Raw genomic sequence first — 113,059 nt, forward strand, 5'->3', positions numbered from 1 at the left:
AGAAGCACAATCTCAAAGATAAATTTGATCAGTATATGTTAATTTTATAATCTGATAAAGTAAAGAATTAAATACAGAATGGTATATGTATTTACAGAGATGCATTCTCTGTTTAAATGATATTACAAGTGTTGCAAATTCCACAATGTCGAACCTCGAATGCATGGCTTCCATTCCTCATAGATATTATCACTTGGCATGAAATGATTTATATTCCATTAGAAATAAACAAACATAAAAAATATAATTAACTGATGAAAATAGTTATATAGTTTTTGTGATAAATTAACAATGGATATTTCATGAATATGTGGTTTATTCTGCAATGAAACAAACATGAAAACATAACGATATGGTTTATTCCCTTTGAATAAACAAACACAAGTAATTAATGAAAATTATGTTGTTGTTGTTTTTCAAAGACCGTAGGAAGAAAAAAAAAAAAAACAAGGTTGAAATATGAAATAAGTGGTTACCATGGGTACATTTGGAATACATTTTAGATGCTGAAAAATGCAGAAAAAACGCTCAATATTCACTAATGATAGGTGTTAAATGATCAAACTCAATCAACAACTTAAGAAAAAACAATAAAAATATTTGACCTTAAATGCGTGTCTACGAGAAAACCATGCAGAATGCTATGAAAGCAAGTTTTTCAAAATTTCTTGAAACTTTGCATACAAAGTGAGATCAAGGTCACTTACTTACTGCGTAAGTTTGGTGACGTCATTTGATTTGTTACCATGGATACAGGGAGAATTAGTTTATCGTCAGCCTATTTCTATACCCAGTATGGAAAAATAACACCTTTTGTACATATTCTGTTTGTGTATAAAAAATTTCCATAATATCTTCATAACTAATGGATTTAAGGAATTAAAACCTTTGAAAAAAATATTTACAGAATTTTTTCCACATACCTTTTTGAATGTGAAGAGCTACGAGTGCAAAAAGGTCACGATAATTGTAAGAAATAAAGATATTTGAATAGTCTGCAGAAAAACAGCTATAAAATTCCAAGAAACGCTTCCATTGATTTCATATTTTTAAAAAGTGATTGTTTTTAAATATATTATTTAGTATTAATGGGATTTTGGTTGCAAATTTAAATTAATGGAGTTTTCACTCTTGTAAGTGCTGAACTGCAAGTGCAAAAAGGTCACAATAATTCTAAGGGATATTCTGTAGAAAAAACAGGCATAGAATTTTAAGAGACACTTCAGTGATTATATTTTTTATCAAGAAGTATTTGTTTTAAGATATTTAAGTAAAAATAACAGGCAATTTGGTGGCACATTTGAATTAGTTGATTTTTTCACCCTAGCAAAATTACACAATATCTGGGTAGAAAGGCATACTGGACTACTAGAGTGATTACATTTTGAACGTTAAATCATTTCAGGCACATGACCTTCAATCTTCATGACTGAAATTAGCTTATATTTATCCAGAATGTCACAAAGATGCATGATTTGAATATTTGTTTAACCAGAAGTCTTTTTCGAGACTGTAGCTCTACTGGTTTGTACTTCTAACAAAGGAAGAGATAAGTAGCAGTTGGACTTGACTTTGCAACAGAAATAAATAGAATAATGATCCTTGATTTGGTCTCTTTTCATGGAAATCTGACTAAAACTAAAGGGGGAGTAGATTTTAAAAGAATTTTACAGAAATTTCTATTTTAGTAACCATAGCAACACCGTTCATCAAAATCAAAATCCGATAAAAAAAATTATGTATCTCAGTGTACTTTACTTGTGCCAAGTAATATTGGAATCAGACCAAAACTGTAGGAGTAGCTTTTGTTGACGGACAGACAGACGACCAACCCCTTACTATCGCATAAGCTCTTCTGGTCTCTAACCAGTAGAGCTAAAAATCATGAGTTTTTGACAAGGCTTAATGTATTATAGCAATGAACTGGCTATACATGTAGCTATGGGGCTCATTTTACAGGATCCCTTAGCATGAAAATGCACATTGCAAAAACTGCAAATACATAAAATTGCAAGTTTAACAGAGAGATTGTTCAAAAGTGTGAACACATCAGTAAATAAAATCCACTTTTTCACAGTGTTGCCCAAATTTCATACAGTTCTTCATTGCAAAAGTTGTTTTTAAACATGCAAAACATTTTATAAAAATGCTGATTTTGTTTGCCCTAAAATTATACAAATGAATGAACAGAACAAAGTTTATGTCTTTTTTAATACCATAAAGTCATAAAAACACAACTAGTATTTAAATGAAATATTTGACAATGCTCAATTAAATTCCTTCAACTGCATTTGAAAAATACCAAATGTATCATGTACATGTACATGTTACTTTTACAGAGAAAATTTAAAGACAGCAACATTATAAAAAATTTTATTACTAAGATGATCTCTAATTTTAAATTGTCAAAAAAAAAAAAAAAATTAAAAACTCATTTGAAGCTACTACACTGAAATAAAGCAAAATAATATTTGAATTAATATGACAAATAATGGCTATGCTGTTCTTAACAAGACAATTTTTATTGATATAACATTTGTATTCCTTTGTATAACTTTGATCCCCTGTTATGGCCCCCCTATTCTCTTGGGGGGGGGGGGGGGGTCATGATTTGAACAAAATTTGAGTCTACATTACCTGAGGATGCTTCCATTTAAATATGACTAATTATGGCTTTGCTGTTCTTGAGAAGAAGATTTTAAAAGGCTTTTTCCTATGTATTCCTATGTAAAACTTTGATCACCCATTGTGGCCCCACCCTACCCCTGGGGGGAGGGGGGGTCATGACTGGAACAAACTTGAATCTTCACTACCTGAGGATGCACCCATATAAAAATGACCAATCATGGCTTTGCTGTTCTTGAGAAGAAGATTTTTACAAATTTTTCCTATGTACATGTATTATATGCAAAACTTTGATCAACCATTCTGGCCCCACCCTACTCACGGGGGTCATGATTGGAACAAATTTGAACCTACACTACTTGAGGATGCTTCCTTTTAAATATGATCAATCATGGCTTTGCTGTTTCTGAGAAGAAGATTTTTAAAGGCTTTTTCCTATGTATTCCTAAGTAAAACTTTGATCACCCATTGTGGCCCCACCCTACCCCTGGAAGTCATGATTTGAACAAACTTGGATCTACACTACCTGAGGATGCTTCCATATAAGTTTCATATTTTCAAGCACAGTGGTTCTTGACAAGTTTTTAGGTGATGCCATCAATTTTTCACAAATTCATGATTATCTCCCCTTGGAAGAAGGTGTGACCCTTCATTTGAACAAACTTGAATTCCCTTTACCCAAGGATACTTTGTGGAAAGTTTGGTTGAAATTGGCACAGTGGTTCTTGAGAAGAAGATGAAAATGTGAAAAGTTTACAACCACGACAACGACGACGACAGACAATGGACATATTTCGATCAGAAAAGCTCACTTGAGCCTTCGGCTCAGGTAAGCTAAAAAAAAGTTTCATCCTTTTCCTTTGGAATGCCGTCGACAGCTTGAAGCATCAACTCTGTACCTTGGCATGGTGCAACAGGCCCTATTGCTAAATGTACTGACTGTAAAATATTCCTGAACAGCATTGCAAATAGTCCAATTTCTGAGATACTTGACACTTTAAGGGAGGGTAATCTCCATTTGACAGGATATGCTTTGCATGATTGAACAATTTATGCTGAGATCTTTCATCTTTTGACCAATTTATATGCACTGATGATATGAATTCAAAATCTGTAAAAGCAATGACAAATTGATGTTTGAATTAAAGTTCATAATTGATATTGCAATAATTATGATAATCAAAGAAGACATTTTAGTACAGTAAATTTTCATTTATACCCAAAAGCAAAAGAGCATGTATTTTGATGTTCTAAATGACATTGGGAATTAGGGAATAATTTCAATTTTACAACAAAGGGACCTTGGCAATGCTAGCCTGAATCACCTTTATTTCCTATTTTGTAAGAGATCCAAATCCCTTAAATGGCTAATTGAGTTTAATGCAAACCTGCACATGATCCAAATATAAAACAAGCTAATTCAGAGAATTGTGGCCCCCACTTATGGAAAAAAATGAGGATGGAAGAACTGGACCAAAAAAAAAATGCAGATGGAAAAAGAAAAAGGTCAACCTTAACCTTTCAGCTTTTGGCCTTAAAGTCAATTGGTGTCTTTTTTTATTAAAGAAATAAATTCAAGACCTCAAAGAGAACCAAAGTTATCACCAGGACATTATTTATTGCAAGATATGAATTTTTCAACTAAACCTTTTAACTTTGAAATCAAAGGGGATTTCTTTAAGTCATTGGGAATTATGATATAAAATTTAACAGAAAAAGCTCAAGGGAAACTAAAGTTATTATTTGAGCTTTTTTTGTATTGTAGGAATTTCCAACCTTGACCTTTTGACCTCAAACCAATAGGGATCTTCTCTAGGCTGTAAGGAGTTGTGATATGAAATGATATTGCAAAAGCTCAAAGGCTTTAAGAGATATTGTTCCCAAATTAAAGTGTTATAGTACATACATGTGCAGACAGAATGACCAATGGACAGACCAATAAACATTTATTGGGGGGGGGGGGGGGGGTTTGGGGGGGGGAGGCTGTTACCTGCAGGTATTAGGTCATATGTTTTCTGTTAAGTCCATGACTTCTTCCATTTTCCTCCACTCTTTGCTCTGTAAAATAATTGAAAAAGCCATGAAGTATATATACCCTTATACATTACAGTTAATGCTAAAAAGGCTAATGCTGAAACATTTTGAATGAATCATAATTAAATAATTTTAAAGCTCAAAACTTGAACTATATGGACTGGACTTTTCAGTTTATCAGTCACATATTCAGGCATCTTCACCATTTAGACCTTACTTCACATAAACTGTTCTTTGTTATTTTACTTATCAGTAATGTGAATGAGCAGTTACATGTATATTATCATGATTATAGTAACTTGTATGTATACATTATAAAATGTTAACCACATGTACAAACTCTGGTTCATGTCATTGAACTGCATGAGAACAATGTCCACTTGGTTATATTTTTCAGTGTGGAAATGAAACATATTTGTTAATTTTATTTTTTGAGATATTAAACATTGACATTATCTTTATTATTATGTAGAACCTTAAAAATATTATATTATATTACAGTAAGTGATCACCTGTTTGGTTTGATTCAATTGTTGCCTTGTCAATAGGAACACATTTCTGCTAAAGAATAAACATTAATTTTAATATTAACTATACAATACTTAATAATCCTCATAGTTACATGAATACTTATAACCAGTTATGTACACATAAAATGAAACTGAAATCACACTTGAGATTTTATTTTTAGAACTAATTCAAAACAATATGCAATTGAAATTTTATTTCCAAACAGGATCGGATCATTTACATGTGAAATGATCAATATTATGAAACTATTGAGTGTAAAAGCCATTCATCAACATTTACTGTAGAATCCTTAATTTATGTGAGTACTAAATATACTCAAATGAGAACAAGAATTAGCAAGTGGACTGCTGCTCAAGAGTTTTCACTTTTTACATGTATTTCAGCTATAACATAATAAAAGCAGGTAATTTTGCTTCATAAGTGAAACTTGATGTATAAGTTACTGAGTAAATTTTAGAAATAATTTGATAAAACTTTTACATATAATTATAAACACACAGTGTATGTATATGTACCTTTAAGCTCTTCCTTCAGCTTTACTTCCATACTGATTTTTTAAAGTGTGTTTCTATACATCTTTTGCATATACCTGTAACAATTAGGAATCAAATTAGTTGATAGATATAAATCATTATAGATTGGACATGTAAGTTGTATAAACTTGATATCAATAGGTTTTCACAAACTATAAACACAAAGTCAGTAAATATTTCCAATTATGATATCACTTTGTGATATTATATTTACATGTATAGGGTTGTCCTTAAGACCTGTGGGACTGGGGAATTTCTTCACCTATAATGACATAATTCCCCAATTACTCTGGTATTGCCCTCTCAACCCTCACTGAGGGGAGGAACCCCCAACATGCTTTTTTTTTTTTTTTTTTTTATAAATCTGTTTCATTTCTTATTGACAACCCAAATATCATGTACAGTGTCTCTCTGAAAACTTTAAGGTCAGAAATTAAGTTAATTTCAATGGTTTAGCAAAATTTCTTAAGTTTTTAAACTGCATAATGTTCTTACCAGTTCCAACAGGCAAAACCTCATTCAGCTTGACCCTCTCGGTTAACGGGTTTGCATAATAGCGTCTCCCCTATCAGGTATGGGTGACAACATGTTCTTTTTTCCTTTTCCAGTGTAGACCAAGTATATTTCTGTGTTTGACACATACATGTACATGTAGGTATGTTTACAGAAATTAGACTGTCCAAGTCCCATAACAGCTGTATGGTTCAAGATGGTTAACGATAAGAAGCGTTTCACGGACAGAAATGTCTTATGTGCTGCATTTAAAATACCTTGTATATTCAACTGAATCTATTTTACAATCTTTCAACAAAGCTAGAGATCTTTTATCATAATATTGTCCTCAAATCAACACTTCATCTTTTCGTCTGCCATTAAGACATCGCACTTTTAATTCCTTTAAATAAGGAGAGTTCCACTAAGGGAGATAATTTTTCTAATAGTTTCAGCCAACTTCAATCTATTTTTAAATTAGCATAATGCCATTTGCAACCAAATTCCTTTTAACTATATATTGATTTTGAAGGATTTTTGCAATTAAACTGATATTTATAATGTTTTAAGCGTTTCTTGGGTTTTTACAGCATTCTAAAGATAGTGGTATTTTAAACACATTGATTTAATCTAATTTTAGACCCCACTTTTACAGAATCAGTGTTGATAAATGAAATTAAATACAATATTTCTAGTTAGAGCACTTCCTTTAAATTTATTTAATATGTAACATTTGAATAAAAGTGCATTTTTTCCTGCAATTTTTTTCTCTTAATCTATGGGTGTTTTTCAAAATATTTTCATAAAATGTGCTAAAAATAGAATGTAGGGCTATAATAGGGATCCCCAAAGGTACCTGACAGTTTTGATACTGGGATTTATTAGAGGACACATGATGCTAATCAGAAACAATAAAATCAGTCAAAATGATCACAATGCCTTTCATAATAAAATTTGGATTTTGCATGGTTTTCTCGTAGACACGCATTTAAGTAATTAGGTATTGGCAATATTATTCTAAAAATAACTTTCATGGTTGCCATGGTAATACAGTGTTACCATCCAAAATGTGATGCTAAGATTGGGTTAATGCTACTATCTTCAGGAAAAACAATAAATTTCATGACTGGCACATATATATTCTTAGGACCTTGCAACACCGACAACATAAGAAAAATTGGGATTAATTGTTACTTTGCAGTGTAACCATGGAAACAATGTACCAGTTGTTTTAAGTGATATTTTTTTGCTGCGTTTGGAATTTACTTACCTTTTATTCAAGAAACATATTATTTGACTCACCTTGAATAGTACTTATCTGGTAAAATTAAAGTTGATTATCATATATTGATAATGTTTGTTGAAAAATACAACACTGTTGCTATGGTAACCAAGAAGGGAATATGTTCGATTTTGTTAATTTTATATCAATATTAAACCCTATGTTCCAGCTTTTTGCATCCAGTTAGAGATTGGGTGGCAGTCAAATTTGAAAGTCGGGTTAGTTGTTCATAATTACCGATCATAAAAGTTTTGGGAATCTTCATACAAGGGTACGTATCCAAGGAAACAGAATATTTTTCAGATTTTTATGCATATTTTTTCGGCTTATTTCCATAGCAACGCTCTATTTAAATAATTGAATTTGCATTTTTTGAAATGTGAGAATTAGGGTCACATGAACATCTTAAAAAATTGATCATTAGTTATATAGAAATATGCTTTTTAAAAAGATAGGATTAGATTTTATCATTAAGAGAGTAAATTTAAAATCCCTTCTTGGTATTAAAACCATGGCAACCATTGCCAACCTGTAAGAAATACCATATTTCTTCCATGGTATATGTTACACGGATCTTTTGTCTATTATTTGCTTGTATTTCACCCTATAATTTTTTTTTTATTCTTAAGTTTATGATGTTATAAAATTAAATGAGCAAAATTATTAATTTTGAATACTTTGTTTCCATAGTAACGTATGTAATAGTTGATTTACCGAACATGTTTATCACGCATTTAAGACATCAGGCGTTCAACTTTCAGAAACAATCATTACCACTTGTTTGCTTTGCTGCAAACGTTAACTGTGGGACTCTGAACATGTTGAAAAATGCCATTTTTCAGACTTTAGGACATGTTGCCATGGTAACCATGTCACGTAGCAACCAATTTCTGCCTGATTTGAGTTTACGGTATCAAAGTCTTTTATCATAGAGAGTTTGGAGAAATTCTGAGACTATGCGTGCCACAGCTTCTATATAAAAGTTCAAGTCGGTACAGAGAATGGCTCTTAAAACAAATTGTATTGATTAGAGTGTGTCAAGGTTTTTTTTATTTTACTTAAATGACTGACAATGGGTAGGTTTTTAATTACTGCAATAAAGTACTAACACTTTGTTGTATAGAATAATTGCTAATCCTAATTTTGATAAATTTTATTGCTTTTAATAAAATTTTCAAAGCTATACCCCTGAATTTTTTTTTCTTTAACAGATTTGGATTGATTGATTGATTGTATGTAGTTTTACGTCCCATTCGAGAATTTTTCACTCATATAGAGACGTCACCATATACCGGTGAAGGGCTTCAAATTTTGACCTTTACTCGGCACTCAGGGCCATTGAGCAGTGAGGGCCTGCCGTGACACGGGGCCTCGGTTTTTAAGATCTCATCCGAGGGACCCGCAACTTTCACTTCAAAGTGCCGAGCGCATGGCGAAGGAACAGTTGCTACCTATTTTTAATCGACTTAGGTCTGTCGCGGCCGAGATTCGAACTCACGACCTCCCGATCAAGGAGCGAGCGCTCTACCGACTGAGCTACCGTGAACGGTTAACAGATTTGGAAGATTTGGAATAACCATCAATTTGATGTATTTACGAATTGTGAATAAATAATAATTTACATTATCATTAAGAATTTGTTGAAAATATACGAAGCACATTATATTTTTACTCATGTGGTGTTCTGACAAGAATCCTGTGTCTTTTATATTGATCGTAGTGGGTGTATCTACAACTTTATCTGAGTGTGGTTTTACAAGTTTAACTGCTTTCTTCCGACTTCCAAAACTATTGTATTCTCTATGCCTATGATCAAAATGGAATTAAACGATCTTTGATTGTCTTAATTTTACCCATCTAAGATCTAGCAGTAGACTTACATGCATCCATTTTATTCATAACAGAAAATAAAACATTTTGGTGATGTCATCCCTGCAGTAGATTTCTTATTGTCCTGTACCCCGTCCAATAAGATATCTGTATGTGTCCAGTAAGATTCAACTTATTGGACAGCTACAGGTAACATTGAACTGAAAACAAAAAGCGATAAAAATGTATACTGAAAAAGCTCTGACAAATCCCACAATTTAACATGAGCAATGTAGGTAATTACTGTGTGGCAGCGTAAATAAATATTTACAATTTAATAAAATATTCCTATTGAATCCACGGTAAACTGAATTTCTTGCAGGGAATTTTTTACAAGAATCCGTGTCACCAATCTTAAATTTCATTAATTCACCATATTCATTTTTATTCATTTCACATTAATAGATACGTGGGACATTCCCTAAATATTGAGATCACAAAATGCGTTTCCTTACGCACACCATTGGGTCCAGTCCGGTCCCGCATTATTTGAGCTAGTAAATAGCGATTCTCTGTTACCACTTAAACTTCTTTGCCACGCATGGTCACCGATTTTGACGAAACTTTGCCCATTATTACAACTTGACACCAGAAACATATATCAAATAAAATTTTGTTGCTACATGTCTTGGTTGCCATGGTAAAAGCCAGAAAAGTTGGGAAAAATTGAGATTTTCAGCTACTTTGAATCTTTATAAGCCTTAATAAAGACTAAGAAAAACAAACAAACATTCTCACAAAAACATGACACCCTGTTGCCACTTATGCTATAAAGAAACTATTTAGAATATATCTCTGAGTAAGTGGTAACCATGGGTACATTCGGAATACATAAATGCTGAAAAACGCTCAATATTCACTAATAATAGGTGTTACATGATCAAACTCAATCAACAACCTAAGAAAAACAATAAAAATATTTGACCTTAAGTAATTAGGTCTTGGCAATATTATTCCAAAAAATAAGTTTCATGGTTGCCATGGTAACACCGCGTAATCATGCAAAATCTGTTGCTAAGATTGGGTTAATGATACTATCTTGAGGAAAAACAACAAAATTCATGACTGGCACATATACATCCTTAGGACCTTGCAACACCGACAACATTAGAAAAATTGGGATTAATTGTTACTTTGCAGAGTAACCATGGAAACAACGTACCAGTTGTTTAAAGTGATTTTTTTTTTTTTTTTTTTTTTGCTGCTTTAGGAATTTACTTACCCTTAAATCAAGAAACATATATTTGACTCACCTTGAATAGTAAATATCTGGTAGAACTAAAGTTGAATATCATATATTGATAAAGTTTTATGAAAAATACAACACTGTTGCTATGGTTACCAAGAAGTGAAAATGCAGCTTTTTGCATCCATTTAGAAATTGGGTGGTAGTCAAAATTGAAAGTCAGGTAAGATGTTCATAAAAATCAATCATAAAAGTTTTGGGAATCTACATACAAGGGTACGTATCCAAAAAAAAAAAAAAACCAGGTTATTTTTCAGATTTTTACGCATATTTTTTCCGCTAATTTCCATAGCAACGCTCTATTTAAAGAATTTAATTTCAATTTTTTGAAATGTGAAAATTAGGGTCACACCAACGCCTTTTAAAATTGATCATCAGTTATACAAAAATATGCTTTTTAAAAAGATAGGATAGGATTAAAACACTAAGAGAGTAAATTTAAAATCCCTTGGTGGTATCAAAACCATGGCAACCGTTGCCAACCTATAAGAAATATCATATTTCGCCCTTGGTATATGCTACAAGGATATTTTGTCTATTATTTGCTTACATTTCAACCTAAAATTGCTTTTATTCTTAGGTGTATGACTTTATAAATTTAAATGAACAAAATTATTACTTTTGAATGCTTTATTTCCATAGTAACGTATGTAATAGTTGATTTACCAAACATGTTTATCATGCATTTAAGACATCAGGCCTTCAACTTTCAAAATAGTCATTGCCACTTGTTTACTTTGCTGCAAACGTTAACTATGGGACTCTGAACATGTTGAAAATGCCATTTTTCAAACTTAAGGACATGTTGCTATGGTAACCATGACACGTAGAAACCTATTTTTGCCTGATTTGAGTTTACGCTATCAAAGACTTTTATCGTAGAGAGTTTGGAGAAATTCTGAGATTATGCGTGCCACGGCTCCTATATAAAAGTTCAAGTCATTATATGGCTCTTAATGAGTGGTTGGAGTAAAATCCTACAAAACCTGAACACAATCGAGAAACTGTTTGATTCAAATCAGAATATCAGAAATAACTTCCCAGTTTCATAGTAGAAAAAAAAATCAAGCTCAAATATGGTGTGAATAAATCCTGTTGTTTATATATATATATATATATATATATATATATATATATATATATATATATATATATATATATATATATATATATATATATATATATATATATATATATATATATTGAGATTTCATAGAAGAAGACTTCAAGCTCAAATCTGTATTTTGGTGTTCTCCATTAGTGACATTGTTAATCAAGTTGTTTATTAAATACGGCGTCATCCGTGGTGTTGCATCGTAAAATGAATAAATTGTCATGAATACAATCAACTTTTTCTCATGCGTATTGTATACTTAAAATGTCGCAATGCGGATAAATAAGACTAAACAAAGTTAATTAAGTTTATATTTATCGATATAAAACGATTCCTACTATTTAAAAGCAACAGTAATAAATTTAGAAAAAGTAGTTGCGTTGGCCTTACTTAGTGGAGAGTGTCAGGTTTTGTCATTCTAGCAGAACGAGACTAGTTAACCTGTAGCTGTCCAATAAGTTAACAATTGGAGTGCTATTATATTGGCGAAATGTTTTAAGTAAGCTATAAGCCGGCAACTGACCATTATGTCAGATGTTAGACACTTCTCGGTGCTGACACGCCTCGGATCGTCTAATATCTAACATGTTAAACAGTTTTCGGCTTATTACCATTACACATACCTGGTTCTATTAGTATTTTATTTCAAACTTCATAAATTGAAGTTAAAAACTGCGCTAAAAACTAAACTTGAGTAAAAAGTCAGAATAATTGAATATGGTTAGACCAATTGTAATTCAAACATGGAAAAAGATTAATTATAAAACTAAAAAGTTAAGGACGTTCGATCCTGAGCTTTTGAGCAGATTTTGGTCTGGAGCTTTATTTCTAAAATTCTGCATTATTTTTAAGTTCTAACATTAAATCTGGATTCTACAATGCAAATTATACTATATCCAATGAAAAAAACGCGATTAAATTCCATTCAAATAGGATTAAGCCAGGAACTATATTTTGTGGCGGAAGATTTTTCAGAAGAAAATGATCATTTTTTCCCTTTTGAAATATATACAGTACTGGTAAGTTTAGATTCCTATTTTTCCATGCTGGTTGCACACAGAGCTATTTTGTGCATTGAAATGTTTAATGCTGGTTCTAAAATATTAATTAAATCAGTTTTTGTGAATTCTATCATCATATTGTGACAAATATAGAAAATATATTCTGAAACTCCAGGAAAAAATTGAGCCAATTTTATAACAAAATTAACAGTTTTTAGTAATATCTAAAAAATAACATCATAGACCTCCTCTTTTGATTTTCTTTTCTGAATATATAAGATAACTCTGATCAATCTACTTAGATTCAGCAAAAGTTTAAGACTTTAAAATATTTTTCTTGCTTGTTAAATTTTTAATGCCCAAAAAATGACATTTTGTGAGTGCAGAAAGGTCAAATAATTGATTATGCGAAGCAATTTGAAAATTTTTCTTTGTCACAATTTTAATGTGTCTTTTTTAAGAGAGAATAATAGCATACTTTGTCCCATGATTTATTTGTATAAAAAATATTGGAGGGAAAACGTCGAAGATGTTATTTTTGATTAAGACACAAATTCAGTGCAAAAAGGTCATTTTAAATGTACTGTAGCGCCAAAAGAAGCATATTGACCCCCATATTTTGTTTTGGTTTTAATTAAGCTATGTGTATACAAGCTAAAAATATACTTGACAAAAAAAATTTAAGACTTTAAATATCAGGATCCAACGTCGTTAAAAGACATCTTGCACATGCATGATTTAAAAAAAAATATCTCAAGATGCATTATAAATGGAACACAATACTGTTTTGATAATATTTATTCTTTATGGTGCAAATCTATATCAAACTTCAAATAAATCGCAATAAATATATATTTGATAATTTTTATTCCATATACTGGATGACTTTTACATCACCTGTAATATGTGACCCTACCCATAATCTTCCTTTACCGTCCACACTCAGTCCATAAGGTCTCTCAAGGCTACAGTTGTCAACACATTTTAAAAACTGTCCCTTCTGCTCTAAGATATGAAGACATCCATTAACAATATCATTTATGATGATCTGACTCAGTGAGTCTGTTACATTGTACACAGGTTCGAATTGCCTATTCTTCCTGGTTGGTGTACCGTCATATCGGAATCGGATTCTGCCTGTCTTTTTTCTTTTCTTTTTTTTTTTTTTTAGATTTTTTAAAAATTATTTTTATTTAATTTTATTTGTATTTTATTATAAATATTTTTAATTTTATTTTTATCATTTAATTTTTTTCTGTTTGTTTGTCTAGAAATTTCTGGATTGGAATTTTTTTCCAATGGGGTGGAGCCCCCCCCCCCCCCTTCTGGAAAAAAATTCTTAGATCTGCGCCTGGAGTGGACTAGCAGGAACGGTCATTGTTGATCATACAATTTTGTTTTTCTATTTTAGTTTTGGGAGGATTTCATGGTTATTTTTTCTAATGATGGGGGAGTGCCCAGTTATTGAACTTTCTTTTTAAAAAAAATCATTTGAAATGTCAAGAAAAAAAAAAAAGAAAAAAAAAGAAAAAAAGAAAGAAAAAAATTCACATTCATTCTATTTAAAATACGGAAGCCCGTTGAGGCCAATTCTGAGAAAGAAATATTTTTTATTGCGTTTAAACGCAATAATTATTGCGTTTAATCGCAAAACATTGCGTTTAATCGCAATAATCATTGCTTTTAAACGCAACAGATTGCGTTTAATCGCAATGTATATTGCATTTAAACGCAAAACACTTTGCGTTTATTCACAAAAGATTGCGATTAAACGCAATCTTTTGCTTTTAAACGCAATACTTTTGCGATTAAACGCAATAATTTTTGTGTTTATTCGCAATGATATTTTTGCGTTTAAACGCAATAATTTTTGCGATTAAACGCAATACTTTTGCGTTTAATCGCAATAATTTTTGCGATTAAACGCAATACTTTTGCGATTAAACGCAATACTTTTGCGATTAAACGCAATAATTTTTGCGTTTAAACGCAATACTTTTGCGTTTAAAAGCAATACTTTTTGCGTTTAAACGCAATAATCTTTGCGTTCAAAGGCAATAATCTTTGTGTTTAAAGGCAGTCATTTGTATCAAACCTTGCAGAGAACAATGGACCCACGCATACTTATATCTTTTATTTCTTTTTTTTTTTACTTATTAGGAAATTGTGTGTTGTCTATATAGAATCAGATTTCTCCGAGCAAACACTCTCTGAAAGGTAAATCACTAATAAGAATTTATAGAGGAGAAAAAAAAGGTCGGGTTGTAAAAACAAAGGAATCCTAAGAACGAGACATGTCTTAAGCTTATTCTCTACATTTTTAATGAAGTTTCGGTCAGTTGTTCTGCTAAAAAAAACTGTCCCATACGTTGCAGTCACAAGTTTAAATCATGTATAAAGGGATTTTTGGAAAGGACTGAGGAAATGTTGGAATTACATACAACATGATGAAGTATTTAGACTTCAATGTACATTCATAACCCTTTCTATGGTTGCATACAGTAAACACAAGAACATATGTGATGGATTTATATGAGGTCAAAATCAAAATCGAATGAAAACAGATTGATCGATGTGTACTACATGTATCAAATTGACAAGTGCTATTAATACCACTGAAACTTTCTCTATAAGTTGTGATACACGTAAGCAATTGATCAGAGACTTCATTAAGAGTTTTGGGTTCTAATACATTTAAGACATTCAGGTTGTTAGGATGCCATTGTTTTATTACAATTTTCAAAAACTGGAAAATTTTGCAAAAAGACACAGAACAAATCGGATCTTCTCAAAGTTGAAGTGTCGGGTCCTAGTACATGTAATTATAAGCTTTGACTAATTCATGTTTGATTTTGAAACTACAGTATCATTGTGTTTAAATGCAAAACAAATCCTTATAAGGAAGGATTATTGCGTTTAAACGCAAAGATTATTGCGTTTAATCGCAAAATTATTGCGTTTAATCGCAATACTATTGCGTTTAATCGCAAAAGTATTGCGTTTAATCGCAAAAATTATTGCGTTTAAACGCAAAAATTATTGCGTTTAAACGCAAAAAATATTGCGTTTAAACGCAAAAATATTATTGCGTTTAAACGCAAAAAGTATTGCGTTTAATCGTAAAAGTATTGCGTTTAAACGCAAAAGATTACGTTTAATCGCAATCTTTTGCGTTTAAACGCAAAGTCTTTTGCGTTTAAACTCAATATACATTGCGATTAATCGCAATCTTTTGCGTTTAAACGCAATAATTATTGCGATTAAACGCAATGTTTTGCGTTTAAACGCAATAATTATTGCGTTTAAACGCAATAAAAAATATTTCTTCTCTGAACTGGTCTCAATGGGCTTCTGTATTAAAATCATTTATGAAAAAGTATTTTTTTTTTCTTGCTTATATTAGAAGCCCATCTCCTGAATATTTTCAGTATACTTAAAGTTTTGTTTCGTTTTGTTTATCATATGCATGGAGGGGTCGAGGTTTTGTTGTTTTGGTACATATTATCTACAATATCAGAATTTGGTTTTATTTTGTTTATAAAAAATCTTCTTTTGCTTTTATTCATATACATTTTTAATGAGACAGGCTATCAAATGGTACTTGGTGAAACTTGTTACGATTTTTATTTTTTAAAAATCTTAATTTTTCTGATTGATAACATGAAGTTTCTTTCTTTTAATTATATAAAAATGGTCACACGAACATAAACATGAAATTCACTGAGTCAAACTTCATTAATTAAATCGATTATTAAATTGTTGCAATCTATTGATTCATTAAAGTTAAATTAATTTGTTGAAATTTAGTGATTAAAATTAGCTTCGTGATTTATTGAAAGGATTATATATAATAAAAGTCAATTTGGCCCCAATAATTTCGACATTTTTAGATGTGATTCAGGTACGTTAATTTTTTTTTTTTTTTTTTTTTTTTTTTTTTTTTTGTAAAGAAGTTTATATAAAAACATATTTTCAATAGATTTGTTTCATTTATATGCACACACTGACCGTAAATGGCGTCAGAAATGATGCTATTTTTGCAATCCAATCAAAATAAGACAAAAGTGTGCCTTTTTCATGACTTTTATCCTATAGAAAACATAGAGCACAGCTTTGAACAAACAATTTTTTTCCAAATCTGTCAGTGATAAGTCATGGATGGATACATCTTTGATGAAAGTATAAAAGGATGACTGCACTTAAGGACATGCGAAATTTGCGACAAAATAAACTTTCAAAACAAGCATTTTTCTTTTCATTGCAAGAATGGTCAAAATCCAATCTACAACTTTATGTAATTACGTTTAATAAAAGTGTGTATTTACGAAGTTTGAATCTGTTTTCAAAGGCAGGGGTCATCACAATTTCTTGAATCTCCGTTCGATAATGAGGACGCTCACTTTTTTACTGACTTTATACATAGTCAGCGCATGTTTGTCTATTGTTCTACGTTTAACAGTAGTTGTATATTTGCATAAATAACAATGTGCCAAAAGGAGATTAATAGACAAATATGCGCTCATGGTTAAAAAGAGAAAAAACTGCTTCTTCTTACATCGTTTTCTGTGTTGTAACCCAGGATTGTGACTTGTTGAATATTATAATTCACCACGTGATTTCTTACCTCAGGTAACTTTGTGAATACTAGATTCCGTCACGTGACTTGTAAGGTAGCATGTTATGTGCTAACTATGACATTGTGTTCGAACACGTTAAGTCATCTGGCATTGATATAAAATCTGCTTTAATCACATTAACGTGCTCATATTGTTAATTTCGTTTTGAAACCTTTGTCAGAAGTGTATTTGTGCCACACAGAATGGAGAGGGAGATTGGAAAGAGTGATCACGTTCTTTTTTCCAAACATGTCATTGTTATTTATCAAGTCTAATTTTAGACCCATTCTTACAATGTTAGCCCCACCTCTCTTGCATATCTAATGTTCAATCAAGGGCAGGTAAGTGTAAATTCACTATATTTGAAAAGCAGCAAGGACAAAAAACATTGAATCATTTTATTGTATCACAGTCTAAAATCATTTTAAGATTTAAATTTGGTTCCAAATTGACAGGATTCTTTCTTAAACATACAAAAGTGATATAAGATTTAGATATAAAAGCAACAGAAGCAATCGAAAAGGACCCAAAAACAGGCGTTAAGTGCAGTCATCCTTTGTTCAAGTCTGCGCTCAATATTTTCTGTAAGAAAAACTGCGTAAAAATAAGCAATTTTGTATGAAATTTACTAAAATGGCGGGAAAAGGTTAACTTCATGATGTCATATTTCTAAATTAATGGCTTTTTGTTCAGATTGCAATTGAAAATCACGAAAAAATGCTATGTGTATAGCTGTGCAAAGTAAACCTATATATAAAGTAAAATTAAGGTAATCATTTTAAGGGACCATTTGAGACACTTATCATATATAGTTCTTTATAGGATAATATTTCGGGAGAGCATTATTTGAGATATTAATCAAGATATAATTCAACGTTTTGTGCTCCGTTAACCTGTTAACTCTAAACAACTGAAAAGACATCGCGACAATTAAGTGTATCAAAATTAGCATTCCCATCCCAGTTAGAGTTAGCTCTCTTTAGATTTATTTTTCTTTGTGAATGTTCATCTAATTTAATTAATGTTCAATTTGGTGAATGTTTATGTCTGACCGATCTCGTCTCGAGAGAGAGAGAGAGAGAGAGAGAGAGAGAGAGAGAGAGAGAGAGAGAGAGAGCTGATTTAATTAAATTTTATACGAATACATGTAGGAAAGATCTTAGAAAAATGGATTTTTAAACAATTCACTTTTTAATCGTTTTTTATTTATTATTTGAAGAAAAAAAAAAGTCTTTAGAGCTTTTTGCAGAACATCATAGGTATTTCACTGTTCGTGACGTTCTGACGCTTTCTACGTCACATTGTTACCACATCAAAGGAAGTAACCGACTTCGCTTCTCTCCCACGCTAAAGTCGGTCAACAGCAATACACATCGCCGACATTTAAGGTTCATAAAAGGGGACAGACAGTCCAGCCGTCCTTTTACCTAATATTTCCTGCACAAATCTTAATTAAAGTTATATGAAACATGAAACGGTTCTTAACACTAGAATTTTACTTTTTAAACATAAAGACTGGTATGAAAGAAATTCAGTATGTATTTTTATGGATATAAACGTGATTATGTTTTCAGATGAGCTATCTGAGTCATAAGTACAGTTAACTCTCTTTGAACTGAATGAAATGTTAGTAAAAAAAATTGCCTTTGCTTCACTGAAAAATGAAGGCCTAAACTTGTCCACTCGATAAAGGATGACTGCACTTAACGCCTGTTTTGGGGTCTTTTTCGGTTGCTTCTATATCTAAACCTTATTTCCCTTTTGTATGTTTATGAAAAAATCCTGTCAATTTGGAACCAAATTTAAATCTTGAAATGATTTTAGACTGTGATACAATAAAATGATTCAATGTTTTTTGTCCTTACTGCTTTCCAAATATAGTGAATTTACACTTACCTGCCCTTGATTGAACATTAGATATGCATGAGAGGTGGAGCTAACATTGTAAGAATGGGTCTAAAATTAGACTTGATAAATAACAATGACATGTTTGAAAAAAAAACGTGATCACTCTTTCCAATCTCCCTCTCCATTCTGTATGGCACAAATACACTTCTGACAAAGGTTTCAAAACGAAATCAACAATATGAGCACGTCAATATAATTAAAGCAGATTTCATATCAATGCCAGATGACTAAACGTGTTAGAACGCAATGCCCTAGATAGCACAAAACATGCTACCTTACAAGTCACGTGACGGAATTTAGTATTCACAAAGTTACCTGAGGTAAGAAATCACGTGGTGAATTATAATATTCAACATGTCACAATCCTTGGTTATAACACAGAGAGCGAATATAAGAAGAAGCATTTTTTTCTCTTTTTAACCATGAGCGCATGTTTGTCTATTAATCTCCTTTTGACACATTATTATTATTTATACAACTACTTTTAAACGTAGAACAATAGACAAACATGCACTGACTATGTATAAAGTCAGTAAAAAAGTGAGCGTCCTCATTATCGAACGGAGATTCAAGAAATTGTGATGATCCCTGCCTTTGAAAACAGATTCGAACTTCGTAAATATACACTTTTATTAAACGTAATTTAATTACATAAAGTTGTAGATTGGATGTTGACCATTCTTGCAATGAAAAGAAAAATGCTTGTTTTGAAAGTTTATTTTGTCGCAAATTTCGCATGTTCATCCTTTGTAACCTGCTTAACTGCGAGGTAAAATTTAATTCGTATGCAGAAGTTAATAGGCATTCTCTTTGAAATATGAGATTTATTTTTCTTAATTAGGTGTATTGTTACAACATGTACATGTATGTTAAAATATACATGTACGTGCACAGAAAAGTCACATAGGTTGATGTACATATAAGAATAGAAGATATTGTTGTTTAAAACCTTGCGTCAATCAATTGTCTTCTAACTTCTATTCCGTCATTAAATGTCCCACGATACACATTGTCGTTTCCGTCATTAATAACGGCCCTTCATCTGGGGTCTGGGACTTTATTGTTAAAGCAGAAATGCAGTTGCAACTATAATATTGCAGATTCTTTTAGGTGAGAACTGAAGTGCACCACCTGATGTGTCCACACAACGAAATCGCATTTTCCATACAGCAAAACATCTTTCAGTGACGTTTCTTGTTTTCATATGAGCCTTATCACTGCTTATTGTAGGCATATTGTATGCATTTTCTTTAGCGGTTTTTGGGTTTAGAACAGGTGTGAGTAAATATGGTTTAAGTGGATACCCACTGTCACCTAAAAGCCACCCTCTTGATATTATCTTCTTTCTAAAATTTGACAAAGTTTAGAATTGTTCCAAACAAATGAGTCATGTGATGACCCTGGCCATTTTGCTACTACATTGAAAAACTTTAAATTGGCAACAGCCATGGTGTTAATTGAATGATAATTTTTCCTGTTCACGAAGACATTTTCTTCAAAACTTGAAGCTTTAATTCCAACATGTGTTCCGTCTATGGCACCAATAACATTTGGAAATCCACTTATTCTTGAGAAATGGAACATAGCTTTTGTAATTGTCTCATCAATAGGCATATTTATATATCTTGGACTGATTTTTACTAAGGATTCATACACATCCCTAACAATTCTTGATATACTTGCTTTACTTATACATGTACCATGCAAGTCAGCAGCCAGTAACCGTTTGGAAACTCCCCGTGGCTAAAAACCGTAAAGCAACCATGACTTGGAGGGATGGTGGAAGTGAGTGTGATCTTCATGTAGGCCTTCTGATATCGTTTGCGATCTCCCCACAGATACCCTGAATCAAATGGCGAGGGAGTCTAAACTTTGAGATAATCTCATATAATGATCATCCATATAATCCATTGGATCATTTTTGTCTCGAAATATTCTTTCTCGTCGAAAGAGATTCCTATGATTTATAATAACATAAGAAGCCGCCATATTTAGTCTGTTCTTAAGACATCGATTTACTTCTGCTAAAGTTAAGACACAACTTAGGAATTTCATAAGATATGAATAGATTAGTGAAACGGATAAGTAATGAACTTAGGAAAAAGTTCTTTCCTAAGATATAACTTGGCTTTGTGAAACGGGCCCCTGCAGGCTGGATTTTGTGGTTTTGTGACGTCAAAAAGACCCATTGATGTAAATAACGCATTAGACATGTTAGATCTAGTGTAATTTTACCGTATTTTATTGAGTTAATTTTAGTCATTTTTATTAATGTAAATAAATGTGATTATGTTTTCAGATGAGCTATATTAGGCACAACAATTGAAAACGAAAGCTTTTCATCGTAGGATGATCCCAATACACGATTTCTCAATGAACACGTGCAAAGCGAAATAAAGCAAGAACGGTCTACCTAACGTCTTTCAACTCTTTCACTGCCACAACATTTTTCGGATGTAACCTGTGGAAGTGAAAGGACCGCCAAAAATCATGATAATGTATATAAATGGACAGATGATAGTACATAGCTTATGTCTCTAACAGTAAAGTTGGAGGGGGAGGCTTCCCAAGTACCTCCTTCTGAACCAGCATGTAATACACGTGTCTGTACCTCATGCAGGTAATAGATAGCGTAAAGTTGCACAGAAAAGAGTTATGTACAACAAACAGGTAAATTTTGATTGATCAAAGATACAATGTATAACGGAACTCATTCTGTTTTGATATTTTTTTTCTTAATTCATAAGAATGTGAGCTCGACCAGAGAAACGGCATGTTAACCTTGGATGAAGAATCACCCCCTTTCACCTGCCAAACACTTTTTTAGACTCAACAAATAATAAAAAAAAAAAAACAAAAAAAATAAAATGATTAATTCCTAGCATATTAAAACAAACATCTCTTATGTATCCCGATTTCATTAAGGGCGAATTTGTTTCTCAAAAACTGGTTTTAGTTTTTGAACCAGTTCTGTAAACAGTTCATATGTTCCACAAACTGGTTTTAAACTAGTTTAAACCCAGAATCGGTTTTTTATTTGTTTTTTCTGTAACTGAAACCAGTTCGTTAAACCAACCAAACCATCTCCGATGGTGGTTTATTCGGTTTACGAAAGAGTGGGAAGTATTCCAGTATGGCGGTGATGAAAGATGGTTACTATTTTAATAAAGGAAAAAGTTATAAATGATTGTTTTTTCGAGGACAAACAACTCTTTTTGACTTTAATGCCACATTCTGATGTTTTATATAAGGCATCAGAGAATATAGATAAATGCTGCATATTGTAATGGTGTTTGTTCAATGATAATGAATAGAAAATGTTAAATTTTCCTTTTCAAAAATAAGTTTTGAATCATTTGGACAAACTTTAACATGTATGGTAAATTGTAGAACATACTGTAAAGACAGTTTTAATGTTGGAAATCTAAAGAGTATAATTATAAATACCCGAGTTTTTATCTTTCCATGTGTTAAAAATGTGGAAATTGATCATTTGATGAATCTTTGAGGCATCATAAATATAAATAACACATGTACTGCATTTTAACAGAGATGTATAAACAACCAGTTTGAAAACTAGTTTTAAACCTTAAACCAAAACCTGAACTGGATTTGATGCAACAAATTCGCCCTAAGTTTCAGAAATTGCCCCTCTGCCGTTAAATGGGGAGGTGCAACATTGTGTGTCTTAATTTAACTATGTATGCTGTATAATCATGTATTTTCAAGGGATCAAATATTGGAGGTTTGAGAAAAAATAATGGTTTGTGAGGATTTGATTTTGTGGTTGAAGAAGTGTTGAGTAGTAATGAATATGAAATTTTACATTTCGTAGTGGTCATGAATTCGTGGGTCTCTTCATGCCTCGAAAAACAATGAAAATTAAACCCCCATGAAAATTTATTTATTGATTTCACAGAAGATGGATTTAGCTTTATAACTTGATTTTGCTATTCAAAATAGCTTGATTTAACTGTTTTATCTATTTTTTTCTTCAGTGTGCAATTTTTTTCTGCGTGTGAAAAAGTCGCACTTTGGTGCAGTGAAAACTGTGCTGAAAACAATGCATGAAAAAACACACCAAATTACACCTCCTTCAGAAACTCTCAACTCAAAGTTCCAAAAATATTGTGTGGACACACAGTTATACTTCTGAATTGAAATTATAAAATTAAAGATGTTACAAAGTTACTATGTTACTATGTTAAGTTATTTCAGAATTCAGAAAATGTTAAATCAAATTTATTTATGAAAAGTAGAGCTGTACATTGTTGTATAATGAGCATGCAATTGCACTCCCTAAAAAACTGTTGAAAATATCACTTTTGAAAATAAATTCATTATTCGTCTGTTTAAAGTAATGCTGCTTGATTTTTTGTATTTAATATTTAAAAAAAAAAAAATACTTCAAGGATGCACCAGAACCCACTTAAAATGGTACCAACTTTTAAAAAAAAAAACTGGCTCAGAGGAGGGGGTACACCTGGCAGACCTTCTTCTGCATCCCCTTTTCGAGAAACCTCAGACCATGGCCCTGGGATACACCATCCTTATGTCAGGTGCCTGTGGTCGAATGCAGATACAAACTCTGTGTGGCTGTGCATGTGGCTGTGCAATTACCCTACATTTTTAGATACATATTCAGAAAATATGCACAAGAAAGTAGACCACAGCAGGGGTTGCAATTTCATATTTTGGACAAGCTATTCAGGCAATTATGTGAAGCACACTAGCCTTTTAGTACATAACAAGAAAGTGGAGTGAAAATACATGTATGAAGGTGGCAACAAAAGAGCATCTACAAGAGGGAGTTAAAATGTGAGGGCAACATGAAGGTAAGTGAGGAAGCGAGGAAAAGTTGAGCAGGTGAGGGTGATAAAGCAAAGGTGACTCTTTTCTCACATTATCCAGGGTTTGATATTAACATCTGTGAGTACTACAGAGTTCTTGAAATCTTTTTTCGGCTGTCAGTCATTTGGACTTGACTGCAATGTGAAATTTGTCAGTCCAGACAGATTTCTATCAGTCCCCCCAAAAAATCAATAAAAAGATGAAAACTGTATTTGAATATTATAACCAATACATTTGGCACCCTAGCTGTGTCAATACACACTGTACATTTCATGCCAATTTGATCGTCGTATAACAATTTTCATTGAATTCTCAGGTTTCAATGACCCCCACGAGAATTCAATTTTCATTGAATTCTGGGGGGGGGGGGGGGGATTACGATCGGTTGGTTATAGGGAATTTGTACGAAATTTAGTCTGATTTTCACAAGTTGCTCTGTCAACATCTACCAGTCATTTGGACTGACACAGAACCTGAAGTAATCGGTCCTTGGTTATTTTTATCGGTCTTGCCGACAGGACCAAAAGATTTCAAGAACTGTGGTACTAGACCAGTCGGACTACCTCCCATGATTTTTACTAGCCCTGAACATAAAATCACTAGTCCTGAAAAAACTTTAAAATTTTACTTCTTATAGCCTGCTAATTTTAATGAAGTAAGTTTTGAAACCATACTTTAATAAAGGCATCGTCTCTCGCACATGTCAAGATATGTTCCATAGGTCAAAGAAATATTGAGTTGGGTTAAGCCGGACAAGTGAATATTACATGTATAAGCCTTAGAAAACATTGAACGAACTTTAGTAAAATAATTACCCTAAATATAAATATGTTAGTTAAAGAATATCTTATTCGGTAACTATTTATATTGTAATTGATATTGAATGAAGCTAGTTTAAACCGCAACTCGTCCATTTGCAGTGGCTAAAAATAGTGTCATGCGTTGAAGTTTTTTCCTTACAGAGCGATGGCTTTGTTTACAGTTGGACAAATAAGAGAAGAAGATTTCTTTAAAAGATTTTTGAGTATTGATTTGAAAGACTCAAATAAAGTTTAACATTTATTTCATTGACACTAGTTCATGTACATTTTACATGACCGGACCACTCATTTACTAGACTGGGTCAGTCGGACGTGCGTTAATGTCAATTAAAACCTGTTTTCCCTCTTGGTGCTCATCTTTGCATTAGTGTTTCTTTTTTTTCACCCTGTAACGTTCATTGTTGATTGATATCACATGCATGTAGAACAAAGCACTTGCAAACACTCCTCTGATAAGACAGAGAACAAATCTATTTGTCCAAAGTGTGGAAAAGGGAGGTGGGAGGAGGACCCATCAGTACCCATATTATAGACCTCGCACAACATCATTGATGCGTTTGATGCGTTTTAGAATACAAATTTCACTGGTAAACTTGATTAATTTATTCAATTTTGCTTCTTTTTTTTCAAAAATATTTTCTGCATCACGGGCATGTAGGCAAAAGAGCTTTTTGACTTGTTCCTTAACTGTATAAGAGCTGTCAATATTCTTTTATTAATATTTTAGGTACAAAAAGATATCTATACATTTACCTTTTGTTTATGCTTTCGCTGAAATTGGTAAGGAAAATATTTTTTTCCAAGGTCTTTAAGGTCATGAAGGTAAAGTTTACATGTTTCCATTAATCCTAGTCAGACAGATAATATATTGCCCTGATATAAGGTCAGAAAGCCATGAAGATTAAATTCTTCCCACAGATAATTAGAACTCCTGTGATGTAGAGATTATGCAATGTGTAAACCAGTACATGTACTCCAAATATAGGGGCACCTGTTTAACAAGTATGAGCAGCGTGTTGGGGAGGATTGAAGTAACATGCCTGGATTTAGTGGAACAGGGGAGGGAGGACAGCAACAGCAGGTGCCCCCTAAAGGACACCACAGGGCTGGGTATTATAAGGTCTGTAATGTTGGCTTGAATTATAAGGTAAGTGTTCATCAGGGATAAGTATAATTCATGTAAATCAAGCAGCATTTGAACAAAATAATTTATTTGAAAGTTAAAAAAAATTGGATAGAAGTCTGAAAATTGAAAGTTTATGTTAAATATACTAAGTAAGTGGATTTTACTCTATATGTACATGTAGTTCAGATTTTATTTTGTCTGCCGACTTTTAAGCTTCATTTAAAAAAAATATATTGATTTTTTCCCCATTTACTCTGTGATTGATAAATTCCAAGAAAGAAAACAGAATGACCTTGACCTAACATGACCCTGGATTCCAGCTGTTTTTCTCTGCTGGCATGGTTTCGTTAAAGGATTTAATGGAGAATGTATTAATTATGTAAAAATTTGTAGTCTCTATCTTGTTCAAAACTTGTTGCCATGCAAGATTTAGATTTTGGACAGATCTAGGGACAAACCCTGTGCCATCTCACCCTACCCACTTTCCTCCACCATCATGTTCAATACAGGAGCATATGATTTTTATTTCCACTTTTACTAATCAACTTTTAATCAAATTTAACCTAATTAGCAGTAGATGGTTTATCAGGTCTGTTTTTAAGATCTTTACATTAGGATTATGATAGATAGATGCAGCACATACCAAGGTTCCATGGCATGTTTGGAATTAGGACATGTGTTGGAGGGGCCTTATTCTAAAAAGATGATCTAATGTTTTTTCTGAACTGATAAATGAAATTAAATGTGTCAAATTCAGATCTATTTCAGCTTTTTGGGCTGATCCACGCGTGAGGTTAATCCAGGCCCCAAGACCATAAACTGAGAATTATAAGACTTAAGTCAAAATTTAAATTAGCATAGTTTTTTAAATTTAAAAGTAAATTAAAGGATAAAGAAAAAGTTTCCATGTGTGTATTTTAATACACAAACCTGCAAGTTTTTAAATATGTTTGTTGATTACAAATCCAGATATTCAAAAAATAGTTTTGTCAGTTGCATGCAAGTTGTATTCTCAGTTTGTGGTCTTTGGGCCAGATCAACATATCCGGAATAACTTAACCAACAAAATGTAATCCATGTGTAACGAAAGGAGAAAATGTATGGTTGGACTGGGAATCGCACCCGGGACCCCTATATCACTAGTCAGGTGCTCTACTGCTTGAGCCACCCAGGCCAATATCCACAGCCCAAACCATTACATTCCTCCCTCCTTAAATTGTCTTCACCCTTGAAGACACAACCCAAGTTCTTATTGCCCCTGGCAGGACTTTCATCTGCAAGTCCAGAGGTGGTCAACGGCACCTTAGCTGTAACAGGAAAGGAGAAAATGTATGATTGGACCGGGAATCAAACCCAGTAGTCAGTGGTCAGGTGCTCTACCGACTGAGCTACCCAGGCCGATGTCCACAGCCCAAACCATTACACATGTAATGTCCACTCTATATCATATGGTGGGTTGACTTATTAACCCAAATAAATGCGGCTGCAATGTGAGGTAACACATTAACCTGAGTTAATCTGGATTAATTGTTAGTAGTACTTTGTATTGACCTTTGAAAAATCTCTTTTATCAAACACTACTTCTTTGAATAATTATTTTAAGAGGGCTATGTCTGGAATAAATTAACAGCTTAATTGCAAATAATTAACTTTTAGAACCTTAGGGACTAACTTTACAAGTTTTACTAGCCTACATTGATATTTTGGAGCCAGTGCACAGTTTGTTTGTCCACACAGTAAAAAAATCATTTTGATCTTTTCATATCATAATCTATGAGGCGTATACTCTGCTGTCCATAGTCTTTCATTTTTCTATGGATTTTGACAACATTTAGTCATAATATTAATGTTGACACAATTCAGAGTCTAAAAACATGTTATTGGTAAGGAAATGAAAATGAAAGTGCATTTATTAGTAGAATCAAACTTATGGTTGAGTTCCAGAAAAGTTCCAATAAAATTCTTACTCACCATGTGGGCAATAGCATCCTCAAGATTTGGTCACTCATGGATAAAATTACTCGCAATTGCAAGTGGGTGAGTTGTTATTTGCAGCCTTGATTGAGTCTACCCTCTACACATGTAATGGTTTGGGATGTCATGTGGATATCGGCCTGGGTAGCTCAGTCGGTAGAGCACCTGACTTGTGATGCAGGGGTCCTGGGTTCGATTCCTGGTCCAGTCATACGTTTTCTCCTTTATATTTCCAGATTAGGTGCCGTTGACCACCCCTGGACTTGCAGGTGAAAGTCCTGCCAGGGGCAATAAGAACTTGGGTTGTGTCTTCGAGGGCGAAGACAATTTAAGGAGGGAGGAATGTAATGGTTTGGCTCAGTCGGTAGAGCACCTGACTAGTGATACAGAGGTCCCAGGTTCGATTTTCGGTCCAGCCACACATTTTCTCCTGTCCTGTTACATAATAATGGATGGTTAACTTTTGTAAAGAGAAACTAAGCACAAATCAGCTAATTACAGGCTCATTTTTCTTATGAATTGGCTTGGGTGTAGAGGAATATGAAAGCTAGTGCACTCAATAACTGATTTCATGCCAGATTAGTTTGTATGCCAGTGGCCAGATAGTTCAGTTGGTCAAACACTTTTGGAGAGTGTTTATAAGGGAGGTGTTTCAAATAGTGCCAAGAGAATTGGCCTTGACCTCTGACTTTAAAATTAGTAAATGCTGTGTGTGTATATGTATCTGTGTTGAGGAGGACTAACTGGTATATTTGAATCTCGATCTGCTGATTTTCATTGTACATTTGTTTATGTTGATGAGATGTCAATATTTCTAATATGACTCTAGGTTGTCCCTAAGAATTGAAATAGAAGGGGACATTTAAAAAGTAGAAGGAAATCTGGGGGGTCCTCCCCTATTGGGGAATTTAGGAGGACTAGAAAAATAACCAGGGAATTACATCATTATAGGTGGGGAAATTTATGGACAACCCTGGTCACCAGTTATTTTCTTTGCCTTGACTTTAAAATGGTAAAATGAAATAAATGTACATCATTATATCTTTGTTGAGGATAAATCATTCCATTTGTTCTCTAAATATAATTCTTATTGAGATTATAACTTTGGAATTTGTAAATGGTATCAATCATTGTTATGGATGACCTACTAGCTATCTGATCTTCAGGTATGATGTACATAATGATGATGATGTAGATAAAATATAGCATAATCTAAGTATTTTAAATACTACTAATATTTTGTAAATTGCCTTTTTCTTGATTTTGAATTTCTGAGTGTTTGCAGGGGCTTCCTTCTGTCTGTTTTTGTTGTTGGTCATGTAATGCAGGACAATTCATACAAATCAAGATCTCTTTTTTAGCAGACTGTTATTACTTTGCAACCTGGCCAGAATATCTCAGCATATTTTTTTCTTTTGTTGTTTTCAGAACATATGTTCTAAAAAGTTGCAATAAAAAAAAGAAAACTGATTCTTTTTTTTAAAAAAAACAAAAGTTTCAATCAAACTTTGATGTACTGGTGTATGTGAAAATGTGACCCAGCATATATAATGGACAGTACTTAGCTGTCTGACACTGGGCTACTTGAAGAATAGTGAAGTGGCTTTCCTGTCATTTGTATATTCTTTAAATTACTAGGATGCCTTAGTAAAAGTAAAATTTGTATCAACCATTAATTTCTTGGCAATTTAAACCAGAATCTACATACACATGAAAACATTTAAATTTACAACAACTGATGTACATATATAATTAACTATTGGTATGATTCCCTCCTTTTGTGTACCTCATGATGAGCCTGCTTATGAATTTTGATGTAGGGAAGACCACCATCCAGATCATCTAGAAATGTCTATTCCTTCCATTCACCTCAGCGTGCCATGTATTCCAGTGAGGAGTTTACCCCCCAAGATCTGGTCGCTGTGCAGCCCTACAGGGTCACCCCGGGGGTGCCACCGGTACAGCCCCACCCAGCAGCTTATGGCAGCTACTCACAGAGTATGGTGGAGGTGGGTATTCCTTATAAGGCTAATTATTATTGTAAAGATTTAAAAAATCTATGTCCTACTACAGAGGTAAAAAAAAAACCCAGAAATGAAACAAAAAAAGCAATGCTGTGTCTGGAGATAACAAATACGTATTAAAATTATCATAATTTATACTAATAAATGTCTTTTTTTAGTACCAAAGAGTAAAATGTGGCACATTAGCAGCTGACATGTTTGATAAAGGTTACTTTACTTACTTAGCAACTGTATATTATATATATGGGACTCAATTTGTGATCGTAACACAATGTCAAGGAAACAGTTTAACTGCATCCCTGTATTTGATTTGTAGTTATTGGATTGGCATTAATGGTTTTGTTCACTGGGAAAAATGAATTGCAAAGGTTTAGGTAATGCAAGCAACACATAATGATGTTGGTAATCTTTTTTTTCTTAATTCATTCTGTGGAGTTTTTGGATAATATAAGAAGGATCTGGAATCATGGAAGCTGGAGAAGTTGGGGGTGATAAAAAGTTTTTGTTTTTCCCAAATTTAGAGAGAGAGAGAGATAGAGAGAGAGAGAGAGAGAGAGAGAGGGAGAATTAGTCCTACATGAAGGGAGGTAATATGGTCTTTTACCAATTTTGAAGTCAATAAGGAGTTACTGCTCCTTAATTTCCATGTTTAGAGTTTTGGAAGTGCTTTAATATATATCGATAAAAGCTGGTATTATTTTTTCTCTGGTTAAGGTAAACCTATCTTATCCTGTAATCTATATGTATATAAGCAACATACATCTCAACATGCAGAGACACATGGTGTAATAAGATGAATATTAGATGAAAAGAATGGAACAGGATGCATTTTTCCCATATTAGTTTAAAAGATATATGTTTGTGTTAAATTTGTTGTAAAATTATATTAATTGTTCTGCACAAATATATGACTGAATTTACTTTGCATGAATATGAATAAATACAAGCATATACCTAACTTAAAAAATGTCAGATGTTTTCTGATCCTAAAAAATTCAAAGTAAATTAATTTCATAAATTTTAATTTATCTTTTAACAATGACTTTATTGAGCTACATCATGTAAAAAGTCCCTTTAGTAAAAAATTTAGGGTAATCGTTAAAATAGAATAATATTCCTATAATCAGAGTGTGAAAATTTAATTATGAACAAAGAATGTTGGATCGAGGTTTGTTTCTGTTAAGGTAGACTGCAAATAAATTGATGTGAAATATGATTGAAAAAAATTATTGGAAAAATGGATGGTCACAGATAAGACATAAAAAGGTCATATTTGTGTTCATAAAGATAATATGTGATTCCTGACGTGTCTTGTTGACTTCAAGAGAATTTATTGTTTACTAGGGATGATTCATATTTGAGAAGTGAGAATTTATGAAATGGTTTTCGAGACATGTAGCCTGTTGGTCTGTTTGTTTTATTTAGGAGTATAGATAACAGATATTGTTTGCTTGGTGTTATGGACTCTTAAGAGTAAACTATAGGCTTTCTTCTCCAGTCAGAGATAACAGTGCATTGCTATGGAATATTGTAAATAAAAGAGGGTGGGAGGGGGATATAAAACTCAGTGGAGCACCAGTCTAAAGTTACAGGTTCCAAATTTTAAATCCCAGTCTGATCCATGGTAATTTCTCCTTTTGCACCATATTTGAATTCCAATTATGTAAATTCAAAAAATGGAATAAATTAAAGCTTAACACATCTGTATGATTATGGAAATCTTTCAATAGCTTGAGATAAAAATAGTTTTTAGATTTATTTGAGGACCATTCCTTACAATATTTATCTGTTAACCACATCAAGTATTCCTATCAGAACTTGTAACAGTGTTTAATCAGTTAAGATTTTTAAATATATGAATACAACAGATGATTGACAAGGGAGCAAAGAATAACCATGTTAGTGTTGAAGCATTAAATATACAGCTACAAAGAATTAAAGGCAGCCCCTGAGTGTCTACTAATGAGATCAAGTTGCTCAGGATATCTTCTGTCAGTCTGACCTTTTAACCTTTGATCCCTGATTCTTTAGACTATCAGGAGTGAATCTGACCTTGAACCTTATATGTGTTGAATATTTTTAAATATACCTTTTCAGTAATGGCTGTTCTTACCCGTTTGTGATCTTACATTGATACATAGCTTTAAAATTTGAGATTTGAAATTTGATTTAAAGACCATCCAGTCTTGAAGTGTTAAAAAAAGACTTTTTTCATGTAAAGTTTTTCATTATTGTTGTTGTGTGATACAAGATGCAAACAGTGTCACATGACAATCACCTCTCTAGTTTCAAAGACTATCTGATAACTTGTACAATTAAGTTATGAGCCGGCCAGTCTGTAAATACATTGTTGCTTTTTTCCATTTGAATATACAGAGTACTTGAGTTGGATGTTTTTTTGTTTTATTTTGACCTAGTTCCCGGACTTTGATTAGTATTGAGGATAATTTAATACAGCATTTGTTTTATTTTTGTTATGTTTCTTTCCATTAAATTGAATCTGGAGTTGCTACATATATATTTTTTTTAATACAAAAATATAGGGATTGGACACAAGTTCCAAAAACTAAGGTAGCTAGCTGTCCTCTCCCTTTCTTAGTTGAGACAGACCACAAAATAAGGTGATCAACAAACTACAAATTTCACTTAATTGTTAAAGAGTAAGGACCAAGTAGTTGTCCAAAAATTCATATATCTACGCAGCTAGATTAAGGACTGACCCATACTTACACCAGCCTATGCAGAGGTTCGGGAAAGCTATTATGACGTCACGTTAAAACAATACAAATGAATCTCGATGAATAAATACTATTTGATTTTTTTTAAACACACTCAAATACTTTTGTTTCTCATAAATATTATAAAGATAAATGAATGTGCAACTTATCTTGCCATGACAGCATATAGCGAATTGACTGTTCCACTATAACTGCTGTACTGCTTTTTTGCAGGGCAAAATGATATATTTTGGTGAAATATGACGTAAAAGCAATTGTTTAAAATACGTCATTTAATTGTCTGTCAACAAAAACTCTGCCAAACATTATTAATTTGCCCTGGAAAAGAGTAGTACTGCAGTTATCGTGAAAGGGCTAACGAAGAATGAAAGCCAGCTTGATCTCACTGTACTTACTGAGATGACGTCATTTCTTAGTTTGACATGCAGTTTCTCTGTACATGAGGCGTGGATCAAGCTATTATTGTAGTTTGTGAAAATAAAAATAAATACGAAACAAGCGTAATCAGACCAAAATCGAGACATATTTTGAAATATATTAATCCACATTTTATTGCCAAACTAAATTGATAATGTGTACGCTTTATATGTAGCCGTAGGAAGCACATTTGTACAGTAACGTGCTTGAATGACAGCTAGGTTCAGTTCCTCGAAAATATCAAAAGTTCAACAATATCCGCTTCACTGTAAATTCTGAATTTTTAAACACTTGTAGCTATTATTCCTACTATTCTGAAAAGTGCTGGGACCTGGTTTTGCATATTTTATTTATTCCATAATATAACAGTATTCCAATGCGTATTACATACATCTATGTCTGGAGTTTATAGAAAGACGGCTAAATTTTACACAATTCCCCAATATGAGGAAGTTGCTCCCAGCACTTTTCATGTTAAGAAATTTATCTCAAAGAAAACAGAATAAATTTTATAGGTGAAAGATACCCGTATGTCGTTGAACTTTTATGATCTTTGTAGTAGTACATATATGTTCTAATTTTAAACCTGTCACGTGACAAACAGCTGATGTAAGCGATGTTGCTTTGGCCGAACTCAGCAGAGGCCCGATATATACAAGTGCAAACACCACAATGCACACTCATCAAAACTATAATGCTATTAAAAATTTTTTTTAAAATTGTATTCATTTTCTCTTATATATTAAGGTTTATATTTCATGGGCATCCTTAACCTAGCTGCGTACCAATATTTCATCCCCCGCCCATGAAAAATAATGAAATATATATACAGTTGATTAAAAAAAAATATTGAAAGAGTAAAAAGCATGAATTAATGATTTGATTCTGGTGGTAATTAACATACAATTTTATCTGCTGTCACAATTTAACAGTTTTTATAAGGGTGACATTTGAACTGGGGAGATAGCTCCATGTATGTGCAGTGCTATTTAGATCTTCAGTCAGCAGAAAGATTGCACAGTGCTTTTAATTTAAACAACAGAATGTGACAGATATTTGACTGATTTCAGTGTTGCTGATTTGACCAGATTAATCATTATCCAGAATTATACCAGACAAAGACTCAAGTATTTTAAATTTGAAAATAAGAACAGATTTAACCGATTTTTCACACATTAATGAAGTCCTATGGACCCCTAATGGTTGTTCCCCCATGAAAGCACTGTCTATAAAAAAAAAACTTTTTTGAATTCCAACACATGGAGGACATGAGAGATATTTTGTAAGGAGTAATTGATGAATATTTAGGTATGTAATGCAATAAGTACTAACTTTTATGTCGTTTTGAAGGAATTTTGTTTCACTTTAACTACCTTTATACGACTTGTTTCTTCTTTTGGGAATCTCGCAGGATGAATTTTGAATTCCACTGTTAATCCATCTGCAGTAATTAAACAACAGATTAAAACGTTAAAGCACATCATTTGCTACTTTATTGTTTCTACATGATCACCATTAAGATTTGGCTATTAAACAAAATCCATGTTCTAAGAGAGTTATAAATGTTCTGTAGATTTGCTATTAAATTCCTAACTGTTCCTTGATCATCTTCTAGCTGTATTCAATGATATTTGCAGTTCTTTATTACTTTATTTATAATAATTTTAATTTCCTATGTCTGGAATTTTATAACAGTGTTTAAAAAAATTAATATACATTGAAAGAAATTTAAGAAAAGTAATATGTAGTACGTGCATTGTCATTTGAGAATTTTTATAATTAGTACTTTACACGAGCTTAGAAATATAATAATGCCTGTACTTTTTTGGTACATTTCATGCTGTAAATGTACATGTACAGTGACTGCAATGCTATTTTGACATGATACAGGAACGATCAGGTTACACCAACGATTAATGCACAATTAAAGTACCTGATCAATACAAAATTAAGTGATCCTTCATGCACACAATTCTACTCTTATCAGGGTAGCAAGAACTATCATGATCAATAAAAACATGATTCTTCACACAAAATGGCTAAAAATAGATAAAAATGAACATTTTTGAAACAAAAAAGATAAATAATTCTGATTGTAATAATTAATGAATTTGTCAATTATTCAATTTTAAATTAGAAAAAAATCAATTTCTTTGTGCAGCTATGTCTCTGTTTTATTTATGAATGTTGGTCGAATTGTGTTGCCTATAAATTCATTGACAAATTCAACTGATTATGTATTAATTACCAATTAAGCCAAATTATTGGAGTTCAAATTATCCAATAAAGTGTTCTCATATATTTATAACAGAACAACTGAATATGTAGATAATAAATATATCTCTAGAAATAATTGCAATATGTAGTTCTTTTATTTTAAATTCAAATAAACTTTTTTTCAAATAAATAAAAGATTTGTAAATTGTTACCTTCTGATAAAATTTGCCAAAACAAAATTTACAGTATAGTTCTTGCTGCACGATCATCATGGATCATGATCATGCACGAATTAAACCCCAAATAATTGAACCCAATCTACGCAAACTACCTTGCACATTTGATGAACGATCAATCATGATACAATAATGCAGTACAAAAATGTATGTTGTATTGTGTATAAAAAAAGATGGTTTCTTTTGACCAAATTAGAGTTCCAAGAAACACAACCTAATCTTAAGTAATTCAAAAGGAAAAAAAATGAGTGCATGTTTGAGGATGAAATTAACACTAGATCAGCAGAGTGTTTTACTGTTTTCGTAGATGCAAGGAATGCATATCAATTAATGGCGGGGTCCCTATCTACATCCACAAACTTAATCTTGGACACATGGGGCTCTAAAATTGTCACACTTAGAAGTGTTTTGATTAAATTAAAATTCCTTAGATAAAACTTTCATGAGAAGTAAAAGATGTTTTGCATAACAAATGACTACTTAGAGAAAAAAAAAATTAGGTCATAAATGTGAACAGATAGATACATGGGAACTGTCAAGGAGTGAAAAATAAAAATATTAACATTTAATTGTGTAAATTTATGGAGGAGTTGCTCAAAAATGAGAGTAGTTTAGAGTTGAGAATATTTTCAAATTTGAAACTAAGATATGTGTAATTGCCAAGTTTCTTGAACTGTTTCTTTGGTCTTGTTTCATTGGTGTAGATATATCCTACCCCTCCAAAGAAGAAAGGTCTGTTATCCAAATCTGGATACATATCTCCTGAAATTATTTTTGTTAATGTTTTTGTAAATATACAAAGTTGCTGGTTTGATTGGTTTAGTTACATGTATTGTGCAGACAAAGAAACCGAACCAAATTCATAACATTTTGACAGATCGAGTTGAAAGTTTTACTAATGGATTTTCTAGACAGTTTCTTTTAAATTGCCTTAATTTTTTAATATTTCTATATAGTTATTTAAAGGTGCACTTTTATAGTGTAAAACAGTTTTAATGAAGTCTTATACATTCAAAGTCTTAGTTTGTTTTCTTACTGTAGAATCATTCACATGTACAATGGTTAAAATCTTGCATCATGGAATAGCCCAGGTCTTTTGTATGGTGTATTATTTATTTTTCCAACAACCTCATAACATTGCCAGATAGTATAAGACAGAAAATTGCTTAAGTAGAGGGTTGATCAAACATTAATCTCATAATAGTGCTACCAAGTTTTATCAAAATTGGTCAGATTATTTGGTTGGTAACATGTGATAACCTTGTCTCCGGGAGAATGGTCAGTTGTAGTGGACTGCGTGCAGTTTAGTGTGTTTACACGGGAGTTCTTTTTATCAAAGTGCAGTTGTGGACAGTAAAAAGTGGCTCTGTATATACCTCTGGTGAAAATAGGTTTTACAACCGCGGAATTATGTATGTTGATCAAGGACCTAGTGGTATGGTTGTATGGGTAAGATTTTTTTGAGGTGATCAAATTAAGGCATATATAATACAGAATATTTTGAAAGAGAAAATGGCATGGAGTAAGAAAGAAATGGAGAAACATTGATCAGATGCTTATATATGTATACATGTATCTATATAATATTTAAGTTAAACATAGTTCTTTTTGGTACTTTCAAAAAAAAAGTATACTGCACAAGTTTTGCATATGTACTCTGAGCACATTCTTGGAATTCCAAATTAAAAGGAGTTTTCTTGCACTACTATTGTAGAATGTGTTGCAGCACCATCAGGCCATCTTGATTTCTGTTGAATCCACCAACCAAATCCAACTCGACATATTTCTTGTTTTATTTTTCTTACATACACAGACCATTATATACTTTTGAAGTACAGTGTATTTAATGTAATGTATATAATGTTGAATCTGTTGACACTACCTTTTTTATGGCCCATGTAGATACATTTTTTACCTGTCCGCCTGACCTACTTCTTTGAATTTGAATGCATATAAATCTACGACTGTTGTGCAAAGAGATAAGATCTCGGGGTGATGACAAGCAACAAATATGGTCCCTGGACTGTGACAAATGGTTCAGGGGGTGTGCATTGTCTGCCAGCGGTGCTAGATCGTCTTTCAGAACCTTGTCTTTTATTGCATTTCTGTGCAGTAGATACACACCTTGATAAGCAAAAAATGTTACATTAGGATTAATAAACCAAAGCAGTGTCTCAAATGATGACAATTTAAGGACAGTTATATGAAGTAATATATGTGTTTTTAAAGACACTTGCTGAGAAGTTTGTTTTAATTTTTTTAAAGAGTTTGTTTTCAATTAAAATGTCACTTATTCAAACTTTTAAAAACTTTAATTCTGTGACTTAAAGTAATGAAAACTGCATGCTTTTTTGATGAAATTGTATACATAAGCTGAACACTTTAAAAATGATTTTGAATAAGCTATCTCAGTATACCCCCTCCACCACCTCCCACTTTCCCCTCCCCATTGCTGTTGAGGTGATACAATTGTCTGTTTGTTAGTCTGTCAGACCTGCTCAGTTCTTGTCCACCTTGAGTTTGTAATGGAAAAACATTAGAAGCTCATTTTTGTAACTTTGGTTGCTTTTAGCTGAAAGATAGGTCACTTTGAACCGTAGGAAATAAGCTGTACTTGTTGATTATGAGCCCAGGATGTGTCATCACCCAGAGCCATGGCAACTTGGTCAAGGTCACAGGTTCAGTTTTTCAGGGTCATGCTTAGCAATGTTAGAGGCTATATGAATTGAATGTAAACTAACTGTACTTGGAGAAAAAGATGTATTTGTAATATCTTATATAGTCCCCTACTGTTAAAACCAGTGAGGATTATAGGTTTCCACTCCATCTGTCTATCTGCCTTCCTGTCTGTCTAGCTGTCTATCTCTCTGTCTGTTAGTCTGTCCCTCTTGGTCCTCACACTTTTTTCCTACACACTTGCAAATATAGAGCTATAATTTGAGAATGATGAGCTGTATATCAAGTTTGGGATTTCATTCCACTTCAGTGATGTTTTAGAGAATAATGGCCTTTTTTAATTTTTAAGGAGAAGATTACACTAGCTGGTAGGGGACTGACTATAATGTATTGCTTGTGCAATATGTCTATATGCAGATTTTCAAATATTCATGTTCCGAGAGTGCCAAGCAGGAGGTATTAATACTAGCACTTAAATAGGACATTTCTAGTTTTAAAGTGTTTTTAGGACGGGAGATGGATGTAGGTGATAAATAAAAATAAATTGTCCCTATTATAGTGTCTTATCTTTGATTGTTATCAGATAATTAGATCTCAAGTTCGTGAAAGTTGAATCCTGTTGTTCTGAAGATTTTGATTTTTATCAAGATGCATGGTCCTAGCTGATTTTAAATTTATTTGGTTTTTGTTGAAAGTGATGGAGTATTTTATATACAATGTACTTCGTATATCACATTACTTGGGTATTTGATCTAGAATTTGACAGAGTTATTTCTCTTTGTGGAAAAAAAAAGAACTAGTGATTTAGAGAGGAGTGAAGCATATCCAAACTATCATTGCTACATGTACATGTTTATACCATTTATTTCATCTTATGAAATTTTATGATAAATAAGGGTTATTAAGACACAGTAGTTGATAACTTTGAAATTTGACAGGTCTGCCTACTAGTTTTTTTGCAAACATACTTTAAGAATTTAAAATTTGAGAGAATTTTATGAAGCTGCATGCATTTATAGTCAATATTTCTGTAATGTATTGTGTATGTTGATATTGATGTGTAATGAACTATCCATTTTTCAATACATTGGACCATATATATAAATCATATTTTTTCATGTTTGGATTAATTTGCACATGAAAAATTTATTGTCTGTAAGAAACTTGAAAGAGTAATATAATAGATATATGTGTAAATAAGAAAGAAGATTGAAGTTGGCACTGTTAGTATATAGCTTCAATTTAACAACTATCTCAACTAAAGGCATGCATGGGTCTGTCATTTGTATTTCATCATTATAACCTTTACACATTGAATTCATCAGCAATATAAATATTTTACTTTTATCAAATGTTTTTTTGGCAAAATTAAACAACTGAATGAAGTCTTCTAATAATGTTCCATATAAATTATGTGTAGCATTTTAAATTCAACACATATATACATAAATTTAAATGGGAGTGCAATTTGACAACAGGATAGGGTATTCAAAAAACAAATTTAAAAGCCTTTTTCAGCTTGATCGTTTTGACATCTATGAAGGTTCTTATTTAACTTATGCAATGTTTCAGTGACATGAATTAAGTCTGCCAATACTTTGAAAAATGGATTTCATTTAGCAACCTACTTTAAAATCTTTATTGAATGAAACTCATTGATTTTTTTCTTTATTCACCTTCATTTCAAGAAATGTTTTTCACATAATGTAATGATTTTTGGTTGTTGATTTCGTTTCTGATATTTTAAGACGAAGTTTTTGTTAATTACTTTAACTTCGATTTGGCAATAGAGACAAGTGCATTGAGTTTAATGTAAATCAATTTCGAGTCGTGTTTATACAAGAATGGGAATACAATGTAAAAAATGATCTATCTTTTTAATTAAATGATGGCTTAAATAAAATTTAAATGAACTGCTTACCCATTTATTTCTTATTTATGGAAATTAATTCATGGATTTAAATTGGATGGATCAAATTTTAAGATTTTCTGTGTGCATTTATTATGTGAAAAACAGAGCAGTGCCATATGAATTAATCACTTTGCAAATTTTTGTTGATCAATATATAACATCTTGCTGTATGATACTGTAAATTCTTTATTTTACACATAAGTACTTACTATCACGAAATGATTCAAAGAGGTGAAATCTTGAGAATATGAAAATTATGATTGAACTGTATATCTAGAGTTTTTACATGTATTTATATAACAGCATAGATTTAAAAATAAGTGATTGGTGCTTCTTACGAAATTACGTGAGAATTATTTAGGAATCTACAGTACTAGACACTGTATGCACAAATTTTTTAAGATATATATCAAGTTCTAAGTTCAGTCGCAACTTCTCTGGCCTTTCCGACAAGTGGAAAAACAAACTAAGTGTCCGTGACAACCACCCTTTTCATTTTAATTGAAATAAATGTGGGGATATCGAGAGCTCTTATCTGTAGAGTCTGGAGCTAAACTTCATTAAATGTAAAGATATAGCCTAGAATATACCACAGAAGGAACAATCAACTCTGTCTATATCCAATACTTTAATAAATATTAGGGAGTGACTCAATTTTATATAAAATTTTACATCTTTTGATGTGAATGTACATTTTAAGTATTTTTCTGAGCCCAAGAAAATGTGATTAAATTAATTCATACAAATACAGATACCTAATAATGCTATCCATTTCTGTTTTCTGTGCAGATGGATAAATTGAGCCCATGTCTCTAACAAGGGATTTAATAACTTACTTTGAAATCAGTAAATAACTAACTGTGAAATCACTAAATAACTTACTGTGAAATCATTAAATAACTTACTGTAAAATCACTAAAAAACTTACTGTAAAATCACTAATTAACTTAATGTAAAATCACTAAATAACTTACTGTAAAATCACTAATTAACTTAACGTAAAATCACTAAATAACTTACTGTGAAATCACTAAATAACTTACTGTAAAATCACTAAATAACTTACTGTGAAATCACTAAATAACTTACTGTAAAATCACTAAATAACTTACTGTAAAATCACTAAAAACTTACTGTAAAATCACTAATTAACTTACTGTAAAATCACTAAATAACTTACTGTGAAGTCACTAAATAACTTACTGTGAAATCACTAAATAACTTACTGTAAAATCACTTACCTTTGTTGGAGTTTAATTTTCATTGTTTTCTTGGTATTATGAAACACAAATTCATGTTCTCCACAAAATGTAATAATTTCTTATCAGAGTAAAATGTTTGTCTACCAACCAGGAAATCAAAACAAACACCTGACCAAGCATTAAATTTCCCTCAAACTACAAAAAATTGACCTCTCTAAAATAAGGGATATTTTACAGTACATGAAGTTTCATGTGGTTTCTCTTGACCCTAGTTCAAGGTCATATTTGAAAGGTTAGACAATAAAGATCAATGTATCAAGAAGTCAGTCTGTTTTGTGACTTAATTTTGAGAGTTGTGGGTTGAACAAACTTTCGTTTAAACTGTCAGATGCATTGACCTTTACAGTAGTGGTACATTTATGTCCTTGCATCAAGCCCTATTACCTTGAGTTCATGGGTAAATGTGAAAACAACTGTTAAATATTAATAGAGAACTTTTAAAATTAATTTTCTTTTAAAAATAAATTCTATTCAAATTATAACTCAGAGGGCACTGTGACCTTGATTTTTGAGGTAGGCCCTTTAATAAAGGACACATAACACAAGGTCATCTATTCCTGTTTTTTAAATGATTTTTTATCACATTGATTTGCACGAAGGCCTTCTGGTTTGGCCCTAATTTTAAAGTTGTAAAGTCATACACAAGTTATTACAAAGTATCCAATTTCTAAATAATTTGTTACTGAAAATGCAGACTTCAAGTTATTGAAATCACATATTTTATCTTTGTGGACTTAAATAGAAATTGTACTTTCCAAATACCAAATTGAAAGTTTCTATGAATTTTTGATGGTGCAGTGTTAAATTTAGAATTCTATTGCCATCAGCATTATATAAAAAATGCACGCTGGTTTAATGAGACGAAGAATTTAAAATTGAGGTGACAAATGAAATGAATGCAACATAACATTGTATTTATGTTCATGTACCTGGCACGTTTCTTGAGAAATCTATCTCAGATTTTTTCTTCAATAAACTTCTTATGTTGAGCATCACACCTTCCAAATCTATTTTCATGAAATACAGTCTAACCTCATTATCTTGAACTTGATGGGGTTGAAAAGAGATATTTGAGGATTCGATATATTGAGGGTATAATATATATTATAATAAATAAAAAATGCTTGCATGGGACTTCTAAATCGCTTTGACATATCCGTAGTATTTCAGATACAGTGTATTTGTACATGTGTTCGAGATGCCAAATTTCAGCTGCATAAGCATTAATTTACAAAATTCAAATATTTTTAGCAGAACAAAGAATTATGTAGATGCAAAAACTGTTTAACAAAGTAGAAAAAATGGGACTTAATGATTCAAAAGTCAATTACATGCAGTCAGACCTCATTATCTAAAACTCTATGAGACTGAGAAAAAAACTTTGAAAAAGGTTTGAGATATTGAGGTTAAAAAATTGCAAAGGAAACGTTTGGCACTCCCAACTCAACATATCCATGGTATTCGAGATACCAATGTTGAACTATAATTTTGATAAAGTCAAACTACTCGGTACATACTCATTATTGCCAGGTTCAGGCAGCGGTTTTATAAATTTTAGCTTCAGAGGTGCACTATGATATAACCTGGAAGTTTTAGATAGGGCAGCATATATATATATATATATATATATATATATATATATATATATATATATATATATATATATATATATATATATATATATATATACACATATGTTATATGTATTAATAAATAAAACAACTCAACAATTTGCAGTAATTTCCTCCCATTTCATCACAGTATATCACATAATGAAATGTAATCATATCATTAAGGTACTAGGAGCATTTTACAACCTCCTGTAATCACTTTTGCAAGGGTTATAATAAGCTGCTTGCAGTAACTGCAGTTATATGATGATAACTCAAAAACCACAGCAAATTAAATAAAGTCTACAAAGTAACAGCCATAATTGAAAGATAACAGTAATTTTAACAACAGCTTTGCTAAGTAGGCAATCAAAAGTCTGCATGTATAGAGGGTCCATACAGGGTATAGCATAATTGCTTGGAGGAGGAGAACACATTTTTAAAATTTTTTTTACTAGAAAGCATTATGCACAGCTAGAGTGTTTGATTTAAATGTTAGCTGCATGAGGTGCCTTTCATCTAAAGGTATATAAACTCAATAGATCTACAGGCATTGACGATGACCCGTATTGATTTTTAAGTGTGAATGGCTAATGCTTAAATTAAACAAAATCACAGAGACTTATGAAAGGAGCCCCCTGTATTTTGATCTGTCTAGTTGGGTGGGACCTGTAATATGTCCAAAGGCCCCCTGTGGCATTTTTGTGACCGTCTTGTTTGTAAAGCTCTTCGCTGGTGTAGACACATGCCCTTAAGTGTGCTGTGTAACAAGTTTGGGAGACCTTGCACACAAGCAAATTACATGCTAGTTATTTAGAAAGCCGGTTTGACTTTATTAGGGGCCTTCTCTATATGCAGTAAGATATATTTGTCATCCTAAATAGCTCCCCCCCTTTACTGTGTTTGATGTCCTTGTGCTAGCTTTAATTTACTCTCTCACTGTATAAGTACATACTTCAGACTGAAGAGTTAGGGTGTGCATTCGCTGCTGTATAACCGCGGTGGGGAGGATTATAGAATTGTGGAGGATTCTCAACATTTTTGTTAAAACTCTCACTGTCATTGGAAATTGATAAGGACTTTCCCTGTCAACTTCACCTCTGCAAGCCATTACCATGTTAGAAATACAGGTAAGATTACCCCCCAAAGTCAAATGACTTTTTCATGAATTTTTTTTTTCTTGACTGATCCTCTCAGTAAATTAGTTTTCGATTCTCTGCAATTCCCTTTAGCTGGGTTTTTATGAGGAATCGATAGATATTTGACAGGGCTCGATCTTAAGAAGGTTGAAGGGTTTTTGGTCTTTATAAGCTTCAGGTACTTGTTGTTTTGAAATGGAACAATGGCCTGAAAGCACAAATAATTTAACATCTGGATACTTTAGTTGTAAAATATAAAATCCTGCATCCAAATTCACAAGCGTGTAATACCAGAATTTGTAGATATAGGGCTGATAAATACATGGTTATGATTTCAGACTCTAGTGTCAAATTAAAATTCTTGCATACTTCATTAAATGACAATTACATGCCTGGTACACCACAAATACTAGGTTGGGCCGTGTAACACTTTTTAAAATATTTATCCATCTTTACCCTACTCCGCTTACAAACCCCGAATTTTACCTGTGCAAGTGGCGTGAATATTCTGTTCATAGTTTCATGAAGGTGGAATCTGGCACTAAGCACCTGTTATGATGCATGTCCCCAAAACACTAAAATTTCACTAATTTTTCAGGTAGTATTAAGTTTTTTTGGTCAATATATGGTAAAAAAAAGAGTCAGATGCATTTTGGCTTGCCATACTTAACTGTCGTGTAATTAATTGACCTAGATTTGGTTGGTGACATAGGTGTATTAACACTGAGGCATGAACTACCAGGTGAATGGAGAGAGAGAGGGGTCAGGTTTATTTATCTTTGTCGCCTACCCCACCCCAGGCAAGTAAGAATAAAAATCTTGTGTTGGAAATCTCCTTTACCTTATGATTTAGTCAACCTGAAATGGTTGAGACAGAGCCTGTCATAAAACTAAACCTCGTCAACCATACACCGGCCTAATTAACACATGATTCTACACACCAGTCAAAGGTCCAGCCACAGTTTATCTTTCTTCTCCTAAACCTCTGAAACCTCAATACCTTTTGCAGAGTCCGCGACACTTGAGAGAGATTTAACCATTTAAATATTAGGATAAGCACATTACATGCTGTCTATTGAAAAACATCTCTGGGAGCCATTTTATTCAGCAATAGGACCATCCTTTTAAAGAATTGTATGGGAGAAGACTAGGCAGAATTTTTAAACAGTACCAAGGGATAAAGTTTTTTTTTCATATATTTGAGGACATCGCATTCCGTTGTTACTCGGGCATGAAAATCTGAATTAATGGTGGTCTAACAAGCCTGTGATAAGATCATACAAGCTTCAGTTTCTCTTGTTGGCTTGCACATCATGGACATGATGCTTTTGGATTCATATCATCTAGTTCCCCTCTCCTCTGTCAATCCAAGTTTGGTAAGTGATTAAAAAAACTTTCATCTTCAACCAAAGAAAAAAAATACAAAAAATAAAACAATGGAAAAAGTTTTATAATTTTTTTCTTTAAAAATATTTTTTTTTTTTTTTTGTGATAAAGATAAAAGTACGCACAGGTAGCCCAGAAGAGATAAAACAATATTTACATTCTGGTTGAGTGACGTGAAACGTTCAGTTACTTGTACAGAATTGATGAATGGTAATTGAAATTCCTTAGCGAACAAATGTCAGCAGACATGCATATATATGCAAGCATAATGGAAATGATGTAATTTTTTTTATGGGATAAATAATTTGGACTTTTTCAAGGTCAAAGGGAATGTTATGTAATTTACAGCACAAGGTTCCAAGGAGACATGAAGGGGAAACAATGGTTTTACTCTGGTTTATTTTGATTTTTAAAATTTTTTTTCCATATTCAATTTTTTTTGGTAAATTTTGGTCTATTCTCTCTCACTCTGAGTCTCACAATAAACATATATATCATACACACAAAAACAATTGACAATTAAAGAGTACATGTGCAGTGGAACTGCAGTAGTTCATGTGTAGATATAACAATATGAAACATAACAAGATTCTATGCCACCCGGCCAGAGAATGCAGAAAAATCTGCACATCAGTTTTAAAACTAGACTTGTGTATTAGTGCGCAGTTTTAATTAGTGATAGTATCCAGAGGGTTTATTCGACAGGAATTTTAAGCAGGTGCCCTGAAGCAGGCAGTGAGATGTGTTTTGTTTTCTTAATTCAAGACCAGATCAGGATCTCTGTGTCCAACGTAGACTTGATTCTATTGTGTACAGTAAAAGCCTCATCTAAATAAAGGGCGGTATCTTGTTCTCTTATTCACAGTAAGTCTATCAGGGCTAAACATTATACGCCACGGTATGAGCATTTAAAAAACTGTCATCATCACCTGTTCTGAAATCTGTCATCTTCCAGGCTTTCTTGTGATTTTGGTGCCAATTTCGGACTCTTGAGACCTGCTTCACAAAGGAACACACCTATTGGTATTCATCTGGACTGCAGTGGATTCATTTAAGTGGCTTTTTTTGAGTTTTTAATTTAATTAAGGGGCGTTTGTTGATATTTTTTCGCGGGCCATGAGCACCGTCGTTGATCTTGCTACGCTCCAGTGGTTACAACAGGTAGTTATTTTTTACTTTTTTCTTTCACGTTGAATACCTGAAACAAAAATCTGTGTATCAACAATTTGTTAAACATATCTTATCAACTGCTTGACAGGCTAAGAGGTGTAATTATAATGGAGAGGCAGATCAAGAATAGAGAAATATTTTACAATCATTTTGTTAGCAGTCACTCCCTCTGAGTATAAACCTTCAAGTGGCCTTTATTTGATGTTTTGTTAATTAGCATGATAAATTTATAAATATTCATATATTTTTGTGCATTTTTCTGTGCATGTATTGAAAAGATAATCAAAATTTTGCCCCCCCCTTTCTTTGAAAAATTTGTCTTCCTAAACAACAGATTTGCATGTACTGAAGAGTTTGCATTCATCTTTATTACAAAAAGTATATTTACAGAGCTTTTTAAAAATAATAATAAATTCAAATTTGTGCTTAAACCACAAGAAGAGTGTAACAACACTCGATTTATTTTCACACGCTCTCCAGAGTCAAATTTTAGCTCCACAATCTTTAATGCAACATCTGTTGACAATAATAAAGAAGAGAACTTGTTTTTTATGTGTTTTTCTGACAACTGGGAGCTGGTATCAGAGAGTGTTTTTTGGGGGGTTTTTTTTCTCTCACAAAATAAAAAAAAATATTTAAAACAAAATACATGTAATAGAAATTACTCTTGTATTAAATTCTTATTGTATGTTGACCAATTCTTAGAAAAGTTGTTTATTTTTATGATTTTTGATTGCTGTATCTTTGAAGAAATAAGACAAACCTTATCAAATTTAAGGGAATTTGAAGAAACAATGCACAGAACAGAACATTTTTTTTCTAATTTAGAGCCCATAACAGACAAGTATGAAATTATTGCAATAATAAAGAAAATTAAGATATGCCAATGGATAGTATGCACATGTAACCTATCTTTGAAAACTGTGAAAAAAGTGTACAAAAAAAAATCAAAGATGTGCATCACATTTATTTAAGTTAGAGAGAATAAAAATGCACAACATGATCAAAATAAGAAAGATTCTGTTCATTTGAAATTCTTTTGTGCACACATGAAATTTTAAAAATTGCAGTTTAGATTGCCTGCACATGTGATTATTAAGTTATGACAGCTATATTTTCAATTATTCTGCTGCATCCTTGAGCATAAGTTGTTGTATATAGAGGGATGTATTAAATGAGCCCCACTTCATTTCAAACTTTAATTGTGTATCTTCTTTTGACAATCAGAAATTTGTCCTCTTCATCATAAAATTCTATGTCGGATTCTAAATCCAAGATTGAATACACATGGAGTTTTGACACATTTCTCTAAATGGGAAAGGAAAAAAAAAGTCTTAAGATTTCTCTTGAATAATAAAAGGATTTTTTTTCAATGAAAAGGAAATGAAGTTTTCTATGTGATGAAAATCGTAATCCTTTGAGATGACACTGTCCTGCATTGTAAGTGTCTCGTTATTCGCAGGTTTTTCCTGTGCCTTAAGGATGTGTTGATATGTAATCCTCTTATATTACGCAAGGCTTTCAGGCAGCATAGAAATAATCCATTGATCCTTTAATCCAGCCAGTCAAATCTTCAAGAGTGAAAGTTAAACAAAAACATTATCTAAACGAAACATGGCATTGAATGGGTAATAGTGTTTAAATGATAATATTCCAAGTGTGTTTTGATTGCTAACACTGATTTAATAAACTTGGTTCAAAGAATATGCTCAAAATGTGTTGTGCAATTTGTTTCTGCCTAAAAATTTTTTGATGGAATGTTTTGAAAATGAAATATTTTAATGGTTAAAATTTTCAAATTGAAAAAAAAGGGTAATTGAAAAAAAATGGTTGAAAATGACTGATTTTTTCCTTATACAATTAGTAAATTATGAAAGTTTAAAAAAAGAAGAGTCAGAGAGGGACTTTTGTAAAACTTTACAATTACCAGTGAGTTACTGCGAGTCCTATGGATTTTTAAGTACCTCAGCAGTTTTAGGATAGATGTGTGGGTACTCTCAAAAAAAAAAAAAAAGATTTAATTTTAACATCCTGTTCTTGCAATTTTTTAACTAGCTGTACAACAATGAATGTATAATTAAACATGCTGAACTTATAGAAGCAATAAAGTTCAAAGAAATATTGATCAATCATTCAATATGTGAGATAAGATTTTGTTTATGGTCCGAGATACAAAAGTGACCACATGATATAAAAGTCATTGGTTACCAGGCTACTGACCATTGTCACATGATGTAAAACCCTGAATAGAGCCAGTCCTCAATATCACCATGAAATATGTAAATGATTCAGATTAAATCCTCATCTGATAACTCAACACAATTGCAAATTTAGAGACCATTTAATTCGGCTTTTGATAGCCTCATTTTGGAATTATGCAGGTTCAATATTGCAGCCAATTTCGGCTTGGAAACAGGGCCCATCTTCTTGCTTGACAACCATTTGGTTGTGGTAAAAGTGTTTTAAATAGTGTTAAGCATCAGAAGAGCTATTTGGAAGAATTAAAGAATAAGAAGAGAGAAAATTGAAAACTTGGAAAGTCCTCACGTGATAGGTTATACATACGTACTTTCAAAACAAAAATACCTCGTTAAATAGATTTACACGTATTTGGGCAGCTAGGTACTACTCTCATTTGATACAATTCCTTTAACCCCCCCCCTTCCTTCCCCTTACTCTCCAGTGCTTAATTGTTTTAATTAGGATTTCCATTTTTTGTTCCTGGTGAATTTCCATTTTCAATGCTCACTCTTTCTCTCTCTCCATCAAAAATAACTCATATAGTCTAGATAATTTGTGTTGTTGTTACATTAATAGTAAAACTATGATATTTCTGTGAGGGCCTGCCGAGATAAAGTGATGCTCTAAGATTGCTGATGAAGATTATATTTGTGTAAAAAATTATACGAATTTGATTATAGTGAGCAATCATGTAATCCAGTGGTGGACTGAAATAGCATAGGGTTGGGGAGGGGGGTTTAATAATATACAAATTTGATCATGGTGTAATTCAATGGTGGATCAAAACAATTAACTCAGGGGTGAGGGGGAATTTTATATATATATATATATATATATATATATATATATATATATATATATATATATATATATATATATATATATATATATATATATATATATATTAGGGATGTCAACGAGTACCCGGTTAACCGGGTACTCGATCGAACGTCCGAGTATCGAATACTAAAAACGGTACTTGGTTACTCGGATGTGTATTTTTTCTTATTTCAAGGTACATATTTTTATCAAAAACTTATTAGAAAATAACTCGAATACATGTATGCATACGGGTAATTAGCGTGTCGTCATCTACCCATGTAAACACCCGTTTTTGCCTATGGCTGTGTATATGAAGTAATTAGTGACCAATCACCTGGTACACAGCTGTCCTCACCTATTGTGGTCCTTAATATTTTTTATGGCTTCAATGATTGTTTTTCAGTGAACATCGATTAATATGGTCTATTATCTTCAAATCATTTTTAAATTATTTAGTTAATATACGGCAGTGAAATCGGATGTGCATAGAAATGCATGCCGCTACCCACTTCAAAATAATAAAGATTAAAAAAAAATGTTTAAAGTCAGTTTCCATAGTAAGTTGAAAAAATATTAGACTAGCGATCCAAACAACGTCCGTTCCTCCTCTTTCGCTAGTCTAATCACAAACCAGTGCGTAACAGATTGTCCACCTTAATATAGATCTTAAACAAGAACTGTAAACCATTTGTAATTTTTGATGTATTTATTGCGTCATTTGTGTTTATTTAATAAATAAATTTAGTACTAAAAATCATTTCCGTTGGACTCCATGTTTATATACATTCATAAAACGTGACAAAACAGCTCTGGAGTTTATATACATTCATAAAACGTGACAAAACAGCTCTGGAGTTTAACAAATTAATGATTAAAAATTAACAAAATTGCATTTACATTTTTACCGAGTACCCGGGTACTCGATCGGAAAAACGTCCGAGTAACCGATTATCAAAAATTGACCGATCTGACATCCCTAATATATATATATATATTTGATCATGATGTAGATTCAGATGTGATAATTCAAAGGTGAACCAAAAGTGTTTGGGGTGGGGATGGGGATACTATATATACAAATTTGATCAGAGTGTGTATTGATTTATCCAGTGGGACTTGGTGATGAGGAAGAATAAGATATTAAGATCAGTTTATTTGCATGAAGTTGTGAAACAACTCACTGTTCTGTAGTATTTCTTTTATCTTATAAATTTGAAAACTGTTTGACATTTTCACAATGATTGTTAATAATTTAATTGAAACTTATAACAGCCCACTACCAGCTGTTGGTCTCCGTGCAACATAATATTTGTTGTGTGTCTGTTGTCTCTTTGGAAACTGTCGACGTCTCCTTTTCTGAGTAAAACACCAGCTGATCTTGTCCTAGTGTTGATGAACTTATGGCATTTGTACATAAATAATGCGACTTGGTAATTTTGCCATTTTTCAAGAATGGCTACAACTAGAAATTAATGACAACTTCATTTTGACATTCAGTGTATAGTTAGCTGCCTCTTTTCCACACACAGATTATGTAGTTCTTTCATATGAATACTTTTGCTTGTGTCCCAGATATTTCATCTGTATTTTTTGCAAAATAAAATGTTTACTTCTAGATATAATAAATGAATTGAATAATGAGAAATTGGGTTTTACCGAATCCTTCTTGGTTAATGAGCTGTACAAATGAGGCCTCCCAGTATAGCAGTATGAAGTATGTGGTAGATGGGCTGGTCATTAATTAAGGTGTCAGCTGTTGGAGGGTGACACCTTATGGTATTTCCTCCCCTGGAGCCTCCAGGAGCTGTTTGTTAATTTGTGTATGTATCACTCAGTCTAGTACTTGATGGTGCAGTCTGTATGCATGCAGTGAGCAAATTTTAATTTTCAGTTGCATCATTAAATCACTAAAATAATATTATCAACCATGTCAATAACTTACAGATAAAGATTAATTTTTTAGTATACAGTGAGACCACTCTTACAGGACTTGTAAATTTACAGTCAAACTTCATTATCTCAATGGAACTGGGGAAGAACTGAGAGATATGGGAAGGTTTCAGATATTGAGGTTAATTAATATATATGATGAAAATAGTTTCAGGGACTTTCAACTCACTTCGACATATCCATGGTATTTAAGATATCAAAGTTCAAGATACCAAAGTTCAACTGTACTACAGTTAAACTTAACTTATCTGAACACCACTGGTTCCATAGAAATAGGTCTAATTAGACAATTAACATTCCGGATTAGACAACATTTTGAACAATTGAAAGGGACATAAAGTTAAGATCATAATAGGCAAGATTTTGGAATACGCAACATCTGGATTAGACGAGTTTTACTGTACATGTGTAGAGCTCTAGCTGTTTTGTTTTTTGTTTATTTTATTTTATTTTTTTTTTTGGGGGGGGGGGGGTTAGGCCCTGACCATTATGCAAGGACAACTTTTTTCCATGTACAACAGATTACCAACATTGATTTTTATAAGTAACAGTAGGTGGGGGGTGGGGGGGGGGGGGGTAGGAGGGGTAAATGATAATGTATATGCAATATCAGCCTAGATTTATGGGAATGTAAATTTGATATTAATAAATGTTGAAAAAAACACAACACAAAACACCTGATTCTTTTTACTATGGAATATAATATGCAAATCTGAACATTCCAACATTTTTGCATTAATTAAGGTACTGGATATAACTAATGAATTGAATTATGTAGTGTGTGACTGTCATATCATATGTCATTTTACGTGACTTGTAGAAGTTAGCATCTTGCATGACTGTTTTACATCCCACACTTATATAATTTTAGACATATAGTTGATAAAGGAAATAATATAAATTTTTGCCACATTATAAGGCAGTGACAAAAAATGGCAGGCATGATCTTCCACTAAGTTTTTTTTAACTGTAAATACTTCATGGTTAATCTTGCGTTGAGATTTATAGAGCGTGTCATATCAAATTTGGAAGGCAAGAGTGATAACCTACAGGTTATGAATATTTGGCTCTCTAAATGCATGCAAAGAAGCTAAATACCAGCTGGGGGTGTTCTTGTCAAGTTATTTTCTTCTTTCCAAGAACTCAATTTATATTCACTTGCATTTAACTCCCATAGTGTGCATATCATTTTTTATTAGATTCCACATTTCTTAATTACGTTTTTTTTTTTTTTTTTTTTTTTAGATTTTTGGTTTCTTCATTTGTTTTGTTGTTTTTGTTTAATTGTTTTAAAAATTCTTAAAACTTTGTTTTTTGTATTTTGTTTCTAAGCTATTAATATTTTTCATATATATCATTATAAAAAGGAATGTCATGGTCTTTGATTCAATTTTCTTTTTTTCATATTTTAGCTTAGATGAATTAATTTCGCATTGACACACTTCTTCGCCTATTAAAAAAAAATTGCGGTTAATTCTTGGTTCATTCAATTTCTGAAGTTATATGATGTTCAAAGATATAAAACATTTGAGAAAAACACTTCCAAAAATATACAAGAATCATAAATCACTCATTCATTTCAGACATTTACACTTATGTATATAGGCCAGCTGGGCCTTCATCGAATTCAACATTTCTGGAATTCAGCACCCTAAGCTTAAAAAGATGAATAAATGAATTGTCAGATTCTTCTGTTTGAAAAAAAACAGGTCCTAAAAGAGTTTTCCAATCTGTTTTGAAGTTGCCTTGGTGCTTACTGGTTAGAGAATGGAGTTCAAACTATAGCGATGGATTCTAACGCTGCAGAACAGAGGAAATTCTAGACGGGCCGAGATCCCCCTGATAACCTCTTTTTGGATCATTGAGTATTGATATGTTTCCCGTCCCCCTCTCTGCCTTTTTGGCAATCTGTTCAACATTATCTTGTCAATAACATTTTTTCCTGGTTTCTGTGCATTAGAAGTGAATGATTTCACCTTCTGTTTCATTCAAATTTTAATGATAGACATTTTTGCTTCAGTATATATGTGTGTCCTATAGCCTGTGAAATTTCTTTCTGTTGAAGTATATATTCACTTGCATTTTTCAAATTCTTAGGGAAAGTGGCTGATGTTTATGTGAACTCATGTTTAATTTATTCATTCATTTTTCTGAATCTATAAAGAAAAAAATAATTTTGTAAATATTTTGGAAAACTTTGTCAGAATGATTATCTTTATTTTATTACATTAAACAAAACTGTCGTGCTAAAACACTTCTTATCTTGTAATGATGAGGGTAGGATTATAAACTACTCATGAGAGTAACTGATAAAAAGAAATATGTTAATACACTTAAAAGTAGTTATAAACTACCATTAAATCTATAAAGTTAAGTAAGATTTGGTTTTAGTGATGTCTCTTTACAGATATACTGTACATGTAAGTAATATCTCTCATGAATCTGTTTATTCAGTAACTTATAGAGCTCAGGTCTTATAGTAACAGTGTATTCTTGTAACTGTGTCTGAATGCTTATAGACAATCATAATATAAGGTCCCATTTGAGATATACTCTTTGCTCTCATATGAAGAAGTAGTGATTGTTACAGTCCCTGAAACGTTCTACTTTCCCATTTTTCCGTTCGCTCACCGTTCGTTCACCGTTCGTTCAGCGTGCGTTCACCGTTCGTTCACCGTGCGTTCACCGTTCGCTCTCCGTTCACAGTTTTGCGTTCACCGTTCACCGTGCGCTCGCGTTCACCGTTCACAAAGCGTTCAGCGTTCGCTCTTCGTTCCGTTCACTTTGCGTTCACCTTGCGTTCAGCGTTCACCTATCGTTCAGTTTTCATTGTCATTCGGAACTCCGAAGTGAAAGGACTTATCTTTTTGTAGTTAAGGAGTTACAGGTTTTTTTAATTTATTAACTAGCATATCGTGTTTGAAGAATCATTATTTCATGAGGAAAAATATCTACGATATATATTTTTATTATTCTAACTTAGCTGTTAAGTTATTTATTAAATTACTCTGGAAAATAAATGTTGTTACAAAATATAATAGAACTAGTTCTGAGAGTTATACATAGTACTGCGGATATCCTGTTAATTTATTATCTTTAGAACGAATTAAATTGATAGTGTGGTTAAAGGAAATATTTATTTAAAATGTAATGCACTACAGAATTTCTCTACTATAATATGTAAAGTATATAGTTATAGAGAAAAAAATCTTTCTTCACCGTAACTTTATATATGATTAATAACCCCCCCCCCCATTTCCGCCTAAATCGGTTACTTAGTCAGTACCGTATTTCCAGAATATTTAAATTAACATTAACAAAAAGCTACGGTCTTTTTTAGAACAAAAATTTCAGTCTCAAAACAAACATGCATCTAAAAAAGTCACAAAACAATAGTAGATCAAAATGTACACGTGTCGGCGGTGGTATTTGAAATTCGCAGAGAGTATGTTTCACATTCAAGTGTTAATGCCCAATGTATTTTTACTAATTTATTATTCAAATGTTGGAATCAAATCTAGAAATGATAAAAATAAATGTTATAACTTGTTGGAAATACTCGTACTTTGTCTTCGATGTGACGAAACTTTCACACTTGCACAGTGTCGAATGATTTTGATTGACAGGACAAGCACGTGGACTTCGTGTGAACTTGAAGCAGGAAAATAAAAACGAGTATGACTGTCAAACAAATGGATATGATTTGTTGATAAAAAAAAAAGAGTTACTTTCACTGTCTGATATATTTAGAAAAAAACATTCAGAGTTTTTGTTTGATATTGGTACAAACATTTGGTGAAGCCTGAAAGGAGGGGGGGGGGGGCTAAAACTGAATATTACTCTCTCTCTCTCTCTCTCTCTCTCATTTGTCTGTTTAATAAAAACTATAACACCATATTACTTAAATATCAAGTTTTGAAAATTGAATTTATAACAAATAATATGAATATGTATCTTTGTATCATCTTGTCCGAGTATAATCACGGCCATCTGGAGATACATGTAGACGTCTGCTCAATAAATCATATTGAAAAATAGAAATGACACATAATATATTATTGTATTAAAAATTTAAAATACGAGGGTATAAATGTAATTAATTTTTTTTTATTACTTTACACGAAATCGCCATGACACGGAGATATATATATATATATATGAATATAAGTTACAACCGCTGTAATTCATTCTATAAATCATAAGTTTTCTCTGATTTGTTATCAACTAAGAATAAACATTTTTATTTTCCAACTAAAAACAATATCTTTTATACTTCAGCGTTCGGCAACAATTGCAATGTTTTAATGCGATAAAAATCGTGTGATTAAAAACTTAATGTGCATGCATCGTCTTTCTTAGGACAATTTTGGAGAATTTATTTTATTGACTTATTTATTCATTCATTTATTTGTTTACTTATTTATTATTTGTTTTTTTTTGACACCTGACATTATAATACAATAAAATAGTTTCAATGCAAGGAAAAGATCAGAGGCATTCCGAATATATCGTTCATCTTGCGTTCACCGTTCGTTCACCGTTCACTTTGCGTTCGCGTTTGCGCTCCGTTCGCGTTCTGCGTTCGCTCACCGTTCAGCGTTCACACATCGTTCACCAAGTTGCGTTCAGCGTTCACACATCGTTCACTCACCGTTCGCTCTGCGTTCGTTCAGCGTTCGTTCACCGTTCGTTCAGCGTTCGCTCACCGTTCAAGTGGGAAAGTAGAACGTTTCAGGGACTGTATTGGGGAGGGAGAAGTCATTATGAAAACACATGTACAGTGAGACATGCTTATATCGAACATGCTTATAATGAATTGATGCTTACAATGAAATGATTTTTCTTCCCCGTAGTTTTGAAATGCATTGTGCTCTTAGTGGATATAACGAATTACGTATATAATGAAGCAAATTTGTCTTTCCCTGTGAGACAGTGCTTTATAAGCATGTTTTACTGTATCTAGTAATTATCAATGATTAAATCTCAATGGTTTCATCAGGAAGATTTGCTTAAATCACAGTATAATCTGATGCTTTAAGTTCTAGGTACCCAAAATTGTCAGGGAGTAGTTATTGGTAACAAAAAAAAATTAAGAAGTAATTGAACATTGTAATTAGTGAGGTTGCTCTTCCCAAGTGGGTAATAAGAAATTGGCCCGGATTCCAAAGTTGAAAATTTTGTTGCCAAAAAGTCTTTTATTTTTAGTTTACCAAACACTCATATTGATATTGTTGAGTGAAGAGACTCCACATATTATGTGCAGATGAAGAATCAATAAAGTTTGCACCATTTCTGGTTGTGACCAAGTGATTTTTTATGGTTTTTTACGATGGCTGATCATTGATCAGGAGCTCTGGTGCCACCAGTAGATCGAGTTTTTGCAGGTGAGATGAGGTTGACGTTTCCTTTTGTTCATTGCCATTTTATGGGCGATTTGGCCACATGCTAAGTTATTATTTTCAAACTCAGGTGTATTGAATTCATATAAAAATGAAGGATGTGGGAGGGCAGGGAGGGAAATTCTCTGTATTTTATAGTACTTTATGGAATAATTGTCAACAGATTTTATTTATTTATTTTTTTTTTTTTGGTTTTGGTTTTGACAAAGATAGGCAATCATGTAGAGACCTTATTTAGGTTCCATCGAGATTTAGCAGTCTCCTCCAGACTTAGGAATAGTGAAAACATGGGAGTATTATATAAAGCATGAAACCACTTGTTATAGTCATGGATGGCATATTCTGTTTTAATTAATGGAATAAATCTTAATCCCTTAACCTTTAAAATATAAATTCTTAAGAAAATATCTCTCAGTCACGTTTTTTAAGCTGCTGCAGTGCCGATGTGTGTATCTTTTGTTATCCTTGATATATTTATCCCCTTTTTTTGTAGATATTAAGTTTCAAGGTGGTCAGATTGTGCTATTAAAATTTTAAAACACTTTCTGGTTTAATGGTGAATGGGGACTGAATTTTATTTTGATGGATTGCCTGTCTAATCTAAGCCTGTGTCTACCCTCAATAGACTGAAAAGATCAAGTGGTCGTTTTGTTTTTCCTCCCTCTGTACACTATTTTCTTGTATTTTTAGGGGTAAATACAAGTTTAATGCATTTATCAGGTGTTAAAGATTTAAAAAATCAATTTTCAAAATCTGTTAATGTAGGCTTCTGTTTACTTTCCATAGAAATTGTTCACAGTTTTTAAATGGCTATGGGGAGTAACTCTTTTTACATGTAATACTCGAGCTTTTCTTAATGACTAGTACACAGGGGTAATAGTAGGACTGTCCAAACTTAAATTTTCAGTTTTCTTTAGATAATGTCAGATACAAACATTGTGAAGCATCATTAGAATGGACTGGATACGGGTGATCTACTATCAATGATGTCGAGTGTTGAGGGGTTACCCTGATATAAATCTACACCCCTCTGATGCTATCTCTTGTGGGAAGGTTCATATTACCTCTAGTCTAGGATAGTCTTATTACTGGGTAGAATTTACACCAGGCTGTAGAGACGACAGAATTTAAGGGGTCAAATATCTCGGGCTCCAAATATATGATACCTGATACCTGGCTTGATTATTGGAATTTAAATTGCTGCTATATTTCATACCTGTCTACGGTCTGAAATCCAGTATACCAACACGTACACTTGAATTCAATAATAAATGTAAGAGAAAATGGTGAAACTGTTTGCATAGATATACTTGCTTACTAAATCGTTCAGATCAGCCATATAATGGTAATAATATAAAGTTATCTCCTTTTTTAACATCAAAAGATAGATCTGCTTAACTCGGAGAGCAGCAAGATTAAAAAATTCAGCTCTTATTCATTGGGTTAGAAATGCTTTTTCACACTGCGAGACGATCCTGCCTTTTGATCGTCATTGACACATGCATTCAGTTTGGGGATTAAAAAGTTTCTCTGCCAAGATAGGGGGGTTGTCGTTTGGCAGCGAGGAGCAATATTCATACCGAACAGTTGCGTCTTGTGTTCGTATCATCTAACACACTTTCTCGTTTTGCCTCTTAATGATATTTTGACAAACAGATGAATATGTAAAAAAGAAGTTTATTAAGGTTCCCTGCAGGAATTCTTTTGATCATAAGGTTCACTGCTGGTCAATTCAGTTTTTTTGCATAAAACACCAAAGTAATTTTAAGCATTGCTGTTGGGTAGTGTATGGAATTAAGGTAGACGCCTCTCTTTAATAATTTACAAACTACATCCATGCTTCGTTTATATTTTGTGTAGTTGTGGTCTTAAGTTTGTGCAGTGGTTGCCTTGTATTGCAGACTACCATGATAAATCTTAACAGGATGTAGAAGTGTAAATGTCATTCTGATCAATTTAATTATGAAATTGATTATCATTTCATTTATAGCAAAACCCTAATCTCCCTAGCTTAATTATAGTTTCTGCACCACTTAATTCCTTTCTGTGGGTAAGAAAAACCAAAAAAGTTTTTTTTTGATATTCTGTAGAGAATTTTTTTCACTCAAAATTTGACATTGCTAGCAAACCTGTACCAGGATATAGCAGATGTCCCGACAAGCAATATGTCTGATTATGATCAGGCAGAGGTACATGGATTAAGTTAATACATTAATGACGTCTGTGTCCAAAAGGATGTCATCCTCCCAACGTCCTGCTAAATGGACAAGATACAGGATGTTGTCATAGTTACATAACCTTTGACTCCTCGAGCCCTGAAACCCCTATATCATATACCCTGTACTCTCTGTTCAGTTTTCGTCTCCTTTTGGAACACTGCAAAATTTGTCATTTCAATTCCAGGATAAAGTGTCATGCAGTTTGTGGTAAGTACAATGACAAAAAAAAAAGAGCTTGAATACGTATTGTATATGTACATAGTGTATTCTACTCTATTCAAATACCATGTATAGTATTTATATACTAGGTGTACACTTATATAACGGTTTGTTGTTGCAGTTCCTCATGTATTCAAGTGTTATATTATATTATACAAATTAAGGCATGTGGCAGAAATTGGGATATTTTTCAGCCATGAGAATATTTTTGCTGGCTCATCTTTTAGAAGAATTAGAAGAGTAGAATAGTCTAGAGAAACAAATGTTTTAATAAATCAAAGGTTATATTAAATCGAATATACAAGCACTTGCTTACGGTAGGCTATAAAGATCGGAACGGAAAGAAAATTTTTTTTTCCTAATAATTTTTAAAATGTTCAATGTTCGTCTTTGTGTTTTATGAGCATGCTAGCCAAAGTCTATCTAGTTGGAAGTTTGGCATGAGTAAATGTTTTAAGTCCCTGTAGAAAGAAATCATTATGCAGAGAAAGAACCAATTAAAACTTAACTACTAAATATTCTTGTAATCCAGTTTTGAAAATGTATGAATGTATACATTGTATATGTAAAAACATATATTTTTTCTGTAATTTGGAGTGTGCCATATATATATCCTAGCATACTACCATATAGTACTGTATAATATATCTAAAAGTACTTTACATTTTTTTAAGAAATAATTTTTTTTCTTGTTATTGAATTATTATTTTTTCAACTACTCATGCAGTGATCTTGTGATCTAGTAGGTTTACTAGTTTATAATTATTTCAAGTGATTGTAAATGGAGAGAGAGAGAAAGTTTGTATGTGTGTCATAAATAAAATTTCCTTTAAGATTAAAAGGATAATTTGTTGCAACAATGAATCAGTCGTTTATGGATATGGAAAACTCTTGTTCAGAATAAAAACAGAGGAATATCAGATTTTGATAGCCTGTCAATATTGTCCTAAATACAAGAATATTTGCATGAAAGGAGGGTGAAAGGATATTAAAGAGAAAAGCAGGGGCTTCTCCAGCTGAATTGATGTTTGAGATCATTATGGGAAAATCATGATAATTGAATTCTATTTCCCTGTCAGTCTAAAAGATAATCGATTCCAAAACATTGTACAAAGAAATTGGATGGGATGTATGGCTAATTAATTAATTGACAGCAAAAGAAAAAATCTATCATCTCAAATAATTAGTAATTATCGTGGATTGAGCAGCACTCTGTTATATTTAGTTATAGGACTGATCAATATGAATTCTTGCTAACGAGGGTCCAAGAAATTAGGAAAAAATATATTGAAATCTCCTCTCAGGTGACAGCTAGAACACAGCGTTGAACATCTCCACTTGTTTCTCTCAAGTTTAACATTTAAGGAAAATTTGGTTTGAACACAATGAATTTCACAATAAGATTTTCCCCCTTCATATATATGGTGTGTCAGATTTGACTGATATAGATTGTCTCCCTTTGATTTTTCTTTTTGTCTCCCTTTTTTCTTTCCACTACTCCTGAACATAGACAACTTTCACTTTTGTGTGTGAAATATGTTGCTTGTAGTTAGGTGGCAGCTAGGAGACCCCCCCCCCCATATCCCCCTCCTCCTCCCTCCAGCTCCCACTCATAGTATGACCTTAACAAATAAGAGCTGTGTGGCTAGACCCCATTTCTTTATCTGAGGCATAATTCCCCAATGCCCTGTTTTCTTTCCTGTCTGTTTGACCGCATGTTACTGCATCACAGTCCCCCTTTCACTCAGTGCTAGGCCTGTTCTATTTTTGGTTTCCGAACATCATGGTAGAAAACTCCATGTAAGATAACTTGGGAATTGTAGATTGTTTTTCTGTGGTACTTCTAATATTGTCCGACTATTAACTTGAAGATGAAGGATGGAATTTTCTCTCAATATCAGTCTAACAACAGTAGAAAACATTAGGCACTTCAAAAAATTAATCCAGATTTCAACAGAAGGCTCGGCAAAAAAAGCAAATTTATGTCAATTTTAACAGATTACCTTTCCTTTTTATAAATCTATAGAATTAGTTTTCTTTTAACAGGTGTTTTTTTTTTCTTGAAGCAGGTAAACTTTAAGTTTCTTTATAGAAAGGAAAATTCTGAAGACAAAGGAGTATGTGTTAAGTATTTCTTCCTTCATTTTAAAGTATAGACAAATGCTATGAAAAAAATCTTGGAATTGTAGAAGGATTATTAGTTTTGATAAAAAAAAGTTATATGTAAAGACAGGGCTTAATTATTGCTTTTTGAAATTTTTTATTAAAATGTCACTATTATAATCTAATGGAAGCTTTTATGTTACATAAAATTAAATAGCATATATATTTATTACTTTCTAATTTAGAAGGGTTAATCTAAAAAACGCATGATGAATATTTCATTTCTTTTTGCATCTTTAATCTTTTTTTGGTATATTATATGAAAGTATATTGCAATACATATGATAGTGTATCCTTCTAGCTGTAAAATTAATGGACTGTGATACTCTGGAACAGTATCAGTATTGTAAGATCAAATTTGGATCGATTCCCCGGAGTATCCAATCGACAAAGGACTTCATTTCTTATTTATAAACCTTAAAAACATTATCTCCCTAATAGCACAGCATGCAAAAATGTGGAACGTATCATTATTCTGTCATCAGTTTAAAAGCAAAATTTTTTAATGGATTTTGCAAGATTGAATTTTCAAGAGGTCATATTATTGCAGGTATAAAATCAGGTGTCCTGAATGTTTGCTTTGTCCAGTGTTAGTCCTTGTGTGTTAGATTTTTTCCTTCAAAAGGAGCTTTATAATTGAATTCAGTAAACATTTGTATGCGATCAAGATGGCACATTATCAGTTGCCCAAAAAGACAAATTATTTATATATTCCAAAGCAAATATCCCCACTCTAACACGGCAACCATTCGAACAGAAAGGCGATATGCAACAACATGTCTGTAGGGATCATCAAACATTTCGGAAATGTACATGCGACGAAAATACTACGACCCCAGCAGAGACTTAAAGGTACCTTTTTATGCAAACAGTCGCCAATCCTTAAGGCAGAGTGTGAAACAAGTCAGGAAATATTTTCATTTCAGATCAATCTAATCCTAAAAAGCCCAAAATCAATTATACCCAAAGTTAAAATTTGGTGAAGATTTTTTTGTTGCCTTTAAAGAAAATTTGTAATAGATATGAAGTAGTCTCAGGTAAAGCCTAGATATTGGGTGAATTACTGAAATCTCAAGTACCATTATTGTCGCAGGTACAAATACTGGCACTCCATATCAGGCAAGAAATTTTTCGGAAGTCAAGTCATCGAAAGACCTCTCACACATAGGCATAGTCGAGTTGACAAGTAAAACAAGACAACTTAGAAGTTCATTCATTATAAATTTAGGGCTTAACAGGGTAGATATATCAATTTCAAGCTAAGCAGGATCCATAGACCAACTTTTGTTCCCCTAGTAGACAGGTATGTCACGTTTTTATAATTTTTGATTTTTTAAGATTAGACTAGGATAATGCAAATTGAATTCAAGGCAGAATATGATTATATTCAGGAGGTACAGAGTATCTTTCATTTTTTTTTTTGTGTGTGTGTATTAGTTTAGCTAGGAAATATGACAAATCTGTTTGATACTGCTAAGGTCATGAGGTTAACCGTAAATAAATACATGTAATGTGCAATGAATACAAATGACTACTGTAGCTTCCTTAAGTTCTTGAGAAAAAGATTTTTGAAAGATTCCCCCCCCCCCCCCCCCCCTTAAATTTTTTTTTTATTTTCCCAATTAAAACTGATCTTATGAATTAAAAAAAAATGTAAAGGGCTCATTTGATAGTTATGATCAGCTACTGTTGATGGAATGATACATACTTCGATTCAGTAATCCAGCAGGTCTCAATCGTGAAACCAGAAAGAAGGCCATGTTCTGTCTTTTTTAAAAACATACACACAATACCATAGACTATTTCCTTTCCAGAAATTACATAAATTAAGTCAACGAAGATCTTATTTTATTGACCTTCAGATACTGGTATTCTTAGAGAGGGTCAAGGGCATGCATTGTTAAATAAATGTTTATCAACCAACATTCTTGTATTATTTGCAGAGAAAGGCAAGGTCATAATAAAGTTCTTTGACACTGGTTTATTGACCATACTGGCAAATAATATTAAAAGGAGGTCAAGGTCATGTTGAAGTATCTTTGGTTTATTATCTTCCAATCAAATATCAGCTCTTCCCCCCAGGGAGGCAGAGTCTATTAAACCCATGCATTGTCACCTGCATTTGTTTGTAGCAGTCAGATCAGTAAGGTCGAAATCATTCTGTAGGATGAAAATCTTCCATCTTTTATTATATTGGGAACTCCCAAGAGCTTTTATATGTTCAGCAGTCACAATGCAGGGTTAATGGCTAACTTATTCTGTTTCTCCACAATTAAATCAAAGAGACATAGAACTGTGTCCCAACATGAGATCAATATGCTGGACCCATAACTCACGGTAAATGTCTGACAGAGGGGTGGGTGCTCTTTACGAGGGTCTAACGAAGCAATACAGAATTTACTGGAGATCTCAGTCAGTTATAATGTAGGTCCAGATTGATACAGGGTTTTATTAGTTTGTCATTTGTTTTCTTAATAAATGTTTTCTTTAGCAGGGTTTTCATGCTGCATTAATCTTGAATTTATGTATTTAAAAAAAAATACAATAAAAAATACACATGATGAATCATTTTACCATTCATTGAAATGGATTTCTATAGGAATATGCCTGTTATGATAGTTAATTATTGATTTTTTTTTTATCCTTTGGACACATGGATGCATTTAAAGGGAAATAACTCCTGCATATCAATTTCACATCCTCTCTCTCACTAGCTAATTAATTCTGATAGATATGCAGTCTGAATATATTTTTTGCACACAGAGAGGATATATGCATACTGTATGTATAACCTTGATGCTAACAGGTGTGCATGTAGAAACATCTGCAGTTCTCTTGCGTCTCAAGATGTGTGCTGATCTCGTGAACCAGGATATGCGGTTATCTCATAGTACATCCTCTCCCATCAACTTATTCTACAGAAAATCCTGGCTACTGAATTTATAATTTTTGTGGTAGGGGGATTGGATTTAGAAAAATCTCAAATCCTCTTTTTTTTAATTTGTAAATGGAAAAAAAATTTCTGTTATTAGAGCACACATAGACAAATGTATCTTTTGATTTTTCAACCTTCATCTTGAAGGAGTACTGGTGGAAAAAAAACCCATATTGGTGAAGATAAAATCTTGTGTGTGTGTGTATATATATATATATATATATATATATATATATATATATATATATATATATATATATATATATATATTGAAAATCAAGAATTATTAAGAATTTTTAAATGAGTGAGAGAAAGAGAGAGAGAGAAAGAGATCTGCAGGAGAAATTAAAGGTTTAAATTAATTCACTTTTAAACTGGAAAATAGCATCATGACTGATATTGCTTTAAAGTTGAACCTTAAGTGGTAAATCAGGCAAGCATAAAGCACTAAAAAATAGGTCCCAAAAGTAGTTTGAAATTTTTAAGTTGTCTCCAAGGCATGCAGGTGAGCCCATAACACGTTTGACAAACATTGATTTAGTGCAACATGCCCCCCATTGAAGTCTTCACAATGTGTTAGGATACTTTAAGTAAATACTGTCTGTGTGCAATATTAGTTCAGCTCAGGTTTATATAATGTATATCTTGGAACATTGGTGCAAGTGGTGCAAGTAGAATGCAAGAAAATTACCATATACTGAACAGTTCAATTAAAACACAGATTTGTTTTATACCATATATCCTAGAAACAAAACCGTCGTGAAATTTTTACTGAATGCTATTACTAGTAGTTATAGAGAAGTGGGGTTTTTTATTGGTCTTATTTTTCATTTGAAAAAAAAGCATTTTTATTATAATTGGTGCAAGGATTTTATTCTATTTGAATTAATTGAGCTCAAAACATGTTCTGGATTTAAAAGAGATTTACCATATTAATCAATTACATTTTTGCATATTAGTTATTCCCACATAATCATATGCAGTTAAGATGTGTAACTATGTACATATTAATGAACAGACTTGCTTTTACCTAATTCATGATAAATATTACATAGTCAAACACCTTGATAATGAGTTGGAGTTTGTTTTATGGGCTCTGTCAAATATTTACACCTGGATTCTTATAGGTCTCTACACATCATCTAATGTTGGCTTAGGGAAGGTTCAGGCTTTGAATGGGAGAATTCCTGCTGTTTATATTTACACTAAAGAATTTCATCCTTTTGTTGTTTCCCTGCAGGGTGCCCCATTTCTCAATCACTGACCACAAATAACCCCTTTACTGTTATCAGAATGATCAAATGGCCAATTATCAGGGAATATGGCCAAGTAACCCTGTAACAACAAAAGTTAAAAAAAAATTCCGAGCTTTAACTGTAATAATCTATATCACCTCCATTTTTAATCTTTTAGTAAGTTTTTACACCTCTTTATCACTAAATCTAAGATTAGGGAGGCTTTATTTTTTTTTATCTCTATAAACTTCCACCCCACAACTCTGCAATGACTGCTCCCATTGACCTACAAAACAGGATACAGAGAAAATATGTGAAGTCACATGATCGGGAGTTACTCATTGAGTCGGGGCCCTCTCTGATAGCACAACACATGGTGAGCTTGTATTAGTGAATCAACAGTCGCAGGGAATAGCCGCACTTTTTATTCCACTGGGGGATTTTATATACACTCTCTCTATTTTTAGCCTTGACATATTATGGTAAGTTTGTAAACTTTTTCTTTTATCTTCTAGATAAGCTGTATTTTTTTAGAATGGCCAGTCATTGGATTGAAGGATTATCCTGTTGGGTTTAAATCTGTGAATGTAGGTCAATGTCCATTGGGGATTTTCTTTTTTTCTGAATTTCTCTCAAGTCATTGACTTGTGACCAAATATGTAAATGCTTTGAATTTCATTAGGACCAAGTACAATTGTTTTTTCTGAATACTTTGAAAATGTCATTTTAACTCCACAAGCAAGAAAACACTACAATTTTAATCAGCCTTTTTCACTATCTTGCCAGGTTTGGGATATATATCTGCAATCCTTTTTTAAGTATAGAACTAAATAAATATCCAATAATAGCATAGAGAAGTGGTAATATTCTAAATGGCAATTCCCCTTAAAAATAGAAAACAACAACAACAAAACTTTCAATTACTGATAAAAATGTACACCTCCTTTTAAAATACTGAGTTTGTATAGATTCCACCAGGAATGTGTAATTTTTGATACTGACCCATAGTCCTCCTATAAACTGTCATTTAAGGGAGGGGTCATAGTGCGTTTATAGTAAAATTTAAATATACCTGTTTAACAAGTGATTATTATCAGTTATCTCAAGATTACAGAGCTATGAAGCGTGTTGTTCTACACTCTATCGCTCAATCAACAAGAGGGCCCCTATCTAACCCATCGCTTCTCTCTTTCTCTCCGTTCAGTCTGAATTCAATACAGCAAAATAATCGTTCATTGAGGGCCTCCCAGCCTATTGCAGTTATGTCTGTTTTCTCCTATTCTCTAGAGAATGCTGGTCTATTATGCTATGTAATTGCTGTCAATTTTTCGATTTCTATAAATTCCTCTCCTGATTGACCTAACGTATAGACAGGGATATATGTAGACAGAAACAGGTTCTTTTTATGGCTGTTTGTCAACCAATGAAAGAAAGTTATATAAACATTAGAATCACTAAGTGTTTTTTATCTTGGTAATCTTGTTGGAACACAAGGGTGGGACAAATGGTGAACCTGATCTCAATTAACTTAGAATCTTGACTTTCATCCATGAGAGATTTTCTTAAAAGGGATTGAGGGAGGAACTTCCCCCCTTTGGATAGGCCCCACAAATTGTGTCCAAGTTGTAGGTGGGCCAAACATAGAAAGAATGTAGCTATTTACATGGTTATGTCCACTTACATGTGACAAGTGACCGAGCGAACACACACAAACATAAAAGTTCGATTAGGGATCTTCTTACCTGTCAACAAGAATCTTCTTGTTATTCACACGATTCTCAGGATAGTTTTTTTTGGCTGTAAATGTTTCAAAATAACTGAGTATCTCTGTTACAGAGTATCACACCAAATGTGTGGGGGTGAAGATTTTTTATATTTCTAGAATTTTCATTGAAGTCTATTGTCTTCCCTTGATGTCAATGACAAATTTGTTAATAATTTTTTTTCTCTATGCGTGACAGACTGAATTCTGTTTTGGTAAACCAGTAAACAACCAAGCCCTTTTTTACTCAATTATGTGGAGTTGAAAAAAGGAACCACTGCTTATAATTATGATGACGAAGACTGAGAGAAATGCACTTTGCATTGTGAAGTGATTTCAATTGCTTGTGCTTTAAACGAAATCCTACTTTATTTTTTTAATCCAAAACCAAAAGAATAAGTACACATTGTTAGAGTTTTTTTTTTTACCACGCATTTATACTTTGATAAAAAAAAAACTGGCTTTGAAAATTTTATGAAGTAAATTGGAAAAAGTGTAAGGCTTATAGGCATAGAAGTCAGTACTTAAACTATGACCCTGGGTGACTACAAGTTGTTTTAGTGTATAGGAATGTTTTAAAAACAATGGCCACTTGAGATGTATGTGTTTATACTTTGTGGAGTTAGCAAGCGGGAAAAAAAAGTGCATTCTCGCGTGATGTTGAGAATGTCTCACACTCCTGAGATGCTGAGTCAAACTGACAGTTACAGAAATACAATAACGTACTTCATGTCAGCCTCATGTTGCCAGCCACCAGCAGAGTGTGTGTGATTCTCAACACCATCATTGGTTTATATTAATTTAGTGGGAACCAAGTTTCCCTGGTACCCAACCTAGCCCTGAATGTCCATGTTGGAAGACCATAAGAATTCTTGCTAAAAATGTTTGTAAATAGCATGAAGGCACATTCATTTCTAGAGATTTGGCCATTAACTTTTAGATTTCACCGATTACTGCCGATGTACATTCTTAAATATATAATATAGGACTTGTAGCTTTATAGATAAATTCACTTGAGATTGTCAAATTTTCTTTTTCACTCAAAAGAGTTCACATTTGAATGTTTACTTAACAACAAAAAAACTTATACCCCCCATTTCTATATGATGTATTGCAGTGAAACATCTGCCTATTAAATAGGACTGTTGTGTGAATTCTTCTTTATATAAATTTTTGTTCAAGTGCCTTTCAAATAATTAAGAGCTTTTGCTGTGTGTTCTGAATGTATTTGAATTGAATCTGTGCAACTGATGGCAAAAATTGATTGAAAACAGAGAACTCATGGAGCTTGAGTCTAATGTAAACTGGTTCAGGATCGTTCCTAATCATAATGTGTCTTGTATGGAACAAGCATCATTTCCCGAGGTATTTATACATACAGAGCAATGCTGCTAATAGCTTTTTTGTTTCATCTGATAGACGTGAATGTTTTCACAATGCTCAACTCTTGCATAATTCATTGTATTGTTTATACTTTTGATCACCCCGGATGATAAAACACTTCTGTTTTCTCTAGATGAGGTGAGAGGGTTTTTTTTTTAATACATAACATGAAATAATGTGCCTCTCTTGATAGATTGAAATCTGTGCATATCTTTGAATGAAATCTTGTTTTCTTTCTTCCTTTTTTTTTTTAGTAGATCCCATAAGTAATATTTTTCCTTTAGGCAGGTTGAAATTTTTTTTTAACAGTCAGAGTTTCATTAAAAAAGAAAGTAGGAAAAAAGTTTTTAAGTGGTTCGTGCATTGAAACATAGGTTACACAATAATTATTAAGTATCATTGTCTATATAAAGGATAGTTTCATATATCATGTGATAAAAATGTACAAAAATCATATCCATTGACTTCCAGAAGTTGTTAAAATGTTAAAGGGAAATAACTATTGAGTGATTGACTGTCAAATCTTGTGCAGGATATTGAATCAAGTGTCCATATCCTGCACTAGTTTGCACAGGGACAGGATGTAAGACCAATGATATCCTTTAGTTCTAACAATTAACTTCCTCCCCAGAATCCCACCAAAATCCTGCCCAGCAACTTGAGAACACTTTCTTCTTAGTTACCAGAACCTTAGCAACTGTAGTTGTCATTTCCTCCCGAGTTTCCAAGTGGTCACTCTCTAACATCCTAAGCAGGATCCTCTTTGACAATAGCTGGATGTCTATGGTCAGTTTGAAAGTCAAGTGTTTAGGTAATTCAATTCCTTGTTGATGATATCGTTCCTGAACGCCGTGTGGCTACGTCACACAGTTTGCCGGAAGCTTTAGCGGATACCGTTGGTGACATTTAGTAGGAAATAGTCCCAGGAAACCACTCCAGTACTAACTGAGTGCTTCTTGTTCATTAGAAGTTTTTCCACTAGTTGTATTTTTCCTTTAGCTTTCTTTTCCTCGTGTCCCATCCTCCTGAGTTAAAGGTACGCCAGTTTGAGCTAGGAACAAGATACATGGCGGCTTGACTTGCTCAAAGATCCAAGTTGGAGAAATAACATTCAAGTGTTGTGACTATATAATTTTTGTCATCTTCTACTGCCATTTCTGTTCAGTCATATTTTAAGAGGATATACACATGTGTATTTGATCAATTTAAGAACGCTGGTTTGAGTTTTTTGTGAATGTAACATTTGTTCTCGCTGAGGGAACAGTGAATTTGTATCAAACTGGAGTCCACAATGGTTGAGGAAAAATCATCGTCTGATTCAGAAGTAAGTGAAAGATGGAAAACAAAATCTCTTTAAAATGTGGGAAGTTTTATAAATTTGATCTGAATAGTTGCAGTCATTGCCATTTAGGGATAGGTGAATCAAGGGAGTGATCAATATGAAGTAGTCCACAAAATAGGATACTCAAATTGTACACATTTAAGAAGGATATTTGTGAGCATTTTGGGAAAAAAATTAAAGGGGGATGCTATTGACACTATGTGAATATGATATGGTATGATTTATTTAAAGGTTTTATTCTGTTTTTTTTTTTTACATTCAGAAAATAAACTGCCCCATTGACCTTGAATCTAACTTCAGCTCTGAAACAGGATGTAGAAGATTAATAACCCCCATCTAAGATTTCAGGCAAATGGCTTAACCCCCAGTTCTTTTTTTTCTTTTTTTAAACTTAGAAACAAATTACATGATGTTATATGGGGGGAGGTGAGTATTTCTCATTCAGAAGCTTTATCATGGAGGATATTTCAAATAAAAAGATGAGTGCTTAAAGGAGAGCTTAGATCTTATCGTAGGATCACAGAATATGGCTTATCGTGTGCTATAGAGGATGTAGATATTTACAGACTCTGTTTTTTATGTCATGTTTATTTCAGGTACATCTTGTCCATATTAATCAGTACCGTTATCTTCTGCATCTGTAACCCTCCTGATAAAATGTCATTTACTTATCTCTCTCCCCTCCTTCAGGATCCAGGAGGAAGCTACCGATGGTGGTGTTGGGAGGGTTTTTATGTGCTTTGAAAAGCCCCCTCTGAAAACCTGTTTCCACAAAACTCGTGATTCTCCCCAGGCCAGTCAAGCCAAGCCAAAAGCCGTTCCACTGCTTCAAATCAAGAAAAATTGACCTCCTTGATTTTAGTAGAAACAGATGCCCGGTGTATTTTTTATGAATTAGCTGAAATACTGCAGGCGTGCAGTTTTAACTCCACACATTTCCTGTGTAGGGAAGATAAGACGTTGACTCCATCCGGGGACTCCTAATTTACTTGAACTCATTAAAAAAACCATGTCCCCTGATAGATTACACATAAAATTAATCATTTTTTCATGTTTGCTTGTGAGAAATGGTGTGTCATTATAAGAAGGTTATTAAACTTGTTTGTGCAAAGATATGCAAGATTTTTCACCTGGGAGCACCTCCCACTCTTACTCAGTAAAAAAAAAGTACATGAATTAGTAAACAGTACTAATATTATAAGATAGTGTACTATATTGGTCAAAAACTTGGGAGAGGGCATTGTTCATATCATCTTGTCTGTTTTCTGTGAAAATGATACACATCTTTATTTTCTCTACCTTAAACTGTTTAATTGTTCTCAGACCCCAGGTGTTTGCATTATTCATACTTTTTTTCAAAGTGATTGTTAAGTTTTCATTTGTAATGCTAAACCTTTGTTGTTTGGAGAGAACGGATTGGAGAAGAGAGAAACATCTAATTACCCTGGATCTCCGCCAGCTTTGAACTGTTAAAACTGTCTTCTCACCTTCCGAGTCTATAAATAAACAAAGTGTATATCTATCTGTTTGTTTTCTAATCATCTCAAACGGCAAGTGTTCGATTTACTTGGTTAAGTCATAGCCGTCAAGTTTTTCAACAGACCCGTGTGATTTGTTGTGAAGTTTTATGACTTCTGACACTCAGACGAAAATTAAAGTAAACCTGCCATAAAGTAAACTTAGGCCCCTCAGCTTTCTAACAGTTCCTTTTTATGGACACCAAAATGTTCCGACTTTTACAAATCGTTAAAGAGTATGTCCCACAGGTTTGGTCATGACTTCAGTATGCAAATATTATAAATGCCATGTTTCTGAGGTGATTTTTTATTACTAAATTTTGGTGGTTTAAAGCTGTAAATGGTTTTAATTAGATGGATTTAAAAACAATGATTTAAATTTTCTGTTAATTTAGTGTAGTTTTTTTGCAGTCACTTGATATGGGGCTAGGTTGCATGTGATAAAGGGATTGTTGGTATGCATGGGGTTAAGACGACCATCCAGCATAGAGTCATATTGAGGGATGATTTATGACACTAGTAAACGAAAGATGTTTTCTATTTATGGCCCTAATAATTAAAAGGAGAAACCAATCAAGGATTCTGGACTCAGTTTTCTTCCAAAAAAAAATCTGATTTGTCATAAACAAAAAGAAAGGAAAAGAAAGATAATAGTCTCTGAAAGCCTTTAAGTCGGTAGAATGCTGTATGACTTTGGAGGATTTGGTCATCTTCTGTGTTTAGAGCAGACAGATATTGGGTAATTGTCTGAGTATAGATTCTGGACAAATAGCCTGAATAGAGAAAGCTTGACTGAGGGGACAAAAATCAATGTTTTAGCTTGTATGACAGGATATCAGCAGAAATACTGGTTGACTTGATCCCAAAGGCAAATGCAACAGATTTTACACAATAGCTTTATTTGATGAGGACAGATGTGTTCCGGGAATATGCAGACCGGGCTTTGTTATCTCTATAACAGTCCTTCTCAGTAGAGTATGTACAAGATTGTTTGTTTCATATGATTCTGTTTAGATTTTATAATGAACTCCATAGATATAACATCTTTGAAGTATGTATCTAGGCTTTGTGATTATAGATACCAAAGTCTAGAAAATTGTCAATTGGCATTGCTCCCAATTAGAGTTCCCTATAAGTTTTCATTTGCTTAAGCCCTATTCCCCCATTAGAGACCCCTATAAGTATTGAATTGGTCAGTAAGCCCTGTTCCCCCATTGGGGTCCCCTGAAATACTGTAATATTTGGGGGAAGCAAGATAATAGACACACATAATGTAGGGGCATTCTGAGGCTATGTACTCCAGTGTTTATCTTTTTGAATTGGTTGACTGATAATAATGTCTGCAGCAATTTGATGCCATAAATTTGGTACATTAATGGCCATGATAACCCAGATTTCAATGTTGGGAATTTTTTGTGAAATTTAAAGGTACTGTCCCTTGGAAATGTTCTACAAGTTTTTGTTTCTTTCCAAGAGGGACGGATATTTTTAATCAGTGACAAACTGTTTCAAAATCGATACATCTTGATGTGTTTGGACTTATATTTCTTATACCTATTAATCATGGATATGGGGTGTTTTAAAACTTAAGGTTTGCCCCCCTAACATTACAAACTCTCCTACACTAAATAGAAGGGAGTACATACTTAGATCACTTAATAAACAGGGGGTATAGCACAGCTAGGTGTTTTTCCCCTGTGTGTTTGATTTAATACAGCACCATATTAAAAGATCACAGAGATAAAATATTAAGGGGATGTTTACATTTCTCAGAAGTGTTGAATTTTCTCAGATATTATTGGCAGCTAGCTGCTTGCATGATGCTAGTGTAAGGTTTATATGTGTTCTGCTAATTTTTGGCTGGTAATTTGTATAAAAACAATTATAACTGTAAGGTTGTTGTGAAGACAGTCCAAGAATAACAGTTTTGAAAATAAATTGTATTGATCATAAAATAAGCCCCTGCACATGCTGCATGCATGTAATGACAAATAAATTGTTCATTGATCGAGTTATTGATTTTAGATTACACATTTAGGGTTCTGTGTATAATTTTAATCCACTAACTAAATTCAATGCAATAAAACAAAAATACAGATTTTGAATGGAATTCTCTGTACACTTTTCCGTTGTTTATCTTTTGAGTTGGTTGTGCTATTCAGGAGTGGATTGTGGCTTGACAAGTCAGCAATGAATTGCATTTTCAGACTTTTAAATATTTTAGGAGATATATTTGTAACAGGAATTAGGTATAATTGGGTGTAATCAGTGATTACAGTTTGGAGCTTCTTCAATTTTTTGGGTGTTAATGATTCTGTTTACTAGAACTACATTGTATGCAGAGAGTCTCACTTTAAATAAAGAAATGAAAAGCCTGATGAGAAATCCTTTTCATTTGCTTTATAATTTTTTTCTTTTATGAGCTGAATCATGTTACATAATTCAAAATGATTGGTTTAACACTTGTAGCAGTTCAGAACAGAGATCGAATTCTTCCCCTCATTTGCTGTGTAATTGCTACTTAATTTTTTTTGTAGCCCCCTTCATTAAGCATGTTAAAACAGAAAAACCAGTCAGCTTCCGGAATTCATGTGTGTACGCATATTTAGTGTTCATTAATTTCCGCAATAAAAAATCTCTTTAAATGCTAAACAATGAACACATTTACCTTAAAAAGATTTCACACAAATCGCTTTCTTTACACAAGCGATTCTTCTGCGTTGTAGAGATACTGTTTACTTCACATGAATAGTTGATAAACATTCAGCAAATATTGAATGTGTCTTAAATCTATATTACAAATTAAATTCGTTGAAGCTGAAAGGCACTTTAAGTTCGATCTTTAAAAAAAAAGTAAATTCGGTTGAGCCTTTTTTTACTTCACAATGGGCCTGCTGTCAATTGAGACACGGACTTTAATTCTGCATTCCCTTCCCAGTTTTACTTAATCGAGTGACTTTGAGTGGTCCACTAGATTTAAAACCCTCCACTGGAAAGTAACTTGGTGTTCGTGGATCATCTGCCGATTTTGTAAGCTGTGTATCAAGCCCTAGTGACTCTACAGATTAACGTGTGACGTTGAGCGGTGAAGGTCCTACACAGTGTCCGGCAGGAAAACTAAATCTGAAGTAAATGACCTTTATATAGCGTTAAGTCCAAGTCAGTTTTGTAAGGTTTATCATTGATAGACAATCTACAGTGTGTTTACATTGGTGGACTTTTTTTTTCATTTATTTGTTGTTGGATTCATAATCACCTGTCAGGTATATAAGTTGCATTTTACTTCTCTCTAATGTGTAAAAGATGTAAAAACTAGGTCATTTTATTTTTTTAGTGGACAATTTAAATTATAAAAAAATCATTTTATTCAGAATGAGATTGTTTAATTTGTACACAAATATGAGTATAAGAAATTTGATTATGTTTTACATGATAACGTGCATGAATATATAGTTTATATTGAAGGTGTTCAAGTTACCTGCTTGAGTGGTCACATATCTGTGTAGGTGAAAATCCATCTACCTTATTTAACAATCCTGTTAATGTAAATTGTCACTTGAAAATGAGTTTTTACCTGTAAGAAATGTTCAGGTGTTTGTAACTATTATCGTTTTATCATCCTCACAGACCGCTTAACAGAGGTACGTGTAAAACACAGAAAAGGGGGAGAGAGAATGGAGGTATTTTAATGTTAAGTTGGGGGGTGTGGTGGGAGGTGAGCTAGGACTTTCTTTTAAATCAGACCATTGAAAGAAGTATTTGACCTGTTTGAGAGAGAGAGAGAGAAAGAGCTTTCATTTAAATCAGGCCATTGATAGAAGTATTTGACCTGTTTATTCTCTTGAGACAAAAGAAGGATTGAATTTACACAATAGTTATTCAGGAGTGACAGAAAGACAGATTGCCTGTTGATGAATTTCTTTGTTTTGTGGAGAATTTGATCAGACAACTGTTTTTCTTGATTGATAGAGAAGGATGTCTTGTAGAATCAGCTCTGACTTCTCTGTCGAGGATAGTGGAGGAAAAATCCCTTTCCCCATATCATTGACAGGGCAGAAATTTCTCCAACATCATTCTGGATGTGGGGAAACGGTCTGCGTAATTGCTCCAATTGGAGAATTTGATTGAAATAATCTCTTTTCTTCTTTAATGTGATTGGCTTTGAGGAATGCCATTCTCCAATCTGTGATCTAGGATGAGTGATTGAGTTCTGGGTCAGAATTATTTGTTTGATCTTTGAGAACATTGACCTGTTTAAAAGGGGAAAGAAATGACAAGAAATGTATTTTTTCTTAAACTCTATCTGAAATATATGATACTTTTTTTTTAAGCGTGATAGGAATGTAATGATATATTCCAGATATATTCAGTTATCATTACTTGATAAAATTATTTTTTTTTAAATTCTTATTCCAGCCAGATCAATGATTCAACTTCAAATACATCATGCTTCCATATTTATATATGGTTTCCATAAATATCAAATTTATTTAAAATTGCATCAATTATTTATCGAATAGAATTCATCCTTAAGACCATCTGGTGTTATTAAAAATTCATCTTTTAGAAAAAATGAACTAATAAACTAGGTAGGCTGCTTTAATATGTTTTCATTTTGACAGAAGACATTTCTTTGATAATTAATTAAAAATTGTTGTCTTTGTTATGATTTAATGGCAATAGTAAAATATCTAAAGTTTATGTTGTGAACATGGAACTTGTTAGAAACATATCTCATACACGTATCTGTGAATTAATTTTTAATAATAATAATGGAAAAAAAAAATCAGTCAGGGTAACACAGATAGGCTGTTAGATTTAAACTAAACATTTTGAATAGTGTCATTATGCTGATAGTAATAACATGTTTATGAAGGGTCGACAGGCGACAGTGAATATAATGTCACATGAACACAAAATATCTCCTGTTTATATGTAATTTGATCTCTCCCTTTATCAATGCAATCTTTTGCAAGTTTAATAATCTGAAAAAATATTGTTTCCCAGAAATTTGTAAGTAGCTAGACCATGTAAATATTTCTGATATAAGAATTTTTAAAAAGTTTAAAAATTGACCTTGGAAACCCTTTGAGAAAAAGGTTGATATTTAAAACGGATTTTCGTTGGAACTTTTCCAGATTTTATTAAGCACAAAAACCTTAAAAATCTGTTGTTTGACTTAAAGTGCTGGTACAAGTGATAAGAACCATAAAAAATTTTAGGCTTGGCCTAATTGCTGGTACCAATGACATAAGATACAACTGCACAGGTGAAATGGTGTCTGTCTGGATTTATGGCCCTGCCAGTTTTGGGTATGACAATACGAATATTGTATATCTGCCCTGAAAAATGAGATGTTTATATCTTTGGATTGATAAGAAATTTAAAATTTACCTGGCATTTGTGTTTGAATAGAGTTAATTTTGTTTGAACAGACAAAACTTAAAATATGTGGGTACGTAGCAGAGAAGATATTTTACACTTGATAGATAACGAGTGGTGGCATCGCTGGTGTGTTCACTGGCATTTGTCTGTTCTTTTTTGCATTAATCCCAAATTCAAAGTTAAAACATAAAATATTTTGCATCATCTTGAACTTTGCAAGAAAAATAAGTAATTTTCATGCAAGGTTTGTGACATTTTGTCACTTTTTAGCAAGAAAACCATGGCATATAAAAACAGGTGCTCTTTTGGTAAGGTGAATACCTTGTGAACAAGTGTGACCACACATAACACGACACCGGTGAATGAATTATCAAATATTTACGCATAGGTGAAGCATAACAGAGTATATTACCCTAGCGATTGTGGTGACATTCCAATCTTGGTTTTTAAAACATTTTCCCCCGGAGGCCCGATTAAATACTGTTGGTGTATAATTCTGGACATTGAAGAAGCGAACACTTTATCATTGATCATGTGAGAGTTTATAAACATTTTGCTCGTTTTTAACCGCAGCCTTTTAAGCAAGGCTCTTGTGTATTTGTGTGCTGGACCATATGATCTCTTCATTGCATGATATTCTAGTGGGCTCAGCTTAAAGCGTATATTATGTGTCTTTTTTGAATAAAATTACCATATCTGGTAGTGTTCTCCTCTGAAATCGTTTATTTCATGCTTATTTGACCATGCAACTCTGCATTATACTCCAATTCTGAATCTAGACTGTTGCGTCTGTTTCTCTTTGCTATTCAGAGGTACGTGCAGCTTTACTCATTTCAGGCAATTTTTCGTAATAAGATGAGGGTAATTTTGTTAATTGTATGTGTTTAACTCATGATATTTAAAGTAAGGCTGGGTTTTATTTCTAAAGGATGAAACATGGCACATATTCTAATTTTGGATGCTGTGGTCTCTATTTATAAAATTTAGTTTTCTGAGTCTAAATGCCAATGATGTTATAAGTAAAATAATTAAATATTTTTATCTCGTTAATGAATTAAAGAACACAGACTGCAGAAGAAATTGTATCTTTGAAGCAATCTGATTCAATAATTTTCAGAGTAATAGACTTGAAGCAGAAATAAGATTCCTTACTGTGTGTGTAGTAATTAGAAAAGCTAAAAGCATTCATGTCCTAAGTGGTAAACATCTCTTGAACAGATGGGCATTTGTTTATGTTTAAGTCTGCCAAACTTGTGTCATTTCGTGAAATCAATCTGCCAAAACACAATTGTATCCATCGGGTTGTGCTCAACATGAAGGGAAAATTAGAAAAAAAATGTCCATTTGACATTCCTTCTGAGGAAATTTATTCTTCATAACATTTTTTTGTGTGTTGTTTTTAAGGGGGTGAGCCATATTGGTCTTGATGGTGACAGTGAGTCTAGTAAGGGGAGACTACTGTGTTTGGAAAGTCCACTTATCTCATAGACCTATTACAATGACTCATATATATACCACAATGGCAAATTGTACTTAATGCTTGGGTTGTGTTGACATCAGCTGGTACATTAATAATGGTCAGTCTGATTTTTATTCCAGATTATAAACTGACCTTGGGGCCAATTTGCTCTCTCTCTCTCTTTCTCTCTCTCTCTCTCTCTCTCTCTCTCTCTCTAGGATCTTGGATAATCTGATTCAGACTGGATTAAAAAAAAATTAAAGTAGCTAAAAACTGTAAATGCTGGTAGTGTTACCGGGATTGTTTTTCCCATCATCATCCAGCAATGACTCAGAGGGACAGATTTGATTTTGTAGAGGATGTCTCTCTCCTGTGTATTGGTTGTCAACTGCAAGTGATGTTTAACAGAACAAGCCAATATGTTGAATGGTGTTTATGGACTAGATCCATAAGATTCAAACTGTTACATCTCTTAAGGTGAAATCAATATATGCAGTGTGTTAATTTGTAACAAGCGTTTTTATCAGTCTGTATTTCTCTGCTCTTCTGTTGCTTTGGCTCTGATGCACAGCAAGATTGTGCAACTTGTGCAAAGCAATATTGTGCTGCTTTTGACAAGAGAGTCAGACATTATAATTTCTTTTCTCATATGTCTCTTAAATTAAAACTCTGGGTTTTAAAGTTCTAAAAAGTGCAAATCTTTCGAAAGATTTATAAAGACCTGCTGCTTTTCTGAGGGGTTTGTGTCATTGTATTCACCCATCCATGTTTGAAGACGAGATATGCATTGGGTAAAATCCCCTCAAAATACTAAAATCTTATAATGAAACAACAAGAATAAGTGTATAGCTAACACAGTCTATATCCCAAATTCTGTTACTTTTTAGGAATTTATGTGAATGTTTTTCATCATACTCTGTTGGAGTCTATCCACCAGTTAAACTGACCAGATTCTTTTTTTGTGATTTTGCAGACTTATACTCCACGCAGCATGCCTGCGGCCAGCCCTAACACCACCAGTAGCCAGTCTAGTAACTCTGGGGAACAACTCAGTCAGACCAACCTGTATATACGAGGCCTCAACCCTAACACAACCGACAAAGACTTAGTTAATCTCTGCCAACCGTAAGTATCACTTATAACTCCAATAGGACTGTCAGAGACTTATCTAAATGTAGGACAAATGCTACATGTAATGTAACTCAAACACAACCAACAGAGACTTGGTTAACCTCTGCAACCATATGTAGCACCTGTTACTCAAAGACAAATGTCAGACTTGTCTAAATATAGGACATACAGGTAACTCTTGATAGCTCGAACTTCGATCTCTCGAAGTTTTTGATCGCTCGAAGTAAGTCTCCGGTCCCGATTTTTTCCCCTATATAACTAAGCAAATTTACTCTTGATTTCTCGAACTCTTGATCTCTCGAAACCCTTGATCCCTCGAAGTCAAAATGCGGTCCAGCTATGCGTATTCTATTAGAATTCACCCTCGATACCTCAAAGTGGCTGTGTGTATACAAGGTGGTATATAATTAGCACCTTTACCTTGACATTTAATTGACCCAGACAGTAGACGCGGGTCTCGAGGAACGGGATGTTTATTCAGGTGACACTTACGCTGCAAGGTGATAACTGAATTATAATTAATTATATTTTGCCTTTATGCTATTAAAATTATTATCATCGACTGCCTTACGATAATTTAGAGACGCAGTGTCAGTGAAAAGTAGTAGTTGGTTAAAAGACGAAATACTTCTTTAATTTTTATTTCAAGTTAGTATCAAAGTTAGGCGAAATATGAAAAAGCAGAAACAGCCTCAATGTCAATATGACGACTATTGTTGGACAAATACTTACAGAACTGCGTTTAATGATCATGTTTGGAATAGTCAATGCTATGTACGACGCTGTAAAATGTCGTTTTCATGTAACGAATGTATAATGTCCGTATTACAAAGAATAAATAATTAAATATGAAATGACGATATACATTTTTTACTTTACTCAATTTAATGAAATATTCATCTAAATTACGAAAAAATATCGTTGTTTTATAAAACCCACATGTAAAAGGTTAGCACTGCATGAAAATCATTACATCCGGTAAGACTAATTTTAAAACCTGTCAACAAACCCGGAAAATTCCGGACTCTTAAAAACTTGAACTCTTGATCTCTCGAAGTTTTTCCTCGGTTCCGTGGACTTCAAGGTATCGAGAGTTACCTGTAGTAATATAATTCAAACTCCAACACAACCTACAAAAACAACCTCTGCCGACCGTAGTGGCACCTGTTACTCATACTGTCAAAGACTTCTTTAAAGGACTACTAACACAAACATATTTGACATAGACTTAGATAAACTCTGCCATCCCTAAGTAGCACCTGTTCTATTATACATCTGTAAAAGACTTGCTTAACTGAGTGTAGAACCTATAACTCAAACTCAAACACAACATACAAAAAATTTGCCAAATCTAAGAATTCTAATACTGGGTACAAATTTCTTATCCCACACAAACTTACAAGGACTTTGCGTTAACCTCAGACTTGGGGAACAGGGGCCTTTGTATTGGTGACTTGAACTTGACAATTCATAGTCTTCTGTTGGAGGAGTCTTCAATGGCATCAAAACTTCTCTGATTAAAGACAAAATTAACATCTGCCAACCTCAGGACTTATAGCTTACACTTATGATGACAGTCAAAGAATTAACATTTCTGTGAAACAAAAAGTTACATGTGCATATAATTCAAATGTATCAAATGAACAAAGACTTAAGTTTTACCCTGAATGGGATTTCTCTTGGCATAACTTAACTCTGATGAGTGAAAATTTGGTAAGCATTCGTCAAACCTAAAGTAAGTTTACAAAATTCTGTAGAACCACAATAAAACCACATAAAAACGGTATATTCTGGAAGTCTGACAGTTGCAACCAAGAAATAAAGTCTTAAAACAACTGGCCATTTATCTTGATAACTGTAGAATTTGAAACTTTAAGTTCATCATAACTGACAATTATCAAGCTATTTTTAAGATGGCCTGAAGTCAGAAATCTTACAAAGACCTAGTTAGCTTTAAACCTATCTTGCACAACTTATATAGAACACATAACTGACAAAGAGATAGAAAAAACAGAGGTCTTCAATCTCCTCAGATTTTTTTGGTTCCTAAACGTGACTCATTTGTCAAGGCAAGGTGCCTGGGAAGACATCCGCTGCACCATTTCCAGTACAAGAAGCCAGAAAAGTGCCATTGCAATCTTTTTAATTTCACCATTTTCTGATGTCTTGATGATTCATACAGATGTTTGGTATTAAGAGATTCTAGAGGAAAACCAATTCTATATGCGACTTTGTTTTGATGAAAGATAGATTTTTGTGCAGTGAGAGTCTTTCAACAAATAAATGTTGTCACTTTTTTTTTTATCATGACACTAATATAAATATGTGAGTATGGTTACCATGGAAATCAAGGTCATAAAAAAGCTGTAAAATGGTGGTGTTATCTTAGAATTTGTGCAATTACACAGAATTTATAAAATGACTCACAGAATTATTTTTGGATGAAGATCCAAGAAAGTTTGAGAATGATGTAAAATATAAATAACTCCCAAGACGCTATATAAAGGGAGGTGAAAAAGATCTAAACATCCACTTCAGTGGCAAACTTTAAATCTGCCCAAGGAATTCGTCATGCTGATTTAATAAACAGGAGGAAGAGAACACTACACGTTACAAGTGCTACAGTTTCTGTTCACTATACATGTAATTATTCCGAACAAGTGGTACAGAAATGTTTTTGTAAAGTTTCGAAACTTTACACCAGATGAAAGTTTCATGAATCATGTGCTACTTATGTGAAGTATGAATTATGTATTACAAATTAAACCATAGTCAGCTTCAAATCTGATCCTAAATATTAAGTTTTATAATTTTATACATTGCTTATGAATTATAAATGATAAATTTCACAAATTGTAATATCGTGCAAGAAAAAAGCATCGATCTGTTGCTGTTTATGCTGTAAAATTCCACCAATATAGACGGTCCCACTCCAAGTTAACTGTTATATAATCGTTGACATTGGAACCTTAGCCACAGGATAATCCTCTTCTGCTGACTGCTGTTGTCTCTTTAATTATGATTTCAAAGCATTACTAGATTCTGCAAAATGGAAAGTTTTGATGATAAGCTATGTACAATTTTAAACTGGATAAGAAAGAAGAAGAGAGAACGAAACATTTCTAGTTATAGACTATGCTCTTCAGTATGGACCTTTTTCTCTTAGCACATACTGAAAAACCTAGAAAGCTATAAAAGTGGATGACATTGAACTGTTTGCATGATCAGTTCATGAATGCCTTTAATAATTACACATCTATATCTGCCGTCTCCCGTTTTGTTGAATTACCATGGCAACAGAAATGAAGCAAAAGACTTGTGGAGTTGGTCATCAGAAAACCATAAAAAGAATGGGAAGATGTAGGAGGCCTTCTGGTACACAAAAAAATTGATACCATGATAATGATTTTCTATGCAATTTGTAACGAAACTGTTATCAGAGTGCTGCATCTGAACAGAGAAAACCCATCAAGCCAATTTTTTTTTTTTGTCATGCATCTTTTGTTATGTAAATGATATTGGCTAACTTTTTTGTAACAGCCTTGGCTAAGAGAAGGGAAGAGAGGAAAGAAAAGCTGGATGGACCACTGCAGATAAGATTCCATGACTTATTAATGCCTGTTACACCACAACCAAGAGATTGCCAATTAATAAGACACCAGGGCAGACATGTTTTGTTTAGACTAGATACTAATTCTCCCAAGTCTAAATATTTCTTCAGGAATGTCAGATTTCTTATTTGCCCAGGAAAATGATCTTGATTTATGTGAAACAGAGATGATTAGGCATGTGTAGGAAGGAGTTTAACCTGCAAAACATAAGAGCTGGTTCAGAGATACAAGATTCTTGCCAGATAGAGTTTAGGTTTACTAGAGTGACACAGGGTCAAGGTTCTTTTGTGAGTGGGCTAGGGTCAAGGTTATACATGTACTGACTTATTTGTAAATCAGTTATTTGTCTGTCAGTCATTTTCAATGGTGTAAAGATTCTGAAGATTTGAATCAGGCATCTTAAGAACACTTGTTTTCTTCATGTTATTAATTATAAGAGGTTCCATTTTGATAGGGAAATGCTGAACTTCATGCAGGGAGCTGTTTTTGACTTGATCCTCTGCGTGAATTATAAACATATAGAAATAATGAATTCACAGCAGCAGCAAATTCAAATCATCCAAGAACTTCAGCAATATTTCATTAAAGCCAACAACAGATATGTAAAGTTGTGTCTTTCAGAGTTTGTGGTATAGTTTTAAGGTCTGTAGAACTTAAACAGCTGAAGGTCATCCACAAGAAACTTTCTCACATTGAGTTTCACAAAGAACTACATTCACATAAGATTATGTAACCCAAGTTTTTTTGGGAAAAAAATATGATGTAGCATAAACATTTGACATGTGTTTCTTATCATGAGGGTAGCAGCTTATGTGCATTTGTCAAATGTTTGTTTTAAAAGTTTCGATGTCATTCTAAGAGCAAGTATGAGATTGCAGAGTGTTCAGACATCATTGGAAGAATCTGGTTTTTTTTTTCTTTCTGGAGACTTCAAGTCTACGTAGAGTTGCTACGTTAAATTTAGTGCCAGTAGTATTGATGTTGATTCTGCAATGACAAGCTACTTGACTGATGCAAAAACAAGTAGTCAAGTTATGTGCATTAATTGCAGTATGCTTAAGTTAATGCAGCGTTTTTTTGAACCCATCTGATAAATATGGCAATTAATGTAAATACTGATGGGATCTTGTTTGCAGAGAGTTTTATTACTTCACAAAATACAAAGCATGACCACTGCTGTACGCCTAGACAATTGTAATATCATTCTGAAGTTTCAGATCTAGAAGTTTGCCTTTGAAGAAGCTCAAGGTCTCAATTAACCCTGATTTCAATTTTCACATGAAAATAAAAAAAAAAAAGTCTCACTGCTTCTGAAGAAAGGAACATAGATCATGTGTTGGCAGCCAAATCTGTCTGGAGCCTCCTGAGCTGGGGGTGAAGGTCGCCAGGGTTATCAGCTGGGTTTCCCCCTCATCAAAGTGACTTGGTGGAAAATGAAGAGGCATTAGTCAAGCTTAGTTTACAGATTACACACACTAATCAGCCATGTCCTCTGTACAACTGATATTAGCTGCTTAAACTGCAATCACTTCATTTAGGGACCTTAAAGAGATGAGACCAGCCAGTTATGAAGGGGGGATTATCTAATGATTAATTTTATTCAGGTTTTAATAGCAAGGACTTACAGCATGTTACCATTAGGTCAATGATTTAATAAATGTCAGTCCATAAATACAGGAAGTGTTTTGTCGAACAATTTGAGTCAATAGGAAGGTAGCACATTAAATTGTCACTTATGTAATATGTCCTAGGGGGTAATATGCTAGTATAGATGTGTATGAGAATTATTGACAAAACCTTGTTTTATTTCTTGTAATTAAAAATTTATATTGTAAAATAAATTACTTAGTGAAACTATTTTACACTGAAGAATGAGTAAAAGTTCTGCATAATTTGATCTTGACCATAAATTTTACTTTACAAACTCAAATTGTTCATGTGAGCAATAATGGTTGCCCTGACCTTGTAGTTGATTGGCTGATGAAGGCCATACACTGAAAAAAAGAATACATTCATAATAACATATTCCACGTTATGCTATTTTCAATGACCTTTACATTTAAATCCTCAATAAACTGGATACTCTTAATGCCAATGTTACAAAAGTCTTGCAAAAATTTTGGAAGGACCTTGAAATATACCCCAATTGTTTATATGTGCTCCTAGAGGACATTCCAATGTCACAGTAGAGAAAGGTGAAATATGCTGTGTTTGTCCCAGGATGTCAGATGTAATGAGGGTGTCAGATTCTTCGATCTAGTCCCCATAAGTTATCTCTGGAAAATAAATGTACAAGATTATAGAACTGGGAGGTACCACTAATTAATGAAATATATCATCTTGATATAAGGAATTTTCATGATAGAAGAAAGTTATTAAGGCAATTTAAATCTTGCATAATGGTGGTTACCAGGGGAGGGAAATGGCTCATGTCAGTTGTACCAGTTTTGACATTATCTCTTCTTCATTTCACATTCTGGTATGCAGGATTTAAATGCAATTCTGAAATCAAGGGGTCTGAGATTTGATAGAAGAGATTTTTCTACCAGGAGAAAATTCAAATTAATGTCAAGCAGGTTTAGTCTTTTTAGAGTTATCTTGTGAATCTGTCAATCTGTTGTGGCTGTGATTTGCCTAGAGTTATGCAATCTGATCTCCTGCATAAAATACATCAAGCATTGAGTGTAAAGAAGATTGTGCGTAAATTAATGTCGTGCACACCATCCCGACAAGAGCAGGAGAGTGATAAGTAATATAAAACCCAAGTACTAATCTTAAACCTTACCTAAAGGATGGAGTCATTAGTGTGTGCAGTCAGGTTTTCTCTGGTTTGGGTCAAAACTAATTCCTGCCATTTTATGATTTATTTCCCAAGGACAGACATTATGTAACGGCATGAAAAATAAAAGCAACTTGTTGGGTCAGTGCTAGATTTTCTCTTCTGATAACCATTGCAAGATACATGCATGCTGTTGATGATGATACCATTAATTCCCCCCATAGCCAGAACTTCTTGTCATCTACCGGTTTCTGTTGTAAGAAGACCATACTGATGAATGTACAAATGATAATTTTGATGAGTTTTATCAGCAATGGGAGACTTGTTAGAGGCAAAGACAAGATACCTTTTTTCTCCTTCTGAATGCAGTCTCACTGGGTTTTATATTGCAGGGGAGTGATCTTTGTTTATCAGTACAAAAAAACATTGAAAAACTCAACCAGATAATATTATCTAAGATTTTTGTTATCCATTCTCAAGTTTTTGAATCAATTGCCATTTTATAAAAAAAAAAAAAAAAAAACCTTGTTGCCAATTTGAAGAGCATTTAAATTTTTTTTTTCAAAAGTTTGAAAACATGGAAAACCGACAAGAATTATGTCTTTTTTGTGAGGTTATTTATCTATAATGACATTTCAAGTTCATTGAGAAGTATATCAAGTTTCATTTTCACATACCCCTTGAATACAGCTCCTTATCTTGTTCATGCACATTGTTTTTCCTTTTTTTTTTTTTGAAAGACAATAAAAGATTTGTACAGGACTGTACTTGCAGATATATGACATATGTCTAACAGTAAATCAACCAGAGAATACACAAGGCCATTAGTTTTACCATATTGATGATGACTTTTCACATTTTACAAGACCAAAGAACAAATATGTCACATTGAACACAATTGTATACATTTGTTATATTAGTCACTCTAATTATCATTTAATTATGATTAAGTGCTAAAAAATACCATAACTAATAAAAAAAAATTTGAATTAGTAAGTCGTCTGATCTATAATGCTGAACATGTTGATCATGTCAAATAAAAAAAATTCACATTAGATATGTCAAGACATTCTGAATTTTATAAACCCATGATTATAACTTTGATATTTAAATTGAATTGATTTTTTTTTATTTTGTAGATATGGCAAAATAATTTCCACCAAAGCCATTATAGATCAACAAACCAACAAATGTAAAGGTGAGTTTATAAGCTACTGTAAAACCAGTTTATCTTGGACTTAGCATCAGGATACAGAGGAGCAGTTGGGTTATGATAGTGAGGCTTTACTGTAGTATTAAAATCTTCACACAGGCAATGTTAGAAATGTCCCCAGCAGTTTACTTTTGATTTATGATAAGGAAAGCTTCAATGTTTGGAGCTTAGAAAGAGAATGTTGAAATAATTGAATGTGTCTCACTTGAAAGAAAATATATTTGTGGTTTTCCATGATAGAAATTTCTTACTATTATAATGTCTACGGATAAAAAATTAATTTTCATTAGAAATTATAAGCCTGAGAGAAACCAGAGTCTGCCTGTCTTGACACCTCTAAGTGATCTGAAATAGAGCTGACCTCATTTAACCCCATAATAGATGAGGCACATTGGTGGAATTTGGTTGGCCATGAAAAAAGATTGCATTCACCAAATTACCAATTATTGTAAAAAGCACCCATCAGAAATGCTATTATTATGCGTAGTTAGGAGTAAAAGCCGTGATTGGAGAGCTGCGCCGCACTGTCTATAGGCAGAGTTTGATAACGATCGGAAACTAAAGATCAATATGGGACAATCAGATATGGTTTTCTCTTGTAATGAAGCGTTTGGGTCTTACTGAAGTTTAATTTCTTATTTAAATTAGAAATTTTATTTCATTTAGATTAGATGGATGCAGCCTTCAAAAAAAGCCTGGTTTTGAACTTAGATGTATAATTATTGGATCATGTTGGTATAAATGACAATGATTTAAAAGAAGATCAGGTCATGATTGAATAGAAAATTATACAAATGTAGAAAAACCCCGTGGAAAGGGAAATGTAACAAATTCATTCTTTAAAATAAAATTCAATGTTGAAAGAGAACTCTAACTCTCTGACCAAGACACAGAAAGACTGCTATAGATAATAGCTAGCACAGTGTATTCTGCCAAATGTAAACATGGAGATTCTCAAGCAAAAAGATTCAAGTTTTTTTTAGCTGAATGATTTACAATCAGGAAGTTTAAGACCCACTGGAAACTGAGAATTGTTGTGGAACATATGTAATGTAATTTAGAGCATTAAAACACCATATTATAAGGGAGCACTGCTTGTATTAGAGTCACTGATGTGTATTTAATTACTGTCCCATAGGAGCTCATATGGAAGGTAATGTAATAATATGGTCCATAAAACACCAAAGTAGAAGATGCCTATTTTGTTTTGTTGGTCTCGAGGGTTACATTATGTATATGTTCCAACAGAATCTCTCTGTATATGGGTTATGCTCTGTGCTTCAGAGTAAAATGGTTTTGTGAAATATAATCTGTGAGTGAACTATGGGTCCCCTTCAACTGTATCTAAAGGGGGATGACAGGTGTTCTATATGTTTTCTTTATGCTGTTTTGTATTTTGCAGGGTATGGATTTGTGGACTTTGAGTCACCCACAGCAGCGGAGGTCGCTGTACAAGCCTTACAGTCACAGGGAATCCAGGCTCAGATGGCCAAAGTAAGTCATAGACAGCAGTGATCCCCCCTCCTCCCAAGTCATAAACTACACAGGATTGATCCCCCCACATACACAGAGTCATAGGCTGGACAGGGGTGATTTCCCACACCAGCACAGTCATAGGCTGGACAGGGGTGATTTCCCTCCAACAGCCATGGGCTGGACAGAGGTGATTTCCAACAGCACAGTCATAATCATAGGCTGGAAGGTGGTTTCCCCCAAACTCCAACCCAGGGTTGTTGTAGGCTGAGTAGAATGATTTCTTGTCAACACAGTTAGCATAACTAATAAGGCTGGACTGGCCAGGGGTGATTTTCAGGCAGCACCTCTAAGTATTCAATACGAAAATCTCTATTGTAAACACTACTCCCAGGTGAAGTGGACATTCCAAATCAACGTCTAAACATGTCAAAAATCACATCGGTGACAAAAGTGGAATCTCATTTGGTTTGCCTGATTTAGCTTAAATTGCACTAACACATAAGCACCTTCCACTATTGAATATGCATCCGTTGTTTAGGTGAATGAGGCTAAAGTAGAAAGATGCACTCAATATGCAAAGGACAATAATGCAGTGTTTGGAAGCTCATTACACAGTGTCATAAATAATGCAAGTGCTCACACTAAGATAAGGAACGAAGCAAAATAAGTGACTGTTTACCCTTTCACATCTTTCGTAAGAGATAGTACACAAACTCCGGGTACTTGATGACACCTCTGATTTTGATGTTGTATTTTGTTCACGATACTCTGTACAGATAAAAGTCAAAAAACATTACGAGATCTGTCCGCATTTATAGGAAAATCAGTATTAAGCTGATTGAGTCAGGTAGTGTGTCAGTTAATGTCTTGTTTTGTTTTCCATAGTATATTTTCCCAGTTGGTTTATAAATGTTCTATATCCCTTTTTTTAATTTTACATCAGACTGGACAGTTTAAAGGCAGACAATACACATTGATCATTTTTTGGGAGATAAGTGCCTTTGCACCCAAAACCTATTATTCTCTGAATGGCTGATAAGACCCTGTAGAAAAACAGAAAGAAAACTTTCCTATAGTTTTATCAGCAGCCATAAAAAAATGTCATTAGTCATTTAGGACCCTGTATCCTTACCGATGCTTAGACAAAACTGCTGCAATTAATTGCACAATGTATGATTGGAAATATTGTTTTTCAGCAACCCAAAACATTGAGATGAAAAGCTGCTTGTATCGGCTTGTATCGTCCCGTAATATCAGACGCCTGGGGGATTCGGGTCTTGTTGATACTTAGCAGAAGGGATTGGGAAGTTTTCTGTTGATGATGCCATTAGAATCAGAAACATGAGCGGAAAACAATTTCTATCTGGGGGTTGTAAAAAAAATATCATAGTCCATTTATCTAATGGAAGTAGCTTTAATCCAAATTGAGTATAGGAAATTTATATAATCAGTAGAGAACCGATTAGGGCTCTGGTTGGAGTAATATTAAAAAAAGAAGAACACAAACTTTTTTGTGCATAGTGAATTAAAATCTAAAAGAGCACCTTCATGCTTTTTATGGAGTCAATAAAAGTAGATTTATTTTAAAGTTTATTAAATGGGCCGAGTCCTGAGTTTTTCTGTATAGTACTGCAGAGATTAGACTGAAGTAAGAATGATGAAGGGTGTGCATGGATAGGTCCATTTGTTTTAGGATTATCTGTGTATTGATTGTCATTCCTTTTCTATCGGTTACTATATGTCTGAATACCATGACGGCAAACGATTTGTCAGACCAGAGCGTTCACAGAGACATGCAATCTACAGATTTACACAACTTATCTCAAAATTGTCTGCAGCATGGCAGTCACAAATCACTCGGGGTTTTGATTTAGTGAGATTTTAAAACTTTTTTTTAACTTGGAAATTTATTGTAGATTACTTGGGATACATATTTCAATCAAACCATGTTTCAAAACTTGCAAAATAGACAGCAATAGTTGTCTCAATCTCTCTTTTTCTGTCAGTTAAAATTTTAAAACCTGTAGTACGACCACAATTTCTGCCATAGAATTATCAATGAAAATATGAATATAAAATGTCCATTGGTTGACAATTTTTCTGAATTAACTGCTTATTTTGACCCTATGTTCTCCGTGTTTATATTGCCATAGCAACAAATGGATTCCAATTTTTCTGATGAATCACACTTAAATGGAACAATTCATCACACTTGTGTGACATTTTCCAGTAAAAATGCCAGACCCAACCATAGGGACAATATGTTACCGAGTTTGTTGCACTGGCAGTCAGGAACGCCAAGACTATAGAGTGTTTTAGCAGATGTGAAAACAACAAATTGCTGTCTTTTTATATTTTTGATTTATTTTTTTCTGTGAATCAATAAATTAATGGAAAACTCAAATTCAAATAAGAAATTAATTATTAATTTATTCAAATTAAAAAAAAATTAATATAACATTAATGTTCTCTAAATTTTTGTTCCTAAATTGTGATTCTGTCAATTATGGAAGAAGTTTAGTTTTAGCTTTAAAATGCAGATGACATGACTGTAGTAGTAAATATGTGTTTGGCAATACATTACCTTTGACAGACACCTGAATGTTCTGGCCCACACATGAATGAACACCACATATTTATGAGTTATGTGTATAGATGGTGTCAAACTAACATTAGAAATTCCTGTTTTTTGTCACATGTTTACACTCCAAAAAAGAAGGAGGGGCTTTTTTACACTACAAAAAAGTAACTGGTGTGTCATTATAACCAGTGCAAAGCTCTTTATTTGAAAAGTCAAATCAATCATTAAGTATCCCACAGACATTTACGTATTAAGGTTTTAGCAGTTAGTTTTGCCTCTGAAAAAAGCTGTATTTGAGTTGTCATATTGCCATTTGAGGAGTAAAGATAATTTAAGTCATAAACATGTCATTGCTGTGTACAGTTCAAGCATGACCGTGGTAATCTTCAAGAAAAAGTCAAATTATCACATATGATTTCTGTTTTTTATTAAATTAAGGTAGCTAGTATTTTTCAGCATGTGTACAAGGGCTATCAGCTATTGACCTAAAGGTCAATGGTTTTTCTGCTTCGTTATGATGTACGTTGACCTGAAATTTCTTACGGCATCATCATGTGAGAGAAATGAAGCAGTTGAGGGTAGAGTCTTTCACGATCTTCTCATGAATAAAATTAGCATTTTTGTTGGTTGATTTTATGCTCCAGGGTACTCTGTTAAAAGCCTCTTGTGATCGCTCAGTTAGTTAGGGACAGATAAATATTCTACCTTCTCTGTTGGTTGTTCAGTCATGTTGTTTGGCTGGGGGGGGGGGGGGGGGGGGGGGAGCCAATGCAGACAAATTTTACAAAACTCTCTGTAGACTCTTGTTTGTAGAGGATGGAGGAAAAAAGAAAACGATATAAATGGATGCCAATCCTTTTTATATATAGCTAGATCACATCGTACAAAAATGTCTTTTGTTTATTTTATATATTAAAAATAAAGATCTTTTAATTAATTTTGATACGATGTAGGGGAAAAAAAAATTACAAAAAGAATTATTGGTTTTATAACCATGCTGCTGTGAGTCCCGATAGTTTTGAACATTTCAATGGCCGATAGTTTTGAACATTTCAATGGTTTGCATGCATTCCCGCATGGAACTGTTTGTGGAAAAGTAGAGAAATATGTACATGTGTGTTTTGCTATTGTGATCAATATCTAAATGAAATGATCTCCCAGAATAAGTTTATGATAAGTTAATAATGGTTAGGGCCATGATAGGTCAGTCGGTAGAGCTTGAGCCCGACTAGTGATGCAGGGTTCCCAGGTTTTATTGCCAATCCAGCTATACATTTTTTCCTTTCCTGTTACAGGTTTTTGAAGACAGTGTACATGTATATATATTACTAAATTAAAATAACAATTTTTTTTGTACAGTAAAAGTTTTTCTGTAATAAGTACATTTATGATATGCTCTGGAAAACTGATCAAATTCTTTTCTCCTTTCAGCAACAAGAGCAGGACCCTACCAACCTATATATTGCCAACCTTCCAATCTATTTTGCTGAGACCAATCTAGAGAATATGTTTAAGGACTATGGTACCGTGATATCCACGAGAATTTTACGGAAGCCCGATGGCATCAGTCGAGGGGTGGGGTTTAGCCGAATGGAATCCAAAGAAAAATGCGAGAGGATCATCGATCAATTCAACGGAAAAATCCTTCCAGGTACAACCAAAATCTGGGTTTTGAAACAAAAGGAATTTTAATTATTTTATTTTGAAAGATTTAGGGCTTTCATAGACATGAACCCTGTGAAAAAATCTTTAAGTTCATAGTTGTTATTTTTTAATTTATATAAATGTGAAATGCATGCAATAGCTGATATAATTCTAGGCCTAAATTTCATTTACTGTAAGAATAGCCAGGTTAAAATCAGTACATAATTTAAACAAAAATGATTGTATGATTACAAAATATCTCCCAATTAATGATCTATATAGCAGCTTAATTGCAGTTTTGATAATATATCAATACACAATTTAGTTCAAATTTTATAAACCATAGGAAAAATTGGCATGAACAAATCCATCTAATACGTGTATATGTTCCCTGAGTAAAGATTGCATTTGGCACTATTGACAGACCGTGGGGTCACTATATCTGATAAAAAATTCGTTTAATTGAAATTTGATGGTACTAAATGAAACAGCCTTATACAAGTATTAAGTCGTTGATTGAATGGGTTCTTTCTATACTAAGACCTTGTTGAGTGGAAAATGCAGGGTAATGTCATTTGAAGGGAGAAATCTTTTGTTGCACTTAAGTTTGCTTAGGAACAAGAAAGTCAATATTTGAACCCAAAACGGTATTAAATTAAGTGAATTGGCTGACACAGGTTTGAATGTGTCAACTCCAGTGTAGGAATAAATTGAACACTGTGTTGTTTGCAAGTAATTACAAACTCAGCATGACTGATTGTGCTTGTTATGTATAGGGCTCTCTCTCGTGTCAATTTGCTGCACTTGTTATTATCTTTGAAAAAATAAGGGTCTTTTAAATTTTAAGAAATTTCCAACCAGATTTCAAAAGGGAAATTTGGTTAATTAGATTTTAATAAAAGACAACGTCAGGTAAAACAATGCCTTTCAGAGACGTTGAATGCCAAGACGTGTTTTTTTTTATGCAATGCGTGCACCATGAAGACTCAAAGACTCGTATTTTGTTGAACTTTGGTGCTATATCAGAGGGCCACTGAGACGTTCCCTAGCCTACTCTGTTAGGGTCTAAAATATGGTCTCCTGTGAATTTATTGTACAGCAAGTGGAAGAGTTTGTATTTTTGCTAGGATGACCACTTTCTACTCTGTGGCATTCAGTGTTATTTTATGTTTTTGACCCACAATTAAGTAGGCCTTTAGATTGCTACTGTACAGGGGTCACTATTTGACTGACAGTATAAACAAGTTCTTTGCTGATGTCTGACCTATTTATTTACTTATCCCATGTTATTTCCCACTAACCTGTATTTTGTAAGCATAGAAAATAAAAAATATCTAGGCCTTCTAATATCCATGCAGGTAATTGAAACTATTTATGATTTTAGAAAGTAAGGTTGTGTTGAACAATACACATCTCTAAGTTTTAAAGGAGAAACTATTCATTGCTTTAAATTGTTTTCAATGAACATGATCGACATATATTGTAAAGATATCTTTTGCAATCAGAAACATATTTTTGTGAGTTAATTGTATCACTGAAAATTCAAATTAAGAAGAGAGTTCTGTGAGAAAAAAGAAATGTTTGGTGTACTTGACAGAAAGTATTGCACCTCAAAGAAATAATAAATTTATATTTGTTAATCTTTTATAGCTTCTAAATATTTCTTTTCTTCATTTTTAAAGGTTGCACAGAACCTCTGTTGGTGAAATTTGCTGATGGAGGAAACAAGAAAAAGACTGCTATCCCACAAATGCGGAATGAGGTAAGCAAGTTGCCATGGTGATGGTTGCCATGGGTGTTAGCTTTTGCCAGATTTCAAGTTTTATGGGATACCCAGCTAAATAAAGACTAATTTTTTAATTGAATTTATTTAACCCTTATATTACACCAGTAATGATTATTCCAACATAATTTCATTTCATATAGAAATATTGTATATCTGGAAAGTGATTCATTCATATTTGCATTAATTAGCTAGAAATAGTTCTCTCTTAGTTTTGAATTTGATAAAAAGTGTAATCTATTAATCATATTTATATTGAGATATATTTACCGTCAGTATATATCATAGACAAGAGATTTCATCTGCCTTTTGAAAAATACAAATTCAATTGAATATGATCAGTTGAAGGGGAAAAAAAAGATGAAATATGACTGATTGAAAGATTTCCATTGAGCATTAAATCTTAAACATGGCATGATCATAACAATTATCAGTGAATTGCAGTGCACTTGCACAAAAAATTGTGGTCTTTATAGCTATATAGTTGTAGTGAGAATATAAATAGAGTATTCATGGGCACATTTATGGAGCATTTTCCAATCTTGTTTTGTAATTTAGACCTGATTCATACTATATGCATGGCAAAAGACATAAATACTTTTAGCATGATAAAATCTTAAAAAGGTTTTGTCATAATTGACAAAAATATGATTGGTGACAATGTTAGTAATTATGCATGCATTGACCCAAAAATTTCATTGATATAGCCAAATAAAAAAAAATCATGGAAATTAGATTTCGAAAGTGAAGTACAAATATATGCAAGAAGTACATCCAGTTTCCAGTAAACTGGTTCTCCTCCAGAAAAAGGCGAAGAATCAGCACTAATTTTTTTCTAATCCCTGGCTTGTCATTGACCTTTGTTTTTCGGATTTTTTTTCTTTAGTTGGCCCAGAGTTTGGTTGGTCTTGACAAAAGTGGATCCCTGCAGGCCTACTTCCAACAAATGGGAGATGTAATAAAATTTTCAATTTGCTCTTCTCTGCTCCCTATCAGTTTTTGTACTTCTATTTTTTGCTCCCCTGCTCTCTTTGTTTATGTGAATTCAGCTCATATTTGGCATGCTTTTAGAACATTGTTTCATTCATTTTGTTAAAGGGAGTAAACTCTTGAATTCTAAGGTTTTTACATTATTAGATAAGGTCAAAAATACATACATACAAGGGCATTGCCTGTTTTCTTTTGAGCTGCTTGCATGCATCTGTTGGTGGCATGGTTTTAAGCATTAATTAATATATTTTAATTAACAAGTGTAGTCTCACCCTTTGTTAATGAAATTTCTGAAATACTAACAAACTAGTGCATTAACATCATTTTTATTTTCATCAACATTAAATAATTAAGGCTTGTGATAAAAATAAATTCAATAAAGAGTACTGAGTGTTTACAGGCAATAACATTTTTTTTTTTTTTTTGCATTGACTTTATGTATGCAGCATACATGTTGAATGCTATATAGATTGCATGATAAACATGCAGGCAATTTGTATGAATATTAATTGTATTGGATTGGTATGATGAAATATAGAATGTTTTTCTTTTTCTCTCTTTAGCCAAGCCTTGCCTTAGCTGCCTATGCTGACCAAGCCCTCGCAACAAATGGGTAAGTTTAAGGAAGTTTATCTTTAACTTTTTAAGGTTGCACTGCAGCAACATCAAGGGGAGAGAACTTTTTATCACTTTATATATATGTAATCTGTAAAAACTTTCCAAATTCAAGTGTCTGGTGTCTGATATGGGGGACTTGTTTTGAAGACTATGTTTTAGCTATACACCCACTCTAGAAAGTATTTTATTCCAACACTTTCAACTTTTTTAAAGAGAATAGGAAAAGATAATTGAAGAATGAACTTACAATGACCTTATTTGATTAATTGTATGCCTCATATCTGCCATCTCAGTTCCTGTGGGAAGATGAAGAATGGACCCTTAATATATCTAGAAATTTTCATAATTTTAAGAGGTGCTTGAAATATGATACTCTTTAACTGTCCTACAACATTTTCCAAAGCACTTCCAAAGTGCAATTTTTTTTTTTTTTTGGTAATTTGCATAAGTAAATTTGGAAAACATTTTAAAAAGAGATGCCATTTTTATTGTAACTATGTATTTGCCACCATAGTGAAGTCACATGATCGTTAATCTCCTGGTGACTTTTTGATTAATTACTGGGCTGTAGTTGACAGATTTTATAGTCTACCATCTGTTGCAATAGTTATAAAAATTACTGATTTGGGATGGATTTTTTATCATCTAATCAATATGAAGCCAGACTTTTGTGGTCTCATTAAGTATTTTTTGATAGTTTTCCTACAGTGTTTATATGACATTGTTTTATGGCCAATTGCAAGATCTAGTAGACCCCAAGCAGTCCATTAGATTGACATACTGTGTTTATATTTTCAGTATTAATGTTGCTTGGAGTATAGACTCATCAGACAATGATCATTATATTAATCAAAGAACAATATCAGAATTTATGATTTTCATTCCACATTTCTTGTAATTCTACTTTTCATGGCTTTGACCTTACTTTTTTTTTTTTATCATTTATACATCCAGAAATTTTGTTTTGGAAAGAATGAATGTTTTCTTTCATTAATTAATGAAATTATATTAGATTTGCTAAATAACCAAGGCATGGATTAATTTGGTTTTTAATAAAAAGGCTAGAGGAATTTTTAGCTCACCTGAGCCAGACTCAAGTAAGCTTTCTTATCAAAGTTTGTCCAACATGTGTTTGTTAAATTAGTATACTAACTTTTCATGTTTGATTTCCTCAATAAAACACTTGCTGGGCTAATTTTAGCCAAACTTGGCACTAAGTGTCCTTTATGAAAGGAGATTCAATTATGTTCAAATAAAAGACTGTGCTATATAATTCAAAGTAAAAGCAGGGTGATGCCTTTAAAAGTCTTTAGAATAACTGAGCCATAAAAACTTAATATGTGGAAGTTTTCAGATATATACAATGTAGTATTTATGTAAGTTTGTTCAAATAATGATGTCTTGCTAGGAATAAGATGGGCCCACAATGAGGAATCTAGTAAAAACATATAGGAAATAAGAGAAGCATTTTAAATTCTTCTCTAGAACATCAGGATCCCAGTTTGGCAGTTTTATAAGAAAACATATTCATGAAGTGTAGATTCTTAATTGTTCAATCATGCTCCCAGCTGAGACTCCATAATAGTAGGAAATATTTTTATAAAATATTTAGGAAAAATCTTATTCCAAACAATATGGCCACATGCAGTTCAAGTTAGTCAGAACATCTTTGTAAATCTTGTATACTACTGATCAGTAGTACTTCATAAAGACATACAACACAGAGAAATTTTAAAGGAATATATCCCTTAGAACCAGGCCAGAAAATGAAAATATGACCCAGATGAGCACTGTGATCCATGAGCCTCTCTTTTGTCATATACGTACTTTATCAAAATTTAGAGAAAGCAAAGCATATCACAAAGCAAAGAGGCAACATATTCTTGGATGTTTAATTATCCTTTGGAGGTTTTGCTAAGCTGATGGTATTTGTACAAATGGCATTTTTCTTGCTCTCTGTGGCATTTCAGAATTGATGTCTTTTAGTACTATATTTAGTCAGATCCCAGGATAATTGATGGGGCTCCCCAGGTTAACAACTAAGGCAATGCTGGAGAAGATATCAGAAAATAAGTTCCATTTTGGGATTCATTTCAGTTTATTATTTAGATAAAGGATATTTTTAGTACCTTTTTACTTAACCTCAATAAGGAAATCAGAGACTGACCTTTTGGGCAAAATAAAACATTATTGATAAATATCTAAAGAGAATAAGAATTAGAGAATTGTCAGGTTTTGCTTGATGCTATGACAATTCTCTAAAGAATTTTTATTTTGTGCTAAAAATTTCAAGTTTTATCCTTAAAAAGGATTTAAAAAAAATGCATTTAGGAAAAAAAAAAAGAAAAAGGGTACTTTTCAAGTAATTGCAGTTCTGTTACAGAACAAAGCTTTTTTTACTAAAAAGAATGGAGGAAGTGCATGTATTTAAAAGTGATTGTTGAATGCTTTCTTTTGAACATGCACACCAAAAAAAAAAAAAAAAGAGGAAAATTCTGTATGTAAAATTACATGAACAATTATTTCATGCCCCTTCACCAAACTGTAAATGCAAATGAAAAAAAATGAATATAAATATACATTTCATATGTTTATATTTTCTTTCGTTGCAGAGTTGGAACTCCCGCCTTAATGACCCCTGCAGGCCTGACCCTCCCCCGATACACCGTAGCCACCACCCCTCAGACCTACCAAGTGGCTCAGACTAACCCTGCTGCTGCTGCCGCTGCCCAGGGCTGGGTCCACCCAGGATACATCATGCAGCCTCCTATGGCCCATGTGAGTCCGTATTCGTACTTTCCTGGGCAGTCTGGTTTAGTTGACCAGAACTAAGAGACATAACTCTCATTAAAACATTGCCAATTCCATCTGCAAAACAAAGAAAGAGAAAATATATCAATCATGGCTATATTTTCTCCCTTTAATTTTTTTTTCAATCTGTAAAATGACATTTTTTAAGACTTCTTGTAAGAATTGACATCATTTCTTTTTTTCATTGTATTTTTTTTTTTTTACTATTTCATATGACATTTTCCTTGTATTTCTTTTATTGTTTTACACAATGAAATCTTTTTTACTGTAGTATTGGTAGAACCATGTCTTAGATGATTACAACTATATAACAACTTATGATGATGTGTCATATTTGTGTTTTCATTTTTGAAGAGAGTTTTTATGTCAAGTGTACATTAATTCATTCTAGATAGTAAGAATATAATATATATATAAAAGGGATTACATGGTTGCACAACAACATCCAAACCTTTCAAATGTGCCAACAGTCTGAAATAATTGTAAAAAAATGCACTCGTAGCAAAGTAGCAAAGTTAAACAGTTATATATAAACTACATGACAACACAAGTAAACGCTGTAGTGACCTTACATGTATTTGTTACATCCGGTGCATAACAGACAAGATGCAAATCCAAAAGTGAAATCCGGCAGTTATCTAACCCAATACCTCTAGAAATTATATTAAAACTCCTTCATTATTCTTCTTATAGAAAAATTAAGCAAACTTTACCCAGCAATCCAACTTGTTCAGATATAACATAAAAGTGACTTAGGATTGAGAATGTTTTCTTGATAGATTTTGTGAGGCAAAATGAGGGTGGTTGGGAATAAATACTCAATTTTAGAAGAGACCCAAATAATATATATCTTGTATTTTTTCTTGCAGGTGCTATCTACCTCCCCCGTCTTGCCCCAGAGCACCTCACCTGCCCCCAACTCTCTACTTAACCCCATTTCCACCGCATACCCCACCATTCTTTCTGATGGATCCGTAGGCCTATGGCAACAGCAATGAGCTATACAAACACTCTCAGAAGTCACATGATATTAGTTCACAAACATGATTGGATTGACTTTAGTCACATGATTTGTATACTCACATTACATTAAGCGAAGCAAATGATGAATATGAATGAACTCTAGATTGAAAATGTGATTGTCATTGTTATGGCTTGTTTGTACAAGATGATTGGATGATACGGCTCTTGGGACTCCATTAACTGTGTAATGGTTTCAAAATTATTTCTACAAAGTACAGTGTTAATCGAACTTTACCTTTCACCAGCAATACTCAAAATTTTAATCCACATAAATACTGTGTAGAATGTGTACAGACTTGTATAGGCCCAACTCACTCTGTTGTGAATGGCATTATGTTGTCATGACTGTTGTTATGGTAACCATGTTTTCGTCTTGACAACCATCAGTTATGTGACATTTGTTTTTACATTTTTTTCCCCTATATAATTTGTATTGTTTTATATGCCTGCATTTAATGTTTTTTTTTTTTAATTTTTGGGATAGAGTGCATAGCTGCTAGTATCTGAAACATGAGTGGTATGTTTTCTCCAATATTTTTCATTTGGTTATCCTCATCTTTTGCCACCTGGCTTTTTATTGGAACCATCTTATACCCCTTTCTTCAGTTTACATCAGAGAGCTGTATGAAGCAATATAGCATAGCTAGGATAGGACCATTAATATAGGTGTTGATTGTACTTGTATGATAGGGGAAGGAAAATATGGCCACTTTGAGGACTATAGACTGATGAAGCATTTTTATGGAAGGATTTTTTTGATAGAAAAGTAGGCTTGTAAAGATATTCTATGCAAAGTGATGTAAATATGTACATAGATGTAACCAGTTTCATCCATCTTTCTTTTTCAAACTGATACACTTTTATCTCATACAAGCAGGTACACATGCACTAAAGGACTTTTACTTGGCTTCATCAGTGTAAACATTTTTTGAATTTTCAATCTGAAAAAAGTTTCTGGTCCATTCGTGTAAAGTTTTATCAAATTTTGCTTACGTATCAACAGAATAATCAAGTCTTTGTTTATGATATGATTTACGGATTATATGGCAGAGTTTTGATATCGTATGTGGGACCATGTAAACAATTTATATATTGTTTCTCAGGGCAGCATCAAATCTATTACGCAATCCCCTCTATATGCATCTGTGATGTTAATTGAGTAAGTGGTGTCTTTTCAGTATATATATATATCTATATAAGTAATATACCATGCAAAGTCTTAAGCATAGCACTTTAGCATAAATCCTTGTTATTAAAAAGGTAATGTTCATAGTATGTATATAATTGAATATATGGAGTTTGATAATAAAAAGAATATTATGGGGATAAAAGTAATGGGACAAAATTCAAACTGGAATTTGTGTTTCATTGACCAAAAAAAAAAAGATATTAATTGTTAGTGGTTGCCCAATATTATACTCCAACTAAGTAGCTTTAAATTGCTTGTTCTTGTATGCTCTATAGACAACTTCCATATTCCAAGAGAGATAAATATTAATATATAAAAATGTAACTCGTGCCTATTGTTGCCAACCTTTTTTTTATATACTTTTTTAAGAGTGTTAAATATGTAGAATTGAATTTTCATACAAAGATTAGTGCTACTACCTCTAAATGGAAATCAACTTGTTGACAATGTCAGTATATATAGATATATACTACCCTTTTTTCTGAAAAAAGTCACCATGTATATAAGTGTATAAAGACCTATAGAACTTACAATGCATAATAACAAAACAAATAACTAGTTTATCTGATGTGAGAATAAAATTCAGGCAAATGAATCTTTTTTATATATATTTTTTAAGTTTCTTTTATCTATCACAATATTTTCATTTCTTAATTGTTTTGATATTACTTATCGGGTCCTGAATACTGAACAATACTTTTACTTTTTCTAATTATAACTTTTTTTTGTTAAACTTTTGTAATGTATTTTTATTTTAAAGTATACCCAGATTCCATAAAATGGACTTGCCAGTAAAAAAGAGCAAAATGTATTCAAAATATCATAATTATTTAATATATAGATATATATATATAGACATTGTTATATTCTTAAATAATTAATCATTGGAGAATCATTAATAATGTTATGAAAGTGAAATTTCAGTCAGAGCATTTAAACTTGGTGCTATAAAGAGGTGTAAACAGGCAAGGGGAGTAACAGAGTTTATAAAAGAAGAGTTAGCTCCCTTGAGTCAGATAATCAAGACTAAAAATGTGTTAGTATACTCATTTTCGCATGAATATGCCTAACTAAAAATAGATATAAAAGCTGCTACCTTTTTGTCTTCTTTGAAGAAAGAAACTATAGGATATTATAAAGTAATTTTAGATGTTCAAATGTTCAAGTGTTCCAAATTATTTATCTTAATATTCAAACTATTCCATTCATTTCACCACATTTTCAACTTTCACATTTAGGATGTCCTCATGTTTAAGTATGTTTGGTTAGAAAGCAATTTTTTGCATTTGTACATAGATGTTAGATGAGTAGTCTTTTTGTAAAAAATAATAAAAAAAATTGCGATGCATTTTTTAATGGGTGATGGTATCTTGTTTCTACTGTAGATATGATTTTTTTTCCTCTGGCTTAACCAAAAATCCTAATAATGAAAATAAATTTTTAACCATGAGTATGTTAGCAAAAAAAATTACATTCAAATATATCTTTGTTGAGCGTGATTGTTTGTATTTCAGAGCCTTTATTTTTTAGCAATTAAACGAAGAGTGATGTTTCATGATATATTTGACATTTTTGTGTTTTTGTTTTTACACAGTTACTGAGATGCAGTAACCTTACATTTCTCTGGTCTTTGTTTTTTTTTAAATAATTTTTTTTATGCACTATGCATATAATTTTTTACTGTGGGTAAGAAACTGCAAGAAAAGGTACTTCATTTTTTTATGTGACAAATGGCTGATTTAAGGACATCTGGAATCTTGCAATAAAAGTCATTTGTTATCGATAAAAGTTGAGTTCTGTTTTTTCAATGTCTGATGATGGAAGATGCCCAAGGAGTTCCATATGTCTTCTGGAAGAACCGAGACATAGGCTGATTAAGGTGGATTATAGGGACAAATAAAAGCATGATAATACAATTGAAGTGATAAAAAAAAGGACTCAAATTATATAAAACAGCTATTAATGATCAAAAATCTTGGGTCAGTGATGATTTTGTCACATGCAAACAGAACTGAAAGGAACGAGAAAGGGAATGCTGGGATACAAGATGGCTGCCCGGTAATTGTGTGGTGTTGGTTTTTTTTTTTACGATATCTAGGCTTTATTTCCTGTAACACTTTCTTTTTATTTATTTCTCCAATTATTTTTGTGCATGTTGTGAAATATATATGCTTGAAAAGAGAGTACATGGTGTTTCTAGTGGATATTTAATTTTTCAGTTATAATTTAGTTTTGACTATGCTGTCCACTAGAACATTAGTCCTCTCTTTGCATTGCTCCAGTGTTTAATTTCCATATATATCAATATTTGTACACTCATTTTCTGTATACTGTATGATATGTAGATTACACACTTATATATATTATATATACTCTAAACCTGTGAGTTTTGATGCTTTGGGATAATATCATTGGATGGCAAATAGATCTCGGATACTTAATTTAATATACTCTTTTAACAGACAAGTACAAAATGAGTCATTAGTGTCCAACTATAGTATAATAAAAATACTTTAAATTAGACAAGTTTCAGTAAAAGTTTTCAGAAAATTTTGGATTTTAATTAAAACCATCCTCTGATCATTTGTAAAGTATCGGAACATAAAACCAAACCTTTATTGTGAACCATACAATGATTATCTCCCTTGACACAAAGGCTTGTTTTGTTTTGTTTTATATAGTTGTATGGTTTATATAAGCCAGATCAATCTTTTTCAGCCAATATAATTATTGTATATATATCTGGATGTCAAATGGAAGTGGCTTTCTCACCAGAACTTGACCATTGAAAATTGAAATTCACTGAATTCTAAGATGGTGGGGGAAAGTTGAAATTCACTAATTCAATAACTCAAAGATGGAAAAAACTTCGTCTCGTTTTTTTTTTTGGGGGGGGGGGTCAAGTTTTGCTTAGCAGGCCTCTTCTAGCATAACTAATGCTTATAACAATTGCACAGATTGTGTATCCACTGTTGAGCCCTCACATGATAATAGACTGTGATGTCATCAATTCTCGTGTACCATACTCAAATTTCTTTCATATATTAATTATAATCAAATTCTGATTTTAACTGCTTGACTTGTAACACTCACACTGCAGAATTAACTGCCAGATGGTCAGTTTGAGAATTGATGACAACATGCTGTTCACTACTGTTACCTATCACATCCTTCCTTGGTGATCTTGTTGATGTCATTGTTACCGTGGTAACTCTGTTGCCATGGTAACACAGGCAGACAGGATTTTTGTATAGGGATGGTGAATTTTGTTGGAAATATGTACTTTATTACTTCGTTTTCTTTACATATAGACAAAAAAAAAATCTTTTCAACAATTAGCCATGTAAAATCTGCATAATTATCATTATATTCACATGTACTTAGAACCATACATTTGTAGTTGTGATAGAGTCTTAGATTTTACATATCTATTGTAAAGTTGTATGTGAAGCTTGACTAATTAATGTATATTAGAAATGTATTAATCAGTGTGGATTTACATATATATTTACCCTAGAAATGTTACTCGGAATACAATAATGAGTATTAAACCATGAAGAAAAGTTGTAAACATAAAGAAACAAGTTTCAAATACAGTACTTATGTATGCCCAAATGCAAAAATACATACAGCATGTTGATTGATTTGATAAAGTTAAAATGTTCGAGGGAAAAACTTCTTTCTCTAAAAAAAAAAATAATGGAAGGAATTCATTTCATTTTTGCAATGTTTTCAAAACATCCGATAGAGAATGCTATTAATAGATATGTATTTCCCTTTCAGTACCTCGCCACCTCCCCCCTGGCCCAGTCCGCTTACTCACAGATTCCATACCAAGGGGGCGCCATGATCCAGGGCCTTCAGCTTGATGTAAGTTTTGATAAGTGGTAAAGCCATTAAAGTTTCTGGCACAACTTATATTGTATGAAAAGGAAAATAAACTAGAAAACCCTTCAGTCAAAATGACATATATTTGTGTAATTTAATAAAATCATATATTCCAATATTTTTCTTTACATATTGGAATAAAATTCTTATCATTAAAAACATCCATTGAAAGAGTGGATTTTTATTACATGCAAATTTTGTGTGAAGTGTTACATTCATGAATTTGTGTAATTTGTTTAATTACAGCCTGACCAAGCTAGCGGTGAAGAACAATTACAGGCTAACCTTCAAGCTGCCTATGCAACTCAATCAAGGTTAGAACAATTACAGGCTCACATACAAATTCTTTAATATGTGACTCAAGTCAAGGTAAGAATAATTACAGGCTGACCTAGTGAAAGCTGCCTTTGTAATTCAGTCAAAATAAGAACATTCTATTATAGGCTAACTTTTAAATTGCCTACATAAATCGGTCAAGAATAAATCAATCATAGGCTTATGTACAAGGAGGCTAGTAAATGTTAAAGTAAGAACAATTACAGGTAAACCTACAATCTGCCTATGAAACTCAAGTCAAGGTAAGAACAATTATAGGCTGACTTGAAAGCTGCCTATGTAACTCCGTCAAGAATAAGAATTGTAACTAAATAGGTTAAAGTGAATTTTTAGTAAAATCTTCCATTCAGTGATGAAATAGATATTTCTAGAGATATAGTCAGACCTCTTTTTCTCTCACTTTATGGGACTAAGAAAAAACTTCCAGGTATCTGAGAATTCAAGATATTGAGATTAAAATACAACAAGAAAAAGTAGTTGTAATTTGCAATTCACTTCAATATACCCATGGTTACCATATTAGAGATAATCAAAGATAACTGTTTTTGTTTGCTCAAATGCATTTGAATTATTTTCTTTACTGAATTTTATTTCAGCTTCACATAAGACATGGCCACATGCACCAGACTAACTCTGCTATTCTGATTGAGAGGATAATTGATCGGTGCTATATTTGTATCCAAAGTCATCAATGTCCCCCGCTGAAAGCCTTTGACAGGACGCATAACATTTTCATCAATTTGTGACATTTTTTTCTGTAATTTTAATGACAGTGGGTAAAATTGTTTTCCACAAATACACAATTTTATTTCCTTTAATAATCTTTCTTGTTTTCTAATATGGCAGCATTTCTCTTCAATGTCACCAAATAATGTCTATAATTTACAAGATTAATTTTTCATCTGACAGGTGTAGGAAATGTTTTGTGATAAAAGTTTTCGTTTAGTTGTTCAAAAAAAAGACAAAAAAAACCTGAAGTGTTAAAGAGTTGCCATTGTCTAAGGACAAGGTCATGAACCACATGTTTTATGTTATGCAATAGGAAATACTTCAGATGAAGCCTTTTATTTGTGTATTGAGAGTACATTCTTTTATTCCTACCTCGGTCGTTTGTTAATTGTGTGATTGACATGTATAGTTCAACAGTTCAAATCAAAAAAAATAATGTTGGTAGAACAATCGCTAAATGACAATAGCTTATTAGTTGTTGATTAATGTTTCTGTGTTTCCAATCATTGATGAGATTATCTTTGTTATTTTCTGTAATCGTCAATTTTTTCTTTTTCATTTTTGTTTTTTGGATTAATTCCTCCAACTTTTAAATTAAGATTATTTTAAAAAAGATGGTATACATGGTATAACCATTTGGTTATTAGTTTTTCTGTGGTAAAATTGAAAACATTTTAATTGAAAATCAATTTTTAAATATGACTTTAAATTTTAATGAAAAATACTTTTTATGCTTTCAATTTTTATTATAATTATCAATTGCCCTTTATATCAGGTTATCTGAAATTGCTCATTAACAAGTATGTTGTGGATAAAAGCAATATAATAATACTACACACAATGAAATAACATGTGAATAGACTTTTTAAACTTAGGTATTTACACAATATAGCAACTCATTGTGAACTCTGCTTTATGAAAACGTTTTTTATATACTTTGATGCTAGAACCATGTTTCTATGTGAACTACTCTACTGCTCCTGAATTTCCATCATCATTAAAACCAGTCTGTCTGTTTGTCGGTGTCATTCATCTCTACTTTCTTTATTCATCAGCGTAGTTATAGATTAATCATTTCATCATTTTCACCGTATGTTGCTTTTGCATTTGTGATCAATTGCTTCACGTATACAGTTTTTATTGGTCATTATTTTACCTGTGGCATTAGCCTTGAAATGTACAGTGATTTACAAAGTAGTGTGTTTTTTTTTATATCATGCACATTTTTAAAAATATGATTATGCTTTTTTTTCATCATTTGATTATAGAATTTTGACATGAGTGAACTCGGATAGATAATTAAAAAATGAGACCAAAAACATTGGTATTGCTGTAAGTATATTGTAACAAATAGAAGTAATTGGTCTGTCAGTGGTTAGATTAATACACATGTTGATGTGATTTGACATCTTTAATTTAAATTTCAAGAGTATACATTTATATATTTATGTATTTGCTAAAGCCACTTTTTTATATAATAGGTTAAGCTTATACCTTTCACATTTGTAGAGTATTATTGAAAAACATGCTTGATTACAGTAATCCTGGAAAATTTTATGCAATTGGGTTATTTATGTTAATATGCAAGTACAGCCTTTCTGTTAATTAATATCTGACATGGTTTGGTTAGTCATTTATATTTTTTTTTAATTCTAAAAAATATTTATTTCCAAAAGGAAAGGGATTGAACAGATGGCAAGAAAGCCTATTTAAGTCCTCTCTTAAGTTGTTTCATTGCATTGTATACCAAAATGAAATATTTGGGCACCACATATATAACCCAAAACATAAGGTACCTTTCCTGGAAAAATGTCAAATTTACAGCAAGAGGAAATATCCTTGTAATTTACAGTAGGAGGAAATATTCTTGTCATTACAGTAGGAGGAAATATCCTTGTAATTACAAGAGGAGGGAATTTCCTTGTTTACAGCATGTAAGATGGGCAGTTTCTCTATATCAAAGTAAGGGTAGCTTTCCATTTTATGATGAAAGACCTGTTTGATCAAAAAGTGACATCTGTAAATCTGTCATTAGTTAATACAGTGGCTATACATGGATCAAAATTTATACTGCATCATGGGAGAATAGTTCAGAACTGTGATGGACATGGCATTTCGTGCATATAGTGCTGTAGCTTTGTATTTGATTGTTGGTTAGCTTTAGTTTTCATTTTCATTTTTGGAATTATATATTTTTTTCCCAAGGAAGAAAACAATTCTTCCTAGAGGCATTGATTTACAGAAATATCATGAATTTTCATAGCAAGTCTGATCCTTTGCTTGGAATGTGCTGATTGAATCATGGCTTCACATTTCATTTATTTTCCATTAATATGACTAGGAATGAAGTGTTATACTGAATAATATTCAGACTGTAATTGTGAAATCAACAACCTTGTAGAATTATATATGTATAGCAATACAATTTTTACTTTTGTTACAAACCATGTATGTAATGAAATGACTTTTTATCTTTTTAAAGTATTGTTCATTGTTAAAAAAAATTTGAAATTATTTAATCACTTTTCAAAATTTACTAATGTTCATAAAATTACAAATTTTATCTCCTTGTTACATGTATTTTTGAAGCAAAAAATACAGAATCGTTTTCAATTTTATAGCTAAAAGGTATTTTCAAGACATACGAAAACAATTTATGAAGCAATCAAAGACATGAACAACATAGTTATAAAGGAGAGATATTATTAAAATCTCTGTCTTTCAACTCAAATTGGAAGTCTACTATAGTAAAAGCTAGTGTTATATAAATAGTGATTAAATTTAGTGAAATTCTAGTGTTATAATAAATTAGACTGCTTTATTGTTAGAGATGTAATGGAACGCCGCTCTCAGGGAGAAAAATTAACTACAACAAAAGTCTGTTTTTGTGAACATTATTACATAATGGTGTGTCCATATGTTTTATTTACTGTGATCTAATTAAGTTCTGAAAGCAATCATTTTTATTTCTTGGTCCAAAACAGTCTTCCATTTTTTGCACAAGGCTGTATATGTGCAACAACCATTTCAACTGCTTTTAATACAGTCCATATGCAGTTTTGCAAGGAAAATGAGAGGACAGAAACATTAACTTTTGGACTGCACTGTGCATCTGTGGGTCAATAGATTAGCATTTTTCATGTTGAGATACTCAAGGCATATAGCTTAACTAGCAAAGAGCTAAATGTCTTTCATATTCAATTTATCCTCAAGGCCAAGGCGATCTAAAGTCTGTAGGCAAGATCAGGACCAACAACACAGAGTAAAGTGTGTCTTTGGAACTGAGGAAATTATATGAGCCATATAGTGGGGACCAAAGTAATTCTAAAGAAATCTTAAAATTTGATGATTTGGCTTTGAGTATAAGTTAACAGTTATAGTTTGGTTTACAAAGTTATGGAATGTAGAATGTTTTGCCTGTAGTTGTTGAGGACAAATATGATTTTTTTAGAGTATCATGCATCTGTTGTCATTGAAACACAAATCTGAGTCTTTTTTATTTCATTTTGTAGATTTTTTTTTTTAATTTTCATTTAAAACTTGTCATCATTCATTAGAAATAAAATCACATGGTTGATTCAAAGCACCTTGTTTTTGTTTTTCAAAATTTAGGTACCTCTAAAATTAAGGTGTCTCTATTATAATTAAGAAAGCATTTGTATTGTGTATTTCAAAATATTGCAAATGGCAAAAATTTAAGAGCCCGAAGCTCAGGGTTAATATTGCACTTATTTGTGTTGCTAAATCATACTGACAAAAAAGTTTTATTTTATGATTCAATGATTGAAATATGCAAACTTGTGTTGGAAATTATATTCACCTTGAAGGTCGGATACAGGTGAACATAATAACATGATATCTAGTAAATGGGATTTCAGCCCATCATTCAATCGCGATAAAAATAATTATTTTGGGAGGATATTAAAGTACAGTGTACAGGTATCATAAATGTGCGATGAACGAAAAATAATCTTGGAAGCATATAATTTTTCCTATGTTCTATCGTCCGTCTGTCTGTCTGTGCCCCCTGAAACTTTAATCTTGCCCATAACTTTTGAATAGTTGGTGCTAGGGCTTTCATATATCACATGTGTATTCCTTGTGACAAAACCCTTTTGAGGACCAACATATTTGACCTCTTGACCTTGGAGTTTGACCCACTGTTACAGCGTAAAATATAATAACGACGCAAAATGTAATTATCAGAGATTATTACATTTGCGTTATTATATTTTGCATCGAGACCAACGCAAAATGTAATAAAATACCTTTAGAATTATTACATATTTCTTTATCATATTTTACGTTGAGGTCAATGCAAAATGTAATAACTCAAATTTGTAAAAACTCACTTTTTTGGATCCTTACATTTTGCGTTGATACATTTTGCATCGAAGTTAACGCAGAATATAATATCATAGAAAGTAATGATCGCTTATTATCTCTACAAATGCATTCATCATAGAAAGCATGAATACAGTATATTGCAATCATTTAAATTTTTTTTATATAATTTTGACATCCTTATCGAAAATATTCCTAAATTTCCTGTCGGTATACTTTTTACATTGATCCCCAGGCAGAGTTTATTAAATTAAAATGTCCTAATCCTTGTTGGTTGCCATAGTAAAATGATGACCATATTGTTCGCACTTTTGGAGGTTTTCATGTTTTGAATAATTGTTCTTATACCTCTTGTTTTATCAACAGAAAAGGATATTTTTTTTTACAGTTAACATGCAAAAGCTTTTTTGTTATATTTTTAAGTTCAACTTATTGCGCCACGGGAAATTGTTTCTCCTTCAATGGATAGATGGAAAAGTTTAACCTCTAGTAACAGAAGTCATTATTTCAATTGGCGTTAATAAAATTTGTCTAAATTTCGACACAGAATTTCAAGAACACAAACTTTGGATTTACATGTATGTATTTATATTTTTTAAATACCAAAATTAATAGTATTGACAGATTTTTGAAATATCAGAAAATGAGATTTAAAATGGTCTCAAATAATGTCTAAATTTTAATATTAAATCTAAAGAATGTTTTATAACATTTTGCTTTAATCTCGACGAAAAGTGTAATAGCGCAAAATGTAATAAGGCAAAAAAGAGTGTTAATACATTTTGCGTTAGGTACATTCTGCGTTGATCGAGACGCAAAATGAAATAACTTAAAAGCGATTATCTCAGTTAATTATATTCTGCGTCGTCTTTACATTCTGCGTTGTAACAACCCATTTTTGCAAAATTTTATCAAATTTTAATCTTGGCCATACCTTTTGAACAATTGATACCAGGGCTTCACGCATGTGTATTTTTTTGTGATAAGTCCTTTCCTCAGGTACAAATATTTTTTATCATTTGTCTTTGACCTTGGAGCATGACATACTTTAAAAAAAACCTTAACCTTGGCCATAAGTTTTGAATGGTTAGAGCTAGGGCTTTCATATTACATACGTATATTCTAAGTTCCAAGACCTTCCCTTGGGTACCTATGACTTTGACCTTGAAGTTTGCCGTACGTTTGACAAACTTTAACCTTTTCCATGACTTTTAAACGGCTAGGGCATTCATATTACATACGTACATTCTTAGTTCTAAGACCTTCACTTAGGTACCAACAATTTTGAAATTTTTACCTTGACTTTTGAGTTTGAACTAATTTTGGAAAACTTTAATCTTGGTCATTACTCTTGAACGGTTAGTACATGGACTTTTATATTTCACAGGTGCATTTTTTGTAACAAGATCTTCCAATGTGTACGAACAATTCTGACCTTTTAACCTTGACTTTTGCGTTTCACCTACTTTTCAAAAAACATAAACCTTGGTATTAGCTTTTGAATGCTTTTAAATTTCACATGTATATTCCTTGTAATAAGATGACAAGACCTTCCCTTGGGTACCAACAAATTTGACCCTTTTACCTTAGAGTTTGACTTTCTTTTGAAAAAACTTTAATCTTGGCCATAACTTTTGAACAGTTGGTGCTAGAACTTTCATACTTCACATGTTTATTCCTTGTGACAAGACCGGCTTTCCTCGAGTACAAATATTTGATCTTTTGACCTTGACCTTGGAATTTTATCTACTTTTGAAAAACTTTTACCTTGGTTATACCTTTTGAATGGTTGGTTCTAAAGCTTTCATATTTCTCAGGTGTATTCCTTGTGACAAAACCATTCTTTCGGTATCAATTTTTTCGACCTTTTAACCTTCACCTTGGAATATAACTTGCATTTTAGAACCTCTAAATATAACCTCTGCCATGAGCTGACGTACGAGGGTATCAGTGTTTCACAAATACACCTTGTTTTAAGCTCGTGCTTATTTGCTTTTACAGTACTTGTTTCAGCGGTCATATATGTTTATTTATAATCATATATGTGAAGTGCTTCTACATGTATGTGCAGT

General features: G+C 32.7%; 1 protein-coding gene, 1 long non-coding RNA gene and 1 other non-coding gene across 11 annotated transcripts; 2 read left to right on the forward strand and 1 right to left on the reverse strand.

The window, feature by feature from the left end:
- Positions 1-2,498: 2,498 nt before the first annotated feature.
- On the reverse strand, positions 2,499-6,575 carry LOC133188956 (uncharacterized). The gene is made up of 5 exons (XR_009721352.1): positions 6,219-6,575; positions 5,706-5,779; positions 5,172-5,220; positions 4,616-4,683; positions 2,499-3,736 (listed from the first exon to the last, which is right to left on the reverse strand). It is a non-coding gene; the product is annotated as an uncharacterized LOC133188956 (long non-coding RNA).
- A 21,585-nt stretch (positions 6,576-28,160) lies between these two features.
- On the forward strand, positions 28,161-28,234 carry Trnat-ugu (transfer RNA threonine (anticodon UGU)). The gene has a single exon. It is a non-coding gene; the product is annotated as a tRNA-Thr (tRNA).
- A 1,637-nt stretch (positions 28,235-29,871) lies between these two features.
- Positions 29,872-110,226, forward strand: LOC133188510 (RNA-binding motif, single-stranded-interacting protein 3-like). 9 transcript variants are annotated; one of them, XM_061323968.1, is made up of 12 exons: positions 29,872-30,032; positions 79,815-79,966; positions 87,502-87,560; positions 88,978-89,069; positions 93,064-93,283; positions 94,959-95,038; positions 95,946-96,014; positions 96,613-96,662; positions 99,280-99,445; positions 105,474-105,560; positions 105,825-105,892; positions 106,511-110,226. In XM_061323968.1, the coding sequence occupies exons 1-12, from the start codon at positions 29,904-29,906 to the stop codon at positions 106,518-106,520; spliced, it is 1,182 nt and encodes a 393-aa protein (XP_061179952.1). In that variant the 5' UTR covers positions 29,872-29,903; the 3' UTR covers positions 106,521-110,226. The 9 variants fall into 9 exon arrangements, with proteins under 9 accessions (XP_061179952.1, XP_061179956.1, XP_061179953.1 ...); XM_061323975.1 differs by lacking the exon at positions 29,872-30,032 and adding an exon at positions 44,160-44,245; XM_061323970.1 differs by lacking the exon at positions 29,872-30,032 and adding an exon at positions 45,543-45,630.
- Positions 110,227-113,059: the final 2,833 nt, after the last annotated feature.

This window comes from Saccostrea echinata, unplaced genomic scaffold (genome assembly GCF_033153115.1).
Source record: "Saccostrea echinata isolate AGI-Se365-2 ecotype Australia unplaced genomic scaffold, CSIRO_AGI_Sech_v1 ptg000016l, whole genome shotgun sequence".
NCBI classification, from domain to species: Eukaryota; Metazoa; Mollusca; class Bivalvia; order Ostreida; family Ostreidae; genus Saccostrea; species Saccostrea echinata.

Bases quoted from the DNA above. Each gene is read 5' to 3' on its own strand.
- LOC133188510 (XM_061323968.1), top strand. From the start codon at position 29,904: ATGTATTCCAGTGAGGAGTTTACCCCCCAAGATCTGGTCGCTGTGCAG. The intron at 99,446-105,473 runs GTGAGTCCGTAT...TTTCCCTTTCAG, and splicing joins TGCAGCCTCCTATGGCCCAT to TACCTCGCCACCTCCCCCCT. The intron at 105,561-105,824 runs GTAAGTTTTGAT...GTTTAATTACAG, and splicing joins TCCAGGGCCTTCAGCTTGAT to CCTGACCAAGCTAGCGGTGA.